This window comes from Arachis hypogaea, chromosome 17 (assembly GCF_003086295.3).
Source record: "Arachis hypogaea cultivar Tifrunner chromosome 17, arahy.Tifrunner.gnm2.J5K5, whole genome shotgun sequence".
Lineage (NCBI taxonomy): Eukaryota > Viridiplantae > Streptophyta > Magnoliopsida > Fabales > Fabaceae > Arachis > Arachis hypogaea.
Window position 1 is genome coordinate 124681795 of NC_092052.1, and position 144179 is coordinate 124825973.

General features: G+C 32.6%; 8 protein-coding genes and 3 long non-coding RNA genes across 13 annotated transcripts; 8 read left to right on the top strand and 3 right to left on the bottom strand.

Annotated features, from left to right (window-relative positions):
• Window positions 1-44263: 44263 nt before the first annotated feature.
• Window positions 44264-47048, top strand: LOC112764907 (uncharacterized). Its single transcript, XM_025810733.3, has 2 exons — window positions 44264-45408; window positions 46551-47048. Exons 1-2 carry the CDS (start codon window positions 44690-44692, stop codon window positions 46624-46626), a joined length of 795 nt encoding a protein of 264 aa, XP_025666518.1. The 5' UTR covers window positions 44264-44689; the 3' UTR covers window positions 46627-47048.
• Window positions 47049-47082: 34 nt separating this feature from the next.
• On the top strand, window positions 47083-48549 carry LOC112765922 (uncharacterized). Its single transcript, XM_025811792.3, has 2 exons — window positions 47083-47927; window positions 48045-48549. Exons 1-2 carry the CDS (start codon window positions 47718-47720, stop codon window positions 48348-48350), a joined length of 516 nt encoding a protein of 171 aa, XP_025667577.1. The 5' UTR covers window positions 47083-47717; the 3' UTR covers window positions 48351-48549.
• A 7703-nt stretch (window positions 48550-56252) lies between these two features.
• LOC112764373 (TOM1-like protein 3) lies at window positions 56253-61193 on the top strand. 2 transcript variants are annotated; one of them, XM_025809932.3, is made up of 10 exons: window positions 56253-56572; window positions 56795-56908; window positions 57303-57381; window positions 57621-57719; window positions 57805-57918; window positions 58365-58513; window positions 59270-59351; window positions 59783-59868; window positions 59959-60153; window positions 60316-61193. In XM_025809932.3, the coding sequence occupies exons 2-10, from the start codon at window positions 56799-56801 to the stop codon at window positions 60947-60949; spliced, it is 1548 nt and encodes a 515-aa protein (XP_025665717.1). In that variant the 5' UTR covers window positions 56253-56572; window positions 56795-56798; the 3' UTR covers window positions 60950-61193. The 2 variants fall into 2 exon arrangements, with proteins under 2 accessions (XP_025665717.1, XP_025665716.1); XM_025809931.2 differs by having other exon boundaries at window positions 56288-56560.
• A 9433-nt stretch (window positions 61194-70626) lies between these two features.
• On the top strand, window positions 70627-73764 carry LOC112767128 (uncharacterized). Its single transcript, XR_011875655.1, has 3 exons — window positions 70627-71051; window positions 72220-72256; window positions 73355-73764. It is a non-coding gene; the product is annotated as an uncharacterized lncRNA (long non-coding RNA).
• An 8842-nt stretch (window positions 73765-82606) lies between these two features.
• On the bottom strand, window positions 82607-85684 carry LOC112764929 (magnesium dechelatase SGRL, chloroplastic). Its single transcript, XM_025810771.3, has 5 exons — window positions 85089-85684; window positions 84260-84436; window positions 83962-84120; window positions 83208-83354; window positions 82607-82878 (listed from the first exon to the last, which is right to left on the bottom strand). The coding sequence occupies exons 1-5, from the start codon at window positions 85278-85280 to the stop codon at window positions 82771-82773; spliced, it is 783 nt and encodes a 260-aa protein (XP_025666556.1). The 5' UTR covers window positions 85281-85684; the 3' UTR covers window positions 82607-82770.
• Window positions 85685-87290: 1606 nt separating this feature from the next.
• On the top strand, window positions 87291-92655 carry LOC112764928 (probable methyltransferase PMT25). Of its 2 annotated transcripts, none has more exons than XM_025810769.3 (9): window positions 87291-87696; window positions 88507-89512; window positions 89606-89755; window positions 90331-90601; window positions 90700-90810; window positions 90892-91066; window positions 91335-91604; window positions 91814-92008; window positions 92082-92655. In XM_025810769.3, the coding sequence occupies exons 2-9, from the start codon at window positions 88550-88552 to the stop codon at window positions 92308-92310; spliced, it is 2364 nt and encodes a 787-aa protein (XP_025666554.1). In that variant the 5' UTR covers window positions 87291-87696; window positions 88507-88549; the 3' UTR covers window positions 92311-92655. The 2 variants fall into 2 exon arrangements, with proteins under 2 accessions (XP_025666554.1, XP_025666555.1); XM_025810770.3 differs by having other exon boundaries at window positions 87357-87684.
• A 504-nt stretch (window positions 92656-93159) lies between these two features.
• LOC140180740 (putative wall-associated receptor kinase-like 16) lies at window positions 93160-93664 on the bottom strand. Its single transcript, XM_072222028.1, has 2 exons — window positions 93619-93664; window positions 93160-93530 (listed from the first exon to the last, which is right to left on the bottom strand). The coding sequence occupies exons 1-2, from the start codon at window positions 93662-93664 to the stop codon at window positions 93160-93162; spliced, it is 417 nt and encodes a 138-aa protein (XP_072078129.1).
• Window positions 93665-101632: 7968 nt separating this feature from the next.
• Window positions 101633-104773, bottom strand: LOC112763858 (wall-associated receptor kinase 1-like). The gene is made up of 3 exons (XM_025809413.3): window positions 103848-104773; window positions 103585-103764; window positions 101633-102964 (listed from the first exon to the last, which is right to left on the bottom strand). Exons 1-3 carry the CDS (start codon window positions 104758-104760, stop codon window positions 101748-101750), a joined length of 2310 nt encoding a protein of 769 aa, XP_025665198.2. The 5' UTR covers window positions 104761-104773; the 3' UTR covers window positions 101633-101747.
• Window positions 104774-120955: 16182 nt separating this feature from the next.
• On the top strand, window positions 120956-122584 carry LOC140173154 (protein FAR1-RELATED SEQUENCE 5-like). The gene has a single exon (XM_072222029.1). It carries the CDS (start codon window positions 120956-120958, stop codon window positions 122582-122584), a length of 1629 nt encoding a protein of 542 aa, XP_072078130.1.
• A 209-nt stretch (window positions 122585-122793) lies between these two features.
• Window positions 122794-123319, top strand: LOC112763860 (uncharacterized). The gene is made up of 3 exons (XR_011874916.1): window positions 122794-122902; window positions 122996-123071; window positions 123160-123319. It is a non-coding gene; the product is annotated as an uncharacterized lncRNA (long non-coding RNA).
• Window positions 123320-125312: 1993 nt separating this feature from the next.
• On the top strand, window positions 125313-127680 carry LOC112764933 (uncharacterized). Its single transcript, XR_003183406.3, has 7 exons — window positions 125313-125568; window positions 125700-125845; window positions 126143-126243; window positions 126339-126391; window positions 126577-126803; window positions 126954-127096; window positions 127266-127680. It is a non-coding gene; the product is annotated as an uncharacterized lncRNA (long non-coding RNA).
• Window positions 127681-144179: the final 16499 nt, after the last annotated feature.

Sequence of the window (144179 nt, forward strand, 5' to 3'; positions counted from 1 at the left end):
GTTGGGTCCCTATAAAATTACGTCAATTACTGTCAAAAAAGACCTAATTGAAAAAAAAATTGGTACAAGAACTTAATTAAAAGGAAAAAAAAAGTATAGAGACCTAATTAAAAATTTTGCAAAACTATAAAAACCAACGGAGTAGTTAAACCTTAAATTAAATATTATTTTAAAATTTTAAATTTATTTTAAATATAATCAGTTAGATGTAGTTTGAATATATATAATTTAAATTTTAGTATTTATATTTAGAATTATATTTATTAATTTAAATTAAATAGTGTATAATTTTAAATTATAAGTTAGTATATGTAAATTATATTAATTAGTTTATTATTAATTTTAAAGGTAACTAATTAAAATTAAACTCTGAAAAAATTATTTCTATTGAGCATGAAAATGCTACCATTAATTTTTTTTTATGAAATATTCAAAATGTAATCTAAACCATAGTAGGTTTTTTTTAATATTTTCTATATGATTAAACTAAAAAACCAAAAAAAAATTATTTTTAAAAGTTCATTAAATTAATAGATTAAAATTTTATATTTAATAATATATAATAAATTTAAACTATTTTAATAATATATTTAAAATATTTTAATTTATTTATTATTTATGTAATGCATGATTAATATCAGCTATCTACTAATTTATTTAAATTATAACTATATTAGAATAAAATATTTTTAAGTAAATAAAAATTTGATATTCACCTTCATTTAAGATTTTGTCAACAAAAATTTGAATTAATTATTTTTCTATTGGTGCCATAAAATAAAAGTATAAAAAAATTATCAATATTTATTTAAAAAAAAATCGATAAAGTGATAAGTTTTCAATTTTTAGTTGTCTAAAAATTTTTTTATAACATTTTTAACTTATACTTTAGAGAATTTTACAGTCATGTATTTAATTATTTCAATTATTTTTTAAGATGTAATATTTTATTTTTAGTTATTTTTTATTATTTTTATTTTTATCTTATTTGACATCGAACTTAGCTTGTTATAAAATTATAATATTTAATCTATTATATATTATTAAATATAAACTTTTAATCTATTAATTTAATGAACTATTAAAAATAAACTTTTTTTTTGGTTTTTTAGTTTAATCATATATAAAATATTAAAAAAAAAACTACTATGGTTTAGGTCACATTTTGAATATTTCATAAAAAATTAATGGTCGAATTTTCATGCTTAATAGAAATAATTTTTTCAGAGTTTAATTTTAATTAATTATCCCTAAAATTAATAATAAACTAATTAATATAATTTACATATACTAACTTATAATTTAAAATAATACACTATTTAATTTAAATTAATAAAATATAATTCTAAATATAAATGCTAAAATTTAAATTATATATGTTCAAACTATATCTAACTGATTATATTTAAAATAAATTTAAAATTTTAAAATAATATTTAATTTAAGGTTTAATTACTCTGTTAGTTTCTATAATTTTGTAAAATTTTTAATTAGGTCCCTATACTTTTTTTTCTTTTAATTAAGTCCCTGCACCAATTTTTTAATTAGATCTCTCTTGACAGTAATTGACTTAATTTTATAGGGATCCAACTAAAAAAAAAATTCGTGCAGGGACCCAAATAAAAGAAAAAAAGTGTAGAGATTCAATTAAAAAAAGTTTTAGTATAAAGACTCAATTAAAAGGAAAAAAAAAAGTAAAGGGACCTGGCACGAGAATTTTCGTCAGTCTAGAATTTCTCTTAGAAAATTAGAACTTCGTTGTAAGCATAGTTCCAAACCAACAAATAATTCTCGATCAAATTTAATTTTGGTTGTCACAAATACAAACCCCAATAAAAATTAACCGAAGTATTTAAACCTCGGGTCGTCTCACAAGGAATTGCAATGAAGTGTATGATTATTGGCTATGAAGGAATATAGGGGTTTGGTTTAGAAAAGAGGCAAGAAATTAAATGGACAAGAAAGTAGACGGCAAGAAAAGTAAATCAAGCAAGCAATTAAAGAAAGCAATTAATAAAGAGAGACATTCATGACAAGGATTGAGAATATAGGCTTTCTATCCTAGTCATACAATGATTAATTCATCCTATTTAGTCAACTCCTGCAAATGGAAGAAGTTATCATGTTATCTTCACATAGGGAGAACGTCAAATAAGACTAATAAATTATATCACAATAATTAACAAGAATTTATCTTAATAGTCATCCCCAACGATGGAGGAAGGTATCATATTATCCTCACACTCGGAGAAAGTCTAATAAGACTAGCTAATCTCAATCCAAAAGTCCTAATCAACTTACTAATTGAATTAACAAAAAATTAGCGTCAATGGAAACAATATTAGCTAACAACTCTAGATCGCCAACATAGGTTGGGTTTTCATGACTCAAGATTGCCTAATTACTCTTCCCAAGGCAAGAATGCTCAAAGAGCTACTCTAAAGGCCAACCAAGCATTTTGTCAAACACTTGGTGGGTATGAAATGAAAGCATAGTAAAAGTGAAAGAATAGTAAAATCTACCAACTACTAATTGTAGAAAAAGTAAATTAACAACTCAATTCAACAATAAAAGAACATCAAACATTAAATTGCATTAATTGTAAACCAAATCCAACATGAGCATTCATAAACATAAAAGAGACATGAAGGTAAAATTAACATCACAAACTAAGAGAATTAAAGTGTAGTAACAAGAAGTTATGAAGGAAACAAGATGAAAACAACAATTGAACCTTAGATCTAAGATGAAAATAACCCTAAAAACCCTAATTCTAGAGAGAAGAGGGAGATTATCTCTCTAGAAACTAAACTACAAGATGCTAATTCTATAACTAAGTGCTCCCTCCTTGTCCAAACTTGAATTCTGCATGAAATACTCTCAGAAACGAGTTGGATTTGGGCCTGGACAGCTCAGAAATCGCCCCCAGCGATTTCACTTTAATGAGGTCACGTGCAAGCAGTGACACATACGCGTGGGTCACGCGTACGCGTCGCTTGGCATTTTTCCATCCACGCGTGTGCGTCAATGGGGCGGGGCGGGGGCAGGGGATGCCTCCCTGCTCCCCGTCCCCCCTATTCCCCGCCATGGGGGGATAATTGATCCCATCCCCATTCCCCATGTTTCCCGTGTTTCCCGCGGGTCTCCATTCCCCATCTGCTTATGTTGAACATTTATATGAAAATTACCATAAAAAAATACAAAACCAGCCACCAATTATCAGAAATTCATAGAACAAAATATGCATTAACAAAAACAACAGCACCAACTTCAAAAAATCAAAATCACCATCAAATTCATGAAAAAAAATAAAAACCTAAAGTGAAATGCCAAAATACAAGAAGAACAGGAGAGAGTAGTGATCTTACCAGGGATAAGACAGAAATGGCCAAAGAGGTTAGAGACGCCGGTGAAGAGAAGAGCGGCGAACGACGCGGAAGAGGGCACACGGGGCGGTGTGGTGATGATGCAGTGAGTGGGCCGGTTGAAACGGACAGTGGCGAGGCCGTGACGATGGTGGTCGGAGGTGGCTGGCTGGGACGAGGAAGAGAACGCAGAGGAAGGGTGCAGAGATGAAGGGTTTCACGAGGAACAGGGTGAGGGACTGAGGGTGTTTAGGGATTGCGACGCTCTATGTGAGAACTGGGAAGAGAAGTTACTAGTTAGGGTTTTCACTTTTCTATATATATATATATATATGCAAAGTGAAATGAATAAAAATCTAAAATAAAAACTAAATTCTTAAGGGTATTTAAGTAATTTAATATATTCGGGGATTGTGGAAAAAACGGGGACGGGGATCCCCGCTCGGGTCCCCGCATCTGCTTCAGGAGAATTTTGTCCCCCATTCCCGTCCTCGCAGGAAAAATTCCCCGCCATCGGGGCCCCATTCGGGGCGGTTCCCGCGGGATCTCCGTCTCCTGGGATTTTTTACACCCCTACGCGTACGCATCGCCATGCGACATCTCATCCACGCGTGCGCGTCGGCGAATGCACCTAAAATCCTTATTTTTCTATGAGTTCTCCACTTTGCATGCTTTTCTCTTCATTCCTTTGATCCATTACTTGCCTTACGAATCTGAAATCACTCAACAAATACATCAAGGCATCCAGTGGAATCAAAGGTGAATAAAAATTACCAAATTAAAGGCCTAAAAAGCATGTTTTTACACTTAAGCACAAATTAAAGGAGAATTACAAAACCATGCTATTTCATTGAATAAATATAAGAAAAGTTGATAAAATCCCCCAAAATAAGCACAAGATAAACCACAAAATTGGGGTTTATCAAACCTCCCCACACTTAAACTAAGCATGTCCTCATGCTAAACTCAAGAAAGAAGCAAAGGGTATCAACATTTATTCAATGTAAACTACCTAAATGCAACCTATCTACATGCAATCTATCTAAATGAATGCAACTACTTGGTCAAAATAAGTCAACTTCCAAGAATACATATATAAGTACAAGGGCTAAAGTCATAGCAGTCAAATCAAACCCACAATTGAATTGGATTATTGAAAGATTTTACAAACTTGCAAGAATAGATGATCATGTGTGGAAACATGTAATTGAGCGATCGAACCCTCACCGGATATCTATCCGCTCTAGTCACTCAAGTGTATGGGGTTGATTCACTCAATTCTCCCCTAATTATGCTTTCCAAGATTTGTTTTTCATCTAACAATCAACAATTATTTCATGCATGCATACAAATATCATGAGGACTTCCCATAGGTTGTAATGGGGTTAGGGCCAAGGTAAGGATGCTTATGGTCAAGTGAGCTAGAATTTGAATCTTTGATTAACCTAAGCTTCCCACCTAACCTATATAACAACCTATACAATTCAAAGCTAACCTAACTACCCATTCTTCACTTTTTCACACACTCATGCATTCTATTTTTGGTCACCACACATATGCATTGATTTTTATTAAGCTTTACTTGGGGCATTTTGTCCCCTTTTTATTGCTTGTCTTTTTCTTTCTTTTCTTATTTTTTTTCTTTTGATATATATATATATATATTCTTTATTTTGTATATATCTATTTTTTTCTTTTTGCAATAAAGTATATACACAAGTATCAATTCACATGGCTTTACATTTAATTGACACATGAGTATGTACCTCATTCCTAAAATTTTGACAAAATACAAAAACACTCTTTTATCCCAACCAATGTTCCCAACTCTCCCAAACTTGAATGATAAGCACTCTCACTAGTCTAAGCTAATCAAAGATCCAAACAAGGAACATTTATTATTTTTTGCTTTAGGCTTGTAATGTGCTAAAATTAAGAACAAATGGGTTAAGTATAGGCTCAAAATTGGTCAACAATGGAAGATAAAGGTAAGGCCATTTGGGTAAGTGAGCTAATTGAAACAACGGCCTCAATCATGTAAATGCATGTGTACACAAAATAATGGACATACAGAATCAAACAAATCAAAGATTACAATCATAGAAAGAGAATAATCACACAAGAATGAAAATAAGTGATTATATGATGTAACCACGCAATTAGGCTCAAATCTCACTTGCTTGTGTTCTTAGCTCAAAAACATGATCCACAATATATATAATTCAAGCAAGTTCTAAAAAATTTTTTTTTCAATCAATTGGGGTGCCCTATAGATAAAATTCTTGAAAAAATTCATTATTTTGACTAAGCTTATTGTATATACATATGCAAAATAAGAAAATGCACTAAAAATCCTAAAAGACCTAAAAATAAAATGCAAAAGTGTTGGGATTAGAAATTTGTCACCCAAAAATGCCGAGTGGTTGGACGACCTCCCCACACTTAAAAGTTTGCACCGTCCTCGGTGCATCCAAAGTGAGCAAGGGGATACGACAACTCTCCGAGTTGCTACCTTCAGCTGGTAGGTCAACCAGTTGCTGCGTGTTCTTTTTTCTGCTTCCATTTTTGCTGATGATGATTCATCCTGTGAACAATAGAATACATGATAGTAAGGAAAGTAAGTGCACAAGCAAGGAAGCATGGATTGTTGGAATGAGGTAAATTACTAGGATTGAGTGAGTGAATTAGCGTGACATTAATGAAACAAGTATGTGAATTCTAAATTAGGTACCGTTTAGAACACACACATTATCATAGAATGCTATGTTACAATTACACAAATGAAGGATGCGCTTCACTCATTCTAGTGTGCTTGAAATACTTCAAAAGAAGACTTGTATGTTAAGTCAACCAAACAAGTAGTAAAGAAGCATAAAAGTATTCAAGCAAACAATCAAGCAATTATGAATTGGATAATGAATGGACATTGATCGATGTGCAAGTAAACTTAGTGAACAAAATGGTATATGAAACTCACACAACAATCAATGACATATATTGACGTTGTTTGCAACACCTAAGTGACATAAGGGTGGAAGGCATGGGTGCTATGGAACTTAGAAAAAGAGATATAAGAGTTAAAATTAATCACATAGCAAGCATGGTACACAAAGCTTGAAAAGCTCAAAAATATGCCACTAGGTAAGCTTTCGATCCAATGTCACAATTCTAGAATCTCAATGCATGAAATAGGTGATGTTCAATCATAAACAAGCATCCTAAAAAAATGCATTGATAATGTACAATTGCCTAACAATGGATAATGAATGCATGGTGGCCAAAATATGCAATTTAAAAGATTTAGAAGCTTAGAGGCAATGTAACATGTACTTGATATTCACAAATGTTCAACATGAAAACTCAAAACCAAGTAATAAATTGTAACCTCGATAAAGGAATCCAACAATGAAAAAATAAAAACAATTATGCTAAAACAGCATTCAGCTAATAATAGGCAGCAAGAATTAGCAACAAAATTAGTAATCCAACATTTATAATGAAAAATAGAAAATTAAATGAAAAATTAAACTAATTAAACAAGTAACTAACTAACTAAAAAAATGGTTATGGATGGTGTTTGGTAGTGTTGGATGATGATTGAAGGGTGGAAAGAGAAGAGAAGAAGGAAAAAAATGGAAAGAGGAGAAGAAAAGAAAGTGAGTGAAATAGGGCAATCCACGCGCGCGCGTATGTCACGCGTACGCGTGGATTGATGAATTGGTAGGTGAGTTATTTGGAGCAACGACGCGTACGCGTGGAGCACGCGTACGTGTGGGTAGAGTTGTGCCTCGGGCACAAAGTTGGCATGAAGTAGGCACAACTCTCGGGTTTACGTATGGAAGAGTGAAACTTCTGGATCCACGTGTACGCATGGAGCACGCGTGCGCGTGGATGGTCGAAGATACTTGGGTCACGCGTACGCGTGGGTGACGCGTGCGCGTGGGTTGGTGCTCTATTTTTCAAATTAAGTTCTTGCACCAAACCAAGCATTCCAAACCTCCAAACAGCTACCAAAATACCACAAAACCTTATTTAACACATTAAACTACCAAACAAACTCAAAAATTAAATCAAAACATGAAATTTAACTAATTTCCACCAACATTCACAAAAAGGAAAAAGGAAAGATGTTACCATGGTGGGGTGTCTCCCACCTAGCACTTTTAGTTTAAGTCCTTAAGTTGGACCATTGATGGGGTCCTTGTTATGGTGGCTTATGCTTGAATTCATCATTGAATCCCCACCAATTTTTGCATCTCCAATGACCACCGGGATTCCAAATTAGGCGCATAAAGCCTTCAAGTAAGCTCGAGCAAGTAACAAGGCCCCAAGATTGTTGATTGTTGAAATGAATTCCAAGGTCCCAAACCTTGTTCTTGCACCCATCTTCTTGTTGACTACTATAGTTAGATCCGGGTGACAAGGCTTGTGAATTCTCATTTAGGCACCCAAACATCCTCTTAGATCCATGCAAATTGGTTCTACACCAACCATTGCTCCTAGACCTCGAGCCTCCAACCATAATGAACCTTGATTGACATTTCCACACACTAACAAATTCTCTTTTGCTCTTAACCCCACAAAGAGCTCTAAGTTGCCCATCCGTCTCAATCAAACCATATTCAAGTGGGAAAGTAAAGATTAGAGATACGAATTTTACCCACTTGAATGTTATGTTGGATGGTGACTTAAGAAGGGGGACCTCCCCACACTTAGCCAATGTGAGATCCATTCCCTTGTGCTCTTCCTTGCATCTTCCACCTCTTTGCAAGCTTCTTCAATTTCAATTCCTTACTCACCAACTTCTTCTATACACCCTTCATTGCTCAAACCATGTGTTGGAGGTTGTGCACGGCCCTCCTTATCATCGATTCCATAATACAATGAGGTAGGTTCATCAATTTTGAAAGACACATTGGTTGGTGTGGAATCATCTTCAATGACGGCGCTTGCTTCTTGCCCAACCTCTTCCTCTTGGTAGCTTCCTTCCAAATCAATATTTTCTTCATTGCTTACCAATGGTATAGAAGGTGAGGTATCTTCTCTTTTACTCTCTATGTCAAGTCCAATGGGAGAGGATTCAATTGTATACAAGAATTCATCAATGATTGAATCCATCTCTTAATCAACCTCTTCAAAATCTTCAACCATGACATGTATTGGAGGTTGCGCACCCTCCTCAACATCAATGTCAAGCTTCTTCGAAGAGGGCTCTATAATTCTATATTCCCATGGACTTCCAACATCTTCTAGGTCTTCAACCACTTCTCCCGACTCAATTGTCTCAACTTCCTCCCCTTGTGACAATTCTTGGTTTAACTCCTCTTCTCCACCTTGAAGCTCCAAACTCACTCCCTCACTATGCTCCTTGATTGCTTCTCCACATTCAACAATGGGAGTGCCTTGATCGCGTAGGCTTAGGCAGGAGGAGACCATGTTGCGAACGGCTTCCGCTACGGTGGCAAGCACGGCTTCAATCTTCTTGAACTCCTTTTCCGTCCCCTCTTGTTGCCTTTGGATATGAGAGTCAAGATCTCTTAGTTCTAGCATGAGGGCTTCATTGGGGGGCGGTGGTGGAAGAGAGGGTTCATTGCTTGAGGGAAATGATTCATAATTGGAAGGTGGTTCATCTTGAAAAGGGTATGGAAATGGTGCATATTGAGCTGGTTCTTGGGAGTAATTGTGTTGGAGTGGTGGTGGTTCTAAGCATGGTTCATGTGGCTCATAAGGTGGTCGGTATGGTGGATAAGGATTAGGGTCATATGGAGGTGTTTGGTGGTAAGGGGCTTGTGAGTATGGTGGTTCAAAATTATGTTGGGGGAAGGGGTTATATGTATGTGGTGGTTGTGGTTGACAATCACAATGAGGATCACAACATACATTAGATTGGTATGCATTAGGAGTGGATTTATACCCACACAAATTAGGAGAGTAGTCATGTTGGGGTGGCGCTTGAACGGTTTGGATGGAATAAAATGCCTTTTGTTCCTTGCGCATCTCCGTGAGGAGAGTAGTCATGTCCCCAAGCACTCTTGTCAAACTCGATTCGGAAGGAGGTTGTTGCCAAGAAGGTTGATCAATCCTTTGAGGCTCCTCCCATCCTTGATTGTTCCCAAATCCTTGATGCATGTTATCATTGTAGCTTCCATTCCCTACAACATAATTTGAACCAAACTCATAGCCAAAGTGGTGAGAATTCATAATAGCAAAGAAAAACAAAAACTAGCAAAAATGAGAAACAAAGTCCTAAACCTAATAAAAACCAACAAACAAGCAAAAGACAAACATATTAACATATTCACAATAGCCAATAACATTATACCATTGCAATTTTCCGGCAACGGCGCCATAAATTTGACACGAGAATTTTCGTCGGTCTAGAATTTCTCTTAGAAAATTAGAACTTCGTTGTAAGCATAGTTCCAAACCAACAAATAATTCTCGATCAAATTTAATTTTGGTTGTCACAAGTACAAACCCCAATGAAAATTAACCGAAGTATTTAAACCGCGGGTCGTCTCACAAGGAATTGCAATGAAGTGTATGATTATTGGCTATGAAGGAATATAGGGGTTTGGTTTAGAAAAGAGGCAAGAAATTAAATGGACAAGAAAGTAGACGGCAAGAAAAGTAAATCAAGCAAGAATTTAAAGAAAGCAATTAATAAAGAGAGACATTCATGGCAAGGATTGAGAATATAAGCTTTCTATCCTAGTTATACAATGATTAATTCATCCTATTTAGTCAACTTCTACAAATGGAAGAAGTTATCATGTTATCTTCACATAAGGAGAACGTCAAATAAGACTAATCAATCATATCACAATAATTAATAAGAATTTATCTTATTACGTCATCTCCGACGATGGAGGAAGGTATCATATTATCCTCACACTCGGAGAAAGTCTAATAAGACTAGCTAATCTCAATCCAAAAGTCCTAATCAACTTACTAATTGAATTAGCAAAAGATTAGCGTCAATGGAAACAATATTAGCTAACAACTCTAGATCGCCAACATAGGTTGGATTTTCAAAACTCAAGATTGCCTAATTACTCTTCCCAAGCCAAGAATGCTCAAAGAGCTACTCTAAAGTCCAACCAAGTATTTTGTCAAACACTTGGTGGGTATGAAATGAAAGCATAGTAAAAGTGCAAGAATAGTAAAATCTACCAACTACCAATTGCAAGGAAAGTAAATTAACAACTCAATTCAACAATAAAAGAACATCAAACATTAAATTGCATTAATTGTAAACCAAATCCAACATGAGCATTCATAAACATAAAAGAGACATGAAGGTAAAACTAACATCACAAACTAAGAGAATTAAAGTGTAGCAACAAGAAGTTATGAAGGAAACAAGATGAAAACAGCAATTGAACCTTAGATCTAAGATGAAAATAACCCTAAAAACCCTAATTCTAGAGAGAAGAGGGAGCTTCTCTCTCTAGAAACTAAACTACATGATGCTAATTCTACAACTAAGTACTCCCCCCTTGCCCAAGTTTGAATTCTGCATGAAATACTCTCAAAAACGAATTGGATTTGGGTCTGGGCAGCTCAGAAATCGCCCCAAGCGATTTTACTTTAATGAGGTCACGTGCGAACAGTGACGCGTACGCGTGGGTCACGTGTATGCGTCGCTTGGCATTTTTCCATCCACGCGTGCTCATCTTGTACGCGTATGCGTCGCCATGCGACATCTCATCCACGCGTGCGTGTTTGTCACGCGTGCGTGTCGACGAATGCACCCAAAATCCTTATTTTTCTATGAGTTCTCCACTTTGCATGTTTTTCTCTTCATTCTTTTGATCCATTACTTGCCTTACGAATCTAAAATCACTTAACAAACACATCAAGGCATCCAGTGGAATTAAAGGTGAATAAAAAGGGCAGAGATATTATCATGAAAATTACCAAGATTATTAATAGGAATTGAATTGTAAATCTTAGTTTCATTAAGTGCACCGCAAACTCTGCAGCGGATCACATAGTTCGGATTGTGGCAAGGAACAAACATTACTACAATAAATGACTTCAACCTTAAAATAGCCTCGATGTTCTAGTGTCAGAGGAGATGCCCACATCTCTTTAGTTTTCTCTTCTTTGCTAATTTTGTTTTTTTTTTGTTGTTCTCTTGTCACAAAAAAAAAATTAAACCAGACCATAATATTTTATACAATCATATTAAGTATATAATAATTAAATTTAATTATTAAAATTAAATATTAATATAAAATATATATTAAAATATAAATTTATGTAAAAAATAAATTAAATAATACATATATTTATATAATGATATATAGTAATTAATTTTAATATACACATAATATATTTCAAACCAAATGATGATGAGTTTAAATAAAAAGAATTGACTAATAATTAATAATTATAATTTCTGGCCTAAAATATAATAACTGATTGATCCAAGACATAAATATATCATGCGTATATATAATTAGTTGAATTTTGTGTTAGAATTAATATACTTTAAAAAATTAAAACAAAAAAAAAATGGAAAAAGGAAAACGTAAACTTAGTAAAACATACACGTGTGTACACTTGCTCTTTCTTTTGTTTGGTAACAACTAAGAAGAAGATAAGGCAGAAGGATTGGCCCTTCCTGTAGCTTCATCTCATCCATGTATCCAACCTCAATTATATCTAAATATCCAAATCAACCAATTGAATAAAGTTGAAATCTTATAGTAAAAAAAGTTGCAGAATGTATGCATAATTGAGAAGGGCTACTTGCAATAGTTATAGCCAACTAATTTTAGCTTGATTATATCCAAAGACTAAAACAAGGAAATAATTATTAATTTATTATAAAGCAATTCAACCCACCAAGAATAAGACCATATATCAATAATGAACGAACAAGAATTATTACTTGTTGGACTAATCAATCTGCCAATATTAAGAAAAAAGCTTGGCAGAGATTAGATATGTGGTGAACATATACATTTTTGTAGATATAATAGCAAATTATATATTTATGAATAAATTTAAAAAATGTAAAGAAAAATAAGATATTAATATATAGAAGATAAGAACTAATCTAAATGATTTATTTTGGCTTTATTTTGACAGAAGACAACCCTTATTATGTAAAATTTTCTTTTGTTTTCTTTAGATGTAAATTCATATATTTTAAATTTAGTTAAATTTATTTATGACTTTAAGTAACAAACTCATTATTATTGGTTATTCTCAATCTCAATGAAAAATATTAAGAATCTTAACTCCTCCTTTTAATTATCTTTCTAATTTTTAAATAAATAAAATTTAAATTTTTTTCTATCTTTTTTATGTTTCAAAAAAATAACATATATTTAAATTTCAATAATATTATATGACCAAATCATATTAATAATTAAATTCAACAAAGTTAGTATAATATCCTGTATTACTGAATATTTATATTTATTCTTATTTTTTATTATATTCATATCTACTTAAATTATTTTAAATTTTGAAATAATTTTTATCAAGCATAATTATTTTAATTTGTGTCTGTTAAAGTCATTTTTATTTTGATTATCTAGTTGATATAGTCCTTGAAAATTTATTTTTTTCAAAAGTCAATTTTAATAAACTACTTTTAAAAAGATAAAAGTTGTACCAAATCAAACATCTGAAAGATTAATTGCATTAATTATTTTGTGATAATAATAACACTATTAGAAAAAATCTTTTTTAATGGCCATTTATTTTACTTTTAGCAACAATAAAAATAGCCGCTAATATATTTACTAGTAATTAGACATTAATTATTTTATGTTTTGTTGCTAAATCTTTTAGTGATAATTATACAATTGCCAGTAAAAATATTTTTAATAGACGCAAAAAGTATATAATTATCATTATAACATATAATAAAAACGATAAATATATAATTACGATAAAAATATAAGTTAAATAAAATATATAATAGCTATTATATTATAGCTACCTATGATGCACAGACATTGACATGGACACAGGACATGACACGACACGGGACACATCAACATGCAAATTTTAAAATCTTATAAGACACGGGACACGCATACATATAAAATATAAAGTATTTTTTAGATAAATCTTAATGATATTTTGATATTTTATTGATATTAAAACATAAAATAAATTTTTTATTATTTTTAATTTCTTATTTTAATTATATAAAGTATTTAAAATATTTTTTGTTTTAATAAATAATAATATATATTACTTCTAAATTTATTTTAAAAATACATGTTAAGAATAAAATTGGATACGCTGACATGTGATAATATTTAGGTGTATTCAAACGAGTTTGGAGAAGAATTTTTTATTTTTTATTAAGACATTGTTGGACATAGCAAACACGTGTGTCGGACGAAATTTTTCTAAAACGTATCTGACATACAAATACAACAACTCAATAGAATGTCTGTGCTTCATAGATAGCTACTAAAAATTTAGACTTAGTAATTTTTGGTTGTAGCGTGAGGCAGTGGAAGTTGTGAAATTCACCATCACCAAAACCATCCCGAAATTTTTCCACAAAGATCCCATGACCCTGCTAGACCGAAACAAATGAACATGAATATTATTGGCCGAAACAAATCAAAACAAGTAACTTAGGTCCGCCAGAAAATTAATGATCAGGTTTCAAAATGGGCTTCTGATTTGAGTCTGGTCCAGCAGGTTGTGGCCCGGATCTTTGATCAACAAAAAAAATAGTATTACCAAAAACTATGTCAAAATCTCCACGTAGTTTTTTTTTAATTTAAATAAAAACTTTATAGTCTTATTTACTTAATTTATGTAACAATTCTGCTAAGTGAATAACGAGAGATGCGAACAATGTGAATAACGGATTGCATTTCAGATCCACTAATCATTCAATTTCACTTTCACCCTAAACCAACCACCTTTACCTAATTTCACTTTGACCTAATTACACCCCCTTCTAACCCAAATCCTTTTTTTACCGCAGTCAGCCGTCGGTCACCTACCTCAGCACACAGTCTCCTTCACCGGCGAGAAAGCTCCCAAGCGCTGCCGTCTCCTGCTGTCACCAACCCCGAGTACAGGTGAGTCATTCCGTATTAAGAACAAACATCTCATTTTGCATGAACAAACATCTCATCCGCATGCAAGACGGAAGACGAAGCTGGGCTGCTTGCTGCAGCGCGGTGGAGGTGAGGGGAGCAGAGGTAATCACCGCAGCGCGATGGAGGACGAAGCTGGACTGCTTGCAGCGGCACGATGGAGGTGCGACAAGGCTGGGAGGCCTGCAGCGATGGGCGGGATAGAGACGCGACGAGGCTGGGCTGCATGCGGCGGTTAGGGAGGCGCAACAAAGCACGGATGTGTGCGACAGTTGCAGACGCACGAGGAAGTAGGAACGCATGCGGTGGTTCGTGAGAGACAGCAGGGGGTTGTGGGGACTAGGGGTGGGGCACGGTGCAGGTGTGAGAGGAAGGGTTTGTAGTTGTTAAAAGTCAAATTCAAAACAAAGATTATATCTAACTAATTCAAAATTTATTTTTTAAAATTAAAATTAAATTTCTTTTTTTAACCTGTTGTTTAAGTCGTTAAAAAAAATATTGTTCCCATATACTTTATTTTTATGTAATATTAGGAAGAAATACGTTTGTGAATGGGTAAAACACCTAAAGAAACCAAATGAAGAATAATATTATGTGATAGTCCCAAATGATATAATGTTACATGTATGTCCGATTTTGACAATGAAATTATTTAAATCGAAGCAGATCAACTCGATTTAAGCTTCCTCCATGTAAATCGAATTTAATGTATTCGATTTATCTATCCTCTATGTAAATTGAATTAATATAGTTTGATTTAGCCTTGCACCATATAAATTAAAATTAATCAATCCGATTTAGCACTTAAACCCTATAAATCAATATTAATGGATTCGATTTACGTGAATAGGATTTTGCATGATGTAAATCGAATTAATTACATTCGATTTATATATATATGTTGGTAAATGCTAAATCGAGTTACATTAATTCGATTTACTATGATAGTTACGTATATAAATAGGAGCTTATCGTGAATTCCTCATCATAGTGGGACTCATAATGGCTAGTGATGATATTTTTTAGTTCCGGTGCACTATAGAGGGTCGATTAAGAAAAAATGCGATCTGGAATAAAATTTACTGATAAGGATCCACTGAGTGTTTTTCTCAAACATTCTACGTGCTTCATCGAGTTTCAGAATAATAAAATCTAAAATTTGGGGCTGCATGGCATGAAATAAGTAGAGAGATTATTCTATAGAATTTCGATTTTCGTATTGTGTGATGGTGTGAAGTACGATTCATTCGTCAAAGACAATGACAAAGATTTTCAAGTTCTGTTCCATTGTGGTCATCAGTTTTCCGAGGTGAGGACCCATGAGCTATTGGCCAAGCTTGTAGATGTGGTCTATAGTTCAGCAGGTTCGAACCTGAATCCTCAATACTCAATAATGCTAACCACCTTTAGTTCAATGCCTCTTGGTGCCTTATCATCTGTGCCTGTGATTCCTCCTGAGGTAATTTTTGTTGCATCACCGTCCTTCGCAGCTGATCTATACTGCACTTGTGGCAGAGAAGTAGGTGATAACTGACCTTTCTATGAGATTGCTATTACGATAGACGGGACTCCTATTATAGTCCCGGTTTTCGAGGAGAGGGGAGCACCGAATGGTGTCGAGGATGTATTGCGGGATGATGATGATGATGATGATGATGATGTGGAGCCCACCACTATTGCTGATGATAGTGATGATGACATAACGATGAGTATTCCAACTGGGGGTGGTGGAGCATCTAGTTCAGCTGACTCCAATGTATCAATGGCATCGTTGAGCCACCTCTACTCACGCTGACTCGAACGTGTGCCGACACGACGTCTCCGCTCAATACAACGGTTGTCTGAAACATCAGGCACCTGATCCATCTCGAGGTCCCTTCTCACTCAATGTTGGCTGGTAACCTAACCACCTATGACCCAAGACATTATCAACAATGGCCATAAACTAAAAAATAGTAACACGCATAACAACTATAAACATTGAGTACCTCATCACCAACGGTCAATGAAAGACGTCATACCCATCGAGCTAAAAACCCGGGAACCGCCAAAAGATCCATGACTGGAGGAGCTGCAATGGACCGGCCAACTTAACCACGTGCCTGTTTGCCACACGGCACAAGCACCGATATAACCATAATAGAGCAGCAGATTCTCAGCTATATCTTCCCATGTCCTTTAATCTCGGTACATACGATAACCACCTAATATGCATGTGTGTGCTGGACTTGTCACTAAAGAGATGAGTCGATAATAGCATCATAACGTATGCTCTCGCGTGCCTCCTGACCGTCTCCTCATATGCTCTTTGGGAAAGGTCACTGAATGTCTCCTGCATCCAAGTGCACTTCACAGTAAACTTGTCGATGCAGTCCATCGGCAGCAACACACAATAACTCCTCGAACTAAGCCCATACTGAACGGTCGCCGTCGATGTACCGCTCAAAGTTTTTCAGACATCTACTGACGTACTGTCCATCAATTGGGAGCCCTAGCTGGTACACTACATCCTATAGCTTTATCGTGCACTTCCCAAATGACATGTGGAAAGTATGCATCTCCGGGCTCCATCTCTCCACAAATGCACTCCCTAATGGCTTATCTAACCTAAACCAGTGGTCGTTGAGCCTCGCGAGATAGGCTAGGCTGGCCATATGCAGGTATGGTATGATCCTCTCATCTAGGGGCATATCATGCTGTCACCTCATACTCATGATACACCAGTGGGCTACATGACGATGAAAAAAATTCTCTAAGGACCATAAAAATTTGGAAAAAAAAATCACCTAAAATGAATAATTCTAATCAAAATATACTTTCTGTAACCGATATTATTGCAAACTTCAACCTAGATAACCTAATATTTAAGAAATATATTCAATTAGATGAAACCAAATTAACCCAAATTAAATTAAATTCTAAGAAAACATAGTTAATTTAATATTTATGACAGAAAGCTAAACCTTAAACTATGGCTAAATAAATTTCAATAAATCAAATTAAATCCTTGCTAATCACATTTAATAATTAATAGTTCATATTTTTAAATAAAATAAATTAAATCATATTAAATCCTTGCTAATCTTCTTTTGCCTAATTAATATAACACTTGAGACCTAAATAACCTAAATCAATACTCTAACTATTATTTGAAGTTCAAAAATTCTACTAACGTGTTTAATCAAGTTCTAAACGATTTAATATCACTAACAATTCTTTATTTCTTAAAGAAAATAAATTAATTTTCTTATTCACTAACTTCTTCATGAACGCTACCAACAATATGGGCAACTATGTCCAACCGATAGATTTAATTCGGGTCGTCTTCCATTTTTTCAATTTGAATATTGTAGTATAGATATCTCTAGTGTGTTCGGATGTTGGGTTTTGGGGAGTGAAATTTGGTGAAATACTGAAATGTAATTTGAATCAAGTGAATTCGAATTCTATATATAGGGAACTCTATGCTAAATCGAACCTACTGGGGTTGATTTACTATTATAGCACATTGCTCATAAATCAAATTAAGTACATTCGAATTACTAAGGTGTGTAATTCGATTTCATTAAATTTGATTTAATAATAGTGATAAAACCATGGGATAGATCGAAACTGCTTTTATCGATTTACTGGGGAGCATAAAGCTATGGGTGACATTTCGAAATTCATTGCTTGGTAAATCAACCCTAGTAAATAAAATTTATATGAAACCCTACTAATTCGAATTTGTTTAATTCGATTTATATAAAAATATCAATGAAGACTTTCATGTAACGTTATTTGTTTTGGACTTTTACATAATATTAATTGCTGTTTAGTTTATCATATGTTTTATTCTTTGTGAATTATATTTCAATTTTAACAGAAACCAACCTTGAGCCAATTCTTTTCAGAATAAAAGTCAATTGTAAGTGAATCGGTAAAAAATTTAAAATGTTGGTAACTTATTGAATCGCTCTATTTTTTAGCAGTTAAATTATTTTAAATAGTAAAATATAAAAATTTTAAAAATATATTTTATATATAAATATATTATTTTAATATATTTAAATTAATTATAATGATTTTAATTAAATTTTAAAATATTTAAACTTTTAGTTTCACCAATTCGACAATCAAATTGATTATCTTGATTAATCACCTAATATTTTATGGAAAAATAATAATTAAAAATTATTAAATGAGTTAATATATATGTTTGAGTAATAATAGTTAAAAATTATGTGTGTCAAACATCTAAGTTATCATTAAATAGTATATGAAAAAAACGAAATGACAAGTTAAAGATGAAAATCGTCCGTCAAGATTTGCTTAAGACCTATAAAGCACAGATATTTTTTTATTTATCGTATTTTTATGTTAGATATATTTCAAACACGATATATATATATATATATATATATATATATATATATATATATATATATATATATATATATATATATATATATATATATATATATATATGTATATGTTTTTTGTGTTCAATTATATTTTAATAAAATTTTTTTTAAACACATTTGGAAGTACCTAAATACCATAAATATATAACGTATCAGTATGTTCAATCTTATTCTTAATATGTATTTTTGAAATGAGTTTAGAAATAATATATATTATTAATTATTAAAATAAAATATATTTTAAATATTTTATATAATTAAAAAACGTATTAAAAATAATTAAAAAATTACTTCATACTCTAATATCAATAAAATACTAAAATATCATTTTAATTTATCTAAAAAATATTTTATATTATATATATACTATATCTCCATATTTTATAAAAATTTTAAATTTATGTATCTACATATTCTATATCATATTATATCTCATATCTGTGTTAGTGTTTATGTATAGTAGCTAATGACAAAGCCTTAGAGTGCTATTAATTATCAAAGTATCAAACCTTAAGAACCGAGAACTATATATATTTTTCATACCTAATTACCTTACCTACACGTACTACCTTTGTAATTAAGTAACTTATATATATGTATGTAGGTACGTAAGATCGTAGGGAATGTAGGTTGGTGTTCCTTTCAGATTAATGGTTGGCCTGGCCTGGCCAAACTTTTTAATGTGCTTCACTATTATAAATATTAAAATTAAGATTGAATTAATGTGTTTAAAGGTATGTATTACTATTATTAATAAAAAATTTAAATTTATTATTTTAATAAATAATATATATTAAAAATTAAATTTTATATGTTTTTTATAAAAAAAAATTAATTTATAACTTTAGCATATATCTTCCTTAGCGTAATCCTTAAAATTAAATTAAAGAAAACAAGAAGTTTGGTCAGGCCTAATAATTTATTTTAAAAAAAATATATGAAAAAAGATAAACTTTTTGTTGATTAAGCACAAAGTTGTACTGATCATAGGTAAAACTTTGACATAATTCACATAAGATAATGTTAGAGGGAAAAAATAGCTCAATTCACATAATCTAATGTGTTTCAAAAGGTAAATTGGATTAGGTTATGCATAAATGTACTAAAATCTCTATCATCAATGCGATTTATACAAGGTATTTGAATTGAAAATGATTAATTTGCATTAGTATTTAACAATAAGAGTGTTCATAGATCGGATCGAATATTAAAATTTTTATCGCAAGATCCGATCCTATCCGACAATTTTTGGATCAGATCGAATGGTTGAATGTCTTTCAAAAAATAAATTAGAAAAAATAAACCAACAAAATTGAAAAAAAAACCCAAAAATAAAATTTTAAGTCAAAATTAAACATCGATGTTTACTAATAAAAAGAAAAATAATCGATTCTAATCACAATACTAACACAAGTATACATATAAAAAAAAACAACATGAAAGCAAGCATAATAAAGATGGTGAGAACAAAAGTGCAATATAACAAAATCAAGCAGCCAGACAAAGGCAAGCAGAACAAAGGGCAAAAACGAAGAAGTGCAGAGAACCAACGAAAAATACATATGAGAATGGAGAGCAACGGAACACCAGCGAGAACAAAGAAGGGAATCGACCAGAACAAAGAAACACAAAACTGGCAAGAAATTAGAAGTACAGAACTAAAAAAAACAAAGAAACACAGAATCAACGAGCTTTTTGGCGTGGCGAAGTATGAGGTAGCGAGTGGCTATAGACAATGAAAGTGGTGAGGAATCTTTAGCGTAACCGATGAATAGAGGGTGGACGATGGTGACAGCAATGAATCATGAGGAGTAGTGAGGAGGAGGAGCCATCCGACATGGTGACGCAAAAGATGAATGATGGTGGACAGTGAGGACTATGCAGAGGTAGTGAGGTGAGGGAGCGTAACTGGAAGTGGAAGGGAATGGGAAATAGGATTTCTGATTGGTGAGTGATGTTTGATTGTTTGAATTAAGGATACAGAATGTGTATATATTTTTATTTATTTATATTTTTTATTTTTATCCGAATTTGTAGATTTGTAAATTGGATCTACGGATACATATTTGAAATTGACTATTTGATTCTATTTATTTGTATATCGAATTGGATTGGATCGATCTAATAGACCTGCAAATCGGATCCTCAAATTTTGGATCAGATGTGGATATATACCCCAAGGATCTTACAGATCAGATCCGGATTTATTCATCCCTATTTCAGGATTTATCATCAGTCATAATTGTAACCACCTACTACAATTTATGAATTTTGGACTAAAAAGTGTTGAATCGTTGTGATTTATGAGTGAAAGAAAGGAATTCTAATGAGCTACCTTGATTTACGATAGCCACAAAAAAATGATAATACATTATGATTTGTTTTTATATCAATTTTCACCATCTGTTGTGACCATAAATAAAGAAAAAATATTTTCAGATGCAACACTTTCATTAGAATTCACCTCAAATGACAGAACATTGTTTATTTGTTTATTCACCACAATGGTGAAATTATAAAATCTATGGAGGAAACAACCTTTGACAGCATGTTGAAACTTTTGTTAATTTTGCTTTTTTTTTTTTACCTACAACACAATATTTTACAAAAATGGATCAATTTGGTCAAAAGCATGTTTCTATGATTTTGCGCAGACTTCTGATAGCATTGGATAATGATGTGTGCAATATAAGAGTTTTTCGATACACATTGACAATAAGATAGAAGTATTATTTTACTGTCAATCCAGGTTTGTGAAAATTTAGATAATTGAACTATTTGTAATATCTAAGGAGATATTTGTGAATGCTGGAAAATGGAAGGAAGTTGTGATTCATAATATGAATAAGTAAGATCACATTTATTTAATGTATAAAATGTGAACGATGAACATGAGACAACTATAGGAGATGATTCGTTGTTTGAAAAACTAGCAATTGTGTTGACGGAACCACTCATCCAACATCAACTAAACTATGAAACTTTTATGAAAGTCACAGATATTGCAGAAGATTCATTCAAGACAAGGAGGATGAAAAACTAATTATTTTATACGATACTAGTGACAACTAAGAAAGTGATCCACTCATATAAACTTGATATTCTACTTACGAGACACATCAATATCCAAATCCTTTTTCCCCATTAATTTAAGAGCCATGCAACAAGTTGATTACAATTGTAGTGAAGACTTACAACATTCAACCATCTGTGGAGTACAAGGTATTAAAATTCGACTAGCATAAATACCATGAAAAGTGCAGACAATATGGTCAAGGTTGTAACTAGTTGATCTGTCTCACTTTACAACTGAAAAAGTTTATTGAGAGATATACAAGTACAATGGTCAAAAAACATGTTTGGCTACTAATGTTTTAAGAGACCATATTGTAAACTCCTCACCCTCACTTTGTACTCCCCCATATCCTTCTCTCCGCCTCTGCCTCCTTTGGATATGTTACTCTTTCTTTCTCTAGATCTCGATGTCTTTCTCCTTCTAGATCTATTTTGATTTGTTGTTATTGTTAGAATTAAAAGATGTAGCAGTAGTGGAGTTGTGGTGTCAAATATTTAAGTTAACATAGGAGAAGGGTGGGATGACATTAAGGGTTTAGAGATTCAAATGGGTTGGTGGCAGTAGTAAGGAGTTGAAAGTTCAAATGAGGGATAGAGTTGGTTTGGGTAGGGTTGGTGGGGTGAGTTAAGATTGGATGGTGGTAAATGGTTGGGTGTTGGCGGTGGATTGAAATGACAGTTACAACAAGAGAGGTGGTGAAAAGTTAAGGTGGAGGAGTGACAGTAGTGGGTGCTCAGTAAAAACTGATGTCACGGCGATAATGACAATGAGGTAAGTGTAAAATTGAAGGATGAAAGGGATACTAAATGGGGGTTGCGTGATGGGAAAAGTGCGGTGGTGAACTAAATGAGGGTTGAAGAGAGAAAAGTGTGATAATGATAATGAAAAGAGTAAATGGTTATTTTTTACCATCAAAGATTTGTAAGCTAACAAAATTAACTAAAAAAAAAAAACTAAACTAATCTTGGATCCATGAAAGATGAGTTCCATTCGACAAAAATAACCAATCATTAAATTGAGTTTCTACCTTTTAGAATTGATTCTATTAAATTTTTTCAGAAATTCTAAAATTACCCTTCTTATTATATTCTCCAAAATTTTTTAAAAATTTTTTACTGATGTTTTTTAGTCTTTTTCTTTTCCAAAAAGTCAAACTTTAACCATAATTGTTCTTTTTCTTTTTTTCTTTTTTCTCTTTATCATAATCACTATCCCGATTCTCATCATCATCATCATTATCATCTTTACCATCATCCTCGATGTGTCAAGGTAAAAATGCTGTCATAATAGTCACAGTAGTAAATCTGACATAGCCAAACATCGATTCGAGAAACAACATTGGCGAAGCATAGTTCCATGGTGTGAGGAAGCCACCATGAAAAAGATTCGCAGCAGAGATACAATATCCATGGAAGAAGGCACATGTGTGGCCTGAAACCTTCAATTCTGCTGAGGAGGTGCGAGAGTGATGATGGAGAGCGAAGGAGACAACAACGAAAAGGAGTGCAAGGGAGAGAAGAGAAAGGGAGATGCAAGCTAAGTGCAAGGGTGGAACGATGGTAGCTGGCAGTGGGGTGGGGGTGAGCAAGGAGTAAGGATGAGATGGTGGCTGGGAACGTGGTGACATCAGAGAGTGATGGAAGAAGTGGAGATGGGTACTGTAGGTAAGGAAGAAGGTAGGATTTGTTTGATATAGAAGAAGATGACACAATATTTTAATAATTGGTGATTAGCATGGCCTTTTTTTGTGTTAAAGAAAGGGGGCTAAGCCCAGACAAAGAAACGCCAAATAAAAACAATCAAAACTCAAGGGTTACAAGGCATTTTTCCGAGATAGTGCCAACCCCTTCACATCATCAAAGTTTAAACTAGTTAGCTCTTCCGAAAAAGCGTCTATGAATTTAAAGGGACATTCAGTTTTGGTACTTTCTCTCGCAAGCCAATCTATACAATGGTTAGCTTCTCTTGCTATGTGTCTAAAAACTATTTTCCAAGGTCTTTTCTTGAATTGGGCAATTTCTCTTGTTGCTTCAGTGTGCAGATTTGTTTTAATGCTACATTGATTTATTATTTCTAGCGCCTCCATAAAGTCTAGCTCGACTTCTATCCTTCTCATTTCCAGATTTGCAATCCGTGTATGACCCCTTAAAGTTATGCTTTTGTGAACGAGCAAATCCCAAGTGAGCCATGAAACCTCCAATTCATTCTCCCGGCAAGTTCTTAATAAACTCCCACACCCACTCTTTTAACTTTGCAGGTGAGATGAACCATTAGTGTTCAATTTGACCTATCCAAGTGGAGGTGGTTACCATTTAAAGTTTGTTCTTCTTGTCTTCTCGCGTTCTACCAAGAGGTACTTCTTTTGGAATTTTCTCTTGTAGTTGGCTATACATTTTCTAATAATCTGAACAACATTTAAAGGTCTATTAAAATTAGGATTATGCACTTCTATATTTCTCCATCTCCATAGTCACCAGCATCCTACCATAAACTCATCTTTTCATTCATTCTGAAAATTCTTTCCTAAATCATTCAACAGGTTTAATTCCATCCAAGATTGTAGAGAAACTAAAAGGAAAGGCACTATTTCAGATGGTTGAATACGTTTGGACCATATTGCTGTAGCACTCGGGCAGTCCCTCAAGGCTTGAAGTATGGTCTCTTCCGTCTGGAGGCACTTATGACAGAACGGCGATATTCTCATTAATCTAGCTTTCCTTCTTAAAGTCAAGAGTTTTTCATGTGCTGTCTGCCAGATAAAGGTCCATATTCTCTCTGGTCCTCTTCATTTCCATATGACTCTTCATATCTTGTTTTCGTCCTTATTCTGCCTAGTTAGCATTTTATAAGCTGATGAAACTGTGAAAATACCATCTGATTTATGTATCCAGCATAAGATATCTCTTCCTTTATCCTTATTTGGTGGAATTTTTATTTTTTTTTGTAAAGTACGGGTTGTAATGAATGGCTCCATGCTCAAAGTGTTCGATCCTCTTCGTTCACATAATCAATTATCTTTGCCCCCACTATTTCTGTAGGAATCTGGTTTACACTCTTCTCAATTAGGCTCCTAGTGTTAGGGATCCAATAGTCCTTCCAAAATAGAGCTTTGCTCCCATCCCCTACAATCCATCTATAATTTTCTCTCAATCTTGGTAACACTCTCCTTAGTTTCTTTTTCACTTGTGAATGTTTTCTATTCCTTGCATTTTCAAATAACTCATAAGTGTTGCCCCCTTCACTATGGGTGATAACTCTCATCCATAGTGCCTCTGGTTTTGTTACGATGCACCAGCAAGCTTTCATCATAATGGTTTCATTCATATATTGTAGACTCTTCATCCCTAATCCTCCCTATTCCTTTGGTAGATATAGAGTCTTCTAAGATATGTTGTGCATACGTTTTTGTTGCTGAAAATTCTCCTAAATAAACATGTGTTGTGCTTTCTCCACTTCATTGCATATTCTTTTTGGTAGCATTGAGTTTTGCATATCATAATTTGCAATAGGACTAAGCACTGCTTTAGCTAGAGTGATACACCCTGCTAACGATAGACATTGACTCTTCCATCCCTTAAGTTTTTCCTAGACTTTTTGGAGAACATGTTTGAATTTTTCTTTTCCTCGTCTATGATTAGATATCATAGCACTTAGGTACTTATCCGGACTTTAGTTCTCTTGGAATTGACAAATGTTCATAATGTCCAGTTTAATGTCATTCTTCACATTATTTGAGAACACCATAGCAATCTTTTTTTTACTCACCTTTAATCTGGATGCCTCATAAAATTTCTCTATAGCTTCCAAAATCATTATAATCTGATCAGTGTTGGCCTCCGCAAACACAAGGAGGTCATCCACAAAGAGAAGATGCGAAATTGCTGGCCCTCTCTTCCCCACAGTATTGGATCTCCATCTTCCTGCAGCGGCATACTCCTCAATTAACTAGGACAGCTTGTTTATCACAATGACAAACAAATAAGGAAATATCGAATCGCCTTGGCGAAGGCCCTTGGTGGGCATGAACTCTTGGGTTTTGTCCCAATTCCAAAGGAGATTATATGACACTGAGGTAACGTAGTGCATGATTATAGTTATAAGTTTATCTGGGAGGCTAAATTCTTGCAAATAGATATTTAGGAAGGACCATCGCACACAATCATAAACCTTCTTAAAGTTAAACTTAATCGCCATATACCCCTTCTTCCCTTTGCACCTACGCATAATATGATAAAGTTCTTTAGCGATCATAATATTATCTTGTATTTTTCAGCTTGGAACAAAACTCGACTGCTGAGGAGCAATGCTCTCAATCAGTGCTGGTTTTAACCTTTCTACTATGATCTTCGATAATCCCTTGTAACTCACATTACATAGGGAGATTGGCCAAAATTGTGAAATGAATTGTGGGTGGGAAATTTTTGGGATGAGAGTAATAATGAGCTCAGGTTCTCTCCAATACAACTGCATCTGGTTAAAAATATTTAACTTAATTCAGTCCCATTGGTCCTTGTAGAAAGAGGCTGGAAATCCATCAACGCCTGGGACTTTCAGAAAGCCTATATTGAAATAGGCTCTTTTAATTTCATTTTGGGTGGGTAGCAAGCCCATGTTTCGCCTTATCTCTTCCTTCAAAGGGGGGTAAGAATGTGTCATATTTAGAAATTGTGAGCAGTCTATCTCCTCTCGAAATAGCTCTTTATAAAATTACACGGCAAATCTTTTCAGTTCTTCTTGATCCTCTATCCATTCACCTTGAAAATTTCTCAATATCACAATTCTATTCTTCCTTCGTTTGATGATAGTCTTGTGTGATAATATCATGTATTGCAGTTACCTTCCACAATCCACCTCTCGCAGCCACATAGCTTCTTCTCGATTAAGTAATTTTTCGAGTTCTGCATTAAGTTGTTTCTCAAGTTTTTCCAAAAATGGGTTCTTGGAGTGTTCCTGTGCCCTTTGAATTTCTCCAAGTTTATTTAGCAACTTTCTTTTCTGCTGTCCCACATGCTCGAATACTTCTTTGTTCCACTTCTTCAAGTCATTAGCGATTAGGCCAAGAGCTTAACTGAGACTTACATCCTTGTTCCAGTTTTAATTAATGAAATCATCAAATTCCGGGTGCAACTTCCACATAACCTCATATCTAAACAGCCTATCTCTGCATCTCTGGTTTTGTGGTTCTAGAGTGAAGAGAAGTGGATGATGGTTTGATCTGGTTCTAGTAAGCACTTCAACTTTAGCCTCTTTAAATCTCATTCTCCAATCGGCATTGACCAGCGCTCTATCTAGACGTTTATACACCATTTCCCTTCCTTCCCAAACAGGTCCTCTCCACGTAAATCTAGTACATGCGTACCCCAAATCTATTAGGGAGCACTCGTTCATCCAATCTCTAAATCTTTGACATGCCATGTGATCCGTCTTTTCGCCTCTTCTTTTTTTTGTTAGGCAAGATATTTCATTAAAATTACCTATCAATGTCCACTCCTTATCCCTTCTGTTAGCTAAGATTTTCAATTCTGTCCACAAAGGTCTTCTAAGAATCTCCTGTAGACTCGCATATATTGCCATTAGGCACCAACTTTTCTTATAAGGCTACTTCACCTCCATATGAACAAACTGAGGGTGAAATTTAATTAGGCATATGGTTATGTTGGGGTCCTTTCAAAGCACACATATTTTCCCACTAAATCCATTAGCATCCTCTATAATATTATAGTCAAAACCGCACTGGTTAATAGTCCTCCTAGCTTACTCACCACTACATCTAGTTTCTTGTAAAATAGCTATATCAGGTCTATATATTCTCATAAATTCTTTTGGGAGCGAGAGATATAATGCTTGAATCGCTGCACCTCTAAATTATCATGATTAACTAAAATAGAAGGAAAAAAACACTTACTGCTCCATCTACATCTCTTCTTCACCAAGGGAGGTCTCCTCAACTCGATCACCAATCTCATTGGCATTCCTCTCACTACTTCCATACCTCTATCTCTATTCTTCATACATATTTTCTATGTTCCTTCGGAACACCTCCTCTTTATGGTTTTTCGCTGCTTCTACCACGATATCTGTGTCAATTGAGTGGAGGTCTGGTGGGTCTGGCGCTTTGGGGGACCCTTACCCTCTTTTATCATCACAGTCGCAAGGACATAATTCTCTTCCATTGGTATTCCTTAAGAATTCATAACCACTGCATTGCTATAGTTTTGAGAGTGTTGGTTGTTCATGAGTGTATTTTCATGATTTGGGCTTTGGTTTGATCTTTAGATGGGCTGGTTTTAGTTGGCAGTGATTTGGGTCTTGGATTGTTCATGTTGGTTTGTTTAAATGGGTTTTTGGGACTTGGTTTGGACAATTTGTTGGGCTTGTTGTGTCACTGTTTTTTGAGCTTGCTAGTTTTTCATTTTTTTTCTCTAAATGGGTTATTGTTTTTGGCATTGTGTCGTATGGGTAGAGGTACGATTTGGGAAGGGCATCAATGATGGTCTTGGATTATCTTGATTTGTCATTTCTGGGGGGACATTCTGTTTTTTCAAATGATTGATATCAGTATCACAATGATTTTCCTCATTAAGAATTGCAAATCTCATACCTGACGTTTTGTGTGTGACCGTTTTATCAGCATCCCCACTACTCTTTCCATTCGTCTCACTCACCTTTCTATTGTTTGATTTCTTATTGCTTTTGCCACGTGTAGTATGCTGCACCACCATCCAAGGGCCAAAAGGTTCTTTCGAGCTTTCATTTTCTTTTATGCCCTTATCCAAAATAGTAATTCCTTATTTACCATTCTTCTCCATCCCTCTAGTTGTACTCTCCATGCTTCTTTCCTAGCCCACCTTACTACCTCATTCGCTGCTTGAGCTTCGTCGGTTACTTCTTCTTGTGGCTTCTTGAAGCAGTGAGCTCTCTCGTGCCCCACAATGCCACACCTGAAACATATATCATAGAGACCCTCATACTCCATAAGATAACTTACTCCATTAATAGAATATTGAGCAATAATAGACTGGGTAAGGTCCAATTCAACACACATTCTTGCAAATTTTTCACGACACTTCTCAGCAATATTGGAGTCTACCTTTAAAGTTCTTCAAATTATATTGCCAATTTTCTCCAAAATCTCCTTCTCATAATACTCTATAGCCAATTCCGGTAGTCGTACTCATGTTGCCACGTATCAATACTAGCCTCCTTTGAATTGAAGTTTGGTTTTCAAAATCTAATGGAGAGGTAATGATCGAAGATCCTCCAAGGGCCTTCTGTTAAAGCATAATCCAATTCCTCTTGGGAGAAGAATTTGATGAGAAAAAACTCATTTTCTAGGTCGATGACTTCTATGCTCCCTTGCTTACCCCATATGGATTCTAGCCCCCTTGGTAGAACCTGCAAGGATATTCTACGGCCCATCAACTTCACAATTAACGTATCCCACCAAGGGTGCCTCAACTTCTTCATCGCAACCTCACTAATAACAAAATTGTATATTCCGTTCACCTTTTTCACTTTAATCTCTGGGTCACAGCTCTTTTTTCTCTGTCAGTCATTGCCTTTTTCTCCTTGAGTCACCTCCATTTTTCCCCCGGAGTTTTCAGATTCTGACAAACTATCATCCTCCTCAAGAACCACTAGTGTACGTCCTCCTTTCACTATCTCACTAAAGGAGTGCTTTTAAATATTCTCTGTTTTGTTACCTCCCTCCACATTCATCCAACTTTCTTCTCTTGGAACTAGAGAGGTGTTTCCGGTGAAGCCTTCACCAGTTTCCTCTTTTCTTACTTTCTTCACTGAGTGTAGCTGCCTCTCCTCTATGCTCTTTTTAATGGGATCATAGCTCCTAGAGTGTCGTCCTCGGACAAAATCTTCTTTTATCGGTGGTTTGGCCGAAAGTCAAAATTGGTTAGATGAATTAGCATGGCCTTTAACTCACTATTTCGATCTTGCTTTTGACATTAGCCTCTTTTCAATTACAGAGAATAACAATGTGAAAGCAAGCTTGTAATTTATTTTTTAAAATTCTAATCTTTAATTGTTGGTCATTTTATTTCTTTATTTCTTTTTCTTTTTCTCTTTTCTTAAGCTTTCATTATTTGATCTTTGAATATTATAGAATTTTTATGATTTTGGTTTTTCTCTCTTCTCTAGTTACAATCATCTACTTCACATAGAAGTTGAAGTGTGCAAAAACAATTTATATTGATTGTTGATTTGCAGTACTTATTTTTTATTGAAGATAAATATTTTTATTAAGAAGTTGAAGATGATGATAGAAGGATAGTTTAAAAATTTATCATGCTTTTTTAATATAGTCAACTTTAACTTTAATAGTTTGGTATTTTTGATGTAAGATTTGTTTAGTTTTTTTTTATTAATTTTGTCATTGTACGAATTTTTTATGGTTAGAATTGGATATTTACTCTAATAAAAATAATGATTATGTAAATAAAATTATTAAGAAGAATTCGATCATACGATGATTATAAAAAATTAACTATAATAATATAGTTAAAACTCATTAAATGGGTTAACTATCAATTTGGTACCAAAAAGATTTAGTCATTGACAAAATTTTTTTTAAAAGATATTATCGACGAAACAGTTCTTAAATAATTTAAAAATGTGACAAAAATAATTAATAATTATTATATTTTTTGTAAGTGACAAAAATTCTTTTACATTTAGCAAACGGTTCATTTGATCTGAATTTTTGTGCCAATATTTAAATAAATATTTAGAAGGTGTACAAAAAACTTCAAAACAAAATTTAGTCTCTAAATTTTTCTTTTCATTTTTCAAAAAAAATGTGGTGATTCATAATAAAAAATCTTTTAAAAAATTTATTTGACATAAAATTAACAAATTTTAAAGATAAAAAATTTTATTTTTTAATAATAATTACAAAAATTTATATTAAAATCTGATTTCTATAATTTTTTTTATAATATATATTTAATATCTAGTTTTTTTGTTCCATTTTTAATATTTTGAGAGTTTATTTGTCATCATTAGCATTTTTTTTGTCAGCTATATAAACTTTTGAGTATCATATTAGTAATTATTTAAAATTAAATAAATTAAACACTTAGAATATTTTGTAATATTAATTGTTCTTATGACATTTTAAATATTAATTTCCTAAGTAGCTAATTAAACAAAAACACCGCAGTGTACGTACATAAGAAAAATTATATAAACCGTTGTAATAATAGTATAATACGCCGCCTTCTAGAACGAATAGAAAAATATTCTAATTATGCATTTGTATAAATAAAATTTAACAATATACGTGGAGGTAACTATGGAAACAAAAGTAAATTTTTATTTTTGTTATTATTTTTTTTCTTTCGTATAATCATTAATTTTTTTATTCTAATTTAAATAATTAGAAAAGTTAGTGATCAAGTCACTTAAATATATTTTTCTTTTTTTATTGCAAAACGTGAAAATATTAAAAATAAAAAATTTTAACTATCAAATTATCAATATTCAATCAATCTGAATGATATTAGATAGATATTACAAATTTTTTTTAGATTTAGTACAGAATAGATAAACCTGAAAAATCAAGTGATGACAAATAATTTAAACCACAAGTGAACAAGAAGAAATTGCACACACGTTGGGTCTCTCTCTAGATAAGTTGACAATTTACATGTAATATTTCGCCAGAAGTCTTGGGCCACTCGTGCGTTAACAATGTATGATTTGAAACTGACAAATTGTCTCTTTGTTCCTTCAACATCAAAACATTAATAATAAAACCCAAGATTTTGACTTGGTTTAAAATGGCTTCTAGATAAGTTGCAACGTTTTCTTAAAGGGTTTTGTTAAGTAATTTTTGTGTACTCAATTTCTTGTAGTCTGTTTGGTTCTATTTGTTGGCAAGTGGCAACTACAAAAGAATTTGACGAATGAAACAAGCGCATGCGTCAGGCATAAAATTTCTTTGATATTTTATTCTTCTCCAAAAGTTTTCTAACCCCAAAAATTCTGATTAAATATTAGCTACTATGTAGCTTATTTGGTGGAGAACTAACTTTGTAGATTAACCAAAAATATCTTCGGTTGAAACTTGAAACATTGAATATGAACCTTTTGTAGTAAAATTCGGAAAGATATTTTTTTTAAAATTGTACTTATTCTATTTGCACAAAATTGTCTTCGACAAAATAATATATAATTTTAAATTATATATATATATATATATATATATATTATTTAGTGTGTATATATATATAGGAACGGATCTAAAAGAAAGTTAGAAATAGAAAAGACCACAAATATACATAATATAAAATAAATATCAATTCTAATAAAATGATATAGTTAAATAAGTATTAAAATATGTAAAAAAAATATGAATATGTTAGGGCTGATATTGACTATGTTTACGTGAGCATTCATGTGATCATGTATTTGAAAAAGCGAAGGGTTTCTTTTTTATTTGTTTTTTTTTTTATTATTATTATTTTGAAGGTTATCAATATAGCAAAGTTCTGAAAATCGAACCGATTATCGAACCGTTTTTATTATTAGTTTATTAGTTTAGTGGTTCAACCGGTTCAATCGTAGTTAACCAAAAAAATAATTTTATATAAAATAATAAATAAATTGTAAATAAATACTCTAAAACATAATTATAATCTAATATAAATTTTAAAATGTCTTCTAAATATAAAATACTACATCAACCAAAATCTAATGGAACCTTTGATTTCATAATTATTAACAATTTATCATTCATTAGTCATTATATTACTATTGAACTCATTAAGATAGTTACAAAAAACAAAACAAAAATAAAGAATTAACCAAACCAATAACAAATATTTGATCATATACTTAACTAGTTAATTGAGTTAATTCAATTCATTTATTACTTCATTGAATTAAAAATAATGAACACAAAAGGCACAACAATACAGTAAAATTCAGAGTAGAGAAGAACGAGCACAACAACAGTGGGCAGAGATAATCAATAATCATTCAAAGTGGTTCCTGAACAAAATGTTCATCAGACTCTATAGGAGAGGGAACAAAAACCATTTCATCAGGCTCCTGAGAAGGGTAGCTTGCAAAATCATATAGTTTCTCTGTCAATGTAGTGCACAAACACAAAAGTTAAAGCACTTACAAGACAGAGGTTATATGCACAAACATTTAATCAATAATCAATAATCAGTAAATCAAAATAATAAAACCACAACACAAAACAGTAGCACAGCAAAATCAGAGCTAATCAATAATCAAATAATCGTTCAACAAAAATTAAAAACACAAAATATCTAAAAATAAAAAGCCAACATAAAAGTTTGTTATCAATCATCAAAATTTTTAAAAACTTAATCTAAGCATAATTAAATCATAAACCAATGAATCATTAAGAGTTTAAGAGAGTCACAAACTCACAATATAAGCATAATTAAATCACAAAACAATAAAACACAAAACAGCACCTCAACAGCAGCAACATACCCAAAAAAACCAAAGAAAACCACAAAATAGTAAACACAAAGCAGCACATCAACAGTAGCAGCAGCACATCACTATCAAAAAAATTCACAAAAAAGTAAACAAAAACAAATTCATCGCCAGCAGGCAGCAACATATCACAACCCCCAAAAGTCACAAAACAGAAAACACAAAACAACAGCAGAGAGCTAATCAATAATCATTAATCAGATAATCATTCAATAAAAACACAAAATATTCAATAATCATTCAACGACTTCTGAAGAAAGCATAAAAAATTAAAAAAGATGAAGAACGAGTTAGCTCTGAGTCAATGACCTTCGATTGCAGAGGAGGACGGACGGCGACAGATGATGGCGACAAGATTGCAGAAGTTCAAGGTCATCTTCCTCGGCACACTGATGGCAGAGTTCCGCAACTAGTGCTTTGTGATGCGGTTAGCAGAACGAATTGGGGGTGGAAAGTGAAAGATAAAAATTTTTCAACAAAGTTCACAGTTCACAGAAAAATCAAAAATCATAAATCACAGTTCACATCTCACAGAACTTCACAAAATCGAAAAATTATTCAATTATAGTTAAAGAAAAATTACATCGAAGCTAGAAGAAGCCTTCAACGGAGCACGCAAGAGGGAGACACGGAGACAAGGCGCACCTTTGAACGGGCTTCGATCGGGACAATGGCTGCGGTGGAACAGAGCTAGCACCGGCGGCGGCGTGGCTGCGCAACGGAGGCTTCCACGTTCGCATGGTGGCTGCGCGATGGAAGGGAAGGAAGGTTGCAACGGCAACTGTCGCTGGCGGTGGCTGCGATTTCGAAGGCTGAAAGGAAAGCTGGCTGTGCGAACGAAAAGCTAGCTGAAAGGAACTTGCGACGGTGAGTGACTTCCACAGACCTTGCGACGGCGGCAATGGCTGGACGGAGGTTGCGCCGGAAGCTCGAGGTGGAGACTGGGAAGTGGGAACTGAGAGCGAGAGGTGAGAGTGGAGGGCTGGAGAGGAGGCTCTGTGAGTCTGTGGGTGTCTGGGTGAAAGACTAGGGTTCCTCTTTTGGTTCCAAGTCAAAATGCAGCGTTTTTTTTTTTTTTTGCTTAATTTCAAAAACCGGCTGGGTCACAGTTCGGTTTGACCGACCGGTTCCTGGCCGGTTCGACGGTTCAACTCTGATTTCTAGATTTGACGGTTTTGTCTTCTGCCCGAATCGTATTTGGTAACAGTTTTCGGTTCAACCGGTTCGATCGAACAGTTCAAATCAGTTTTTAGAACATTGCAATATAGTCTAAAGAAGAAGAGTTGAATTTATGGGTTTTTTTTCAATTTATTCACTTTAATTTTAAACTAGATTTAGAATTGAGTTGTTGTTGAGTCTGCCATGTTAATAATATAGGAGATAATTTTATTTTGTCTCTTCACGATTGATCAGAAACAGAACAAATTCATTATTTTTAGATACTCTGAGTTACTGTAACTTCTGTGAGATAGATTGAGTAGGAAACAATTTTGTTTGTCTCATATCGAATGTAAAACAGAAACATAACAAAAAAGAGAAAATGACACAATCATATATCCTGCTTCAACCACCTTGTGCAATGTGACCTATATCCAGTCTCCACCACAACTATGGTGGAATTTTCATTATCTTTCACAAAGATTACAATTACCAATTATTTAGGATTCTACTCAATCCTATCTAAGACAAACCAAACTTCTACCCAAGTTTGATTTGGCTAGATTCACTCTCTAGACTTTCAACCACTAAGTGTTCACCCACCTTAAGAAATTCTCTCATATCATGAATACAAAACAGAAATACATACAAAAAGAGATTGAAATAATTTTCTAATTTTTCTCCAAGATTTTACCCTCTTTGCCTTTTTTCTCATTGGCAATACCTCACATAATGTCTTTTTCTATTGATAAGAAATAAAAAAAAGATAAAAAAAATAAAATATAAAATTCAATGTAAAACCATGAAAGAGAAGAATGTTAAGCTCGAAAGTTATGAAGATACAAATAGTGTGCTCACTCTCTTTACTTTAATTTCTGGCCATTTATTATTTTTAAAGAAGAGTAAAGCTTCCAAACGTGAGCTTGATTGAACACCTTTGACTTTGTTTTTCTTCTTCAAAATTCAAATTAGAGACACAGAGAAGAGGTAGGATAGTAGCAGTGATTAGAGTTAGCATTCATCCTTACCTAGTTGCTTCTCTTTCTTTCTTTTTCTTTTGGCTTCAAGGATCTAAGCCATTTATCCATTCTTTGACTCCAAATTTTGTTTTTGACCTTTGATTTGTAGTAGTAATAATACACAACTTTCATTTTCTTCATCTTACTTGAATGGTGCATGCAGGAGGAAAACAGCTTCAACAAGTTATAATGAAAGCACAAAGATGAAAATGCTATGTTGACCTTTTTTTTGATTCAACCTTGATTTAGATTTTTGTTTTTGCCACTAGCATTTGACTTTTCTTCCTCTTTTTTTGTTGCTTAAATTTGGTGATACCTTTTTCATGTTGATGGAATCCTAATCTAAGTTTTTCTTTCTTTGCTTGCTTTTAAATCTTTTCATCATTGATTTAAGGTTAATCACATCGGTAATAATCAGAAGAGAGATGAGAGTGTTTGATCATTTGGTTATCAGTCAGAGAGAAGAAGAGTGTATTGTTAAGATGATTTGAGTCTGTTGTATAATAACCAAATAGATTACACACACTATTGAGCTTGTTTTGAGTATTTTTTTTCTGCACAATGAACGCACATAGCACAAACAATTTTAGGTTTGCAGCCCAAGACTATAATTTTAGTCATCATCAAATTATTTTTTTTATTTTCTCAAACTTCACATATTTTTATTTGATAAAAATATTTTTAATTTATTAAAATATAAAATTAGTAGATTACGTCCATATTAATAGATTAATAGTAGCAAATTTTCTTCATTATAAATCATAATAGATTATTTTATATATATAATTAAGTATCCTTTTTATTTGACACTATTAAAAAGAATAATTATTCAAATCAGTCCCTAAAAAATTTTAGTTATATATTTTTGTTTTTAATAAATTTTAATCATTAAATCAATTTTTAAATTTTTATTTCATTAAATAAACCAATCCCTACATTATATTATTCATCTTTATAGAATGATTGATTTGAATTTTAAAAACTTTTGAGGAATGTTAGATCTTCTATTGAATAATAATAGATACTGATTTGTCTAACAAAATAAAAAGTTAAAAATTAATTTAATGATTAAAATTTGTTAAGAATTAAATTGTCTCACCAAAAATTTTTTAAGATCAATTTAAAATATTACTCTTAAAAGTGATGTGTGTTAAGTTATACCGATCAACTTTACGTACGCTAAGAAAAGTACCTATTAAATAACAAAATTAACGTTATATCCATAAAAAATTAATTTCGTGTGACAAAAGTACTCAAATTCTAAATTTTAGTTGATTTTTTAATAAAATTGTCAAATTATCCGACGTTTTATTTTCAATCTCAACTACTCCACCACCATCTCCTCTTTCGCAATGCTACTGTTCAATAGATGACAGAAGAAAAGGAGGACGATGGAGATATAGGTTGGAGAGAGACTACGAATGAGGTTTGCGACACTGGATGAGGGAGAGTGTGAATGAATGTGAGTATTTTGTTATGTGTGTATGGGAATACATTGGGTTAGGGTAATTTAAGGTTTTTATTGGTATATTAGTTCGGTTTGATTTGGTTTGATTTAGGTTTTCTTTTGTCAGAATTAAAAACCAAACCAAACAGCAAAGAAAACGATAAAAACACAAATTTTTTATCTTTAATTTTTTTTAATTTTCTCAAATTCGATTAGTTAGTTTTATCGGTTTAGCTTGATTTTGAACACCCAAATTTTCATATCACGTTTAATAATATGGCAGATAAAAGTGTGTTAGCTTGATTAAAAAAAATGAAAAAAAAAAAAAAAGAATAACAACATTACAAGAAACATTTATCTCTTGTTGATGGTTGATGTTGATGAGTATATATGTACCTTATTTCCTTGATGAATACGTAACACATTTATCTACCATCATATCATAAAGTCCACGAAGAAGCTGTTTTCATTTTTTTCTTTTCTTTTTTAAAATTGGCTGTGAAATGCAAGGTGAGAAGTGAGGCGGAGAAAATTGTTAACTAAAAAATTTGAAAAGTTATGCAAATTACTTGGGAAAGGATCCAAGATCGAATAAGAAAACAACCTAAGTGTAGGAGATCACCAAGACAAACATAATTTGTTTAATTGAATTCTTGATATGTCATTCAAAGTGGTTTCCTTGCCACGCAAGAAAATTAAAGTTAAAAATTGAATTTCGCATAAAAGTACCATTAACTTAAAGGTATATTCGTATGAGGATATATATATTTAAGAGGAAATATTAGAGTCAAATATTAGGCATCTATAGAAATCTAAAATCTTACAGCCATATATTAATTTTCTCAGTATTTGGCAATTCAATGTTGCTATCAACGGAGGAAGATTAATTGTTAAAATTGTCTAATAATGATGATGATGAGTTGTTTTTTAAGGTCCAAAAACATTGCGAAAATGATGTGATTGATGATAGAAATTGGTCATTGGGGCAATGACATGTGCCATGACTTATATATATATATATAGTGTGAGTGATGTGCATAAATATGTTTATTGGAAACTAAAAATCTCAAACGTCACCAAACTATGAAATATTGAATGGACTTAAATTATATCATTTATGTATCCTTCGCTTTCAGCTAAGAGTAATGGAAACCCACTCAACCACATAAGCCAGTTGGCATGCACAGTTGAACAGCTTAGACACAATCAATAAAAACCCTCAAAAATTGCATATGAATATATGATTAATGTGTTGCTATGAGATTAAGGAAATAAAAAATGTTTTAGAAACAATAAAAATCATCGGTTTAAAGTAATTTAAAATGATCTTATTTTATATTTTTTAATTATTATTAAAATAGTTGAGTAATGTTAAATTTAATAAGTGTGTAATTATAAATATTACATATATAAAAATATAAATATAAATCTTAAATTAAATACAATAATTTTAAATGATTGTCTTTTTAATATTATTGAATGAAATTATACTTTTCATTATTTCTATAGTACTTATTATTATATATAGCTTCTTTGTTATCTGATGGAAAATTAAAAAACTACTCATGTAAATCTTAGATTTCTATACATGTTTTGATTTAGAAAAATATTTGGAGTTAAACAATATTTTTTATTAATATTAGTCAATATTTTTAGTTAATATCTTATTTTTATACTATTAGAAATCAGAGTTTAGTATTTAAACATGTAAAACTTAATACTTAAGATATAGAATATTATTTAAAAAAAAATTATTAGTCATGTAACATTACTCTTTAATTTAATATAATAACTTAGTTCCTGAAAAATATATAAGGTAAAGACTTCGGTATAATATTTTAAGATTTTTTATGACGCCAAACAAATTCAAATTGTAAACATTATTCCTCCATTAAGCAAACAACAACATATCATATAGATAGTTTCTTTTGACTCACATCAACTATGAAATTGACTCTGTTTTTTCACCATTTTAAGTTGTTATTTAGAATTAATTATGAATAAACTCCTCTAGTATTTTTGTTGACGACAAAATCTAATAATGATATTCAAGAAGTACTGGAAGATCGGAGCAAATATTAGTCTTATTTGTTCAAAGTTTAAAACTTAACGAGGGAGCAAATGACCTCATTCAACCAACCAAAATTGTTCTAAAAGCCAAAAAGAACATATCACTTTAACGAAGAGTGTTAGGGGCCAGCAGATTTAGTGAATTGTAGTCATCAACTAGCTATCAATAGTATATTTAATGATGTGAGATTTTATCTAATGATAGAGAATTACTCATTTTCCTTTTGCTGGTTAAATGCTGACCAAATTTTAATAAATCTGCTGGCCCCTAAACTTTCGCCACTTTAATTGTGTAGTGAATAAATGGGAAGGCACTCAACATAATATATATAATAACTGATATTAACATATACCAACTAAACTACCCATCTCTCTCAGAAGCTACACTTTCATCATGCTATATATGTTGCTTGGAGAACATTCAATATTATGTCTTACTGTCTTAGTATTATTATCGCTATTTCTCATCAAAGTGGGTTCTCACATACTTATTAAATTGGTACATTGAATACATAGATACTCATTGCAACAATTAAAAAAATAAAAATAAAAAAAGAGAAAAAAAAAATGAAACCAACATGTTAATTTCTTTACTTTTATGTATCTATATGTATGTTTAAAACATGTATAAGAATCACTACACAAAAAAAAAAAAAAACGACAGATAGCGGTGGATTTTTAGCATGGAAAATGGTGGTAGTTGATGCGGCAAAAAAAGAGGTACTTCCAATAGTTTATTATTTTGCGGTGGTTATTACAGCGGTTAATTCAAGATATTTTGTTGGTGGCGGTTTTCTTTCAACTGTCGCAATATGTTTTTAACTCAAATTTCTTTTTTAAATATTGACGTGTAAAATCTACTTAAGTTCTTACTATTTTTTAAAAAAAATATGTTTTAAACACTGTTACTTAATGTGTTACATACATTTTTGGATTTGTATTACGTAAAAAATAATTAATGAATTAAAAAAATATTTTGATTAATCATGTGCACAAATTTACGAATTTGGTTTTCTCGTTTACTATCAGCACCTTTTGACTTTGCATTCAAGCATAAACGCCAAAGAAAAAAATAAGTCAACATTTGAATTTATAAAATCAAAACGAAGTTCAATAGAGCATAAATATCAGAATTCTTAAAGTAGACAAACATATAACGAGTCAAAATTTCTCTTCAACATCGTATTGACCTAGCCAAAAATACTCTGTCAGAAATTCACGGCAAAATATCAACTAGCAGCGGTTATTCCATCAGTTACTATAAACCGCAGCTAAAGGTTTTGCCGCTCCCTATCTTGGAGCGGATTGGAAACCGCTGCTATCCGTTCTGCTTAACCGTCGGCATCCGGCTCCAGAACTGCTGCTATTTGTCGAAAGTGGTGTAGTGAATAAACACCTTTCTCAAAATGGATGAGAATAGATATTCCAAGTGATCAAGAAGGTACTTGGGGAATCACTACAAAAAAGTTTTAGAATAGCGACCGATATAGAATTTCAAGGACAAAAAAAAATTTGGTTGCTAAATCAGTCACTAAATTACAATCAGCGACCGATTTTAGTGACAAAAGAAATTGGTCCTAATAGCGACCAATTTAGTGACCAATAAATTTTTTATACGAACAACATAAAATTGGTTGATAAAATCGATCACTATTTTTTAATTTAGCGACCGAATTAGCAACCGAAATAAGGAAGTAACACTTGGGATTGTTGGTCACAAAATTGGTCGCTATTTTTTAATTTAGCAACCGATTTTGCAACCAATAGAGAAATAAGCTGAAAAAGGTTGGTCGCTAACTCAGTCGCTAAACTGGTGGTCGCTAAATTGGTTGCTAATAGTTAAGATAGCGACCGATTTAGCAATCAACTATAAATACAAGTTTAAAACGATTGGTCACTAAATTGGTCGTTATTTTTTAACTTAGCGACCGATTTAGTGACCGCTTTATAATAACGTTATCACTAATCGGTCGCTAATTTAAAATAGGTACTGAATTACTCTACCCTTCCGTAACCCTAACTCAGGCTCACCAATCACCATTCTCACCTTCTCAAACGATTACTGAGCTACACTTCTCCCCCCTCCACCACAGATGTGACCACAGCCAGAAGCACCGCACAACACAACACCCTCTCCATTCGCGATGTCGTCGTCTTCTGAGTTTGCAGCTCCATTCGTGTCGTCGTCTTCTTAGTTAGCGCCGCTGTCGTCTTCTGAGTTTGCAGCGCCAGCATCGTCGATTGAGCTCGGAGCGCACCGTCGTCTTCTAAACTCACAGCGCCGTCATAGTCGTCTTCTGAGATTTTGGTACTGTCGTTGTCGTCTTCATCAATTTTTTTTCATGTTTTTTTGTTCTACTTATAAAATTAATAGTGATAGATCACATTTTATTTTTTTAAATAAAAAGTTGTTTGTGGATTTACTATTATTAATTTACAATATATATTCTAGTACTTATTTTGGGATATTTTTTGTAAGAGTATTGATATTATTATTATTATTATCTGGATTTAATCATAAATCTTAAATAGAATTGTAAGGATTATAAAAGTTTAATAATTTTAGTTAATAACACACATGACTGGATTTTAATCGGAAATAATGATAACAGTAGATAATAATATTCTTGAATTTAATAAAACTATCGAATGAATTCCGTTGACTAAATTCTCATTTTGGTTCCTGAGATTCACGCGATTATTCAATTTGGTTCTCGAAATTCAAAATTACCTATATTAGTCTTTAAGATTTAAGTTCGGGCACCAATATGGTCCCTCAACTCTTTTCGGCGATGATTAGGCAAACAGAGTGCTGAAATGACACCTTTCCTACCACGCTAGATGATGAGTAAACGACGTCGTTTACTCTTGGTGCCCAACAAGTCAGAAATGAAGAATAGTGGAGGTAGAGAAAAAGAAGAATACTTTATTTTGGGTTTTCATCGTTTCTTCTCCTTTTATATACAAAGTGACGACGTTTCTGACTTGTTTGGGTGCCAAGGGTAAACGACGTCGTTTGCTCATTATCCAGCATGGTAGGGAGGATGCCATCTCAGCATTCCGTTTGTCTAGTCATTGTCGAAAAGAGTCGAGGAACTACATTAGTGCCCAGACTTAAATATAGAAGACCAGTATAGATAATTTTAAATTTTGGAGACCAAAATAAATAATCGCGTAAATCTTAAAGTCCAAAATGGGGATTTAGTCCCTCATAACTCAATAATTATCCACTAGTGCACGTATATCTTTTTTGGTGCAACACCTGAGGTGGGTCTCTCATGCCATACACGGTAATCATTCTTTGTGGCCCGGAACCGTTTAAGTATATGGTGAAAGAAACAAATAATATTATTCCAATGCATATTGTTTATATGTAATATAATATATATAATCTATATAACTTGAAACAAGTTATTAAGCATTATTTGAGGAGGAGTTTGCTTTCCTCTGATTAATCTACTTATCATCAACAACCTCATAATGGTAAGGGGCCAGACATAGGAGAGAGGAGCCGAAGTTCGGAGTTATTCAAGTCCCTACATAATTTATTAACTAGATTTATTTTTGTGTAACGGATCTATAAGAATTTAGTTTAGTTTTTCTATTTATTTTTTTTTGTTTGTTTTGTTCTTGATAGAGGTCTGGTCACTATAGTTCAGTATTACAATTTTGAATTCAAAAATTAAGTCAAAAAAATGTTAAGATTTTTATAACTCATAAAATAGCTATTACTAATATTTTTGCACATAATAATTCGACCCTTATACCTATAATTTGGCGATTATAATTTATAATTAAGAGAAATAGTTCAAATAAATATTAAAACTCCCAGTACAACTACAGTAATTCTTACATAAGTATTCACTAATATCTCGAAGAATTAGTCAAAGATTAGTTAAAAAGATCAACACATTCATTTAATAGTTGTTGCTGAAATTAATACATATGATTCGAAAATGAATTATACCAATGTTTTGTTGATTTTTAGAAAATTGAGAGTAATTCGATATCTAATGGTCTGGGAACAAAATCTACTCCTTTTTTATGAGTATCAGTTTTTTTAAAGTGCATCAAAGACTTTTCGATCGGACAAAAACTTAAGGAAATCTGAAAACAGTAAATAAAGACTTTGAAAATAAATTGACTGAATTCGAAATGGTTTGCATTGAATTTAAAAAAAACAGTAAAATACTTTTGATTCAATCAAAGGACTTTTGAAACGGAAAATAAAGATACTTGAATGTAAAATTGGACAATGAAATTAAATATTGCTTAAAAGATAAACTTGCAAGAAAATGTAAAGTTTGCAGAAAATGTAAATAAAAGATAAAACAATGGAAGGAACCCTACAGAAAAAAACTCGAACGCAGACTCAGAAATTCGCTGGAATATGAGTGTACTTGACTATTTTCTGAAACGAAGTTCCAACCCTTGTGCCTTCGAACATTCTCCTATTTATAAAGATCATTGACCAATCAAATTAAAGTGTAACTTCCACGCTCATCAATCCATAGGTAACCGTTCCCGCTTCTTTTGCTTGACAAAAGTAACGTTCAAAAGCAACCCTCGAATTTTGGAACCTTCGATTCAACATATCGATTAGCTTGTTGACTAATCATGATAGACTTTTGCTCGATCTTCCCTACTAAAAGATTCTTTCTCGGTGTAAATTTTCTTTGAAGATACACGTTTACTGACTCTTGAATGTTCATTTTTTCGAAAGAAATTATTTTTTACTAACAACCACATAACACCGTACTATCGAATGGTTATTTATATAAGATAAATAAAATAGAAAATAAAAGACATTTAAAAATTTACTACTTAGTTAAATCACTCTATCACTTCTTTAAATTATTGCTGACTTGAGTATCAGAATATCTTTTACAAGTACTCACGTCATTTGATATTTTTTAGAGTTTAACATATATTTTATTTGCAAAAAAGATAGAATGATATCTTCTATTAAAATGATGAGATATACTTTAAAAATTAAAAATCATCTATATAAAAATGTGTAGAAATTTAAATATATTTAGTAAAAAAAAAGGACAAATCTTATATTTATTTGATTTATATAATAATTAAACCATGAGACTAAAAAAAAATACGAGCACATATCAATCTAGAAGCATGATCTAATTTCTTAATGCGCAAATAATAGAATCAATATCGTTTTCTTCTTTTAGAAAAATAAAGATTAAAGTTACATTTAAAAAAAAAAAGAAGAGACAAACGAGAGAAATGTGAGGGTGAGAGAGCAATTAAAGAATTGGGCCCCACAAATCCACCAGCATCCAGAATCCCTTGACTTTAAGCCTTAAGGAGGCTAATCCCTGTTAATTTTATTCCCTCATTCAACACTATAATATCCCGATTACCAAACAAATTAATTAAATAATTAATTAATTAGCATTTAGCAGCATAAGCATTATTCTTTATTCATTAACAGCTCTCACTTCTCACTCCTATCTCAACCGTGTCGTCGGTGAATGAAAAACAAACACCTTTGCTTCAAACAAACATTAGAAACACAAAACAGAACCACCAAAAAAACAGAGCAAGAGAGACATCATGCTTGATCCACGAACACACGAACCAACCAATCCATTTCTTCTCTACAATGGAAATGGAACAACAACCACGCATCGTAGTTACAACTCATCATGGGACGAAGAAGTGGATTCTCCTCCTCTATGGAGCACGAGCCCCTCACGTGATCACAACAGAGCCAACCACCACCACCATTACAGAAGCATGTCCCCTGCTTCTCGAACACAAGCCATAGTCAGAGGCCAAAGGGAGCTCATGGAGATGGTTAAGAACATGCCTGAGTCCAATTACGAGCTCTCTCTCAAGGATCTCGTCGAGCATCACCACAGACATAACAACAATTCAGAGGAGGCGCCCACGGCGGCGGAGGACCAGAGGAAAACAAAGAGCCTAAAGAACGGCAGTGGCCGCGGCGGCGGAGGTAGTAGAAGGGTGGTTAGGAGAAGTGGAAGCATTGATCGCGGATCAGGTGGATTCTATCTGAAGATGGTGATCCCTTCTTTCTCTTTGGGATCTAAGAAGAAAAATAAGAACAAGAACAAGAATAATGAGTCGTTGGCCTCGGCGAATAACAGCAAAGTATCGCCGAGGCCAACGACTAATAATAATAATAATTCTGATAAGGAGTGGTGGAAGAAGAGTGATGACAGTGGTTCTTCAAGCCTTAACAGTGGCAGCTCCACCAAGAGATCTGGTAGCAGTAGCAGTAGTAATAGCAGCAGCAGCACAAGTAATTCCAGGTATATTTTACCGAATTATCTAATAATTCTCGTCTATCAACTTTACATAAAACAATTTAAGAACATATATATGGCTTTGATTTTCTGTTTGTTATTTGATTAAAAATTAGAAAATTGATGCCATGTGCTTTTCTTAAATCATCTTAATTTTGTTAAAATTCTACATATTAAATTAAATCATATAGTTGGTACAGGGGACAAGATTCTAGAACAGGAGAAGTAATTATACAATTTTTTTATTTTATTTCGTGCTGTTAGTTAGTTGAATCTTGCAGAGTTTTCCGTTGTTTGTTTGGTTCTGATTTCAGAACAGAACATTCAATTGTATATCCTTCAAATTGATCTGGATCTTGGGGAATATTTGCTTCAAAGTACTATAACATGATCTTAGGGTTTCGGTCCCAAAATTTTGGTAACTGAAAAAGTAAAAGAGAAACAAAAGTTACAAACGCGCACACGCTGTCGGGTAGATTCTAGATTTCATCTTATAAAATGTTTTTACCATTTTATCGTATTGAATATCGAAACCAATGAATATTGGTTTTCAATTGATTTTCAATTTTCGATGTTCATCTAACACCACTCCATTCTCCCTGTGTGTGATCGATTATAGGGGGAAATTGGCACCACTTACTTTGATTGAAAATGTCCTTTGGTGCTTCTTTTAAGGACTTGACCTAAATCAAATCAAAAGGGGTATTATAGTCATTCAAAAATATTTTTTATATGCTAAAATTAATCACTAAAATTAGTCACTAATATATTTGTGTATAAATATATATGTGATTTAATTTACTTTTAATGTGTATTTATTTTAACGTATATTTTATACTAGTAACTGACTTTGGTAGCTGATTTTTGTGTACACGTAGCATAATCGATACTTACCAGACGTTTGTTTCTTAGCTATTGCAATATGCAATTACTTTTTGTTCCTTACTAATCTAACTAAACAAGTAATGGTTGTAAGCCAAACAGGTGTCTACTTTGACAAAAAAAGAGAAAAAGAAAAAAGGAAATAGCCTTACATATTAAGCATTGTAACATCATATTTAGGACCTACACGTTTATGTGTTTATCTTGGTTAAGTTATTATTTTCTAATTAAATTTGGGCACCATGATTTTTTTTATGCATTTTTAGGGTTAGGAATGAGAAGAGTAACGGTCATCGTTGCTGGCCTTGCATTCCAAGACGCAAAAGGCAAACACAGAAATAACATTGTCGACATGTTGGTGTGATGAAAAATGATAGAGTACTCGTGGAATGAATGCATCCTTTATATGTTGAAACAAGTCCACATACACAGGCTCATCATGGAATTATAGCCATTGATAATACTTTGATTCGGCTTTAACTTTGATAAATAATTCAGATGAGTCCAACTTTTGAGCCTGGCTCTCAAGAATATATTGTGATCCAATATTAACACTTTTACAAGTATTGTTGTATGTGCTTCATGTAATTAATGTTTCACTGATGTTTAGACATGACAGGGCATATATGAAAGTGTGAACAGTGTTGTGGGTTTATTAGATATTCATAGAGGTGGCTTTAACTAGCCTGTATGTTTCTTTTATTCTTTATCTTGGTTGTACTGTTAGATGGTTCTATGACTATGCAATGGATAGCATTTTCTGATGATTAGCACATAATTAAGTTTAAGATATATTAATTTCTCACTATATTCTCCAACTTAACATATCAAAGATTAGGGGTGATAATGAATAAAGTAGAATAAAGTTTAGATTGAATCTTAACTTTATACACAGATTGATCAACCTTATTCTATTGACAGATTTATAACATGTCAATTCTAATCTTATCTATCCTTAATTGGTGGATATTTACCTTACCCACAAATCATTAACAAAATACAATATACAATAATTTGATAAGATATTGGAGTTATAATTTAGTATTTATATAAATAAATAAATTTGGCTTTTATATAAAGAAATTTTTTAAATTTTTAATTGAAAATTTTGACTTAATAATTAAAGACATTTTATATGAATTTATAACACATTATATATATATATATATATATGGGTTAACCACCAATTATATCCCCGGATTTTTTAAACGCTGACAATAATGCCCCTCACTTTTATTATCGACAAAAATATCGTTGGATAATTTAAAAACGTGCACCAAATGCCCGTCCGGCAAGTGATGCCTTCTCTATTGACGGAAGTGTGTGATGTGGCAAATGGAAAAGCTTGTGTGGCAAATGGAAAGCTTACCTGGACCCGTTTTCAAATTTTCTAATTCAATTACCCTAATTTCCAATTGCAAAATGAAAACGTGATGCATCTGAATAGCCGTTCAACCATGAATGCAGTAGGTATGATGAAGCGAAGGTCTGCATCAATGGTAGAAGGCGGCAACGATAGGTGCGAAGACTCTGGTTCGAAGCAGTATGACGGTATGTGTCGCTGTTCTCTTGCTGTTGTTGCTCTGAGATCGAAGATGAATGCTAACCCAGGGAGGTGGTTCCTTCGGTGCCCACTATGGAAGGTAAGCATGACTGGGTTTTGGCCTTTAATGGGTCTTTGTAGTTATTCCTGTTTTAATGTGTTTTGCACGTTATGATTGATTTGTTCTTCATGGGTTTTCAATTTGTGTTCTTGACAGAATAAAAACCAGGATTGCAAATATTTTCAATGGATTGATGAATTGGAAGAGCAAGACATGGTTGAAGAGGTAGAATGTTCTTGGAACCACAAACCCAGACTATCTTCAGGTGGAAAACTCAAACAGAAGAGCACTAGGAAGCTGTCCGAATCAGTGGAGTATGAGGACATAGACCCCATGGTGCTACCTGTTCTTACAAAAGAATTGAAGGAGAAATTAAGGAGGATTGAAATTCTTCTAATCATGATGTGCATTGGGGTTGCAATTGGTGTCTTCATCAATTTCTTTGCTCTGTTTAAGAACTGAGTTGAACTAATGTTAAATAGTGGATGAAGAGTAAATGTGAATGATTAGTGTGTATTTTTATAACTGTGAATGTGCCAAATTTGGTTGAAATAGGGAATGACAACTCTTGTATTGTGTTTTCATGGAACCTGATGTGTATTAAGAATGTAACAAATTATTCAACTATAAATTTGATGAGAACCTGATGTCTGTTGTGTTTTGCAAAGTGCAGTAAAACTAAATAGAATACTTGTAGTACAAACTTGGTAATTAACATTTAAATGTACTATATCTGATCACATTAACCATAACAGGTTACATAACGTTTATAACAATCCCCAAAAAGTAAATAAACATTCCCTGTAATTCAAGCATAACCTGTGATCAAGTGACAATGTTGCAATGACATAAGGAAATTAGGTAATCTACCACCAAAAGTACTTAACAGAGTCAAACACAATTTAGTTCAATATAACTGAAAACAACTTAAACAAGTCAGCCAAAAAACTCATTAACACTCAAAACAAAGGATTCCTAAATCAGCTCTACAATGTCAAAAGACATTAATACAACACATTCATCATGGCTTCTTCTTTTGTTTTTGTGAAAGCTTTGAAGGTGCAGGTATGGGCATGAATTCCATGAATCTCTTTGTGGTACCCTTGCTTGCTGCACTCATTGTTTGCTGAGAAACCAAAGGGGGAGCACTGGAGCTAGAATTTGGCACATGTACTTGGGCTGAAGTATTGGGCTTCACATGAATATTGGGCCTTCCAGCCACATTGGGCCTGACCTGTGGTGGTTTAAAAGGTACATTGGGCCTCACTGAGGTAGCCATTGGAGTGGGAGCAGCAGCCATACTGGACCTGACCTGTGGTGGCCTAATTGGATCATGTGCTAGTGCAATAGTGGATGATGGTCTCATAATGGAGATCTTTGCCCTAGCATTAGATGCATCCCTCCTCACAAGTCTTGGAGCAGCAGCTACAGCACCAGCAACCTTTGGTGGAGCTGACTTGTTGATAGTGGTGGTTGAAGCAGATGCTGCTGCAGGATCTGATTCCGACCCTTGGGCTTGCTACAAATTCAACACATAAATTCCAGAAGTCTGTGTATGTTGTAGAAAAAACAAGTACAAAGGTGTTAACATTGAAGCTAACCTCATTATCAGTTTGAGATTGGGGGTGCCCTTGTGTAACTTGTTGTTCATCAGCTGCCTCAAGAGTCTCCTCATAGTACATTTCTTGCTCTCTATCTAATATATCAGCAGCATCTTCTTGTTCATTTGCTGCTACTGATGCAGTTTCGGTTGCTTGACTAGTATCTCCCCTAAGACTTTTTTTCTTCTCTTCACATGTCCTTGCATTGTGTCCTTGCTGCAGCATATACAATAGGTTAGCACATATTTAGAATACAAATTAACAAGTCATGTATACACTGATTTCGAGTACAAAAGTAATGGGTTACTATCAAGTGAGGTGTTTACCTTTTTGCACCACTTACAAGTAGTTTGACCATACTTTCACGGCATTTTGTATTGGCTATTACCCTGACGCTCAGATTCATGACGTGCTCTCTTTTTTGTAGGTCTTCCGATTGGTCTTTTGTATGGTGGAGGTAGACAAGGATAACCTTCATAGTCATCCCAATACTCTTCACTGGGTACAGAGTTAATGTGAAACTGATATGCCCTGTTGTAGTGCTCCATGCATAACCAGTGATGCACATAGTCCTCAGGCCGGTGATTCTTCCTTTAAATAGCAGCCACTCCATGACAACAGGACAATCCAGCCAGTTGCCACTTTCTGCAGGTACATGTTCTTTCTAGTGTGTTAACAGTAACCCTGTGTCCATGTCTCCTCACCTCAAATAAGTTATGCTCATCATCCCCAACCCACTGGGCCTCCCAGTAATTACCCTCTTTTTTCTCCTTTTCAAGCCTACTCATCTGAATAGGTGCCAGCTTTCCTGTGTATGATGATAAAGCGTCTTTGTGCTGTGCCATAACCCTCATGATGTAGAACCTCATCTCTTCTAGCATTGTTAGGATACTTTTTCCTCTCATGCCCACTATTGTTGCATTAAATGATTCAGTATTGTTATTGGTAACATTATCCACTTTAGGCCATTCAGAAAAGCCTGATTTCGACCATGATGATTGTTCATAACTTGACAGGTACTCCTAAGCTCCTACATTGATCTGCTTGACATATGCCATTGCATTCTTGAATTCCAAATCTGTCATTGCCCGAGCACACTGCCACAGAGCTCCTCTTAACTCTTTATCCTTCCATCTCTTGTTCAAGTTCTGCCACATGTGCATCACACAAAATCTATGTGAAACTTTTGGCATGACTTCTTGGAGTGCTGGAACCAATCCCTAATACACATGGCAAAAACCCAATATTCAATATCACAACATAAGTGCATGAATACAAATTATCTAATAGGACAAGATGTATAAATTACCTTTTGCTTGTCACTCATGAAGTTCTACCCAAATTCTTTGTAATCACCGATATCGTCATGAAGTAAATTCAAGAACCATTTCCAATTTTCCTTTGTTTCCGCATCAACCACAGCATATGCTATAGGAAATAGATGATTATTCGCGTCTTGTCCTACAGCTGTGAGTAGTTGACCCCCAAAATACCCCTTAAGAAAGGTTCCATCAAGGCAAATAAAAGGCCTACAACCATATCTAAATTCTCTCTTACATGCCTCTAAGCATATATACAAACTTCTGAACTTAGACAAATCCTCTGGTTGTGGATGTGTGCTCATAGTACATGTAGAACTAGGATTAGCTTTTAAGCAGCTCCGATAAATAATTGCGTAGCTTACCATACTGTTCCTTCTCCGTCCCCTCAATGATATCCTTTGCCATCTCCATTGCGCTATACATCATTCGCTCACCTACACTTATGTCATATTCTACCTTGAACCACTCTTCTGCCTCCCTTTGTATCAAATTAGGAGAAATTATAAGCTTGTTAATTAATTCTCCAGCCACCCATTTACAGGTTACCGATCTAGATTTGTTACTCCTTGGACATGTGTGCTCATCAACTAGCGTCTTGATTTGAAAACTTGGTGGGAAATTTCTCCTTGAACAGTACACCTCCCGCAGACAGTCCTGATTATAACAAATAACTCTGCATCTTAGAGGCTCCACCTTTAAAAAGAACACTTCCCTCCCCAATTGGATGTTAAACTTCTTAACAGCATCCTTGAACTCTTGCATCGTTGCAAACTCCATGCCCAGCTCGAGTCTAACTTGGCCAAAGCGTGCTTCAGGATTGTGTTGTGGAAATACCGGGACCCCGTTTTCATCATCTGATTCAGCTAAATTGTGAAGATCCTCAGACTCGTATTGGAACTCATTTTCCCCACCCTTATCAACTCCATCAGCATTACCCTCATGTACAAGCACAACCACTGTTGGGGCCTCATTGTCCCTGGGAGGAATAATTTTCTGACCTGATGGTTGTGGCCTTGAGTGTCTCTTCCTTCTTCCTAATTGTCTTAAATTATCGTCTCCCTCCTTATTATGATTCTCTTCTACAATAACATAAAATAAAATAATTCGTTGTTAACAACATCGCAGTTTAGTATTTTTATGAAACCTAAATTGCATAATTTTCTAAATGAATTTACCTTCAATGGCAGGTTCAACATGCGGATTCACATCTTCATTTGACACATTCTGCGCAGATTCTGCTTCTCCTCTAACTTCTTCAGCTGGTGTTTCCCCTACTACTTTGGTGGTACCCAATGGTGGTGGCCTTGCATGTTTCTTTCTAATTCTCTTTCTACCATATCTACCGACATCCTCATTGGTTTCATATCCGGTAGTTTGATCTCCCTCAACTTGGGGTGCCTCAGTTGGTAGTACATTAGTAGTCTCAACATTACCCTTGTCTTGAGCCACTTCCCCATTACCATTGTACCAATCTTCCATCACCTCATCTTCTCCCTGCCTTTCTTCATCACGACACACATCCTCATCATCTACCTCTACAACTTCTACCTCATCCTCAGATACCTTGACTTCATCTACGTACTCAGGATTTTCTAGAACAGGATGCTCAAAATACAAGTGAACCCTATTACCATTTTTCATCGCAGCATCACACATACTAATAACATCAGCATCCCTCTTAAGCGGCCTTAAACCATTTGATAAGTCAAAACCGGGCTCTAAACAATGAACGTCCTTAAAACCTATGTAACCTAAATCGAGAAACAACCCTTCTACCAGAAATAAATTACAAGTATCCACACATACCCTGTCAATGTTGCTAACAGTACCCCCAGAATATTGCAAACCACCCTTTTGATTACTTTCTAACCTACCCATGTGGTGCATCACAAATGTTATGAGTGTTGACATCTGAAATTTCAAGCAGAAAAATACACATTTTAATACTAGTACAACACCAATCAACTACTAAAATTGTTCATCCAAAACAGAAAAAAATTACACTGACTAAACCCTAAACCAATACAATACAGCAAACAAGGCATGCATCAAGTGACAAAATTTTAATGCCCAAAAATCCAAATTGTCACATATTTAGTTACCATTTTTTTTCCATCAAAGACCATATAGCCACAGAAACATGAACGAAGACAAAGTTCCTAATGGCAAAGAGGCAGAGATATTACGCGTACCTTGTTAGATGAACAACCACCAACATGCAACAATGTCCCTCCAAACCAGCATTGCGGCGACGATGGGCTGACAATGGTCTTCGACGGTGACTTGAAGAGGAGAAGATGGAGAGGCTACTATGACTCCAGTGTTAACTATTTTACTCTTTTACAGTGTTAAAATCGTTTAACTTCTTAAAGCATTAGTTGAAATTAGGTTATTAATTAGGAATTAGGGTATTTGAATTAGGAAATTTGGGAATGGGTCCAGGTAAGCTTTCCGTTTGCCACACAAGTTTTTCCGTTTGCCACATCACACACTTCCGTCAACGGAGAAGGCATCACTTGCCGGACGGGTATTTGGTGCACGTTTTTAAATTATCCAACGATATTTTTGTCAATAATAAAAGTGAGGGGCATTATTATCAGCGTTTAGAAAATTTGGGGGTATCATTGGTGGTTAACCCTATATATATATATATATATATATATATGAAATGGCCTTCGCCTATCGTATGTATCGGCTTGGCTTCGCAAGCGGGTTAGTGACTTACGTACCTAACCTATTAGCTGTCCTGCTACAAAGCTGACTGATAATGCCCGCTTTTTTGTCAATTGAGCCGCTTTCCCTCATTCCACTCGTCCATCATTTTCCATTCCACTTTTCTATTTGATTTTCTTTCTTCTCCCTTTGTTCTGTGAGAAACTTTCTCTAATTCACTCCATCCCTCATCTACTACTCGTGCGTACAATGATTTTTGTGGAGGATTGATAGCACTCAGTTCTTCGAGCGGATGGTGGGAGCCGATAGACGATACGAACTAGGGATCTCACCAAGAGAGCCTCTATTCCATGCTTTCGCCAAGCTAGTATATATATATAGGGTCTGTGTCAGTTGGGTAGGTTGATTTGACAATTTTATCCGACTAAGTTGGATCAGATTTGATATCCGCAAATAAAATTGTTGTTGCCATTTTTATCAAAGACTAATTTATTATGGGTTCTAACACTATATTATTATATACATAAAATAAAATTTGAATTTTTTGACATTTATTAAATCAATTAGTAAATTAATCACTAGATAAACACAAATTTAAGATTTGAAATAGGTGGAGATGCTGAATTGGGAGAGAAGTTTTTTCAAAGCTAACATTTTAAGTAAAACTTGATTGCAACTTAATTTAAAAGAAATTTATTCACATAATACCAGTGTACCATTATTATTAAATAGTGTAATACATAAAGCCAACATGTGACCAACTATCACCTGAATCTTAGTCTATTGGGATGAAAAAGGAATAAATTTGTTTATTTGTTCCAACAAAAAGTTAAAACAATGCGACAACTAATATTTTTATGCTTACAAAGAACACCGCGATAGGACAAAATAACGATATTTGTATGCACTGTGTTGGGAGTTTTCACATGGTTAACAAATAACATGAGTTGAATGGATGCAGGTTTCTTGTAAAATTAAATTTAATATTGAAATTTATTATAAAAAATACAACTTACAGTAATTTTAAAAAAAATTAATTGCATATATGTATATGGTCATAAATTTTGTTTTTGGTAATATATTTGGTCATGAATTTAATTACATTTTTTTGGTACACATTTAATTGCATATATATATATTATATAGATATTCTGGATTTTTTGTTTTTGGTATTTATATATGGACTGGATTTAATTGCATATTTGAAACTCACAAACATGCTTCTTTTTTTTGTTTTGGACCTGAGTCACACTGGTTTTCGTCACTGACTCTGTACACACTGGATGACAAATAAATGGGCCAGTTTGGGCCTTCTCATTCGTAGCTAAATTTCAGTACAAAAATATTGTATATGACTGACAAAAACCAAGATAATAACTAAGCCTTGATTTTAATAAAAAAAAAAAACCAAGCCTGATTTATATTTCGACCATAAAAGAGCTTCTTGGGCCATGTTTTCTTTTATTTTCTCTTTAAGAGGAGAAAATTCTTTTGACCAAAACAATCTAAAATACGGTAGAGAAACTTTATTCATGAATAAAAATGATACATAAAAAATTACCAAAAAAAAAAAAAAAAAGATACATCAAATTTAACTTTTAATAAGAAACAAATTCAGAAAAGCTTTAGATTTTAGATGTCCTAAATTATGACTATGCTAACTTTGAAAGAAAAAATTAATAATAGATTATTTCTGGTAAAAAAAAACACAATGACAATTATTTATTTTGCAAAACTTAATATTAACTTTAAGGAGATATTACATATTAAAATCACAAAACAGTATAATTTTTTTTTTCATATATGACTAAGGAATGAATTTATTTCTATTGTTGTAAAAAAAAAAAACTAAATTGGAAAAGAAAAGATAATATGACTAGTAGGTAGATTTGTCAAGGAGGAAATATATACTTTCAAATTTTCTTCATTACTTAGCATTCAAAAGTTCAAAGGGGAATAACAAGTTTGACCTTAAGATTCCAAGCTCCAATGGAGACCCGTGATGATGTGTGAATCAGAAAAACGCGGTTACCAATTAGAATGCGACTTCCCATCACTTATTCTAACTTCTACAAAAGTCAAACTAAGAACATCAACAATATAAGTACTCCGTACTAAACAACAACTACTTCTCTTCATATTTTACATTTTTTTATTTTTCTTTTTAGCAAGGATAAGCTAAAAATAAGTAAAAATAAAGAGGACAAAGCATGACGATAGATATAACCAAGTAACCAACCGGCCGAATCCAATAATAATAATAATAATAATAATAATAATTTAATGAAGCGTTGGATATATGTTCGAATTAAATATTTTATATATTAATCAATTAAATTGATTCAATGATTAGTTTATTTCTCTACAATTAATTTTTAGTTTGTCAAATTAAAAATTATTCTAGACAATAAAAAAATATGTATGTATATTATTTTAGATATTTTTCTCTTCAAAAAAGAGTACTCTTTGATTTGTCATTTTAATTATAATTTTAAATTTAATTTATTTTATCTAATTACATTTCAACTCGTTTTATTTTTATTTCTTCCAGAAATAAGAGGGAATAATATTTTTTAGAATAAATAATAATAATACAATTACATATTCTTTAAATTTAATTCTTTATTCAATTTTTTTAAAAAAATAAAAAATAAATATTTTTTTATTTTTTAAATAATTAATACGTAAAAATAAGTTTTTTTTAAATTAATTAAATAATAAATTCTTAAAAAAATAATTCAAAAGTTGAATTTTAAAACACAAGCAACATTTTTCAAATAATAATACTAATACAGATTAATTTGTCGCGATCGTAAAACGAATAAAATGAGAAAAGAGAAGGAAAAAAAAAAGGACATGGTTTCGTTGTTCGTGTAGGTGAGGTGTGTTGTGTGTAAGAACAAAAAAAAAGTGAAAAGTCGGTCCCCAAAATCCCCAATTGGAGACCGATCTTCTTTCTTCCAATCTCTCATCTGCTTCCTCATACATTCGGATTCGCTTCTCTATTCTGATTCTACGATTCCATTCCATTCCATCAATTCAATTCTTCTACCATCCGATTGTTTTCCTTCCACAGGTAAAGGTTAAGGTTATTTCTCCCTCTCTCTCTCTGCTAATTTTGACCGATTGAATTGGTACTGTGAGGTTTGATAATTTTGAAAATTGTGGATTAATTAGTGGTCATGCCTGTAGTAAATGACGATTTTAGTAAGGTGTAATAACAAGTTTAGATTTTTTTTGGATTGGGTATATAATTTGGGTTTGCTTATTGATATGGATTTTGTCGTTGCGTGGTTTTGGGATTTTGCAGAGAGATGGCTAACAATGCTGCTACGTGTGCTGAGAGGGCAACAAGTGACATGCTTATTGGTCCTGATTGGGCAATTAACATTGAGTTGTGTGATATCATCAATATGGACCCTAAGTAAAAACCTTATAGCTCATACTCTTGCTCCTTTTCGTGTTTAACTTTTCTTTTTGTCTCTCATACCTGTGATTTAGGTATTATGTATGCTTTTGGTTTGTGAGTAATTTTATGTAATTTCAATGATCACTTTACACTAGGTTCCTAACCTTCTGCTAGTGTTTGCCAGAGAACTGTTGGTAATTCATACATTGTGGCTTAGTGAGCTAGGTGTCAAGTAGGCAAAAGTGAAACTGTGTCCTTTTTCTTTTCTTGTTAACTTGATATTCAGTTTTTACTTTTTGGTTTTGGATCTTAAGTATGTTGATTGATTCTTTATAACTTATTCTGGACACTGGGTTTTCCTTGATTATGTTGTTCTTGATCTTCTCTGCTGAACTGATTAAATTTGCAGGCAAGCAAAGGATGCGTTAAAGATACTTAAGAAGCGTTTGGGCAATAAAAGTCCTAAGATACAACTTCTGGCACTTTTTGTTAGTATTTCTCTTCTACTTTTTTGATAGTTATTGAATGTTTTAATGCAATTTGATGTCGTGTGACATATTATTTTATAGGTTAAAGTAACTTTTGTAAAGTTGTTCATATTTTTTAAATTCTTTTGCTGCTATAAGATATGAGGCGTAGAGTACTGCCAAAATTTTTATTCATAGTGTCAGTTATGTAGACATAGTGAATAACTCTAACTCACATGCATGGTATGTATTTGATGTAGGCACTGGAGACCCTTAGTAAAAATTGTGGTGAAAGCGTGTTTCAGCAGATTGTTGAGCGGGACATCTTACATGATATGGTTAAGATAGTGAAGAAGAAGGTATTTAATTTCTTTGACACCTTTTATAGTTCAGTAATAGACTCTCTTATCCACTCCTTTATTTCTTTTACATCTCATTGTACAGCCTGACTTAAATGTGAGGGAAAAGATACTGATTTTGATTGATACATGGCAAGAAGCTTTTGGGGGCCCAACCGGTGTTTACCCCCAATACTATGCAGCATATAATGAATTAAAGGTGATAACTCTTGTGCACCAAGATATTACTTTCAGGCAATTAATTTATTTTTGCAAGCAAATAGTTCTACTGTATATTGACATGCATTGACGTTTTTATTGATGCACATTAATGATGTAAAAGATGTTATATCTTTTACTGCATGTGACATATTCTTATAGTTCTTGCGTTAACCTGGGAAAAAATTAGCCTGTAGTAATTTTTTTTTTAAATTATTGTTTTTTAGTACGTTGGTTATATTACTCCACAAGCTCCATGCAAATGTGTGTGTGCATGTTGGAGTTGCACTCCTAGGCATGCACACACACTCACTCAAATGCTCTCTTTCTCACAAAGGCATATCTAAATTTCTATTCAAAACTACATATGATTAAGTTATTTTTGGATCAGAAGCATTAATATTTTGTTTCTCAAATGTATTATTCTTAATAATTAATATTTGCTAGGCTGCTGGAGTTGAATTTCCACCACGAGCAGAGAGCAGTGTGCCATTTTTCACTCCTCCTCAAACCCAGCCAGTTGTTCATTCAGCTGTAGAATATGATGATGATGCTGCTATTCAGGCTTCTCTTCATTCGGATGAATCTGGCCTTAGGTGCTCTTTCAACTTCATATCCTAATATTCTAATCCCTATGTTTGTTGTGTCTGGCTAAAAGTATTACCATATAATTCACATAATGCAAAAAGATTTAATTGAGTAGGTAGGGACCCCATCTTATAAAACTCAATTTTATACAAATATGTATGCCAAATTTTACGCACAGTTTGCATGCTGGTAAAGTCATAATAATGGATCCTCTAAATTGATGGTTTATGATTTTAAATTTTACATCTCTACGAACCAATTTACCTGTTGGTAGTTTCTGAAGTTGAAGGTCCTTTGTCAGGGTAAGAAATCTGTCCAATTCTTGTGGCGATGAATTTCCAACTTAGACAAAAAGGAATTAAATAATGAAAAGAGTTTTTGAAGCTGTTTGAAAGTTTGTCATTTTAATGCCCTACGTCATACTGGTTATATCTAGTCTCTTCCCCGAACATCTTAAGGGTCAGCACCACATCGGCCTAGTAGTCAAGGGGGTATTAGTTTGCCCTGGTGCCGGCCAAATGTTTAGGGCTTTAGGCCTTGCAAATGTTGATGATTTAATTAGGGGACATCCTCTTATGGATTTATGGGGGATTTTGGTGCTCTTTTCGGCTGGTGCTCAATTTTTTGTCTTCATCCATCTATGTAACTGTTGTAGGAATACTATTCTTTATCTTTTTTAGTACTTGTCTTCTTTCTCCTGGTAAATTTTCTTTGCTTTAGCTTTTTTTTCTCCGTCTCTCTCAACTAAATTTGTTTATAATCAGTGTGCCAGAGATTCAAAATGCTCAAGGACTAGCTGATGTTTTGATGGAAATGCTGAATGCCCTGAATCCTAAAGATCCCAAGGTGATACTTTTCCCTCCTGTTATGTTTCTTTATCTTCTTGCTTCATTGTCGAACTTCTGTTCAGTTTTTCTTGTTTATGAAGACGTGCTTGAAGATGCTATATTTCTCATTACTCGTTTTTCCATTCTGTTAGTTATTGTGAAGCACTAGGGAAATTTCAATCTATTGTTTACATGGGGATTAATTCATTTGTACTAGACATTGTGTTTAGCTGTTGTTTCAGAGTAGATAACCTACAAACGTGTTCTGGAAGGGAAAAATCCAGTCATGACATCTACAGAAATGTTCCTTGCAGTTGCAGAACTAAGACATATTTCAAACTTAATGCTTTTACTTGCTATAATATTTTTTATTTTTTGTTCTGTGCAAAGTAGTCATGGTGAGTTGTCGATTTTCATTTGTTTCCTAATGTTTTTAATAAAACTTGGCAGAGCGTGAAAGATGAATTCATTGTTGACCTTGTGGACCAGTGCCGATCTTATCAAAAGCGTGTGATGCTTCTTGTGAACAATACTGCGTAAGAAATTTTCGCAAAAAAAAAAAAATAGAAGTCTCTTCTCGCCATGGAACCCCAAAATAATGACAATAATGGTTGCCTTTTGTCCAGGGATGAGCAGCTTTTAATTCAGGGATTGGCACTGAATGACAGCCTTCAGCGAGTACTCCTCAAACACGACAATATTGCGAACGGAACTGTCGATACAGGTGCAAGAGCAACAGAAACTCCAGCTCTGCCACTTGTAAATGTAAATCACGAGGATGATGATGAGTCAGAGGATGATTTTGCTCAACTAGCCCATAGGTGAACCACAGAAATTCTTTCATTATATTAATCTTGTGGTAGTTCATATATCTTAGTGAGCATAATTGTTTATATCATGGATTCATGGTGTAATTAGATTTCTGTCGAGCATATTTCCATTTGATACACACTATAATTAGCAGTTCAATACAATAATTTCAGGTCATCACGCGATACTAATGCACAGAACCGGAAACCAGCCTACGACAAGGCAGAACCAGGGAGGTTTAACTCATTTCTTCCTCCACCACCACCATCAAAGAATCCGGTCTACTCTGACACAGGCATGGTTGACTATCTCAGTGGTGATGCATATAAAGCAGAGGGAGGATCCTCTGAAAACTCAAAGCAGACTCCGTTGGCAGCTCCGACTAATCCCACCGCATCAACTATTCCTGCACGGTCCTCTTCACCTCCTACTCATGCCAGGAGTACTTCACCAATTGTCAGTGGCCAGCCTGTGTATGATGAGCCATCTCCCACAAAAAAGTATTCAGAAGATCTGCCTCCAGCTCAATGGGACAGGGACACACCATCTACTGGGTTCCTTCCACCGCCACCTGCGAAGCACAACCAGAGACAACAATTTTTTGAGCAACAAAGTGGAACAACTTATTCAAGTGGTGGATCCAGTTCCTCTTATGATGGTTTGGTTGGGCAAACTCAGAATCTGTCTCTAAATCCATCCACCCCAACCAAACAACAGAAGCCAGAAGATGTCCTGTTCAAAGATTTGGTTGATTTTGCCAAATCCAAAACCTCTTCATCTTCCAAACCAAATAATAGGTCATATTGAGATATTGTTTGTATTGTTTATACTGCTACAGCTCACGAGTGTGGTTCATCGTGTTTTGCTTCAGATCATTGAGACAACCCATTTTGTGGTTGTGTTTAGGAATCTTCGGGTATGATTTTCCCATGCGTGTACGTAGTTTAAAATCTATAGTCGTTGCATATATTCATGTATATGGTTCATATTGGATTTGTTGGCTCGTGTTCTAAATAATATCGGATTCCTAGCTTCAGAATTTCTTCCAAAATCCCTATTTGAAAAATGGAAGTGAGTATTTATTCGATGGGGGTAATTTCAAACTCTTCGAGCTCCATTATCCACCAAATAGAGTGAGTATCATAATATTTATTTACGAGCAATGCTATATGACTAGTATATATTATCATTTTTTGTCAATGTGGTTAGTAATAATTTGTAATTAAATTTATAGACATTTTGTATAACTCCGCCTATGTTACACTTGCGATGTATAGTTGGTCCCAAACTCGGATAAAGGAGGAGAGTTGTGTTAGGTTTTCGACAACTAACATAAAAACATAGTCGAATCCTCATGACATGAATAAAAAACGTTATTGCGTTAAAGCTAGGTCGTTGTTCAGAAGCAACGCGTTGTATGGCTCGAGTACGGTGTCAAATGAGTAAGGGTCGCTGTCTCGGTGCCCAGATGTAATGTTAAATGGGTAAGGGTTCCCGCGTTTTCGTGAACGGACGAAGGTAAATAAGCTAGTTCACAAAGTAAAAGGTAAAGGTCGGAGTGACAGAATGTTGAAATTTGAGACATGGAACATAGGCACTCTAATAGGAAAATTTATGGAGGTGGTGAACACTATGACAAGGAGAAAGATTAATATTATGTGCCTACAAGAAACAAAATGGGTTGGTGCGAAGGCTAGGGAGTTGGATACTTTCGGATTCAAACATTGGTATACAAGAAAAGTGAAGAATAGGAATATGGTTGGTATTATTGTGGATAAACAGTGGAAGAAGGACGTATTAGATGTCAAGAGGGTGGGAGATCGGATCATCTCCATCAAACTTGTGGTGGAGGGAGGTGCTTTTCATGTGATTAGCGCCTATGTACCGCAAGTGGGTTCGGACGAACAACACAAGATAAGGTTTTGGGAGGATCTAGAGAGTTTGGTTTAAGACATACCTTTGGGAGATAAGATTTTCTTAGGAGGAGATTTAAATAGCCATGTTGGAAGAGAAGTGACTGGGTATGGAAGTATTCACGGAGACTATTATTTTGGGGTGATCAATGCCAAGGGTAAAACTATTTTGGACTTTTCCTCAACCTTTGACCTTCTCATCGCAAATACATGTTTTAAAAAGAGAGACAAATATCTTATAACCTATAAGAGTAGCATGACAAGCTCTCAAATCGACTTCTTGTTGAGGAGAGTCGACAAAAAATTTTGCATTAATTGTAAAATTATCGCAGGAGAGAGTTTAACAACACAACATAGGATGCTCGTCATGGATTTTCGCGTTGAGCAAAGGTTGAGAAAAAGACATCATACGAAGAACCCAAGGACGAGGTGGTGGCGGATGAAAGGTGAGGAACAAAGAAGCTTCCTAAGACGGGTAGGAGAGAAGGCAAAGTGGGATGGGAATAGAAGCGCGGAAGAGATGTGGAGGGAGATGGCAGAAGTTATTAGAAGAACAGTAAAAGAAAGTTTTGGTGAATCTAAAAGAATAGGACCAAGAGACAAGGAGTCCTGATGGTGGAATGTGAGTGTACAAGAAAAGATAAAGATAAAAAGGGAGTATTTTAAAGAGTAGTCTTTATGCCACAATGCAGATAATTGGAAAAAATATAAGGCGGCTAAGAAAGAGACAAAAGTGGTTGTAAGTGAAGTAAGAACAAGAGCATATGAGGGTCTCTACCAGTCTTTGGGTACGAAAGAATGAGAAAAAGGTATATATAGAATCGCAAAGAGCCGTGAAAGAAAAACGAGAGATTTGGATCAGGTTAAGTGCATAAAGGATAAAGATAGAGAGATGTTGGCTCAAGAGGAGAAGATTAATGAAAGGTGGAAGAGCTACTTTTACGAGTTATTTAATGAAGGACATAAGACTCTTCCAAGCCTTGGTCAGTTATGCACAAGGGAAGAAGATCAAAACTTTGACTAATATCGAAGGATTCGAGATTTCGAGATAAAAGAGGCTTTAAAGCAAATGAAAAATGGCAGGGCAGTAGGACCTGATAATATCCTGATTGAGGTTTAGAAGGGCCTTGGAGGAAAAAGGCATCAACTGGTTAACCAAGCTTTTTAATGAGATTTTAAGGTCAAAGAAGATGCTTGATGAGTGGAGAAAGAGCACCGTGGTACCTATCTACAAGAATAAGGGGGATATACAAAGTTGCGAAAACTATAGAGGGATCAAGCTCATGAGGTATACCATGAAGTTATGGGAAATGGTGATAGAACGGAGGCTGAGAAAAGAGACACAAGTAACAGAGAATTAATTTGGATTTATGTCAGGCAGATCCACCACCGAAGCGATATACCTATTAAGAAGGATGATGGAGAGGTATCGTAGTAATAAAGGGATCTACATATAGTGTTTATTGATTTGGAAAAAGCGTATGATAGGGTACCAAGGGAGGTCTTATAGAAGGTTTTAGAAAAGAAGAGAGTAATGATCGCATATATTCATGCAATTAAAGATATGTATGATGAAGTCACAACTAATGTGAAGACTCAAGGTGGTATGACAGAGGAATTTCCTATTGGTATAAGATTATAGCATGGATCATCCTTAAGTCCATACTTTTTCACATTAGTCTTGGAAGTACTCACAGAGCACATCCAAGAGCCTGTGCCATGGTGCATGCTTTTTGCCGATGATATCGTCCTTATGGGAAAGTCAAGGGAAGACCTAAATAAGAAGTTGGACTTATGGAGAGAAGCTCTAGAAATGTATGGTCTGCGCATAAGTCGTAGCAAGACGGAATATATGGAATGTAAGTTCGGTCCGAGAAGGGAAAACCCTAATATATAGGTGAAGATTGGAGAAAACATCATACAAAAAGTTAAAAGTTTAAAGTATATTGGGTGCATCATACAGGATAATGGAGAGATTGAACAGGATGTAAATAATAGGATCCAAGCAGGTTGGTCAAAATGGTAGAGTGCATCTGGTTTTATATGCGATAAAAAAGTGCCTTTAAAACTTAAAGGTAAATTCTATCGTACTACTATAAGACCGGCTATACTTTATGGTACGGAGTGTTGGGCGGCCAAAGGGGAGCACGGACATAAACTAAGTGTGATAGAGATGAAGATGTTGAGATGGATGAGTGGTCATACGCGATTGGATAAAATAAGAAACGAAGATATAAGGGAGAGAGTTGTAGTAGCACCTATTGTGGAAAAGATGGTAGAATCGCGTCTCAGGTGGTTTGGACATGTGAGAAAAAGACCGACAGAACACCCAGTTAGGAGGGTGGATGAGATGGAAGATGGATAAAGGGTGAAAGGTAGAGGAAGACCTAAGAAGACCATCCATGAGGTGGTCAAACGAGATCTACATGTAAACGGTGTCTCTATAGACATGATACATGACAGAGCTCAATGACGTCGTTTGATTCATGTAGTCGACCCCACCTAGTGAGACAAATTTTTGTTGTTATTGTTGTTATTGTTGTTATATTTATAGACATTTTGCATATAAGAAATATATAATTTACATCTATATTTACTAAGAATTTTATACACATAAATTAATACAGTTTGTATTCAAATTTTTCAGAATTTGAATATATAAATTAGTAAAAATTATTTATTAAAGACAATTTAGTATTAATGTGTAATATCTTTAATAAAATTAGTACAAATTGACTAATCTTATGGTGAAGAGTATTTTCTAATGAAGAGTAAAGATTGTATTTTATATAAAAAAAATTAAAAAAATAAATACGTGTACAATATACACTTTTTTTTTTAAAAATTAAATTATAATATTCACTCTTAACCAAAAAAAATTATCCTAAGTTAGGGGTTCATGATACTATCCGATAACTACTGACTAGACTAGGACTAGCTATGTTTTTATTAATATATGCTTCCTCGTTCAGAATATTGAGAAAAGCTGTATGGAATCATGCCTAGTCATCACTAAAATACATACAATTGCAACAAGGATTGAGGACGCTAAAATATCTGAGAATTTATTGATAGATAATCGTCTTTTGCCAACGTATTTTTCTTTTTCGGTTTGTTCGAATGATTTAGAAATCCTCTCCTTCTTTTGGCATAATGGAGGAACCTTCCCACAAAAATCGACACCACTTTGAGGTGGTGCTTACGGGAAGTATATCATGTTTTGTTAAATATCCCGTTTCCCTTTTTTTAACTCTTACTGCATTATCCAAATAAGATATTTTATGTTTTATTTATCTATTTTTGTGGTATTTAATATTTTACATCTTTTGTGTTTCACAATGTTGTCTCTAACTAACTCGATAAACACTGAAATAAGATCAAGAAACATCGTTACAATGGTGCGTCTAATCTAATATGATATTCATTAAGATATCATAATCACATTATTTAATAAATATCATCAATATTACATCTTCCACGAGAGTATGAGACAATGTAATATAGGGGGATTATTGGCATCAAACTCAATCTAATAGAGTAAACAATAGAAGATCATAATGAGGGTAGTTTTGAAGATTCATATAAAGAACATGTGTTACTTTTAGCTAGCTAGCGAGAGAACCAAGGATGTGGTGGCTGAAGGTCTTCCTTAATTTTCCAAACACAAGTAAGAATATTTTCCTCTTGATTCTTCCTCTAATGGGAATGAACGAGTTGCTTCTATTATTGCTCTTTCTTGCTGATGCTAACTTAGTTTGATGCCCCAATCCCATTACCTTTTTCTTTTTCATAATTGAATGAGTAGTGTGTGCATGAGTAGTAGTAGTGAGTGTCACTCAGTATTTATATGTATTTATGAATGCAAGATTTGATGTATTGTATAAGGTTAGAGTAGGAACCTTCGTGCTTTGTGCTACGGTCTACCATTTTGATTAACACTGGGTAATTCCTATAAAGTGCCGATAATAGGCAGGTTCATGATGCACTAATTATTTGTGGTACCAAATTTGTTGGTGGGTGGTTAACTATGATTCTTGGACCTTGTTATTGATTATATTATCTTCAACTACAAGAAAGTTAAGTGGGACTTCACACTTCAGGATAAAGAACTAGTTTTACGTTAGAAAACGTTTCGATGCATGCCTCACTTTATATTATATGCAGATTAAAATAATTCTGGAATTTCAGGAAGAAATTAAGTGAAACAACATAAGATGAAAAAATATTACATCAAATTCAAAACTTTAAAGTAATAAATTAATGGGTTTCTGATCTTATAAACTATTCACTCTTTCTTATTTTATTTAATGTGGGACTAACTTCATATACTCCTCACACTTACAACATTAACCGTCAGTAGAATATATATACTAATAATTGTCGTATGATTTTATACTATGACTTATTACTAACTTAAATTTTAATCTAAAATAACATTTTTTTAGTTGGTTTCGAATACAACACATTACACATGTGATGCTCCAAGAACACCTAATAATATTTTTTTTATAAATAAATAGAAAATCCGATAATATTAACGGAGAACCGGATGAAGTCAAGAAAAATGGAGACTCTATTTTTATTATACAAAATTTGATATCAACTTCTTATACAATAAATTTAAATAATGTGTTTCTCTTTTAATAATACCATATCAGTAACTTTAATAATTTGGCAAAATTTAAAAATCAACCAATTATTATTTAGTAAAATTTAAAAAAAAAGAAAAATTCTTATTTATTATTATTCATTAAAATATAAAATACTAATCAAATACAATAAATATACATTAAAAGTGTCATAATAATTATAAAAATTTCAACTACAAATATTAAAATTCTAACTTATACATGTTAACAGTATATCTAATTTTTAAAATAAGTTTAAATTTGGCACATTTTCTTACTAAATACATTCAAATATATCATGATTATAAAATTAATTTATAATTTTATATTTTATTTTTGGTATTTTTTATTTTGTATTTATTTTTCTAAACTAAAGTAAGTTTAAATTTGGCCCATTTTCTTACTAGGTATATTTTCAAATATATCATGATATAATTTTATATTATATTTTTTGTGTTTCTTATTCTCATTCATTTTTTTTATTTTTTTTAATTATTTGCAAGACAAATAACGCTATATGAAAAGACAAAATATGACAGCTAAAGCAAATATAAAAATAGAAGGAACAAATAAAAATGTAATTTTATACAACTCTAATATAAAATGACTATGTCTTTTTAAAAAATAAATGAATTCAAAATTTTAAACTAATAAACTATATTTTAATTTATATTAATAGAAACAACAAATCAAGATGTAATTATATAAAACTCTAATATAAAAAGGTCTATGTCTTTTTTTTTAAATAAATAAATTTAAATTTTTAAATTAATAAACTATATTTTAATTTATATTATATTTTAATTAAATAATTATATAGAATTATATATAACTTATCAAATAAATATTCTGTAAAATATTTTTAATATAAATAATTCAAATTTAACATTAGTTTATATATTATCTAATCAATCTCTAAATAATATAATATTTACTAAACTACATTATAAAATATAATTAATTTATCTCTTCGCCTATCGCACGGATCTCACTCTAGTTATGATAATAATTAAATCCTATTGAATTCGTAAAAATATATCTCATCCATTGTTGATAACTTAATCACAGCTATCTGATAAACCCTAATTTTGTGGTTTATCTTGTGCTTAATTTGGGAGATTTTATCACCTTTTTCCACATTTATTCAATGAAATAGCATGGTTTTGTAATTCTCCCTGAATTTATGCTTAAGTGTGAAAACATGCTTTTTAGGCCTTAAAATAGCTAAATTTAACTCACTTTAATTCCATTCGATACCTTGATATGTTTGTTGAGTGATTTCAGGTTCATAAGGCAAGTATTGGATGGAAAAAGTGAGGAGAAAAGCATGCAAAGTGGGAGAACTCATGAAGAAATGAAGGAACCGCAAAGCTGTCAAGCCTGACCTCTTCGCACTCAATCGACCATAACTTGAGCTACATAGGTCCAAATGAGGCGGTTCTAGTTGCGTTGGAAAGCTAACATCCGGGGCTTCAAAATGATATAAAATTTGCCATAATTGCCTAACGTCTAGGGACGCGCACGCGTAATGTACGAATGAGCGCCGATGGAGCACGTGATTCACTAAAGTGAAATCGTGGCCAGCGATTTTGCAGCTTATTTTGGGCCCAATCCAACTCATTTATGATGCTATGGAACCCAAGGATTGAGGGGAGAATGAACCAAGTAGTGATAGTTTAGTTTTCATCATGTTTTAGGATAGAATTCTAGAGAGAGAAGCTCTCTCTTCTCTCTAGAATTTAGGGTAGTTTAGGTTTAATTCTCTCAAATTCATCTTTCAATTCTTGTTTTGATTTAGTTTTCTCTTTTAATTTCTTGTTGTTACACCTTTGTTCTTCTAGTTCTTGTTGTTAATTTCCCTATTTTGCCATTTTTATGTTTATGAACCATTATTGAATCTTGATTTCTTTGAATGCAATTTTATGTTTCTATGTCTCTTTTATGTTACCTCCATTGTTATTGTTGATTTCTTGTTGATGATAGTTATGCACTACTAGAAATAGGGCTTTTTTGGACGAAAATTTCAAACGAAATTTATTCCGTCTGAATGACTTTTTCATTTCAGACAAATTTGAGACAAATTTTGAACAACTTTTAGTGGAGGCATTGGAATAATATATTTTGTCCTAAATTTGTCTAAATTTTGTCCCAAATTTTGGCGCCAATTTTTTTTTGGATGGCGCCAAAATTTTCATACAGATTAGCAACACATTTCGGACAAAAGCTATAATTCGTCTGTATTCCATCTGAATAACTTTAGACAGATTTGGGACGAATTTTAAAAATATTAATTCTATCCCAAATTTGTCTATAATTAGTCTTAAATACTTTTACTATAGCTAACTCTTCGAAATAGCCAAAATTTTTTCCCACAAACTTGGGACGAAAATAGCATCATTTGTAAATTCCGAATAAAAGTACATCAGTTTTCAAACGGATTTCATATGTTTATTGAAAAATTATAACATTTAGTATATATATATTAAATTTATCTATGATTTATCCCAAATATTTTTATTATTCCAAAATAAAGTTTCTTTTTCCTAAAATAACCTTAATTATATATAACTTATAAAAGAGTACACTTTTTGTTTCTAAAACTCTAAACAAAAATATCCATACTATGAACAAGAAAATAAATAGAAAATTGATAAAAAATAAAAACTTAACAAAGAATACTAATAATGATATTAAAAAATTATTTGTTTGTAAAACATAACCATGAAAAAAATTCAAGAACTTTGACGATTGTTTCTAGTATCTCTTATTACAAATGAGATTAAATGACAAAACTGACAAAAAAAAATAAAATTTTTAATTAATTTTTCAATTTAACAATTGAACACAAACGCTAAACGCAAAAAACTATAATTTATTGCTTCTGATGAACGGGAGTTAAAATCCAGAATCATGTTTGTGTTTAGAGAAAAAAAAATTGCCAAATAAAAAATTATAGTGTTCAAAAAGATTGAACGAGCTTCTTGTGTTTCTAATGCTAAACCAAACACATCCTAAATATTTTAGAAACTGAACTAAACTGCTTTTTCATATAACAATTGAAAAAAATGCTTAGTTTTAATATTATTACAGTAAAATTAAATACCAGTTTTATTTGATTTAACAAACTAATTTTTATAAAAGAAAAAAATGAGCATTAATACACACAAAGATAGTTACTAAAAAAAGAACCTTCTTATATAGAATTTCTTTCAAAAGACTTCTTTAACAGATTTATCCAAATACCGTAGCTCAAAAAAGAATTTACCGTAATCCCTACAACAAAATTATATATATATATATATATATATATATATATATATATATATATATATATATATATATAAGTGTAACTTGTATATGAATTTATCTATTGATTAATGATTGTGACACGCAGGTAGAAACTATATAAACACCTTCAGAAATTTGAAAAAAAAAATTACTTATAATCTTAATTGAAACCTATTGACATGCATCATCAAAAAAAAAAATATATATATATATATATATATATATATATATATATATATATATTCCATATATTCATGCTTTTTTAAATAATTATAAATATATTTTTTAAATATATCATAAATATCTTTAGCTATCAGCTAGCATTAATATTAAATTTAATTTTACTAAATATTTATTTTTTAAAATTATTATATAATAAAAATTTAAAAATATAACTTAAAATTAAATTTAAATTTAATTTTATTAAATATTTATCTTTTAAATACCAATATTCCAAAACTTATCTTTTAAATACTAATGATATAATCTTATTTTTTTAAATTTATTGGTAAAGTTTAAAACTTTAGATATAATTTAATTTTAAAGTTTTAACATATGTAGTTGTTTCAAAACCACCTCTTTACTCTGAGCCAAAAAGCCAAATTTTATTCCAACGCGCCTTTTGGTTTCAATTTTTATCTCCTTTTTCAAAACTGCTCTGCCTCCTTATGGTTTACAGAGAGCCTTCACTCACCCACACTGCTCTCCTACCTGTGACCACCATCAATCTTCCGGGTCGCACTCCAGCCAACCTCCGCCCTTGCAACTCAGGCGACCTCTACCCTCTCTCGTTCTTCACGCTCACAGATTACAGAGCCCTAACTCGCTCACCTGCTCTGCCTTGTGGCCGCCGCGGCGCTTATGATCTTCCGGGTCGCACTCCAGCCAACCTCCGACCTCGCAACTCAGGCGACCACCACCCTCGTGATTCGCGTTCACAGGTAATAGCTCTCACCCGCTCACACTGCTCTGCCTCGTGCATGTGGCCGCCTCCTCCGGTCTCGGACCTCGCACCGCCACCAGCCTCTAATCCTTGCCCCTTTGCGTCTTTGTGCGATCTCTGTCAAGTCCCAATTTTTTGTGAGTAGTGATGTGATTCTTGTTTGTTTCTTTGTCAATTTGCTTGTTAATGATGGTTCTCATTATCAGACTATGGCTTGGAGTTTTATCAATGGCCCTTTGGTCTTTCTAAGGATAAAATTAGAGTCCTATTAAAAAATTTAGGGTTTGTTCTTAACTCTTTGGATATGAATGATACTCTCTTCTGTTTTGCATCTATTGGATGTCTTTTATTTCATTCTTGTTTCTCCTTTTCTATCACCATCTTAGTCATTATTTCCATTCGTATATACATTCTTTTAAATCTTTCACCATTTAAATTCTTTTTCTTGTTTATATTTACACTTTTTGCAGTAACATTTCATTGTCTTCATTTTAGTATTCATCACAATTTTAGTCATTATTTGTTCATTCTAAAATTTTTCATATGTATGAAAGTTTAGCAAGGTCAAATTGGATTAATTAAATTTAGAATTATATATATGGAGTCTGAATGCTAATGGTTGAATAATTGGGGGAAAGATGGTAACATTAGCCGCATTAAGCCATAACCCAGGGCAATAGTGAAAAAACCCATAACAATCACAATGCATATCACAAAAATGGAAATACCCACAATTAAAATGATTATAATTGTGACAATATATTTACAGTCGTAACACAGCTACAATTTGAATTAGAATTGTGAATTTTATCAATGATGTCAGAATTCTGTTTGTTTAACAGTGAACACCATGTTTGAATCATGGGTTCAATGACACGCCTCACATTAATAAGCTTACTGTAAAATAGTTGTAATTCAAATGCATGGAGTAGATGTATATTGTGGTGTGGTGTAGTGTGGATCAAGATCATAGCAACAGGAAATATTCTTTTTTTTTTAATTAACTTTAATTACCATATAATTTTAGTATATTCAATTATTCATCATTTATTGTAATTTTGTTGCCAAATTAAGCTGAAGTAATCAACAATGTTAAACCAGACATATACTTATCATTTGTTATCTTACGGATTTTTAAAGTAGATCACTATTCATATCTTCTAAAGGTATGTGCACAATAAGACTTATATATACATGAATATATGAGTGTATAAATTAATATTATCTATGGAATCCAAATTCAAGAATTACTAATTTTCATTATTAGCTAGCATTATATTCTCTGAATGCTTAATTTCCATGTAGTCAATCGGCGCTCAATCCTCACCATGAATAGTACGAGGTAACTATTTCTTCCCTCTGTTTCTCTGTTCTTATGATAAGGGCTATTATTTTGGTTCCCTGGCTGTGAATCTGTTCTTGTGTTGCAGATGTGAAAATGAAAGTTTAAATTTTGGCATATTAAATTTAGGAATATGTTAGGATCCAATATTTTTACCGAAAAAAAAAAAAAACTAGAATTGACTTGTTGTGAATCTGTTCTTGTGAATCTATTCCTGTGTTGCAGATTGTGTATCATCAAGTTTAATTGTGCTTGCTCTGAAAATAATATATATCACAACATAACTTTCTCTCCAAATTCAACTATCTTCTTTTTTCTTTTTTTATTTTTCCCCCAATAACCGTTGGTGCTTGTATTACTATGCTAAAAATAAGAATATCTTCAAGTTAAATTTAAGTGTCAGCATTATTGTTTGCCATGTATGTAAGCTTGTAACTATAGTTTCTATGTGTATATATAAATCATGTGGGATAGAGAAAATAGAAAGAAAGAAATGGTGAATAGTTTGCTCTGAAATTAAAGAATCTTGTTTAACTAGTACTCATCTAGCATTTTGTATTTTGTTGTTTTGGGTTTAGAGTCAGTTAACCTTCTCTAATTTGATTGCATTTATTTTGTTTTGTGTCATGTGACAGAGCCTTGAGCAAATTGGTAACAGAGCAGAACGCCTTAGGGTTAAATCAGATATATATTTATATTCAAGTATTGATATTGAGGTGGAAATATGGATTTCCTCTGATTAATTTGGCTGCTAGCATTCTTCTTGCTATATTATTTTCTGTTTTATACATGGATTTTTATAGAAGTTATTGTCTGGGTCCTATTAAGCAATTATTTCATGTAATAGCCTTAACTTGCGAGAACTGTATGGTGAAGTCTAGATACTTGTATGCTTTTTTATCTTAATTTAGTTTTCAATATATATTGAAGAAAGCTCAGCTTTTTTCCCCTCATGCTATGGTTGTTGATTCAATACAAACTCTTGATCCTATTAACACTGTTAATAGTTTTCCTTCAACTCTATTAACACTTTTCTTTTTCTATCATTTGCCAATGTCTTTGAATTTAATATTTTGTTTTGATTTATGTATTCTCTAGTGGTTAGAGCAAAAGGTTAAGTTGAATGATGCTGAGCACAAGTTAAAAGATCAAGGACGTCAACTAAAGGTTCAACAGAAAAGAATTGGTTATACTAAAAAGACAATTCATGCTTTGTATAAAAAGTTGAATCTCCCGCTTCCTTCAACCTTGTCTGATCCTGCAGAAGATGAGCTTGGGACAGGCTCTAATGATGATGAGGATGATAACATAAGTGATTGATGTCAGGAGTATATGTTTTTTCTGATTTAGATTAAGGAATTTTTAGGTGAATTAGTTAGTACATTTTATTATATTCATGATATTTGACCTTTTTAAAGGCTTTCTTTGTTTTAGTTTAAGTATTTTTTTTTATTTTAATTTGATTACATTTATGGACAAAAGTATTTTAATAATAAATATTTTTTTAACTCTTTTATGGTAATTAACTTTTTTATGATTTTATTATATGTTTATAATTTCGATGATGTAATATGAAAAAAATGATTATGATGCTCTTAATATAAAAATTAGATCGAATACAATTTATTTTCTAAAATATTTATATATTAAATAGCAAATTATTTTGTATGAAAATTATTTAAAATATTATATTAAATTTGTAGAAAATTTGTGCGAAAATAATTTTTTATTTTGTCTGAAATTTAATTGAAAAGAAATATTTGATTTGTCTAAAATTTGTTCGAAAAAAATTTGTTATATTTGTCGAAATTCGTTAGAAATTTGTCTGAAATAAAGTATATTTTTTGTTTGAAATTTGTCTAAAAATTAATATTTTTATGTTTGAAATTTGTTTGAAATACGTTATTTTTATGTTGGCTAATCTGTCTGAAATTCGTCTAAAATACATTATAATAGTTAGAAATCTAGCAGATAAATGCCTATTCGAAATCTGTCACAAAATCGTCTGAAAAAAATTTCGGACGAAATTTCAGACAAAATTTAAATTAGCAACAAGGCTTTTTGGGACAAAAAAATTTCGTCCCAATTTTGTTTGAAAAAAAAAATTTGTCTCTAATTTGTTCGAAATTTATTTCAATTTCGTCTCAAAATTCGTCCGAAAAAGCCCTATTTCTAGTAGTGATGGATCTTGTTAATTTTGGTATGTGGTGATGTTTACTTTTCTTGCACTCTAAGCGTTTGATGAAATATTTTCTCTAGTATTTGAGTAGTTTTCTTTACTCTTGGCCTAGGCTAAGGGAATTGAGCGGTCTTGAGTCATTGGATCTCAATGATTTGGTGATTTGAAAACCTTTGGTGATCAACTTGATACTCATTGACACCAACCCACTACTAATCTAATTAGTAGATAGGTTGGGACTTATGGGTTGATGTGATCAAACCTATTTGACATACTTCAAGCTTAGGAGTAGACATTACGTACTTAAGGCTTTCGGAAGTAAACTTAATAGGTTGGCCTCTCATAATTATCAATATTTGGTTTGTAGACAAGGATGGTGATCTCAATTACCTATGTCTAGCCAATAGTACTTTTTCTTTATTTTATTAGTTCTTATCATTTTACTTTCTTGTCAATTAATTTTTCTTGCCATTTATTTTCTTGCCCATTGAAAATCAAACCCCCCTTGCATCTCATAGCCAATAATTGGGCATTTTATTGCAATTTTTTGTGAGACGACCCGAATTTTAAATACTTCGATTAATTCTTATTGGAGTTTGTACATGTGACAAAACCAAATTTAATTTGATTTGAGGATTGACTATTGGTTTGGACTATACTAACAACGGAATTATTTTGTGAAATTCCGAACCGGTACAAATCCTTGCTATCAAATTAATGGCGCCGTTATCGGGGAGTTGCAATGGTGTTACATTATTGGCTATTGTGAATATTGTGAATATGCTTGTCTTTTGCTTATTTGTTAGTTTTTGTTAACTTTAGGACTTTATTGCTTATTTTTGTTAGCTTTTATTTTTATTTGCTATTATGAATTCTCACCACTTTGACTATGAGTTTGGCTCAAATTATGTTGTAGGGAATGGAAGTTACAATGATAACATGCATCAAAGATTTGGGAATCAACGATGGGAGTAGCCTCAAGGGATTGATCAATCTTATTGGCAACAACTTCCTCCGGTTTCTTATGTGTATAATTCTAATCCTAGTGCATATCAATCTAATGGATGTGGTGACCCTTATTGTGATTGTCAACAACCACCACCACATGCCTATGAACCACCCCTCAACATGACTTTGAACCACCTTACTCACAAGCCCCCTACCACCAAACACCTCATTATGACCCTAATTCTTATCCACCATACCAACCACCTTATGAACCATATGAACCACACATGAAACCACCACCATTCCAACACAATTACTCTCAAGAACCACCTCCATACCCTTACCAAGATGAACCAACTTCCAATTATGAAATTTTCCTCTCAAACAATGAACCTTCTCCTTCCACACCACCTCCAATGGATGATTCTCTCCAAGAATGTGTTAGTTCTTACATTCGAAGGCAAGAAGAGAACCACAAGGAGTTCAAAGAGTTAGAAGCCAAGATAGCTACCATAGCGGAAGCCGTTAGCAATATGGTCTCCTCCCGCCTAAGCCTATGCGATCAAGGAACTCCCATTGTTGAATGTGGAGTAGCAATCCAGGAGCATAGTGAGGGAGTGAGTTTAGAGCTTCAAGGTGTAGAAGAAGGGGTGAAACAAGGATTGCCACAAGGGGAGAAAGTCGAGATAATTGAGGCGGAAGAAGTGGTTGAAGCCTTAGAAGTGGTTGATGCCTTTGAAGAGGTTGACCAAGAGATGGATTCAATCATTGAGGAGTTCCTATCTACAATTGAATCCCCTCCCATTGGGCTTGAAATTGAGGTCAAAGAAGAAGAAGCACAACCTCTCATGCCCTTGGTGAGCAATGAAGAAGAGATTGAATTGGAAGAGAGTTACCAAGAGGAAGAAGTTGAAATTGAAGAAGCTTGTGAAGAGGTGGAGGTAGTCAAAGAAGAGCACAAGGGAGTGGAACTTGCAAGATCATTAGGACCACCCTTCCTAAGTCACCATCCAATACAACATTCAAGTGGGTAAAATTCCTATCCCTAAGCTTTAATTTCTCACTTGAATATGGTTTGTTTGAGACGGATGGGCAACTTAGAGTTCTTTGTGGAGTCAAGAGTATGAAAGAATTGGTTAGTGGGTGGAAATGCCAATCAAAGTTTCTTATGGTTGAAAACTCAAAGTCTAAGTACAATGGTTGGTATAGTTCTCAACTAAAAGGGTCTAGGAAGATGCTTTGGTGTTTACTTGAGAATTCGGATCACTTCTCACCCAATTGGAATTGTGATGATCAACTTGAAGATGGGTGTAGAAACAAGATTTGTGATCCGAAAATATATGAAGACCAATTTTAGAAGCCCTTAACTTGTGTGGAACTTCATCAAAGCTTGGTGCCATTGATCTTGAATTTTGGAGCTTACTTGAAGTCCAAGCATTGGTGGAAGTTTCAAGATGAGTTCAAGTATAAGCCACCATGACAAGGAGCTTCCCAAATGTCCAACTTAAGGACTTAAACTAAAAGTGCTAGGTGGGAGATACCCCACCATGGTAAACTCTTTCCATTCTCTTGTAAATATAATCAATAGATGAATTGGGTTGCCATTGTTAGGTAGTTTTCCTCTTTTCATACTCTTGTTTTAATATTTTGCTTGTTAGTTTGTTTGATTAGATTGTGCCTTAAGTTGTAGCTTAGTTGTTGTTGAGTAGTGTTTTACTTGTAGTATAAGTTTTGTTTTTAGTGTATTTGAAAATTTCTCAAAAACCAAAAAGATTTGTTGTTAAATTTGATTTTTGATTGTTTTAGAATGCTTGTAAATTAGGAGAGTACCCTGTTTTTGTTCTAAGCATATTCTAAAAAAAAAGGGGCATCCGCGTGCGAGCGTGCTGTGCGGCGTGTGCGCACGCATCGGTGGTGCATCTCACACTCCTGGTACAAAAATCAGAGAGTTGTGCCAAAGTTGTGCCTACTCTGTGCCCGCGGCCTGACGCGCAAGCGTACGTGACGCGTCCGCGTCGGTCACCAACTTCATCAAACATGCGTACGCGTACTCTACGCGTCCGTGTCCCCTGTCCTGCCTGCCCACCCATGCGCACGCGTGCGTGACGCGTACGCGTCGCCCTCCGCACCCTGTTTTTCCCCTGTTCTGCCCTGTTTTCTTTCTCTCTTCTTCTCTTCTTTTCCTTCTAGTTTCTTCCTCTTTCTTTCTCCTTCTTTCTTCCTTTCTTACTTTCTTTCCATTCTTCTTTTCTTTTCAAAATTTCACTTTTTATTTTTTCTTATTTTCATTTTCTTCTATATGTTGTATTTGCATATTATCACCCATTGCATTTTAATTTTGTTTTTATAACTTCCTCTCGTTTTCTTTTCTAAGTTCTTGTTTTAATAATGGTGTTGGATTCTTATATTCAATTGTTGAGAATTTTTTGGTTAATCTTGGTGCTTTGTGACTTGTTACATTAATTGTAATATTCGCTCTACACACAAGATTAGTGCTTTAGTCCTTCCTAACTCATGATTCCTTGTTTTTATACCTCATCATCATTGAGTTAGGATGGGACCAAATGCTCTCATGCTTATCACTAATCTTGTTTGTGTTAATTATTGATTAAGCTTGATGCAACATGCTCTTCATGTCATGTACCCATGCTTTGACTTTTCTTTTGCATCAAGTATTAGTTGATATGCCATTTGCCTATATTGCTCTCTCACTTACATGCGTAGCTAACATATAGTGAGAACCCTACTTTTATTTGGCATTAGCCCCCGCCTATGTTCTAATTGCTTTGATATCTTTGTTGTAGGCTTAATTTCCTTTCTTTCTCTTTCTTTTTAGGTTGGCCACCAAGAAGAAAAGGGATGGAAAAGCTTCTAAATGGGGCAACAAACAAGTTCACCCGCACAACCTTTTGAAGGAGCTCATCAATTGTAGCAACCCATCCACATTGCTCTTCTTTGTATGCACTGAGTACGGTGCAAATTTCTAAATGTGGGGAGGTCGTCTGACCAATCTCCATGGGTAACCATTTTCTTTTTCAACACCAAATTTAATTTTTCAATTTTTTGTCCTTGTTAGATTAGTTGCTGCATTATATGATAGGTTGCATGATAGTTAAAATTTGTACATATTTTACCACCTCTTTTTATGTTAGGACTACTTGGTTAGGGTGATGATTTCTTTTCCAAAAAAAAAAATTATTTTTAGGGCACCCTACCAATTTGAAAAATTTTTTTGTGACAAACTTGCTTGAAGAATGTATTTTGGAACATGGTTTTTGAGCTAAGAACACAAGCATGTGAGTTTTGAGCCTAATTGTGTGGTTACATCTTATAACCACTTTATTTCATTCTTGTGTGCATCATTCTCTTTCTATGATTGTAATCTTTGATTTGTTTGATTCTTTATGTCCATTGTTCCATGTATACATGCATTTATATGATTGAGGCCACCATTTCATTTAGCTCACTTACCCAAATAGCCTACCTTTCATCAACCATTGTTAGCCAATTTTGAGCCTATTTAATCCCATTTGTTCTTAATTGTAGCACATCACTACCCATTAGGGAAAAATAATAAATGTCCTTAATTTGGATATTTGATTAGCTTAGGCTAGTGAGGGTGTGTATCATTTGGGTATAGAAAACTTGGGACATTAGTTGAGAGAAAAGTGTGTTTTTGTATTTTGTTGAAGATTTTTGGGAATTGGGTATATGCTTATGCATTAAATATGTAAAACCATATGCATTGATACGTTTGTATATACTTTGAAAAAAATGTGTGAAAAAAAAATAAAAAAATATAAAGAAACAAAAAAAGAAATAAAAAGGGGACAAAAATGCCCCAAAGTAAAGTTCAATAAAAATCAATGCATATGGAATGTTAATTAAAGAGAATGCATGAGTATGTGAAAAAGTGAGAATCATGGGTAGCTAGGTTGTGTATTAGAATTGTATAGGTTGTTACATGTGTTAGGTGACAGCTTAGGCTAATCAAAGATACAAATTTCAAGCTCACTTGACCATATGCATCCTTACCTTTACCCTAGCCCCATTACAACCTATGAATAAGTCCTCATGATGAATGTATGCATGCATTGAATAATTGTTGATTGTTAGATGAAAAACAAATCTTGGAAAGCATGATTAGAGGAGAATTGAGTGAATCGACCCTATACACTTGAGCGACTAGAGCGGATACACTTCCGGTGAGGGTTCGATGCTCAATTCCTTGTTCCCGGCTTTCATGAGCTTTCTTCTTGCAAGTCTATTTGAACTTCATTTTGATATTTGAATTGGTAGAGTTTGTGAGTCGTCATATGACCTTTGCCCTACTTGTTCATATATGCTCTTGGAGATTGATTTACTTTTAACCAAGTAGATAGAATCATATTGCATTTACATGCATGTAGATAGGTTTATATAGTTTCTTTGCATTGAATAAATGTTCATACCCTTTTCTTGTCCTTCTTTATTCTTAGCATGAGGACATGCTTGGTTTAAGTGTGGGGAGATTTGATAAACCCCAATTTTGTGGTTTATCTTGTGCTTAATTTGGGAGATTTTATCACATTTTTCCACCTTTATTCAATGAAATAGCATGGTTTTGCAATTCTCCCTAAATTTGTGCTTAAGTGTGAAAACATACTTTTTAGGCCTTAAAATAGCTAAATTTAACTCACTTTAATTTCATTCGATGCCTTGATATGTTTGTTGAGTGATTTCAGGTTTATAAAACAAGTATTGGATGGAAGAAGTGAGGAGAAAAGCATGCAAAGTGGGAAAACTCATGAAGAAATGAAAGAACCGCAAAGCTGTCAAGCCTGACCTCTTCGCACTCAATCGATCATAACTTGAGTTACAGAGATCCAAATGAGGCGGTTCTAGTTGCGTTGGAAAGATAACATCCGGGGCTTCAAAATGATATAAAATTTGCTATAGTTGTCTAATGTCTAGGGATGCGCACGCGCAATGTACGCATGCGCGCCGATGGAGCACGTGGTTCACTAAAGTGAAATCGTGGCCAGCGATTTTGCAGCTCATTTTGGGCCCAATCCAACTCATTTTTGATGCTATTGAACCCAAGGATTGAGGAGGGAATGAACCAAGTAGTGATAGTTTAGTTTTCATCATGTTTTAGGGTAGAATTCTAGAGAGAGAAGCTCTCTCTTCTCTCTAGAATTTAGGGTAGTTTAGGTTTAATTCTCTCAAATTCATCTTTCAATTCTTATTTTGATTTAGTTTTCTCTTTTAATTTCTTGTTGTTACACCTTTGTTCTTCTAGTTCTTGTTAATTTTCCTATTTTGCCATTTTTATGTTTATGAACCATTATTGAATCTTGATTTCTTTGAATGCAATTTCATGTTTCTATGTCTCTTTTATGTTGCCTCCATTGTTATTGTTGATTTCTTGTTGATGATAGTTATGGATCTTGTTAATTTTGGTATGTGGTGATGTTTACTTTTCTTGCACTCTATGTATTTGATGAAATGTTTTCTCTAGTATTTGAGTAGTTTTCTTTACTCTTGGCCTAGGCTAAGGGAATTGAGTGGCCTTGAGTCATTGGGTCTCAATGATTTGGTGATTTGAGAACCCTTGGTGATCAACTTGATACTCATTGATACCAACTAACTACTAATCTAATTAGTAGATAGGTTGAGACTTATGGGTTGATGTGATCAAACCTATTTGACATACTTCAAGTTTAGGAGTAGACATTACGTACTTAAGGCTTTTGAAAGTAGACTTAATAGGTTGGCCTCTCATAATTATCAATATTTGGTTTGTAGACAAGGATGGTGATCTCAATTACCTATGTCTAGCCAAGAGTACTTTTCCTTTATTTTATTAGTTCTTATCATTTTACTTTCTTGTCAATTAAATTTTCTTGCCATTTATTTTCTTGCCCATTGAAAATCAAACCCCCTTGCATCTCATAGCTAATAATTGGACATTTCATTGCAATTCCCTGTGAGAAGACTCGAAGTTTAAATACTTCGGTTAATTCTTATTGGGGTTTGTACATGTGACAAAACCAAATTTAATTTGATTTGAGGATTGACTATTGGTTTGGACTATACTAACAACGGAATTATTTTGTGGAATTCCGAACCGGTGTAAATCCTTGCAATCACCATCACAGTTACATAATTTACTAATTGCTGATGCATGACAAGTTAAATCTCAAAGCAGTTCTTGAGATTCACGAAATACACTTATTTGATCCTTGACTTATCAATTGCACTATTTACATCCCTAAGATTATAAAAAAGGTATCTAGTTAGTCCTTCACTTCATTTCCGGTCATTTAACCATGTCGCCGGCAATGACGTGGAAAATGAGTACCACGCTGGAGCTTGCCTTCGTTGCTCTTGGGCCCTGGTCCCGCCGGAGCTTGCCTCCGCCTTCAGCATCTCCCCGGAGCCCTTCCAGACTCTTTTCAACGTCAACTGCGCTTCGCAGCACACCATCTCACCATCTCCGCAATTCGTGGTGACGCCTCCCAGGCCTTTTCGTCCAGCAATTTCTAACTCGACAATCGCACCACCATGCTTGAGCCCGACGCCATAGCATTTGTCGATGAGGAATTAGAGCCCAATCAAGATGGCTCCGGCTTGATTTCAGGAAGCTCTGGAAGATCGATAGTGCCGTCGAAGAGGCCGATTCAGCAGCTTCACTGGCCAAGAGGGAGATTGGAGGAAGAGAGAATCCATATAATGTTATTGTAGATAAAAATACTGGGGAAGTGCGTTTGGGTATTGAAAAATACGGACTAAGCATAAGAGGAAAAATCAAGCGACGCAGAGGCGTATATGAATCGCGAGAGAAATATGTCATTTTCAACAAGACCTGCGGTAAGCATGAAGGCCTATATTTGGCAAAGATGGTTCTTATTTGAGCAATGGTGGAGGCAAGCTCCAATGGGATTAGGACCCAAGAGCGGCGGAGGCAAACAAACTCCAATGTAGTACTCATTTGCCATGTCATTGCCGGCAGCAAGATTAAATGGCCGAAAATGAGGTGAGAGATCAATTAGATGCATTTTTTACAATTTCAGGAACGTAAATAGTGCAATTGGTAAGTCAAAGACTAAATCATTGCAATTCGTAAATCTCAGGGACCACTTTGAGATTTGACTCGATGTATGACCTATCAGCTATGAGCCTATGATTAAAAGAAAAGAAATATTTCATAAAAAAAAATAATGAGAGAATAGTGGAGGTAGTTTTGTTGTAATTTTTCATTTTTCTTTTAGTATTTCCAAAGATTTTGGTTTCTTTTGTGGTATTAATTCATTCTTGCAATCTGAACTCTGGTTTGTCTAAACAAAATGGAAATTATGAGAAATGGGATATGAAAAAATAATTCAATGTTTATTGTAGATACATTTCATAGAAGAAAAGCAAAAAGAGCTTGGAAGATAGACTTTGGACTCTGCCACTTTACTGAAGGACTATCTCTTTCTATTAGCCCTTGGAACTCATCCACTTGCTTTCCCTACAACCACAACGAACATACTCACAAAACTAGTTAATTCTTAATCAGACCAATCTTTTTTTCGGTTTAAGATGCATGAAAATAATTAGAGTAAATTACATCGTAGTATGGGAGATTAGGTGATATTATACATGACAGCCTATAATTTAGGCTGTCATGTTTACACCTAACCTCGCGTTTGCGGGTAATATTGCCGGACCTCATGGGAAGTCAGTGTAATCAGCTCAAATACTTATGGTGCTAAATTTGTGTAATGAAATTGTACATTTAAAGCAAAAATGTAAAAGTATAAAGCATAGATCATTTCTGCATTTTCTTAAGCTCATTACCTCTATAGCATCCTTTAGAGGTCCCCAACATTCCATTCTGTTGTATTTTTTGGAGCTAGAATGAAAATACACGCGAACTATAGAATCCAGCAATTCAGGATGTTCATCGAAAAGCGCAGAATCTCCATACTGAATTGCTTTGAGTACCTGCGATGCTCAACAAGACAAGGACCAAAACAAATGTCACACATAGTTATTATGCATAATATAGGACCTTCAAGTCACAATTTGTGAATATCAGAATACAAGATACTAAGGTAGCGTTTGTTTTGAGGTACTGGGACAGAGACTGGGAGACTGAGACACAGTATTATGTTTGTTGGCTCAGAGACTGGTACTAAAATTTCTGTCTCTGTCCCTAAAATTTCAGTATTTCAGTACCTCTAAAAAGTAGAGACACAGGGGACTGAAATTTTTAGAGACAGAGACTAAAATTTTAATAACATTTTATACCTAAAATATCCTCATTTCAATTAATTAATTCCAATTTTATCCTTTGTGCAAATTAAATTAGAGTTTTATTCTTGTTTCAATTTCTGTCTCTTACTTTGCACCAAACAGAATACTGAAATTTATTTCGGTCTCTGTCTCTTAGTTTCTGTCTCTCAGTCTCAGTCTCAGTCTTTCAGTCTCTGTCTCTCTACCAAACGCTACCTAAGATATGATCTTCAAGAAACAAAAGACTCCTATAGAATTCACTACTTGTCTATTTAATTAGAATTCTCCTTTTAATATAAGTTTAATGGAAACATACCAAAGGCATTTCCTTGGAGAATATGTGATATCTGAATTCTGCAGCCAAATCTAGGAAGGGATTGGGACCACTGACAAAGCAATGAACATGTAAGCACATCTCATTTTGCACTTTCTTCCATTCAGCTACAACATCATCCTTCTCATACCACCCTCTCAACTGCCACACAAGAAAGAAAAAAGGGGGATGGCAGATACATAATATGAATTAGTTAAGAGAACCAATGTTTTTGTTCAAAATATATACCATCAAGCACTATAATTTCTATGCTATGTGAAAGCAAGGACACAACACAAACCTGCTCAAGATTGATCACATTGGAGACTGTTAAAGTCAGATTAGCTGTGAAGTCGCAATGCGATAGAATGTAGGTTCTCGGAATAAAACTTGCATATTTGTTTATCTGATCCTCCAATAAAACTACCTTAAGTTTTGAAGCTTCAAATCTTGCCGGAGGAACCAAGAGCCTAACAGCCTAAATTTAAACAAAAAGTTATTTAGTCAGAGTTTTCTTCATTTCAGATAACAATCCATACATGAATTAAGAAAAGAAATTTCAATTTTGTTTATTAGAACTGGAAGCTGGAGTCCAGAACACACATTCTTGTTTGTCCATCGTACTGTAATAAAGCCAAAGTCAAAGGATGCAGCACTTCCAACAAATGTGAACATTAATAGTGAAAAATATTTTACATGACTGAACCATGTGCCTCTCCTTAGCAGCTTAATCTTTTAAGAGGAATGATACATAACATGTTATCAGAACTTCTATATATGTCTAGAAAGTCCAAGAGTTCAATCATTGTTATCACCAACTCTTGTAAATAAAAGATTGAATTTTAGCTCAAGATATAACATGTCTATAAGTTTCAGAGAGAGGTTTCATGACAATCATGGAATACAACATACAACAAAAATGAAATACATAGGACATTGTATGCTAGTGTGTGTTGAATACAAGCAAGTTCATATCTAAAATAAAAGGCTACACAACTTTAGCTACACTAAACTAGGACATATTTCCTGCAATTTCCCTCACACTACTACTAGCCTAGCATTGAACTCCTTAATCATAATAATGGCAGACAATGTATGGAAAAAATATGAAAGAGAGTGAGAAAAGGTACCTCAGAAACAACGGTGTTGTAGGATGGAGTAGAATTTGTTATAGAAGACAAGATAAAGGGTCTGCTGCATCTATTGGAAGAAAATGGCTTTGAGATGATTGTAGGAATGGTGTTGGTGGTGGTGAACATTGTTCTTGGTGTGGTTTGTGAGAATGAGAGGACATTGTTGTTGTAAACACAGTTACATGCCATGGAAGGAAGGAGGTGCAGCTCCTCCTCTTCATCTTTCACAAGCCACCACCATTCTCTTCTCTTAAGAGAAAAAAAAGAATAAAAAAGAAAAAAAAAAGTGATAGAGAATGAAAGCAAAAAAAGTAATGTAATGTTGGGAAATTGGTGTTCTCAAAAAAAGCAAAAATCTCTTTCAATTCACTCCTTCCACACGATTTCTTTCTTCTTCTTTTATTCAATTTAATTATACAAAATAGAGATGAAAGAAACTCAAGTATTATTTTGAAAAAAAAAAAAAAATTCAAAACAGCTTGGATTTTCGATAGAGATGTGGATAATGTGATGACGTGGCTTTACCTGTGTCAACAGTTCAGTGGGAAGCGAATCCGCCTCTGCTTGAAGCCTTGAACTCTTGAAAGCCAAAACTTCAATTTTATCATATTTTTAGTGTGAATATTGAATCATGTCTGGGGAGCAAAAATTATATATCAACGTACCAAATTAAATTAAGTAAAGACTAATTAATGAATTAATAGGGTGGATTAAGTGATTAACTACATTAGACCTCACAATCTAATGAGTCACTTCATTTGAAAGTTAACTTGAATAATACAGACAGAAACCTTTTTTGAAAACAAAGTTTGCATGCTTAATGCTAAATAAACTAATGAAGAATATTTCTAAATTCAGGCAAAATAAAAATATGACGATGCAAAAACATAATAACTAAACAAGTAAACACAAGCAGTTGAAATCTAATTGAGATGACATATTAACATATCTTTTAATATACCGTTTAAAATTAAAAATGGTCTAATCCATCTAAAAAAAATAGACACGACCCAAATAACATAAAAACATAGAAACTTCAAAACACACCCTCTTTCTAAAAAAAAAGAAAACACATACCCTCCCCAAAAAAAGAAATAAATGATAAAAATGGTGTAAATTACTAAATTCACTCAACTATGACCAAAACATTTTGTTATTATTAGAAGTGATTAATCTATTTTTTTTCAAAGACAGTGAAATTATTTTATTTCAATTGAAAAAAAAAATTTTGTCCACAATTCAGAACTAAAAAAAAAAAAGTGGAATTCTCCTATTTTATTCTTAAACGTTAGCGAAGCACAATGAAAAAAAGAAACTAAGATTAATCTATTTTTATCACATTAGAAGCTTGTAATCTAACTCAACCTACCAAATTAACCAAGAGATGAGAACTGTCCACAAGAAATAAAAATCTTGGGTTAACACAACCGACACACATACTACAACATATTAACATATGTCGTTCTATCAACATCCATATTTTTCCGAACAGAATATCTTTCAGTCCCAAGACTTACTTACTTCATTACTTTCATTTTCTATTTATTTATTTTATTCATTCATTTATTTTCAATTAGTACATTAACTAGCCGTGGCAATATGTACCCTACTCGCGGGTATTCAACCCGAACCCATCCAGTCGGGTAGGGTTGTCAACCCGATCCGCAGCGGATAGGTTAGAGTGCGGGTAAAATTTTCGTGCGGATTAAGTAGGGTGCGGGTTGAGCTTCAACTCTACCCGATCAACCCGCACCCTATACATATATTATATATATTTATATAAAAATATATTTTAAGTGGATATTGAACTAAAGACTTCTTACTAAATACAAAAGATCTTTAGTCATTAAAAGAAGATCATTAATTAATAATTTAATAATTTTTTTTATATAAAAGTCAATTCTATTTTAAATTATCATCAAGTTATATAATAAAATTGCATTTTTTTTGTAACCCGCGGATAGAATCGGATACCCACAGGTTAAGAACGGATAGGATTAGAATTGAGATATTCTCAAACCACGGATAGAATAGGATTGAATTTATATAAAAATCTTAACCCGTGGATAGAATTAAGTTTGATTCCAAACCCTACCCTACCCTACCCTACCCTACCCTACCCATTACCACCCCTAACATTAACTAAGTAAAAAGTTGTTGTAAATTGGCTAAAGTACACCAAAACCCAACAAATAAATTGACAGAAGCACCAATCACCAACAAGTACAGCTGTTTCTTACTTTCTCTAAGCACATGCCTCACACCATGACACCAAACTAATAATTTTCCACCTTCATATTCTCTGTTTTGATTTGATATTTTAGCACACAGTAACACAAAGTATCTATTGATATTGATTTACCTGAATTAAATAATCATTCCTCAATAGATTTTGTTTTTTCTGCTCTGGTTCTGGCTTTCATGGGATCTACCGCTCCTTCTACTTCAAAACCATCACATGCATTAACTCCCTCAGCTCACTCTGTTATAAGCTTGTTCTGTACTTCTGTTTCCCATTCAATGAAGCTAAAAACAGAAACTTTTTGAGGATGATGAATGTTGAGAAAGGAAAGTGAGTAATAGTGCCTCTTAGGTGAGGACCAAGGTAACAATCTCCCATTTCCTTCCTTATATTCTGTATGTTGATGACGATCTTACCTAGGTTTATGAAGAACATACTAAAAATATTTAAGTGGGTTTTTGTTTCTAGGGAAACTGACTTTAAAGCTGGATGCTTTACTTGCTTTCATGTTTGTTTATCCCCTTTTCCTGTGATGGGGTCTTCGCTATTTTAAGTTTTTAGTATTCTTTGTTGTGGTTTCCCCCCCAAAAAAAGTTGTGTTCTGTGTTTGCATCAATTTAGCCCAAACACTAGCAGCTTTGTTTGAAATATTCCTTCACTGATTGAACTACTGGACAAAGTTTGAATCTTTCTTTTTTTTTTTTTTTTTTTTTTTTGACTTTTTAACATTCTAATCAAAATTGATCTGTTCTTTCATTGATTCATTCATAAGGTCACCTGCTTTAGTATCTTCAACATTTCTGTCTGGCTCTTATTATTTTGTCAATCTCCCTCTTCTAGTCTTATTTGATTGATGTCCTTCTTCAGCTTCCTTGTATTGAAACTTTTGAGTTACTTCTTCCTTTGCATATTGCTTATTTTTGTTGATCTATGTTTCTTCATCCTACCTCCCACTTTGAAATCTTGTGTTTCATTGGAGTGATTTACTAGAATGTTACATTAAAATGCAATATGATTCTCTCTCTTTTTTTTTTGTTACAATAATGTGATTTTGCTTCCAATGTGTGCAAATGAGAGGTGCTGGCAAATTAATAAGTAGAGATCTAGCATTTAACTTCTAATCATTATTATTTAGTGAAAATGAACTTGCTAATAATTTGATTTCCTTACTAGGTGCATTTATTTTGCAATAGCATTAGTTTGAAAGCCATAGGCCATGGCTCTGGGGAAGAATTTTCGAGGTGAAGGGAGGAAGTCAACGAACTACTATTCGACAGTTTTTGTGGCTGTGTTTGTTGGCTTTTGCTTAGTTGGTATATGGATTGTAATGTCATTCATTGTTCCATTCCAGAACACAATTGTACAGGCACCTGAGACTGTTAATGAGGGGAAACATATAGTAAATAACAATGCTTCTACACATTTTGAAGATAGTTTAGGTGATATACCTGTAGAATCAACAAAGGTCGATAGCCAGACCCAAAAAACTGAGAGTGAAAGCCAGCCGGAAAACGAGGGTGACAGAAAAGGAGTTGAAAAATTGTCTGAGGATTCACCTGAAGAAAACAAGCAAGAGGTTGTTAGGGATAGCTCGGGTCAGTCGAGTGAAAAGAATGATTTGGAGAAGGACTCGGATGGAAACTTAAATTCAGAATCTGAAAGTAACAAGAGCACAGATAACAATCTAGGAGCAGAAAGAAATATTGGTGAAGCCACAGATCAAGAAGAGAAGTTTGGTGAGGCCGAGGAGGATAAAACCGAGAATCATGTGCATTCGGAGACCAAAGAAAGTACTGGAGAGAGTAACTTGGAAAGCCATGTAAACAACAAAGTTTCAAAAGAAGCCTTTCTGGCTGGTACTCAGCCTGAAACATTAACTGAAGTTGCAACTGAAAATGGAACTTGGTTGACTCAAGCTGCAGAGTCACAGCATGAGAAGGAATCGCAAAAGTCGTCGGCTTCTGTGGACAGCAGCAAATATGACTGGAAACTGTGTAAGACAAGTGCAGGAACAGAGTACATACCATGCCTTGACAATGTGAAAGCTATTAGGATGCTTCGAAGTATAAAACACTATCAACATCGAGAGAGGCACTGTCCTAATGAAGCACCAACTTGTCTTGTTCCTCTACCTGAGGGCTATAAAATCCCAATTAGGTGGCCTCAAAGCAGGGAAAAAGTATGTAGCACTTAAGCTGGAACTAGGTTGCATATCTTTAATAAATGATAATGGGAAAAAAATGAAATTTAATATTTTTTGTGCCTGTTACAGATTTGGTTTAACAATGCTCCACATACTAAGCTTGTAGAAGTTAAGGGGCATCAAAATTGGGTCAAAGTTACAGGGGAATACCTCACTTTTCCTGGTGGTGGAACTCAGTTTAAAAATGGTGCTCTTCATTACATTGAGTTCATTCAGAAGGTAAGCCATTCTCGTGCTAATATGTTATTTTGCAATTTGCACAACCAATTGATCTTGTTATTCTTTATATTTTCTTAATAAAAAAATAGTCTAACCTGTAGAAAAGCAAAAGCCTTTTTTTAAATTTTTATTTTTATTCTAATTTTATTTCATTTGTTGTGTGCATAATATATCCACCTGACTTAATTTTCAGGAAGATACAATGTTTGTGTTCTTCTGGTATTGGCTGTAGTATCTACATAGTAATTTCTATAGAAATAAATGAATGCTTGGTAATGGGGATAAAAGGGTTTTGATAATGGGATTAAGATATTTATTTGTATGCTGATATTATCTTTAACATAAAACTGCTTCAAGCATAATGAATTCCTTTTATTATATTTCTGAAAGGTTAAGCTATTATGTTAAAGTATATGGATTCCTTTTATTTGAATTCTAATATGTTCTAAGTTAGCACCTATTTAATGGTTCTGCTAATTATGCTTCCATGATCTTTAACAACAAACATGTGAATGCATTTTCTTGAAAGTTAGTCATACTTTTTCCTTAACTTGGGTGTCTGTGTAATGATGCAGTCTCTTCGTAACATTGCATGGGGGAAGAGAAGTCGAGTGATACTGGACGTCGGGTGTGGTGTAGCCAGCTTTGGAGGCTATCTGTTTGAAAAAGATGTTCTTACCATGTCCTTTGCTCCCAAAGATGTGCATGAGGCACAGGTACAGTTTGCATTGGAACGTGGAATTCCCGCCACATTAGGCGTCATGGGCACCAAAAGATTGCCTTACCCTGGTTCTGTCTTTGACCTTATCCACTGTGCACGCTGTAGAGTCCCATGGCACATAGAAGGTGTAAGAATCACTTACATTAAATCTTCATTTTTATGGTGTTTCTATCTTCCACTGATGGTTAACTCCTTTAGAATACTTTACTGGTTGTATAATCAGGTGGCAAGCTACTCTTAGAGCTTAATCGTGTATTGCGACCGGGAGGTTACTTTGTCTGGTCTGCTACTCCTGTGTATCAAAAGGATCCGGAAGATGTTGGAATTTGGAAAGGTAAAGTCTGTTAATCGATGTACGCGTCAATGTAATAGATGAATGTATGGTTGATTTTATAAAAAACCATTTTGGTTGCAGATATGGTTGAAATTACAAAGTCAATGTGCTGGGATCTGGTGGTAATTGGAAAGGACAAATTGAATGGAGTGGCAGCAGCAATATATAGAAAACCAACTGATAATGAATGCTACAATAGGCGACCGAAGAATGAACCACCGATATGTGATGAATCTGATGATCCAAATAAAGCCTGGTACTTTACTTCTTTATTGGTTCCTACAACAATGCCTTATATTTCATTTCTACATTAACGGCTTGGATTGGTGAATAGTTGAGAAAATAATAAGGCTTTTGAAACCACCAAAACGTTGACTGTTTACACATGCAGAATTATTTTGTATCTGTCTGAAATTTCCTTGTATGCTAAGTTTCTAACTGCTTCAAGGCTGTTGATATTGCTCAATTAATTAGAAAAGATTCCTTTTGATGAAGTTGATCTTCTTCCTCAAATTTCCATACAGGAATGTATCACTACAGAATTGTATGCACAAAGTGCAAGTAGGTGCCTCGGAACGTGGATCGGTTTGGCCTGAGCAATGGCCACTGAGGTTGGAGAAACCACCTTACTGGTTAAACTCTCAAGTTGGTGTTTATGGAAGAGAAGCATCAGTGGAATTCACTGCAGATTACAAGCACTGGAAGAATGTTATTTCCCACTCATATTTGAATGGAATGGGAATAAATTGGGCTTCAATAAGAAACATCATGGACATGAATGCTGCTTATGGAGGGTAAGACATTCTATGTACTTGTGTATGGAATTTCCCTTCTCTCTTTGAAATGCAAATTAATTACTATAGTACTCGATAATTACATGCGGTGTATGCACTCTGCAGAAAGGATTATACAAAATTTCACTCATGAAAAAGATAATTTGAATAGTTTCCTTTTGTGCTTATCCTATTAACTGAAGTTTGGGTGCATTTTCTGGCCTTTTCAGGTTTGCAGCAGCTCTAAAAAATTGGAAGGTTTGGGTAATGAATGTTGTTCCGTTTGATTTTCCAGACACACTTCCAATAATCTATGAGCGTGGATTATTCGGAATTTATCATGATTGGTGTGAATCATTCAGTACCTACCCTAGATCTTATGATCTTCTACATGCTGATTCTTTATTATCAAAACTTAAAGACAGGTATGTTCAAGCAATATCTAAAGTTTTCAACAATCCTTAATCATCTAAGTAACCGATGCATTTCCGGAATCAGATGCAAGATAGTAGCAGTGATTGCAGAAGTTGATAGGATGCTGAGACCAGAAGGATACTTGATTGTGAGGGACAATGTCGAAACAACAAGCGAGATAGAGAGCATAGCTAAGTCTCTACACTGGGATATTCGGTTCACCTATTCGAAAGGCGACGAGGGACTACTTTGCATTCAGAAGACATTCTGGCGTCCAACAAAGGTTGAAACTATTGCAGCAGCTATTGTCTGATCAGAATGAATGTTTCAAAATCTCGATTTCCATGGCTGCCAGTACACTGCTTAGTCTGCTTAACTTGTTCTTCTGTTAAGTACTCTGTTACCACTGTGTCATAATGCTGCTAACATTCAACTGCACTACCCTGTAAAACTTCTGTTTTAATTTTTTTTCTTTTCTATTCAATTCATATGTTCATGTCCTGTGTGGACTTGGTTAGGATGGAGTGCAGTTGTGGTAGAGTTAGAAGATTCTTAACCTTGTAAAGTGTAATCTGTGAGGAATATTGAATGTGATTATGTACTTTAGAAACTACACAATGTGAAATCCGAATAGTTGGAAACAGAATTGCCATAGATACATGTAATTGTCAGGGTCATATTTATATGGAGATGCATCATCATCCAGAACAATTACATATTGATTTATATAAAATTACTAATCACCTTCCACCTAATGAAATAGTAATCTGACCTATGCTCTCCAACCTAGAAAGAACGTCCCTTCCATAAGCTCCATATTCAATATACAAACCAGAATATGATGATGCATTGAGCAAACGTTCAGTTTCTTCCAAAGACGATCTATCACTTTCCCAGCTGTGGTTTTCCATTATTGTAAGTCCCTCAAGTTCGGTTGCAATTTCTTTCATGGTAGGTCTTTCTTCTCTCTTCACCCTTAAACAACGTTTTGCGATATTCGCAAATTCCATTAGTTGCTCGAGCTTTGCCTCAACAATTATGGCTCTGTCCAGAATGTGAAGTAGACGATTCGTATTCATCGAAGAAATGAAGTGCATTGCAAGGTTTCAATCATCCTCAGGCAGCTCAAAACAAAGTGCTTTTCGTCCTGTAAGTAACTCTGCTAGAACAACTCCGAAACTATACACATCACTCTGTGGCTTGTGTGGAAGTATTCAGGGTCTAGATATCCCACAGTCCCTTGCACCAAGGTGGATAGTTCGGTTTTATCAAGAGGAACAATCTTTGAAGCTTCGAAATCAGAAACCTTTGCTTTGAGATTATGATCAAGAAGTATGTTGGTAGTTTTAACATCTCTATGTATGATTGGTGGACAAGTAGCAGAATGCAAGTATGCCAAAGCCCCAGCAGTTTCTGCTGCTATTCTCAATCTTGTTTTCCTGTTAAGCTTTAAAGATTGGTTCTGACCATGAAGATGTTCATCAAGAGTACCACCTTGAATGAATTCATAAACAAGCAATGGAACTTGTGTCTCTAAGCAACACCCCAAAAGTTTAACCACATTTGTATGGTTGATTTGTATTGTCTTGTAATAATCCCTTGTAAACTATTCCATAGCCACCTCGGCCTTCATCAAAGTTGTTAGTGGCCTTCTTTAGCTCTTCCATGCTAAAGATTTTAGCTGTTTCAATTGAACCTTTCTCTCTGGCAAAAAATTGTTGAAAAAATTGTTCTTTCAGTTTGTTGAGCTTTCTTTTCTTCAATCCGCAATACACATTGAAGCTCGCCAAGAATAGCGCTAAGATGCTTACACTGACAACTGCAAATAATAAACAAACATTAAAAAAAAAAAAAACATTACGTACGGTGCACACTATCGTAAAAAAATTTAGTTATAAATTTCACTATTCATTTAATTTTACTCTTCACTAATTCTTTTTTGGGTTATGCTACATATTTAAGTATTTTTTCATTCAAGTTTTATCCAAGTAGGTCCAACATCAACAAAAACCACTCTCATTAAAAGAGCGTCATTAGACGTACTTTATCTTCTTCTTCTCCTCCCCCGCGCTTCTTCTTCTTCTTCCAAATACACACATACGTCATTTTTTCTTCTTTCAAATTCACGTATACTACCTCCTCCTCCTCCTCCTCCTCCTCATTATTCTTTGCACACGCAGATTCTTCTTCTGCTTCTCCTCCTCCTCCTCCTCTTCTTCTTCTTCTCCTCTTTCGTTATTGTCATCACCAACAACACCAACATTTTGCTAATTGATTATTTTTTCAATTGAATGGAATGCAGTTGCTAAATTGAATGGAATGCAATTGCTAAATTGAATTAAATTGAATGGACGCAGGTGTTCTGAATCTAAATTGAATTGATAGTCTCTAAATTGTAGACAGAGGTGTTTGGAATTTGATTTTATATAATGGATTATGTTTCGTTCATTCATTACTATACAATTGTTTCACCATGAGTACTTGTTTGATTCATTATGCAGAAAGCTGTTTGAATTTGATTTTATATAATAGATTATGTTTCTTTCATTCAGTACTATACCATTATTTCACCAAAGTACGTGTTTGGTTCATTATATAGAAAGCTGTTTGAATTTGATTTTATATAATGGATTATGCTTCGTTCATTCAGTACTGTACAATTGTTTCACCATGAGTATGTGTTCGGTTCATTATGCAGAAAACTGTTCGAATTTGAATTTATGTAATGGATAATGTTCCAATCATTTAGTACTATACAATTGTTTCACCATAATAACATGTTCAGTGCATTTTTGTTCTGCACAATTCAAAACTCTTCCTCCTACCTTTTACTCACCAGGGAGAGAAAGAGGAAAAGACAAAAAATACAGCAACAACAACAAAAGAATGACGATAAAGAGAAAACACGTGAAGAAGAAGGAATGCGAAAAAGAAAGAGGAGAATGAGGAAGAGGAGGAGGAACGTGAAGAAGAAAGCGAAGAAGAAGATGTTCCGTGCGTAAACGAGCGTGGGAAAAAGAAGAAGAAGCGTGGGAGAAGAAGAAGAAGCGCGGGAGAGAAGAGAAGAAGAAGAAGAGAAGAAGCGTGAGGAAAGAAGAAGCGGAAAAAGCGCGTGACCTAAAATTACTTAGATGAACTTGGATACCAAAATTGTTTGGATGTGGAGAATCTCTCTCTTTTTTTTCAAAATAAATATCAACTCTTTATTAATTACAAGACTGACTCCCATAAGATATTTTATATAAAATTAGAGTAATATTACACACCTATGTCTTTTTATAAATCAAGTCCAACTAATAAGTTAAACAATAAAACTTGAAATAATATTAGTAATAATTGATTTTTATTATATCAAACCAACTTGATTAGACTTGATTAATAAAAAAATTTGGATGTATAGCATTATTCATAAAATCATATTTAAAATTAATATTAATTGGATAAGTTGGTTAATATACATTTTATTTAAATGATATCTATAAATATAAAAATAAAAAATCTTAAAAGTAAGTAGTTTTTAGCAATTTTTACTTACATTTAGTTAGTATAAATATTAAATTATTTTTAATAAATAAATTTTATTAATTTATAGATGTAAATTCTAACAAATATGAGTATAAATTATATTAATTTATATATGTGAATTTTAATAAATATAAGTACAAATTATATATTTTATATGTGTAAAGTTTTATAAATGTGGATTTAAACTATTACAGAATTATTGGCTAAATGTTAATCCAAAATAATTATATTTTAAGTAAAAATAAAAAATAGCTAATTTCTTTCATCAGTGGAAAATTATAATTTTTTTAATTCGCATAAATATATAAATTTTAAAATACATCAATTTTAACACAATATATGTTCATGTTTGTCACAATCTAAAATGAGTCATGACTGGCGCTCAGGAAAATAATCCTATAGCAAGCTTAACATACTCAAATATAAGTTGAATAAGCAAGTTACAAATATTTTACAAGTTCTAAAATAAATAATTATATATTTTTAACAAAAAAAATTAAAATAACTAAAAATGATTGGATCCTGTGACATATGGAGCATACACTTCTAGGATTTTAACAAAGAATAGGTACTCATTGCAGACCGTTACTCTTGAATAGAAAGTCTCACATAGTCAAATATTTGTTCCTGAAAAATATTTTTAGAAAACGGGGCGAGTTTTGCAACTCAGTGACTAGACAATACATCTATAATCAACATGAGACCATATAAATATTATTATCAAAGTAATATTAATTAGAAAGTAATAGTTGATAATAATAGGTGAATCAATAAGGGAGTTCTCATACAGAAATCAAATCAAAAGTCCACACATGAGCGGCTCTACCTCTATGGGTAGCCCTTTCCTCTTGTGTGTCCTAACAAAATAACAGATCTAACGTGTGGCCTACACGTTAGGCTAGCAACACCCCTGCTAGCTGGAGTCTGAGTCAGATGCATCTAAATTAACGTCATAACCGCCGTTAACTACATTTTTCTAATACGAGCCTCCCAAACCAATTCAAAATATATAGTTTCAAATACAATAAATCCTTAATCTCTCAAATATATAAGATATCGAATCAAATCAATCAGATAATACTTTTTTATCAGAAATCTTTTCAAATTGTATTTTCTCAATCATAAAAACATATTTCATAATTTCAAAGTGAGTGAGTACTAACAATTACTTCAATGCTTCAAAAACAGATTTTCAAGTAAAATCAAACATTTTAGAAATGCAAAACTTCATCAAAAATATATATAGTCTCATGTATAGTTCCGAAAGCATAAACTTCATAAAAACGAATTATTTAAATAAATCAATTATACTAATCAATTTAAAATCATTTAAGACAAATATAGTGAGTATAATTCAAAGATCATACTAGTTATAGGTCAAAATAATTACAGATGCACAATCAAACAATTATAAATGTAAAGTCTACTCACAGCATGGTCCTAACGGACCGAAGAGACCAAACCCAGAGTGTCGAATTCAAGATAAGGAAGATTGAAGTAGAATAAAACGAATGAGCGCAGAATTTGGACCGGAGTAGCGACAAAATGTAGCTGGCGATAGTCCTGGGAATCTAAAACAGACAAAACTAAAATCGAATTAAAACAAGGACAAGACAGATTAAATAGTGGCATAATAGGACATGAAAGCTAGAGCAGAATCAAGGAAAAAGGCTGGACCGGGATAATGACAGGAACAGTTCAGCTCCGATGGCAACGACGACTTGGTTCAGGTACATCCGAACGGCGACAGGAACAACGCAACAGCGGACAGTCCCTCCTTGGCATTTCTTGGCGGCAGAGGCGCGGCGGGCATGGCAGCAGCAGCAGCGGAGTTCCAACGGCGGCAGAACCTCCTTGCGACCACTTCTCTCTCCACGCGCGTTCTGTTTCTCTCCCGGCGACAGATCTGGCGGCGCGAAACAGAGGCGATGGTGGCTGAGCTTGACTACAACAACCCTTCCCGTGGCGGCTCTGGGTAGAACGGCGCGTCTTCCCTCTATTTGCAAACCTCTATGGACGGCGACGATGAAGACCTCGACGGTGACGACGGCGACACGGGACGGTGATGCCTCCTTCTCTTTGCGCGGCTCTCTCTCTCCCTCGGTTCTGGCCTTCCTCGCGACGACACGACGGCGGCGACGGTGGCAGTGACGCCCACCGGCGCCACCTCTCTTCCTTCCTCTTCTCTTCCCTCTCCGGTTCTCCCCCTCTTCTCTTTTCCCTTTCTGTTCTTTCATTCTGCTGTTGGAAGGGATAAGGATGGCTAAGATTTTTGGTGAGTGTGTGAGGGAGTGTGTTATGTTAAAATTAGGGTTAGAATTTTTTGGTTTGAAAAAAAAAAGAGAAGGGTATTATAGGATATTACAATGTTTTTCTTAAGATAGACATTGACAATCAAAACAACTAAATTCCTCATGCACCATAAACAAAAGAGCAAGTTAAATTTTATAAGTATTTACAAAAATAATTTTATGCATGACATTTTTATTATGGATACTCTCTAAACGTTCTTTGTAGCAAATTAAAATCTCTAAACTCCTTCATAATTAGTAATTACTAATTACCAATAATTCAAATTATGGTTGATTGGTTTGTGACCCACTAAAAATGGTCAAGCATTAGATATATTCATATATACATACTGGAAAATATTAAACTATTTATATTTTTTATTTAATTTTAATATATTTATAATATAAAATATTTTATATATTTGTACAATTATAACTATTTTTTTATAATTATTCATGTAATTAATATAAAAAATAATTATTTTTGTTAATATAATGTTATATAATTAAATACAAGTGTAAAATTAGAATGTCAATACATTAAAATTAAATTTTTATATAAATTGTAGATAGGTGGCTCACACAATAAAGCGGTTTTCTCTCTCTTGTGTTGTTCGGACGTTTTCGTACTGGTTATGTTCTTTTGAGGAGGAGGACACAAACAATGGTAGCTCCCCTTAAAGTTGTTGCATGTTGCTTCTTTTACGCATAACTCATTAATATCTGAAGGAACAAAAGGATAATGCGTGTCTTAGATGAGCCAACCCTGCACTCCACTAATCCAAATCGGTTAAAATGAATCTGAAACAACAAGAGTACCTTTGCAACCAGGAGGGCTTTTGCAAAAGAGTAAGACATTAGCGACAAGCCATGTCCCTGTGGGTCCTTTGCATCTTCACGCTCCTCGCAGTAGGATAAGCATGTCTTAGCAAACGGTTGCGTCTGAATCATAACACCAGTAATCCAAGTGTTTCACAACCAACCGTTATGAACATGTTTCTGCTCGTTGAGATGCTATAATTTTCCAGCAGAAACACCACCTGATCTGTTTCATTATTTGGGAGTTTTCCCTTCTTTCTGCTTGTGTCGATGGAGATCTTATTAGCACTGGTAGGTCACCATCATAGTCCAATGGCAAGGGCAAGTATGGGACATTGTTTGTGCAACTGATGAAGAAATTGGTATCGAGGCAGCAATTCTCGACCGTGCTAAAGGGGAAGGGAATCATGACGTTTCCGCATTTTGATTGATTAGGGCATGAGGCTGCACAATAATGGAGTGCTGAAGCACCAACAACAACAACAACAAGCTTATTTGCTTTGATGAGTGCACCACATCCATGTCTTTTTTTACTCTATTACTTGCATATAGAAATTAAATCAAGACATATAGAGGTCCCAATGATCCATGTTTTCATGCTTTTGCTAACACATGTTTCATGACTCCTCGTACCAAGCCATCTACCATGCATTTACCAAGCAGTTTCCAAGTTTGCATATATATCTCTGTATAGGGGAGTTCTCTGGTGACGAAGGTAGTAGTGGCCAAGGTAACCAAAGATTGACCCACAAATAAGAGGTTGACATGTGAAATGGTTGATTATAATGAGAATCATTTTAAAAATATATTTTTTGCGAATTACATTAAAACAAGAAGCTATAATTTTCACAAATTTTCAATTGAAAAAAAAATATAAGAAATCTAATTAAAAAAATCTAATTATAAATTTGATAAAACTATAGGGACTAATAGAGTAATTATACCTAGGCAAAAATGATGAGTGAAAAGAATGATAATCGCCACATTTTTGTGGGATTTTTTATTTTTATAAATTAAATAAATATAATAATTATCAAAATAAATCATTTTAAAAATATTTACCGAAATAAATACCGCTCTCTTATCTCTTATTTTTGTCGTATACATCTATTTAAAAAATAATCAATCAAAAAATTAAATTAAAAAAAATAAAATATACTCAATTACAAATTTTAATTATAAAAAATTAATTAAGAGATATAACTAATATATAATAGAAACCAAATTATCAATATAAATATTTGAATAGAAAAAAATAAATTTAAAACTTCATAATATGACAAATTTTGATTTTAATTTTTTAGCTTAGTTTCTTCTTATATTATCCATTTAAAGAAAGAATCAATAATTATTAATAGCTATATAATAAAAAATAAAAAAAATCAAAATATAATGCAATTAAATGAGGTTTTACTCAATTTGTTGGTTTGGAATTCAATTACGTAAATTTAAAAATAAAAAAATAATATTTTTTTATAAACTTTAAATTAATGTCGTAGTTTTTTATTTTTTTATTTTTTTTATTTGGTTTCTCATTTTTATTAACTGCACAGTTTTTTGTTTATCTTTTTTTTCGATGTATTTATATTTTTCTTGTTTTTTTTCTTATAATTTAGCTTTTTTCATTTTTTCTCTATATTGTCGAAGGCCCACAACATTTTTTTTGAAAATTTGTGAAAATTATGGCTCCTTGTTTTAATGTAATTCACAAAAATATATTTTTAAAATAATTCTTATTATAATTAACCATTTCACATGTCAACCTCTTATTTGTGGATCAATTTTTAGTCATTTTTAATCATTACTACCTTGATCACCAGAAAACTCCCCACATATATATATATATGCCACATCACTACTTTAATTTGTTCTCACATCTTTTCCATCCCAATTTTTAGTTTCATCTCTCCGGCAAGTTTAAGATTGATTACTTTTATTTAGTGGTAGTTGGTAGTCGTAGTCGTCTGACCATATCATTCAAACACATTACACGTGTGCTTTTTATTAATAACATCATTTCTAATAAAAAAATATAGATAGATAATAAAAATACTAAACAATATGAATATATATTGGATGTTTATTTTATTAGGTGTATAGATGATTATTCTAATATTAAAATTTAGGTGAATAATTTAAAGATGTAGTGTACTTTTATTTTATTAATGGTTGTTCATGTTATTCAGAAAAGTCATTAGTTACCTAGTATAACCCAATAAAAAACTACTTAAATCAGTTTAGACAGATTTATAAATAAAAAAAATAACAGTTTTTTAAAACAACTTAAATAATAAGTTAAAAAAAAGTTAATTTTGCTATAGAAATAAATATCTTTTATGTTAGAATATTTTTGTCACAATTTAAATATTTTTTTAAAATTTTGATACAAACAACATAAAGAGTTATATTTTTTAGAGATATTATTATTGTTTATTTATTTAAATATTTACTTTTTTTTCTATCTATGTGTCTAAAAGATTTTATATTAACTTTTTAAAAAGAGCCTCTTTTTTTGTTTCATAAATTTTTGTATAGAGTTTTTCTCTTTTTATTTGTCTGTTTTATGGGTTTTTTTTTTTTTTTTTTGTGATCAACATAAACGCTACTAAAAGAAAAGCTTAAAACTAAGTAGAATGAAAACCTTGAAGAAACGACAAACTAATTAATATTGATGCATGAAGTTAAGGAAAATTCACACGCAAACCTTCCTATTAAACACAACAATCAATTATTTGATGATGCATTAACATTTAATTAGCAAATACTCTTGATCATAAGAAAATTAATTAAAGATGGAGATAAACTTAATAAAAATATCAACTTGCATTGTCATCTTCCAGTCTTTCACTACCTAATGACATGGAATCTAGCTTTTGACATTTTGGTAGGGTTAGAAGATTCTTAACCTTGTAAACTGTAATCTCTGAGAAATATTGAATGTGAATATATACTTTAAAAACTACATAAAGTGAAATCCAAATAGTTAAAAACAGAATTGCCATAGATACATGTAATTATCAAGGTTATATTTGATGCTACAAAAAAATAAAAAGTGTTGCACCAACATATGTATCATCATGTAGAACATATTACTTAATTTATATAAAATTATAAATCACCTTCCACCTAATGAAATAGAAATCTGACCTATGCTTTCCAATCTAGAAATAATGTCCCTTCCATAAGATCCATTATCTTCACTGTAAAAAGCCAATGATGATGATGATGGTGATGCATTGAGCAAATCTTCAGTCTCTTCCAAAGACGATCTATCACTTTCCCACCTATGATTTTCCATTATTCTAAGTCCCTCAAGTTCAGTTGCCACTTCTTTCATGGTAGGTCTTTCTTCTCCCTTCAACCTCAAACATCGTTTTGCAATATTGGCAAATTCCATGAGCTGCTCGGGCTTTGCCTCATTTGTTATCTGATTGTCCAGAATCTGAAGTAAGCGACCCTTATTCATTGAAGAAATGAAGTACATTGCAAGGTTTCTATCATCCTCAGGCAAATCAAAACAAAGTGCTTTTCGTCCTGTAACTAACTCTGCTAGAACGACTCCGAAACTATACACATCACTCTTTTCTGTTAAGTGGCTTGTGTGGAAGTATTCAGGGTCTAGATACCCCACAGTCCCTTGCACCAAGGTGGATAGTTCGGTTTTATCAAGGGGAACAATCTTTGAAGCTCCGAAATCAGAAACCTTTGCTTTGAGATTATGATCAAGAAGTATGTTGGTAGTTTTAACATCTCTATGTATGATTGGTGGACAAGTAGCAGAATGCAAGTATGCCAAAGCCCCAGCAGTTTCTGCTGCTATTCTCAATCTTGTTTTCCAGTTAAGCTTTAAAGATTGGTTCTGACCATGAAGATGATCATTAAGAGTACCACCTTGAATGAATTCATAAACGAGCAATGGAACTTGTGTCTCTAAGCAACACCCCAAAAGTTTAACCACATTTGTATGGTTGATTTGAGTAAGTATTACCACCTCATTGATGAATTGTTCAATCTGGCTTTGGTCACTGATTTTGGACTTTTTGATTGCAACGGTTTTGTTGTCTTGTAATAATCCTTTGTAAACTATTCCGTAGCCTCCTCGGCCTAGGATCTTGACTTCATCAAAGTTGTTGGTGGCCTTCTTTAGCTCTTCTATGCTAAAGATTTTAGCTGTTTCAATTGAACCTCTATGTTTGGCAATTTTTTGTTGTAACAATAGACCACCATTTTGTTGAAAAAACTGTTCTTTAAGTTTGTTGAGCTTCCTTTTTCTCAATCCACAATAAGCATTAAAGCTCGCCACAAATAACACTAAGATGCTTAAACTGACAACTGCAAATAATAATAAACAAGAGGGAAAATAAATTATTTTATATCCTATTGATGCGTGTGAGATATTCTAAATAATGTATTACAAATATTTATTTGTGTTTGCTGCATAAAGACAATTAAGTATATGTGATATTCCCAAAATATTATTTCATATCGTTTAATAGACATCACTTTATTAGGCAAAATATGTTAACTAATTAACAAAATGAAAATTCAATAATATACAAATTTAAACAGCGCAATTCGTAAAAAGATGTTTTGTTAACTGATGTGAAAATCATTTAAAAAACAATACTAAATAATCAATATTTTTTAGTTAACATTAGCATCTTTTTTAAATTACTTTATTTATTTTAAACTTTAAACTTCAAATTATAAATCTATAATTTTACATCTTAAATTATAAACTTTAAAATTCATTAATATTCACTAATTAAAAATTGATTATCTATAATATCTTTTAAAAAGAAAAAAGAAAAATTCCGATATAGTCAACTTCACGTAAAATTGATACTTAAAAGTCATTAGATAATTTTACTGATTTGACTAAATTTTCATCTAAATTTCAGGTTAAGTCAACTTCATCCGAGTTTTCACCAAAGAAAAAATGTTTGACTCACTCAATGGAATTGTGTGTGTGATAAGTTTGGAGAAGGATCTGTTGGGAGTGCATCCAGTTCCTTGAAGTTTGCCATTTCCATTGTACCCTTTGTGACAAGCACAAGTGTAGTTCCCATATGTGTTGTTGCATGTTGCATTGGCATGGCAAAATTTATTGGGTGTCTTGCACTCATCAACATCTGAAGCAATATGTGATATATAATGTCGCATACGTATAACAATTTTAAAATACAAAATGAATCTGAAAGAATACTCTACCTACCTTTACAACCATGAGGGAGATAAGCGTTACCCTGAAAGCCAGAAGAACATTTGCATAGGTAACCACGACGCTTGGTGGAATCGTGACACGTGCTGTTGTGCGCCTTACACGCATAGGTGGAATGTTTCTTCCGAGCTTCTTTACATTTGAGGTTCCCTACACTCCAATCCAGCACCACTGGGAACGTAGTAGTCTCCAACTGTTTCAGATGTGTGGTCTCAAACTTGTACTCTCCTTTTTCCACCACAAAAGCATAACCACAAGGGTTGTTGAAGTCAACGAATATTTCACCGTTATTCAAAATGGAATTCTCAAAAGAATAATAAATGTACGATAAGCCTTGTGGTGAGGCATCGGGTATAGAAGTATTGCAACAACCGGTTCCGGTGCACTCCCCATCCTTTGCGTCTTTACGTCGGTCGCAGTATGATAAGCATGTCTTAGGAAACGGTCTCATTCTCTCTGCCTCTGAATCCCTTCCCACCACTAATCCAAGTGTTTCACAGCCAACCGTTGTGAACAAGTTTTGGCTCGTTGAGATGCTATAATTTCCCAGAAACACGGTCTGATCGGTTTCATTGTTGAAGAACTTTCCCCCCTTGCTGCTGCTGTTGGTGAAGTAGCAATCACTGGCTACCGGCAAGGAAACGCGGAGTTCGCCGTGATCGACATCGATGCTTCGCAGACGCAGGTGATTGTCTTGTAAGTGTGGGACATGTTTATTGGTGCAGTAGATAAGGAATTCGGGGGCGAGGGAGCACTCCTTTGTGGTCCCAAACGGGAATGGAATGCTCACGGAGCCGCAGCTACGTGTGCAGTTAGCTGCTGCACAATAATGGAGAGCTGCAACAGCAACAAGAAGCATCAGCGGAAGCTTTACATTCCTAATATTTGATGATTGCTCCATAGCCATGTATGTATGTATGTATGTGTTTTCTACTATAGTACTCTCTCTGTAACATGCATATATATAGTAATCAACAATGAACAATGGTCAATGTTTTCATGCTTCTGCCAGCACCTGGTACCATGCATTTACCAAGCACTTTCCCTGTGTGAACCCCATGCATGGAGGGATGCATATGCCCCATCACTTTAATTTGTTCTCACATCTTTTCTATCCTGATTTTTAATTTCCTCTCTCTCTCCTAGGATATAATTTTTAAGAAAAAGTAGGTAATCAATAAGATTTTTGAACAATGTGTAAACAATGTGAATTAAGAGGGTTAAAAGAGTAAATTTAATTAGTAACATTAAATTAAGGTATAGTGTATTTTCATTTGATTGGTGGTTGTTCATGTTGTTTAAAATTTTTATTGTTTCCTAGCATTCCCCAATTTTTAAAACTGTTAGAGAATCATCATCATTTATTATTTTTTATTATTAATATTTAAAAATATAAACTAAATTATGTTAAATTACTAAACTGAAAAAATTAGATTAATGATTAAAAACGATTCTAATCACACTCTAATATTTTTAATGATTTCCTCCACATAACATACCACAACTTTAATAATATTAGTTAATTATATTACTACCTTTATTTAGTGGTAGCTGGTAGTCCTCTCACCATGCCATATTCAAACATATTACACATGTGTTCTTATTAATAATAACATTATTTCTAATAACATATTATATTCTTCTACTTCTCTTTTTTTTTTTTTTTTTTCAATTTGAAAGCCTACTCTTTCATTAAAGAACAAGATGCGCGCATTTTATTTTTCTTGTGAGGGAGAGAGTTGTATTACAAGATGCTGTAAGGAGAGAAGTATTTTACATTATTATAGATTACACAAATCGGACCGTCTGATTTTTATTTTAAAAAATAAAAAAATTTAAAAGTATAAATCAGACCTTTCGATTTGTAATTTATTTTTTCTTCAAATAAATCGGACTGTCCGATTTAAATATTATCAATTAAAAAAAAACGCTATATCAAAGAAAAATACCTAATCTTTCCATAATAAGGTATTACACGTATATTTAATCAATATAAAAAAAAATTAGCCACAAGATGCACAAAGAGGGATCGGAGCAGGAGGATTCACATGACATTGTAAATATGTTCATTTTACAATATTATATATATTTGGGATTCCAGCAAGTGTTTTAGATTCGTAATATTAGAACCATTATTCAGAAGAAATTATTATTCATGCATTCGGTTGTGTTAATTAATTTTGAGTGTTGTGCTATCTGTAGCAGAATCTTTAAGATTCTATAAGCATCCTACATTCTTTGAAGAATGATTATTATTGGTTCTGAATTCTGATATTCGTTTCTTATTTATTTATTTATTTATTTTTGAACACCTCTATTTGGTCCTCAAGGACAAGGAGAAGAGATGAAAGACAAAAAAGTAAGCGATTCCAAAAAGCTTGGACTAATAAAATCAAACAGTAATACAGTAATGAACAATTTAGAAACCTACACATGCATGGTAACCCTTGAATATTATTGGAGTTTCGCAAACATGATTAATTAATATAATTAATCTTGTATTGAAAATAAAGATTTTGTAAGATTGCTATAGAGAAACAGATATAACATTATATATATATATATATATATACACGGTTACTTTATATAACTACTTTACCTTATTTTATTTTTTCATGCAGCATAATAATCATTGCTATTGGTTATAAACGTGGCACGTGGGTGATCATTATATCTTCAAATATTTTAACATATGCAATGTTAGAGAGATAATAAATTAAATTTATTTAATTTAATTTAATATTTATAACTTTATATATATAATATATAAAATTATATATTTATTATATTTAATATTATTGAATTATATTAACAGTAATCTATGATGTACAGACATTGATGATATGAATACGGGACACGACATGATATGGGATACACGGACACACAAATTTTAAAATTTTATAAGACACGGAAACACTATATATATATATAATATAAAATATTTTTTAGATAAATTACCATGATATTTTGATATTTTATTGATATTAAAATATAAAATAATTTTTTAACTATTTTTAATGTGTTCTTTAATTATTAAAAGTATTTAAAATAATTTTTATTTTAATAAATAATAATATATATTATTTCTAAGGAAATGCTCCCATAAAGATGCAGAAAATGTCTTTTTTTAAAAATATTTTTTAATAATTGAAATTTAATACATATAATCACTTAAATTATGTTATTTTTGTCAAAATTAGGTCAGACAAATTAATTTGACCGAAAAATAGTGAATCAGATTTTGAATTCGTCTAAATTAATATTATTTTTTATAAAAAAAAGACTACAATACCCCTATTATATAAAATGACTGAAATACTCTTATTATATATATTAATTTTGAGAATTCTAAATTCTAGCCCTTTTTTCTCTATCGTTATAGAGTTAGAATTTAAAGTTTTCAAATATATATATATATATATATATATATATATATATATATATATATAATAGGGATATTTTAGTTGTGTTTTATAATAAGGATATTGTAGTAATTTTTTATAAAAAATATTAATTTATATCGGTTTAAAAATTTAATTTATTAATTTTTTTTTGCTAAACTGATTTGTCCAGTCTAATTTTAATAAAAATAATATAATTTAATTGATTATATGTGTTAAATTTTAATTTTTAAAAAATATCTTTAAAAAAAGACGTTTTTGATATCTTTATCTAAGTGGCTCCCTATTTCTAAATCCATTTCAAGAATACATGTTAAGAATAAGGCTGGACACGCTGACAAGTAATTGTATTTAGGCGTGTTCAAGTATGTCCGGCGAAGAATTTTTATTTTTTATTAAAATACAGTTGGGCACAACAGATACGCGTGTCAGACGAGTATCGATAAACATCGTGTCTAAAATGTGTCCGATATACGAACACGATAACTCAACGAAATGTTCGTGTTTCATAGATAGTAATTAAAGAAAATAAAATAATTTTAAATTATTTCAGACTTTTTTATTATTTTTTCAAACATTTTTATTTTAACATACAACTCATGTAATATGAGCAATGCTAACACAATAACTTTTCAGAAATAGTAGTAGAAATACACGTGGGGATGTGGCATAGCTAGTTGGAATTTCCACAAAATTATAAAAGAAAAATGTATGGCTTGTTAGAAAATAGTATTAGACAAACAAATTAATTATTGACACTCGTTTACTACGACTAATTTTCTAATCGAACTAGCTAGTAATCTTTATTATTTTCTTTGCTTTTAATTTAATTTCCCTCATAAAAGGCCGTAGGCGTGTTCTGTGAGTGCAATTATTGTTTGGCAATTTAACACAAACACTAGCAGCCTTTTTTGAAACATTCCTTTATTATTGGACTACTCTTGCCACGATTTCTTTGCATTCTTCCTTTCCAACGCTTTAACAATAATCTAACAAGAAGTAATCAATTAGAATCCCGTTAGGGAGATAGGAAATCTTGACAATATATATAATAAGTTAGTTATTTAACCCAATATAAATAAATAATAAAAATTACTCTACATATTACTTAAATTCAAAAATTTTTGTTCAATTATTTTAATTTAAATTTTAAATTTTAAATTTTTTAATTTTTAATTTTAAATTTTTAAAAAATATAGTTAGTTATTTTTAAAAAATAACCATTCAAAATTCTAATTTATCAAAATATTTCACTCTAATACTCTTTTCTTTTTTAATCGGCGGTCATCTCCCACTTTTATCAATAATCATCCCACTTCACCATCGCTGCTTGGTTTGTCACACGCTACTCACCCTTAGTAAAAGTAACCATCCACTTAAGAATAAAAATAATCATCCGCATATCTAATGAATTGAACATCCAACATATTTTAATTATATATAACTAAATCTAATCCAATCAAAATAATCATCTACATAAAAATTAAAATAACCATCCGCATACTTACTAAAATGACCATCCTAAATTGACCATTAAAATAGAAGAAGAAAGAGATAAATAAACAAAAAAAAAAGTAACTATGAGCATCCAACAATTAAATTTTTATTAGAGAAAAATGTATAATTTAACACATGAATCTTATTATTTGATATAACCATAAAATTGAAGAAACAAAAAATAAAAAAAAAAGTTTAAACAGAGGAAGAGACATGAGTGAAAATCAAAAGCAAACAATTGAGTGTTTGATTTGATATTGCCAAACTGGTTGTAAAAGAACCATAAAAAAATCGCAAAAGCAGACAACTTTTTCCCACACTACTATCGCCAATAAGAAAGAGCTTGATTAGGTAATCATAATCTGCACGAGCCCTAGCTGGTGGTGCCGCCATCGATGCTTACCACTAAACTTTGAAGGCAGAAAGTGAGAGAAGGATTATGGTATATCCGAGAAGGAGAGAGATCGGATGGGAAGAGAGAGAAGAGTAGGCGTTGGAAATGGTTATCTACAAGGAACCATCTGGTTGAGTATCGGAAGAGTGGCGTGAAAACAGCGACAGAGAGCGAGGCACATCGGGATGACCGACGGAAGTAGAGGCGGTGTCGATAGGAGACTGCAGCGACGTCGGTACCAGAGAAGATGGCGACAAGTTTTAGACGTGTGTATCAGAGGTTATGGTAAGATTAGAAATAACCGTACATAGTGTGAATGAGTTTAAATACTAATCCTAATTTTTCAAAATTTAAAATTTAAAATTAAATAATTAATGATTTAATTTTTAATTTTAATTTTTTTATTTTATTGTACACATTATCTCCCCATACTTTCTCAATCAATTAAAGAATAGTAATGCGTCTCACATAGTCACATCACAATCATTTTACGCGGCTTAAAAATTCTATATAATTAAAACTTAACTAGTATTTTTATTCTATTTATGTTACAAAAATATAAATCTTTTAAAATTATATTGGTTTTGTCCTGACATTATAGATTATAGCACAAAAGATTTAATGATTTATAGAATCAAATTACTTTTACAAAAAGATCGTAAAGAACAAAAATTCTCGTTGACTAAGAAGACCAGGATCTCCGTGGATACAAAATCAAATAATAAGATTTTTAGTTATTATTTTCACGTAAAAGAGTTTGATTTATTACTAATAATTAATTTTAATATTTGTTATCTAAAATTTGAAATGATTTAACTTGTATACTTTTGATTAGATATTAAGTCTGTTTTTTTTTTTTTTACCAAAAATATGAGACTCGAAACCGCAACCTCTTAATTGAGTATGGGGAGACTATCTGACTATGCCATTTGAGCTATAACTCATATAGAAATAATTAATTTTTATGCTTATTATTTAAAAATAATATTTTTTCTCTCTATGTATATAAAAATATAATTAGATATTAATATAAAAAATTATATTGATAGTTATAAAATTAACTCAATTAATTTTTTTAAAACAATTAAATCTTGATTTTAACTTTTAATCTATTTAATAAATATTTGAAAGAAGAAAAATAAAAATATAGATTAGAAAGAATAAACAGTGAAAATTTAAACTTAAATAAAAAAAACTAAAAAATATATATATATATAAAATAATAATATTTTTTATTTAAATTATATTATTTTGTTAATTTTATTTTTTGTAGAATAAAAAGATAGAAAAATAGAGAACGAGAAAAAAAGATAAAGATGAAGACTGAGAAAGGGAGTTTGTTAATTTTAAAAGAAAAAAAATTTATTTTAATTATAATAAAAAATATCTGATGACACATTTTGATTTGTCCAATTAGTAATATAAAATATAAATTACAAATTATATATTGAGTGAAAATAGTAGAAAGAGAAATAGAAAAAGGGAGAGAGATGGATAAGAGAATTTAAAAAGGGAGTTTATTAATTTTTGCAGGAAATATTTTTTCTCAATTTGAATAAAAGAATGTCATGTGACACATTTAGTTATTAAATTAGATAATAATATATAAATATATAAGAGTTATATACAGAGTGAGAAGGATAAAGAGAAATAGAAAAAAGAGAGAGAAGTATATGAGAGAATTTAGGAAGAGAGTTTATTAATTTTAGAAAAAAATATTTTCTCTCAAATTTAATAAGAGTGTCATGTGACACATTTTGTTATTAAATTAAATAATAATATATAATATAATACAATATATAATATAGCTATATTTTAATTTTAATTTTAATATTTTAATTTTAATTTTAATATAATTAAAGAATGTCATGTTGCATATTTTGATTGTCAAATTTATAATTATTCATTGATAATGATATATAAAAGAAATAGAGTAGTTGAAGGAATAAGAGGGATAGACAAAGGGAGAGGGAAGAGAGAGAACTCTTTAATTTTGGAGGAAAAGATTTGATTTCAATTGCAATGAGTGAATGACATGTGGCACATTGGTTGTAAAATTAGTAGAGATGAGGAAAGAACTCTTTAATTTTGGAGAGAAAGATTTGATTTTAATTGTAATGAGGGAGTGATATTTGACATATTTTGGTTATACAATTAGTAGGAAAGAGGATAGAACTCTTTAATTTTAGAAAAAAAAATTGATTTTAATTATAATGAAAAAGTGATATGTGATACATTTTGGTTGTAAAATTAGATATACTAGTATATGTTCCCGTACACTATACGGGATAATTAATAAAAATATATAATTTTTTATTAAAAAATTAAACAAAAGATATATATAATAATTATTACTATAAATATTTTACAAAGTTATAATTAAAATCAAAATTTAATTATTTTTAATATTAAAAATAATTAGTATTTGTCTTAACTGATTTGGATTGATTGAGTGGTCATCTCACTTGTCTACCTAAGTAAGTATTAGAGTTTCAAATTCCGCCTTGTGTATGTAACAACTCATTGGCTAGAGGCAGACCTTTAATAAATGGAGCTTCAATCCGTGGAGGATTAGTTTTCGACCAGCCGAGTTGAAAAATACAGTGAAAGAAAATAGTATTTGTCTTGAAAGTAGAACAGTTCTCATTAATGATAGCAATACTTATGGAGATTTGCCTTTATTGAAATTTAATTGTGACGGTTTTATTTATTGGTATCATATTCATTCATGAAGTCAACCAATATGATCAACGTTATTACCGGTTAAAATTTTATATTTTATGATATGATTTTCAAGCTTCTAAACTTATAAACTTATGTCATTAAAAAAGCTATTAGATTGATTAATATTTTTTGGTAATATTACCAAAACACCGTAGTTGAGTATATTAAATTGTGTAAAAAGAAACTATAATAACTTTTGTTATTTAATATATAATTTATTCTATTGAAAAATAAATTATTATTCCTAGATTGGAATATATTTTTTTCTATTTTTTTATTATTTTATTTGACAATAATTGTCATTAAAAAAAATGAATGACTACACTATTTTATAATATTTATAATATGATGATATGATATACAAAATAATTTTTTATTTCAAAATTAATTTTGGTTAGTGAAAAAAATTCAAAATATTTTCTTACACAAATTTAAATTTAAATTTGAATTCAGAATTGATTAATAACTCACCTTTTTTAAAATTTTAATAACAAAAATAAATTAGTTAACTGTAAAATATTTAGCATTTAATAATTTTAATTATTTAAATTTTAATTACCAAAAATTGAGTTATAAATTAATTATAACTTAATAATGGATAATACATATATATATATATATATATATATATATATATATATATATATATATATTAGTACACAAATAGTAATATCTAATATATCATTTAATTTTTTTAACAGAGCTAATATATAATTTATTGAGGATTGATTTATTGTCTAAATTTTTTTTAAAAAACTTTATAGTATGTGAAAATAATTATCTTATTTTTTATTATTATTTAAAAAATTATTTATAATTTTTTATTATGTAATTAACTTAATTAATAACTTTTATTATTGTTTTTCTCCAAACAAAATCATGTTTATATTATTTGTATATTTTTTTTAATACTAATAAATATATAGGTATTTGTACTATTATATTTATTGTTTTAGATAATTGGCTTAAGTTACTTATTTCGTATGTTAAATAATATAAATTATATTTTATATATTAAATTCATCAATTTATCCATATTAAGAGGAGAAAAATTATGCAATAGATGGTATGTTATAAAGATTATTAATTTACATATAAATTATCTTTAGAAAAATAAAGAAATAATTTATCACATATAATAATCCTTGATATACGTAATGTCATGTGTATATTAGGATGATCTATTTTAATTATGCGAGTGATTATTATTATTCACTTTTTCAATAAGATAGTAAATAATATTTAAAATTAAAAAAAAAAGATAATTAGAATTTTTTTAGTTTGATTATAATAAAATCTATTATAAGTATACTTAACTTTTATATATACTAAATATAATCATATTTAATAGTATAATATTTATTACAATAATGACTCAATATTAAGTCAAGTGAGTAAGATCAACCTAAGTTTATTGTTAGGATCCTAATTCGAATTAGGTTCATTGTCTTAAAACCCGATGCAGATAAAGTTCACATGTCCTATCTCAAATCGACTCAAATTGAATTTTCGTTGTTAGTTAGATATAGTAATAGATACTCGTGTGGACACAGCGGCGGACCCCTTTTTCCGTCATTTGCTCCCATTTAAAAAAAATATCCCCCGTTCGCTCTCCATTTTCGTCGCAAGTCTCTCTATTTAATTATCTCCTTAGCGAATACAGATACCCATGATTATTTATGGATATTCTTTGAAAATTTTTGAAAAAAATAACAAAAAAACTATAATATAATAATAATAAAATAATCAATTCAATATAATTGAACACAACTCATAATATATTCATTATAAAAAATAACATTTAAAAAAATAAGTACAACAAAAAAGAGAGAAAAAAAGTATAACATACATTTTAATTTTATATATATATATATATAAAATAATAGGTAAAAAATTTAAATTAAATTCATTTATTTTATTTTTTTATTTATTATTTATTAAATAATTTAATATTTATTTTAGTCAAATCAAATAATTAGTATAATTAATTATTTATACTTAATGTTATTTATTTAGTAGTATAACTGAAACATATTAAAATATCAAAAATAAAACTAAAACTAAATATTAAGGATAAAATTAAAAAAAATTTATATTTACTATTTTATAATTTTTTTAAATAAAAATAGGAAATAATATATTTATAAATAAATAAAAATTATTATTAAAAATTAAATATTCAAATAAAACAAAAATAAATTATAACTTGTAAAAATAATTTATAAGATTTATTACACAAATATTAAAATGTATGAACCATCGTGATGTCACTAACACAAATACAAATCATACAATATAAACAAATGTATAAAAGTAAAAATAAAATCTTCAAACTCAATCAATGTAACAATAAATAAAAATTTTATTATTTATCTACTAAACGCGGTAGTAAATACTGGACAAAATAAAATCATACTTTTATAAATATATTTACACATAATTAAAAATTAAAAACAAACACGCTAAACAATATAGAGCATCAATGGTAAAATATAACCTAAAAAAGTTACTTAAATTCAAAAAGAACATGCATGTGATGAATTATAATAAATTTATATATGAGGAGTAAAAATAAAATAAAGAGAACAATTAAAAGAAGTAAAAGAAGGTAAAATAAATAATATGTGAAATAAATAAAAAATGTATTGTAATAGAAGATTAATATAATCAATGAATATATCATATAAAGGAGAAAAATTAAAATACGATCTCATTAAACAAATTTTAAGAAAAAAATTTAAAGAAAAACCTATTAATCAACTTTTATAAAAATATTATAACTTTAAAACGTCTTTAAAAAATAATTCTATTAATCAAAATACATAAAAAAATAATTGATATAAAACAAAATTATAAAAATATTTAGCAAAATTAAGATAGAAAAAATAAAAATAAAAAATTACAAACATTACGTCCGAATCACAAAATAAAAAGGAAAAAGGAATAGAAAGCACATTCTAATTATATACAATTAAAATATATTATTAAATTATTAAATTAAAAAAATTGAAGTGTCTAAAAATAATTACTAAAAATAATAAATTCTGATAACTAAAAATAATAAATTAAACTAAAAAAAATTTGAAAATATTATCTGAAAATATAAGAATCATAGAATATATAATATAGGAGTATATATACATTAATAACAAAATAAAATGGTAGCATATAGAATTGAAATCCTTCAATATTTTTAAATGAATTTATTTAAAAATAATAAATATTCATTCACTACAATGATTAATATCCGTTTTATTTACTGGACCGTACTAATAAGAGATAAATTAAAAAATATATGTGACCTGTTTAAATAATTTATTTAAGTATCTATTAATTAATACAAAATATAAACTCATTACCTTCCCAATAATTAATACTCATTTTATTATATATATATATATATATATATATATATATATATATATATATATATATATAATAAGATAATAAATTAAATTAAATAAATTCATTTATTTCATCGCCTTACATATTATTTATTAAATCATTTAATATTTATGTGATTTAATGAATCAAACAAAATTTTAAATAATTTAATATCTATTCAAATTAAATTAAATATTTGATTAGTTATGATTGATGTAATTTAATGAATCAAATAAAATATTAAATGGTAAAATATTATTTATTTAATAAAATCAAATTAAATATAATTAATTAGTTATAATTAATACAGTTGAATGAATCAAACACATTAAATTAAAAGATAATTTAGCTAAGTTGTCCCTTAAGGACACATTTTAAAAATATTTATTTTTCAATAATTTTTATAAAATATTTTTTATAATATTTTTAGCCTATGCTCTAAGGGCATAGTTAGCAGAGACCATAAAAAATACTTAATTGATTAATATAAATAATTAGTATACTTGATTTGGTTCAATAAATTAAAAGAAATAAATGTAAAAGAAAGAGATAAAGAAAAAGTGAACGAATAAAAATGTGTAATTATCAAAAGACAATAAAAAAAGTCTTTTTTATTTTTTTATTTATAAATTATTAACTTATTATAATTAATTTCACATCATTTATTATGTGTTATTCATCTTACAAATTAACACAATCAATTAATTTAATTATAGATAATTAATTATAATCGATATAACTCATTTTACTATACTTTCTAAAAAAATAATTAAAAAGGCACGTTTTAATTTTTTGTTAAAGTAAAATAAAATAAAATACATAAATTGAATAAATATAAATCTAAAAATTATAAAATTTTATTAACAATTCAAATAAATTAGTACAATAAAAATAAATTTAATGTCTATTTAAAATAATTACTGACCTTTTATTCTTCTAATTATTAATAATATAAATAAAATAAGTAATTACTAAAATTTTATTTTTTTAATTATTTTTTTGTCTTATTTATTATTCATGCTTTCGATCAAATATATTAATAAATAAATAAACTAAATTAACTACCTCAATTATACTTGGACTATTCAATAATTCAACAAAATCTTTTCAATTTGGAATTAACTACTAACCATAGAAAATAGACAATTTAGAGTAATTTAGTATTATGAACATTAATTATGTATAGTAAAATAACCTAAAATCATAATGTAATTTATTTTTAAAAAATTAATCAAGCATTATTGTTAATTATGAAATAACCTAAAATTATAATGCATTTTATTTTAAAGAAACAATCAACCATTAACATCAATAAATAAAAACTATCGTCAAAATGCTTTGATTAAAATTATGAGGGGTTAATTACTATTTATTATTAATAATATATTAATTATATCAAAAAGTAAAAATATAATTATCTGCATTTACATTATTAAAAGAATTAGCATCACAAGTAGAATTCTATCATAAAAAAAAGAGTAAAATTGCATATATATAATTTAAAAAATAAAGATAGTTAAGTAATTAAGATTTTTTTTGAAATAAATAGTAAAAAAAAATAAATGTTATAAACTATATTCTTTCGTAAGTAACCTTTTTAAGTTGTAGGTTATGTTTGGCATGGTTTATTTGTATATCATTTAAATTGGCATTATTTTTATAACGATCATTTATTCTTAATAACTGTTAGAGTTTTTGATGCCTTACAATAATTATCTATAAAGAAGAAACATATATATTCTGAAAAAATTATTAAATAAATTTATTCTTTTTGCCCTATTTTTATATTAAAAAAATTTTTCTTCTGTCATTTTTTAACTATTATCATGTTATTATAATTGTTAAATAATATTAGAAAAAAATCTTTAAAAATAGAAATAACGATGACACTTCAAATAATTAATTCAATAGAATTAAACTTAAGATGATTTAATTAATTATACAGATAATAATATATTTATAAATATTAATAATAAAAATAGTCTCACTAATTTAAATGACCAATACAATAATTATATGAAAAAATAAATAATTACATAATTACATAATTTTTAAGATCCTATATGATTGAATTTAATGGAAAAATTCAAAAATATCTATACGATAATGTTCTAATATTTTAGCATACTGTAAATTATACTATAATTTTATATATCAGCTCCTTAAACACATAAAGTACACATAATAAAAGAGAATATTACAAAACAAAATTATAATAAGATTATTTAAAAATACCGTAAAAAAGACACATATCTTTTGTTAATCAAAAGTTAGAAGGAAAAAATATGTGCCTAATAATGAACAATTAAAATAGACAAAAATCTTTAAAAAATATAAAAAAAATGAAATGTATAAGTAGTGATAAAAGAAATAAAAATTAAATAAATTACAAATATTGTACCCTAAACACAAGAGAGAGAAAGAAAGAGAGAAAAGAGAAGGAATGAGTAAAAAACACATTATGATTTCGTATAAATAGATGATATTAAAAAGTTAAACTAATTAAATTAATTCATGTATTTTGTTATCATATTTATTATTTACTAAAATAATTTGATATATACACCAATCAAATCAAATCAAATAATTAATATAATTAACTAAATTAATTAATTGGTATAATTAATTCTGAAATTTGAATGTCTAATCAAATTAATTAATTGATATTATTAATTAGTTATAATTGATTTCCTTTATAGAATTAAAAGAAATAAATCGGAAACATTCTTAGAAGCATGCTATGTCAGCTCCATCATTAAGTGTAGAAATCCGATTTTTATATAATAGAATAGATAGATATAATAGATATTGGTTCGTTACTGTCCAATATTGTTAGGTAGCTTAACCTTACAGGAAGTAGATCTTCTTCAGTGAAAAAAAAAAAATTGGATGGTATCCAGTGTTTAATCTCACCCTTCATGACTCTTTCTCTCTTATTTATTTTTAATCCCACTTATAGAATTAAAGATGAAAGATGACACTTTATTCTCTCCAGTAAAAATAAAAATGGAGAGGATCCATTTCCGGGGTCTGTCTTTAGTAAGCTCAAGTCTTTTGAGCTTTTCTAATAGACACAAAATACAAATTATAAATATACCCCACATGGGGTTTAATAATAATAATTATTTTTTTATGTTTACCATAAATATTTTTTAAATTTAACTAATAAAACCCTTAATTCACCACACTCCAAATTCAGCCCCACCCCCAAACTCACCATACGGTACCTTAATTCCCAATTCCTTTTCCCCCTATTTACTCACCCGTCGCCGCCACCTACTCTACTCTCCGCTGGTCTCAGCATTCGCCGTTGCCCTTCAGCCGAGTCGTCACTGTTGCCGTCCAATCCATCTTCCAGCGTCATTCGTAGCCTCTCCCTCCCCGTCTCCTCTTCTCTCTTCTCTCTTTTCTTTTCTCTCTTCTCTCGTCGAGTGGTTGTCAGCGCTGGTGCTCCATCCCCCCTGCATCCTCCACTTCCAGAGTAACAATGGAGCCTCAGACTCAGGTATGAAGTTACTTCATTGATTTAATTTTCTTTTTGTTCCTTTTATCTTCTTGTTGTATTCCTCCACTCCTTTGTATGAATCTGTTGTATTGCTTCCTTTCGTTGATTTCATTCAATTTTTTTGTTCTATTTATTTGTTCTAATTCAGAGGTTGTAAGCTATATTTATTCTGTTTTGTGCTACAATATGTTGGTGTAGCTAAGATTCATGCCAATTTGGTAATCATATATAGCAAGTGTAATTCTTTATTATTGTTCTATTGGTATCTAACATAGTGAGGTATGAGGCTTCATGGATTTTATAAACAATGGTATAAGAATGGATGTGGATGCGTAAGAAGTAAATTTCTCGGTTCTTACTTTTAAGTGATGTAACAAACTCTGATGTTCTGGTTTTTAGTTAACCTGTTCTTATATTCTGTCTTTGAGTAACCAATGTTTAGTTAGTTATGCAATTTGCATTAAAAGAAGAATGGCAAACTATTTATAGATGATTCTTTTTTAATGAAATGAGTAAAAGAAAATAGTTCATCTAGATCATGATTTTTCTTATGCCAAACTATTTATAGAAGCATTGAACAAGTTATGAGTTCTAGCTATTTGATATTGTGTTTTTTCTTTCATTACTTTTGGAGGCTACAACAGCGGAGTTGTTGAGTTTAGATTGAAAATTGCTCTATTGTTTGGTTACATTTATGGTTCTATTATGAGTTTAACAACTGACTCAAGGAAACCTTTGAATGCTTGTTGACTAGTGTTACATTATGTTTGAGAACATGTGCGGTAGTGAAATGAAATGACTATGTCACTGTGAAATAAGAAAAATTACCTAAATTCTGATACATGGTTATATATCATATTTATTAGGCACATGCATATATATGCCCTTGGCTTTTAATTTGGATTTCAGTAGTATCATTTTGCTTAAAGCTTATTATGAATTGTTGCATTTTATTGGTTGACTAAGCAAGTGCCTGTAAAGTGAGTGTTTTAGATTTGAGTAATGTTAGAAAATCAGCTAATTTTTTTAAAATTATTTTAAATTTTAAAGAAACAGCTTCTTTCACAGTAGTGCAAAATTAAGCAAATTACTTATTGCAAATTAATTTTCTTACACTTTTTAGCAGTTTCTGAAGAGTATCACATCCGTTAAGATTTGAAGTTTGCCAATTAAGCAAATTAGTTATTGCAGAAGGCAACTTCTTTAGCTCATGATTGAAAGACAGGTTAAGGTACCTTAGATGTAGCAATTCAGCTGCTTTCAATGGAAGCTCTTTTATTGCGCAAGAGCTTAAGTGTTGTTTGGATTGATACCCTTTCAAGAAAGCAACTTCTTTAGCTCTTTCAATTAAGCAAATTAGTTATTGCTATCAATGTACTTTTCGTGACAGGTTAAGGTACCTTAGCTGATAAGTGTTGTTTGGATTGATACTCTTTCATGTTTGTTTTAAGATTAGCCATGAATATTTATGCTAAGGGAGGGAGATAGATAATGTACTTTAAATAGGTAGAGATTCTAAGGTGTAATTTGGAAACTTGGTTGTGTCTATCTCTTGTTTAACTTGAAATGATCATGTAAAAATGCTGTATCGTAATCCCTCTTGTTCACAGTATTGGTTTGGTTTCATGAACCATAAAACTGGTTCTAAAGTGGATCCAGTTTGAATTTATAAAAATCCAAACCATGCCCACCCCTATATGAATCTATATAATTGATCTTAATCACCAAAATATGAGACGAGATAGAGTTTAAGCTGCCATAAGAAAATTCAGAAATTAGTATTGTGATTCTTTTTAAAAATTCAATGATTTTTGGTTAATTTTGCTTATTTGATTATAAATTGTACCTAATTTATGCTATTTTTTGGGTAATTAACGTTAGTCACTATAAATTGCAGGAAGCATCAAATAGTCAAAGACACACAAGTGATCAAAATGTGCATAATGTTAGTGATCATGTGGATGAAGACGTAACTTCTGATGCAGTGGATATGGATCAATATCGCATAAACTCTTGGGAAGATATTGGTAAGATTGATTTTTCAAGTCTATCTATGAAAAATATTTGTCAATTGCACTTTGCTGATCTTGGCTTGGCATTCGAATTTTATAATTCATATGCCAAGACGAGGGGCTTCAGTGTGCGAAAGAGTAGGAGTAGAATAGTTGATGGAAAAGTTAGAGAAAAATGGAACCATATGAAAAATCGAGTTAGGGAGCCAAAACCAGAGACAAGATGTGGTTGTATGAGTAAACTTCATGTTTTCTTCGATGCGGTAACTGAGAGTTGGGTAGTGAGAGATTTTTATGATGAATACAACCATGATCTTGTTGTTCCAAAGTTAGCAAGAATGTTAAGATCTCACAAGAAAATGACTGAGCCTGACATTAGTCAAATGAACCATATGAAAGAGGTGGGGATCAGCATACCAAACATATTTGGGTCATTAGCTAGCCAGTGTGGTGGGTACGAGAACGTTAATTTTTCAATTAAGGATATGCACAATCAAGTTGCAAAGCAAAGAAGACAATTACCTGATGATTTAACCTTTGCAATGGCTTACCTGGAAACGCTAGCAGCAAGGGATCGAAACTTGTTCTATAGTGTTGAAAAGGGTAGAAAAGAAGTGTTTTGGCAAATTTTTTGGTGTGATGGCCGGTGTCAGTTGGATTACGATCTGTTCGGGGATGTGCTAGCATTTGACGCCACATATAAGAAGAATAGATACAGATTGCCGGTGGTAATATTCTCGGGAGTTAACCACCATAATCAAACCGTTGTATTTGGTGCTGCGATAGTTTCGAATGAGAGGAAAAGCACCTATGTGTGGTTACTAAAACAACTTCTCATTGCAATGAAGGGAAAGATACCGACTTCAGTAATTACGGATGGTCATCAATCGATGGCTATTGCTATTCAGGAAGTGTTTCCGAATGCACATCATAGGTTATGTGCATGGCACTTGATGCGTAATGCAACAAGTAATATTCACAAACCTCAGTTTACGAAAATGTTTACAAAGTTAATGCTAGGTGATTACGAAGTTGGTGTGTTCGAACAAAAGTGGGAGGAAATGGTTGGATTCTTTGGAGTGGAAGATCGGGAATGGATAGTAGATATGTATGGGAAAAGAAACATGTGGGCTACCGCTCATATCCGAGGAAAATTCTTTGCTGGGTTTAGAACGACTTCGAGGTGTGAAAGTCTACATGCTGTCCTCAAAAGATATGTTAAATCACGCCATAATTTGACAGAATTTGTTGACCACTTCCAGCGTTGTTTGAGCTACATGCGGCACAGAGAGGATTTGGCAGACTTTAAATCATCAACTGGACAACCTATGATGCAGACACACTTTCAACAATTAGAAAGGTCAGCATCTACCATTTATACCCGGCAAATTTTTATGTTGTTCCGTTCAATGCTCCACAAGGCCAGCACATTGAAGGTAATATATGAAAAGGAAACGAGTTCTTGCAAGATTTATCAGGTGTCAAAATTTTACAAGCCTAACATGATATGGCATGTGTCTTTTCACGAAGAGCAAGTTGAATTTAAATGCTCATGCATGAGAATGGACTCCATAGGTATTCCATGCAGTCATATACTTGCTGTTTTGGGTTTTCTAGACATTGCAGAGCTGCCAAAATCATTAGTGCTGCGAAGATGGACTAGAAAAGCGAAGGAAGGAATTAGTGGGTATGATGACATGGGAGGCTTGATGGAGGATTCCTTGGCTATCAGTCGGCGTGCATGTTTGGCACATTGGTGTAAACAAATTATGAATGAAGGGTGCCTAAAAGGGGATCTTTTTAATGAATCATGAGATGCATTGGTAAATATACTTTCATGTATTAGGGCTCATAGTGGGGACAATAACATGATGGAGGGGCATGCGGAATACATGTACGAAGACCTTGCAAAGAATGGAAGTACTGAGATAGAGACCACAAGGAAGCCTAAGCGTTGCAGCTACTGTCGCAAGAGGGGTCATAACATTGCTACGTGTTCCATGAGGAAAATAGATGAAAGCACTCCCCAATTTGATGATGACGCTGTGGAGAATATTGAGGGTGAAGACTACTCCTTCGTAGATGCTGAAAGTGATGAGTATGTTCACACTGAATGGTTTGAGGAGGAAGATGTAAGTTCAATACATTTAAGTTCAAGTATATTTTGTTACGTATAATATTGTATGGCTAGCTCATAAGCCTTCCTATTTGCTGTTTTGATCCAGGAAGATTTAGATTCCTCAAGGTATTATGAACAGAGTGGTGGCGAGACTGAGTTCTCAATGGATTACGATTCTGGTGGTATAAAATGTTTTAAATTTTATTTTTTATTTTTTGTTATACTTAGTTTACTCTTTTTAAACTTAAAAATATGTTGCTTAAATTTTAGGGGCAAATGATGATGATGAGGCATAGTTGTGAACCATCCGTTGCAACAATCAAAGAGGAGTTTAACAGCACTTTTTTTCTGTTTCTATTAGTTTTACTGTTGGAACTTGGTTACATCACTCTGAATCTTAAATACTTTAGAACAGGAGAATGAGTTATTCATTTCATTTTTATGAATGTACTTATATTTGGATGATTGTTGCTGCTTAGTGTTTGCAGCCAAGAATGCTTTTTAATGATGTTAAATTGCTTTACAGCTTGCTAGACTTCATAAAATGAATAATACATGGTTGATTGTGCAGCCATTTTAGTGATTTTTGGAATTTTGATTTATGTTATGGCTTAGTTTCAATATGAATCAACATTAGTTTGTCCAATTTGTAGAAAGGTCTCCGTGACATTTGATCCATTCATGTATTTATCATTCAGATAAGGGATTGTTGTTCCCTCATTAATCTGCAACATGCTTGTGACCTGACTTCATTGCATCCTTATTTGAGCATAAGCTATATTGGTTTATCTTTATTTGACAATAATTCTCTCTTCTACTGGCTCTTATTTTTATTTGTAGAAGAATTAATTTGTCCTTTTTACCTTGGTTACTTTAATGATTGTGTGCTGACTCCCTTCCTTATTTAGAATTTGCACTTGAAGTCATATTTTAGTTCTTACTTCTGTTTGCCATTCATCAAAGCTTTCCTCATATTTCATCAAATGATTAGCCTCAAAATTTTCAAAAACAGGAATCAAGTATGTTGATCTTTGGGTGGCCTCTTTTATTCTTTTCATGAACATATTTACTAGCTCCAAACTAGTAAATTACTATGAGAGCTTAGTATATATATATATATATATATATTTGTCAGGGACTATACAAGTTTATAGGGTAATGGAAGATGACAATGCATGTTCATATTTGTATAACCAATAAGTTTATATCCATGCATCTTTAATTTACTCGAGACTTATTTGCTAATGCATCTTCTAAAGAATGCTTGGCAAGAAGATAAAAAGTAGTAAAGATATATGTCTGTATTTCTTAGATTTTTCCGATTTTTTTCCATAGAAATTCAAGAATTAAGTTAAACAACAAAGTTCTTTTTTATTATTATAATTTTAGAGAATACCTAGGGGCGCGAGACAACTCTCTCTAAGGAACTCGGAAAAATAGCCCTGTAACTTCGGGAGAAGGGGTGCCCCCTCACAAAGGGGGTCGCAGTGACCAGGCCGCAGACTCCAACTACCGTCCATGTACGATCCCTACTAGATCTGACCAACTACCCATCCTACCTCCTCTACGCGTGTATCCATTTGTATCCGCATACCGGATATGTTACGCTAAATTGAAGAAAGAAATATAGATTATAGATTAACGACCTCTCAATCGTGGGTACAGATGTATCCTTACTATACTGAAACGGCTTCCATTATTCTTGATTGAAAAGGATCTTTCTGATTCTCGAAGAATGGGATGGGGGCAAAAGGATTGATCGAGAAAGATTTCTTGTTCTTATTAAAAGATCGTGATTGGATCCACATATGTTTGGTAAAAAGAAAAATCTTCTCGAAATAGAAAAAGAGGATTATGTTATATATACACAAGAGCAAATTTTACCGTTCATCAAATCTTTTAAAATTTGCATGAGATTTTTAGATGCTAATAGACTATAGAATTTGTATTTACATGATAACTTACTATTTTTTAGAAGAATGTATTTAAATGGAAGAAAAAAACAAAAACTATGGTTTTTGGATTTTGTTTTGGACTTGTAAAATGAATTATTCAATATCTTCAAATAAATAATTGATTGTTGTGTGTGGCAAGCAGGTTTGTATTTGAATCTTAGCTTCATGCATCAATAATTAATGAATAACATGGCGCGTTAAGTTTCATAATTATTGATTTTTCCAATACTGATGCATGCAATAATCATGTACGGAAATGGGGGTCTGTCTAAAATCATCTCAACTCTTTTGAGCTTATCTAATGCACCATACAATCTGAAGCATTAGATTAGATTGATAATAAATCTAATGGTTTATATTTAATCTATAAATAATTTATTAAAATTTACAAATAACTTATTAAAATTTATACTAAAAGACAACAAGTTTTAATATTTTAACTTTGCCCCAACAATAAAATCTAAATTTGCTAACCCTCGTTTCAGCTCCTGAAAGAACTTCCCAAAAAATCTATCATCACGGTCATGGAAGACCACCGTCATAGAAGACAGCCGCTTCTTCCTCTTCCCTCTTCCGCACCAGGTGCCTCCATGAAGCTACTCGATTTCTCAATTTCATCCAAATTCTTGCGATTATGTTTTGCCAGAAATTTTGTCGTTGAAGGCCACGCCTCCTTTTGTGCCGGCAACAGAACGGGATGATTTGGTGACCCCTCAGTCCATAGGTTAGAAAGTTGCAACCTTTTTGGTTTCTTTCGTGAAAAGTGAATGGTTCTTTTGCATGCATGTGAGTATTAGATAATGAATCTTTGGTAGAATTTTGAGTCAGTTTTGTGTTGAATTTTGTTAATTTTAGGTGAGGATGCAGTGGATGGAGAAAAATCAAGTGTTGCGGCGGCTTTGGCGGCAGCTGCTGCTGCGGGCCGAATGAAGAAGCCGTCAGTGAAATCGAAATCAGGACCTAAGACAGCATGGCGGAAGCTCCTTTCTCAGTGTTCTCAGGTTTGATTCTTCGCTGTGAATTGGGTGTGCAATTTTTTTGACGTCTTTTTTTGTCTCTTAGAATACTTTAATGGTTTTTGCATTATGGAATTGGAATGCATGGTTAAAGTTGATCTATTGGAGTGATTTTAACGGATATTAAACTGCTTTGTCTTGAAATTTTGCACTTGACCTGCAAATTTGAATGATTGGTTGATTTTGCAAGATACTTTCTGCATTATGGGAACTGATGATTGAAGTTTAAAAAAATGCTTCTAATGCTGCATATTATGACTTCAGCATATTCTTGCTTTTCAGATGATCAACCTGTTACAAGCAATTATGAAAACTCCTCATTGTATGTGTTGGAATGGTTATTATCAAGAATTGGACTTCCAGACAAGATTATAGTGAAGGATGTAAGAACATTATGTGTAAATCGTGATTTTAAATTTTAAGTTAATCAAATTTGGCTTTTATTAGATTCATTTTTTACTTTTTGCTAAACTTGTAGGATGGTGCTTTCGTTGATTCATGAACTATGGTTGTGGACGGTGCCAATTATGGGTGAGGGATTCTTTAATATTTCAGTTTATGTTTGTTGTGCTGCTAGCTGATGTAAATATAGGTTTAGGAACTAATAGATGTATTGGGTATATATTTTGTTGTGCTCACGCAAATGAAAATATGTATTTTTGTCATTGTGAAATACCTCACTAGGTGGTGGATATATCACCATTTTGTTTGTGCAGTTAGCATGTGTGGCTTGCAAAATATTCTCCAAGACTATTCTCAAAATTGGCTCCCTTCAAATTCTATCATTGAGAAAAACCCGGCTTTCTTCAACACTAGAGACATTGTCATCTTGAAGATTATTCCCGGCTTCCCTATTCTTACCAAGGTGAATTACATGCGTTCTTTTACTTCCATTGAAGCTGAGCAATCCATTCGGTCACAACATAAGTAAAGTTCACGTTTGGTAACTGTTTCTGTCCCACACAACATTACTCTATTTTGCTGAGTCTCTAGTTTTTCTTTCTTCATTCTGTTTTACATTTTGTTATTCTTCATTGTTATTAATGTCTTGCATCATTCATACATCTTTTCCAACAAGAGATAACTTCTGCAGTTACGATTTTGCTTATGGTGCATCAATAATATTCAATCATTGTAATACTCAGAGGAATTCTGAGAAACATGACAATGATAATAACTGCAACAGAGGAAGGTTCTTGAGGACATAAGTGGTTAAGAAACCTCATGACTAAAGTGGTACGGACGGCTGAACTAACGATTTTTCTTTTTTTTTTTTTTTGAAAAAAAAACCATTTCATGAAAATTTGTATATTACCTAAGAAGGAATATCTAATTTATAATGTTGGAATAACTTTGATTACCTCAATATGAAAATTTGTATGTGGTGGTTGAAACTTTCTTGCAGAAAGAAACTAAGCAACCAGGGACAATAATGGACACAATCCAAGAGTGCCATGACACACTGATTGATATAGAGAGCAGCCTCAATGAGCTTCATCAAGTGTTCTTGGACATGACTATTTTAGTCCAATCACAAGGTAAGCAACTCAATGACATACAGAGCCACGAGTCAAGAGCCAATTCGTACGTCTGCCGTGGGTCCGGCAGTTTCAGTTTGCAAGGAAGCACCAGAAGAATACCAGAAGTCCATCTTCATTGCCATCATAATATTGATTTATTATATTGATTATAGTCCTTCTTATTGATCATTATCATATTTACCTTTTGAATTTCGGTTCATGTATATGTTACACTCTAAAATTCTTCCAAACCATCTGATAATAAATTTCAGGCGCATGAATTAAAGTTTAGCAGATAAATATAGTTTTGCTTTAATTAATGGGATATTGATTGGTGGCTATGAACAAATTGGACTAATTCAAAACCTTTCCCTTTTCAAGATTGAGACTTTCATGTTCATGGTCTAGAAGGTTATACTTGTAGTGAAATAAGAGGGGCAAAGTTTGACAAATGAAACAGTACAACACTAATGAAATGAAAAGTATAGGGAATTCAGAATATTTAAATGGTTAAAGAAGGAAAAGGGAATGAATTAAGATGATGATGAAGACAATCTTGAAGAATGTCATAGTCTGTCCAATTGCATTCACTAACCTTCTCCATTAGTTGACAGTAGCTTGTTATAATTGGGGTTTAATTCATTAATAGCCACTCTAATCTATTTTGCATGCATATAATTTTGTTTTTGGGAATTTTAAAAATTTTCTTTACATGTATCACATGCTATAAATATTGTTGAATTATCTTGCTTGGAGTTTATATATTGGAGGAATGAGATTAGTTGTTTTGCACCCTTAAACGGTTAAACCTATGGTCTAAGATTTTTTTTCTCTATTCTCTTGTGCATTGTTGATTAAGAATTGCATGTTTTGTTAGAAGAATAACAAAAAATAGTCGATAGTGTAGAAACAACTATGTTTATCCCATTTTATGATAAGTGAACAGTTGAATAGTAACACTAAAATCTTTGAGGATCAAGAAAAGCTGAAAGTTTTCACCTCAAACCATCAAAGAAGATAAGCAATTAAAAATAGGAATATATTACCAATGCATCAACCAACTGTTTAAACGTATTATTTACTCACTGTAAACATTATTTGCATCTCTTTTTATATATTATAATTAGAGTGAGACCCGCGCAATGCGCGGAGAGGTAGATTACTTATATTATAAATAGATTTTAATAAATGTTATATTAAAAATATTTTAGAGAACATATTATAAATAGATTTCGAAAAATGACTTGGATTCAAATTAGTTTTTTTCTTCCTTTACAAAATTTGGATTCAAATTCTAATATGAGAGGTAACATGTGCCCAATGACTTGGATCAAAGATTTGCAATATGAACTAATGTAAGAGAGAAAATAAAATAAAATTACAGCAGTAACACCTTTGAGAAAACGCCAACATAAAAGACTAAAATTAGTATTAATATAGGAACTGAGGTATATAGGTAGGTATGTGACAGCACTATACTATACCAAGACAGGCTGGTGGTCATTAGTAGATGCTCCATTTGCATAAGCGGTCTGCACTATACCAAGACAGGCTTGGTGGTTGTTCTTTGTGCCTTCTTTCTCATTAAGAATGCTTAGTTGCTCTCGAATAAACAAGGCAATCAGAGAAAGTATCCCCATCAATAAGATCAATTGCTCCACTGCTTAGTTGCTCTCGGATGTACAGTAAATTAAACAAGTCTATCAGCATCTCCATCCAAGCTAGCACACCTGCAAACTAGAACTAACTCCATTTGTAATTATCATCATAAAAATCATCAAAATAGCAATGGTCATAGGAATAATTTTGTTGATTATGTAAACCAATTTTTATTTTATCATCATAAGAATAATTTTAAGGATTATGTAAATCAATTTTTATTTTATTTTATTTTTATCAATTCCAGGTTACAAATTTATAATTTTCAATAAAATGAATAAAATTTGAACTTTGTTGTAGTTTTAATGCATTTAAGGATTTGCCTTGATATCTGTTAAAAGAGTCAGAATAAATGATCAAGAAAGAGGACAAATTTGCATATTAATAATTATGCACCAAGAATGATTCAATATCATAGGTTTTGATTACTTATTACAAGTATTGAGATCATTTAATTAAAGCACATAATATAAAGTTAAAATCAAATCCAACATTACACATAAGATATTATTAAAGCGCATGATACAATAAATGATATTTATTAAGATTATTTTTTGGATAAATGATATAATAAAATTAAATTAATTAGTTGGTTATCTAACTACTTAAAAATTAATTAGTGTCATCAATGAGATTCCTGCCTCTGCTGCCATCTTGACCCAATGTTTTGTGAGTCCAGAAGGGTTGAATACTGCAGGATTTTCATGGCCTGTTTTTCATTCTCTATTTGTGAATGTGTTGACTCCAACGTAGAGGAACATTATGATCTTCCTTTGTTGCCATTTTAACTGTGAATATGATGGGCAGTGGCAGAATTGGCAATGGTGATAGTGTTGGTAGTTTATGAGAAAAAGATGTAATAATGCTGAGTTTGATTAATAGTGTAACTAAGAAAGAATAGCACCATGATGTTCTATCTAGGCGTGGTGATATTGATGGTTATGTTGTGTTTTTTTTTTGTAGAATTTTTATATTAGTGAATGTATGTTATTTTATAATTTTATATTTTTATTTTTTTTATCAATTTATATTTTTTATTTACGTGAGAACGGTTCTACGAGTTCAACTAGTAAGTCATCGGTGAAACCAGTGAACCAGTAAAACTATATTTTTTATTTGCTTAATGTCAAAAAAGGTTTAAAAAATTTGTATTTTAAAAAAATACTGGAAGTTCATCTAACTATTTAAACAACTAGTAAGTCGTTAACAACTCGATCCGCTAAGCTCATGAGCTTGAGGCAACTTTTGAGCTTTCAATAAGTCAAACTTGACCTTGGTTTGGTTTGGTTTAACTAAAATTACTTAGCCTAATATAACTTTTACTATTAGTCTTTCATTTCCAAACAATCGACTTACCTTGGGATCTTTCTAACTTTAATTATCAAATTTTTAGAGCTGTTAGTTCGAACGTATCAATGTAAACTGCGCGTCTCAACAGTGCACCATGAAAATGTACACGAGTTATCTACTAGGTCAGTAGTATAAATATTTTATTTTTCCGTTTTATTAAGAAGTTTTAAGTATAAGTATTGTTGAAATAAATACAAAAGTACTTGTATTTAGGAAAGAAAATTAAAAATAGAAAGTTATTAATAATTTGTTTAAAATGTTTAATCTTTACAATATTGATATAATCTTCTTTATTATGAATCTATAATAATAATTGCAAATATAGAAAATCAAAGGATTAAATGATGCAAATTTATTGATAATAAATAAAATTACGTTATAGGTGCTTTTGGGTTAGTAATAACGCTGATATTCAATTTTTGAATTTTGAAAATTAAAAAACAGTTTGATTTACTTGTTTCATTTTATTTTGGGGGTCAGGGATCCCGCAAAGAAGAGAACCTAGTTGCTAAATAGAGCTTCTCACTCCCACGGAAGAAACTTCGCAAAAGGGGAAGAAGATGCCCAAGATAGATGATGTGAGAACAGAAGGGGAAATGGGAAGCACCGCAACAATGGAGAAGACCGGCGTGGGAGATGGCGATGATGATGCAGCAACTCATCATCGATGTGGTGCATGCCCTGTTAGGTAATTACAACTTCTCATATCCTTTAATCACGCCTTCACATTCTTCTGTTATTGATTGATTACCTTAATTATAGAAGATTTTGAAAAATAAATAAGAAAGAGAATCTGCACTAAAGAAATCAAATCAATTTCTATTAATGGACTGATTATGTCATATCTCTACTGATATTAAAAAAAATCGCAGAGATGATATCGATGGATTAAAGGAGTGTATGTGACGGGATCTTGAAAGAAAAGAGTCTGTTCAGAAGAAAAAATCTAGAGGGAGAATTGCTCTAATCAATGGCAACCAATAATAGGCATGGTAAAGGCTACACTCAATTCATTACGTTCATTGTTATTTTTGCTACTACTATTGGTTGAATTATATCTTATTATTATCATTATTGGTTCAGTTTACCCGACTCATGTGCACCACCAAGTGTTCTGATGAACTCCTCTGAGAGAAGAGTTATGGCTGATTTAGAGGTATGTAAGACCAAAAAATATTTGTATCCTATTTTTAAGTTTCAATGCTGTTGTATTTTAAATTACCTATGATGTATCTGTTCTGCAGGACATCAAAAGAGCTAACAATAGTATTCGAGAGGAACAAATTCTATTGAAGTCCATGATTGAACGCATAAATTCCATTTATGTCAAGCCTGAGTTGAAGGAGAATGAAAGACTTCTGAAAAATAGCAAGACCAATCCTATCACCACCCCTCATAAGACATGCGAAATTACGGAAAATATCAAAAAGAGTGACAGCAAGTCAATATTTAATATAGATGTGGACTCAAATATATGTCTTGATGTGTCAGATGATGAGGATGATGTCATGGAACTAGATCGAACAACCATAACCCGCCAAGATCCACGCAAAGTTGCTGTCCAACGGAGCATTCCCTCTATCAAACGCCAGAAACTGTCACCCCAGCCAAATGGAAAAGGGAAGGCGAAACCACTATCAAAGCCATGGTTCCCTGGACCTGGTGAAAGGAGAACCAGGTTCCAAAATACGGTTGAGGTAAAATCTTTGCACATCCATATGCATTTACATGTTATTATAAAAGGGATAGGTTTATAATGCCCAAATTTCGTATGTAGGCGTTCGAGGTGTACAACGACCACGCCGTATGTCAACTTCTGAAATGGGTGCACAAGAATTCCGTGGAGAAGCAGTACGAGCATCAAGCACGCCAGTTGCTGCACATGTACGCGCAGAATCGAAATCGCTATCTATTTTTGGACAGCAAAATTTGGTAGTGCAGAAGAAACCAAAGGTCACCAGTTCTTTTTTCTTCTACTTTTTGTTTTGTCCTAACTATTGTGGTTAATAAATTAGAATTTTTAACTTTGAATGATGTAGAAATAATTCTTTAACAGAAATTATTTGAACTCGAACAGGGAATAACAACTTATTTTAAAGTGGGTGGCGAGATTAACTTGACTAAGGGACAAGTAGAGATGTTTGCATATGTTTTTGATCCGGATTTATTACCAAGGTATATATTTTTTCATGTTCTTAAATAAGCTCAATATTCATTCACGGCTAATTTTCGCATTGAGTCTATGTTCACTTGTTATCAGTGAGCACATTGTAAAGATAGGAGGCTCGTCCGCAACACGTCAAGAACTTTTTTGCTTGAGCAAGGATCATACAATTACTGCCAAGGTAAAAGTGATTATCTATCAATCTAACTTAGTCATCTATATGCTCAAAAACTGGAAAAATACCTAACCATATCTATGCTTGAATTAGATTATGGAGCTTTGGGCTAGGAAATGTACTTGGGAGCAAAGAATCATTACTCTGAAGACAACTTGGTGCCTTCCTCCCTCTTTTTCAGTACGTTTTGTTATGGTTATCAAATAAGAAAGCTTGGATTGTTATTTTTTATTCTATACTTTTTTATCTACATAATTTATGACATATAAAACAGGTTGATGTATTTCAACATCTCCAAATAGAAGAGTTAATTGATAAATATGACGATTATATGGGAAAATACCCTTCACTTGAATATGTAAGCTCCTGTCCTTATCTCTTCAGTTAGCATACAATTATGTATATTTTTTGACACCTCTGTTGAACAATGCATTGTATTCAGATTTATATACCCATTCAAGATAATGAACACTGGTATCTAATGGTCATGAGTTTAGAACCAAAAATTGTGTTCCATTTGGACTCCAACTTGCCCCGTGAGCGCAAGGAACCAAGAACTGAATCTACTAACACTCTGGTATTGTTCTAAACTGTTTCAATTGATGTGGCTATGTCCCTATGATATCTCCTTCCGAATTAGTCCAAGAGACGGATAAAAAATAATGATAATTGTGTTGTTAAATGCTAAGGAACCGTCTTTAAGCTCAGCCACTCAAATTCTAAGTTTTAAAACCAGTAAAAATTTTTAAAACATTTATTATTAATTTATTATGTAAATCAAAGATATGATATAGCAGGTACTTTAAAATTCTAGCATAAAAAACTGAATTGGATTAACGTTTATGAATACTTGGAAGTTTCAAAATTATGAAGGGGTCTATCTTTAGTAAGCTCAAGTCTTTTGAGCTTTTCTAATAGACACAAAATACAAATTATAAATATACCCCACATGGGGGTTTAATAATAATAATTATTTTTTTATGTTTACCATAAATATTTTTTAAATTTAACTAATAAAACCCTTAATTCACCACACTCCAAATTCAGCCCCACTCCCAAACTCACCATACGGTACCCTAATTCCCAATTCCTTGGAAGTTTATGAATACTTGGAAGTTCAAAATTATGAAAGGGTCTGTCTTTAAAATTCTAGCATAAAAAACTGAATTGGATCTTAACATTCTTGCTAATGTCAGGCTCAGTCATTTTCTTGTGAGATCTTAACATTCTTGCTAACTTTGGAACAACAAGATCATGGTTGTGTTCATCACAAAAATCTCTCACTACCCAACTCTCAGTTACCGCATCGAAGAAAACATGAAGTTTACTTATACAGCCACATCTTGTCTCTGGTTTTGGCTCCCTAACTCGATTTTTCATATGGTTCTATTTTTCTAATCTATACCCTTCACAAGAACAAACATATGCTTTTTCTCTAACTTTTCCATCAACTATTCTACTCCTACTCTTTCGCACACTGAAGTCCCTCGTCTTGGCATATGAATTATAAAATTCGAATGCCAAGCCAAGATCAGCAAAGTGCAATTGACAAATATTTTTCATAGATAGACTTGAAAAATCAATCTTACCAATATCTTCCCAAAAGTTTATGCGATATTGATCCATATCCACTGCATCAGAAGTTACGTCTTCATCCACATGATCACTAACATTATGCACATTTTGATCACTTGTGTGTCTTTGACTATTTGATGCTTCCTGCAATTTATAGTGACTAACGTTAATTACCCAAAAAAAAATAGCATAAATTAGGTACAATTTATAATCAAATAAGCAAAATTAACCAAAAACCATTGAATTTTTAAAAAGATTCACAATACTAATTTCTGAATTTTCTTATGGCAGCTTAAACTCTATCTCGTCTCATATTTTGGTGATTAAGATCAATTATATAGATTCATATAGGGGTGGGCATGGTTTGGATTTTTATAAATCCAAACTGGATCCACTTCAGAACCAGTTTTATGGTTCATGAAACCAAACCAATACTGTGAACAAGAGGGATTACAATACAGCATTTTTAGATGATCATTTCAAATTAAACAAGAGATAGACACAACCAAGTTTCCAAATTACACCTTAGAAGCTCCACCTATTTAAAGTACATTATCTATCTCCCTCCCTTAGCATAAATATTCATGGCTAATCTTAAAACAAACATGAAAGGGTATCAATCCAAACAACACTTATCAGCTAAGGTACCTTAACCTGTCACGAAAAGTGCATTGATAGCAATAACTAATTTGCGTAATTGAAAGAGCTAAAGAAGTTGCCTTCTTGAAAGGGTATCAATCCAAACAACACTTAAGCTCTTGCGCAATAAAAGAGCTTCCATTGAAAGCAGCTGAATTGCTACATCTAAGGTACCTTAACCTGTCTTTCAATCATGAGCTAAAGAAGTTGCCTTCTGCAATAACTAATTTGCTTAATTGGCAAACTTCAAATCTTAACGGATGTGATACTCTTCAGAAACTGCTAAAAAGTGTAGGAAAATTAATTTGCAATAAGTAATTTGCTTAATTTTGCACTGCTATGAAAGAAGCTGTTTCTTTAAAATTTAAAATAATTTTAAAAAAATTAGCTAATTTTCTAACATTACTCAAATCTAAAACACTCACTTTACAGGCACTTGCTTAGTCAACCAATAAAATGCAACAGTTCATAATAAGCTTTAAGCAAAATGATACTACTGAAATCTAAATTAAAAGCCAAGGGCATATATATGCATGTGCCTAATAAATATGATATATAATCATGTATCAGAATTTAGGTAATTTTCGTTATTTCACAGTGACATAGTCATTTCATTTCACTACCGCACATGTTCTCAAACATAATGTAACACTAGTCAACAAGTATTCAAAGGTTTCCTTGAGTCAGTTGTTAAACTCATAATAGAACCATAAATGTAAACAAACAGTAGAGCAATTTTTAATCTAAACTCAACAACTCCGCTGTTGTAGCCTCCAAAAGTAATGAAAGAAAAAACACAATATCAAATAGCTAGAACTCATAACTTGTTCAATACTTCTATAAATAGTTTTGCATAAGAAAAATCATGATCTAGATGAACTATTTTCTTTTACTCATTTCATTAAAAAAGAATCATCTATAAATAGTTTGGCATTCTTCTTTTAATACAAATTGCATAACTAACTAAACATTGGTTACTCAAAGACAGAATATAAGAACAGGTTAACTAAAAACCAGAACATCAGAGTTTGTTACATCACTTAAAAGTAAGAACCGAGAAATTTACTTCTTACACATCCACATCCATTCTCATACCATTGTTTGTAAAATCCATGAAGCCTCATGCCTCACTATGTTAGATACCAATAGAACAATAATGGAGAATTACAATTGCTACATATGATTACCAAATTGGCATGAATCTTAGCTACACCAACATACTTGTAGTACAAAACAGAACAAATATAGACTACAACCCCTGAATCAGAACAAATAAATAGAACAAAAAAATTGAATGAAATCAACGAAAAGAAGCAATACAACAGATTCATACAAGGGAGTGGAGGAATACAACAAGAAGATAAAAGGAACAAAAAGAAAATTAAATCAATGAAGTAACTTCATACCTGAGTCTGAGGCTCCATTGTTACTCTAGAAGTGGAGGATGCAGGGAGGATGGAGCACCACAGTGCTGACAACCACTCGACAAGAGAAGAGAGAAGAGAGAAGAGAGAAGAGGGGACGGGGAGGGAGAGCCTACGAACGACGCTGGAAGATGGATTGGACGGCAACGGCGACGGCTCGGCTGAAGGGCAACGGCGAATGCTGAGACCAGCGGAGAGTAGAGTAGGTGGCGGCGACGGGTGAGTAAACAGGGGGGAAAGGAATTGGGAATTAGGGTACCGTATGGTGAGTTTGGGGGTGGGGCTGAATTTGGAGTGTGGTGAATTAAGGGTTTTATTAGTTAAATTTAAAAAATATTTATGGTAAACATAAAAAAATAATTATTATTATTAAACCCCCATGTGGGGTATATTTATAATTTGTATTTTGTGTCTATTAGAAAAGCTCAAAAGACTTGAGCTTACTAAAGACAGACCCCTTCATAATTTTGAAACTTCCAAGTATTCATAAACATTAATCCAATTTAGTTTTTTATGCTAGAATTTTAAAGTACCTGCCATATCATATCTTTGATTTACATAATAAATTAATAATAAATGTTTTAAGAATTTTTACTGGTTTTAAAACTTAGAATTTGAGTGGTTGAGCTTAAAGACGGTTCCTTAGCATTTAGCAACACAATTATCATTATTTTTTATCCGTCTCTTGGACTAATTCGGAAGGAGATATCATAGGGACATAGCCACATCAATTGAAATAGTTTAGAACAATACCAGAGTGTTAGTAGATTCAGTTCTTAGTTCCTTGTGCTCACGGGGCAAGTTGGAGTCCAAATGGAACACAATTTTTGGTTCTAAACTCATGACCATTAGATACCAGTGTTCATTATCTTGAATGGGTAAATAAATCTGAATACAATGCATTGTTCAACAGAGGTGTCAAAAAATATACATAATTGTATGCTAACTGAAGAGATAAGGACAGGAGCTTACATATTCAAGTGAAGGGTATTTTCCCATATAATCGTCATATTTATCAATTAACTCTTCTATTTGGAGATGTTGAAATACATCAACCTGTTTTATATGTCATAAATTATGTAGATAAAAAAGTATAGAATAAAAAATAACAATCCAAGCTTTCTTATTTGATAACCATAACAAAACGTACTGAAAAAGAGGGAGGAAGGCACCAAGTTGTCTTCAGAGTAATGATTCTTTGCTCCCAAGTACATTTCCTAGCCCAAAGCTCCATAATCTAATTCAAGCATAGATATGGTTAGGTATTTATCCAGTTTTTGAGCATATAGATGACTAAGTTAGATTGATAGATAATCACTTTTACTTTGGCAGTAATTGTATGATCCTTGCTCAAGCAAAAAAGTTCTTAACGTGTTGCGGACGAGCCTCCTATCTTTACAATGTGCTCACTGATAACAAGTGAACATAGACTCAATGCGAAAATTAGCCGTGAATGAATATTGAGCTTATTTAAGAACATGAAAAAATGTATACCTTGGTAATAAATCCGGATCAAAAACATATGCAAACATCTCTACTTGTCCCTTAGTCAAGTTAATCTCGCCAACCACTTTAAAATAAGTTGTTATTCCCTGTTCGAGTTCAAATAATTTCTGTTAAAGAATTATTTCTGCATTATTCAAAGTTAAAAATTCTAATTTATTAACCACAATAGTTAGGACAAAACAAAAAGTAGAAGAAAAAAGAACTGGTGACCTTTGGTTTCTTCTGCACTACCAAATTTTGCTGTCCAAAAATAGATAGCGGTTTCGATTCTGCGCGTACACGTGCAGCAACTGGCATACTTGATGCTCGTACTGCTTCTCCACGGGATTCTTGTGCACCCATTTCAGAAGTTGACGTACGGCGTAGTCGTTGTATACCTCTGAACGCCTACATACGAAATTTGGGCATTATAAACCTATCCCTTTTATAATAACATGTAAATGCATATGGATGTGCAAAGATTTTACCTCAACCGTATTTTGGAACCTGGTTCTCCTTTCACCAGGTCCAGGGAACCATGGCTTTGATAGTGGTTTCGCCTTCCCTTTTCCATTTGGCTGGGGTGACAGTTTCTGGCGTTTGATAGAGGGAATGCTCCATTGGACAGCAACTTTGCGTGGATCTTGGCGGGTTATGGTTGTTCGATCTAGTTCCATGACATCATCCTCATCATCTGACACATCAAGACATATATTTGAGTCCACATCCATATTAAATATTGACTTGCTGTCACTCTTTTTGATATTTTCCGTAATTTTGCATGTCTTATGAGGGGTGGTGATAGGATTGGTCTTGCTGTTTTTCAAAAGTCTTTCATTCTCCTTCAACTCAGGCTTGACATAAATGGAATTTATGCGTTCAATCATGGACTTCAATAGAATTTGTTCCTCTCGAATACTATTGTTAGCTCTTTTGATGTCCTGCAGAACAGATACATCATAGGTAATTTAAAATACAACAGCATTAAAACTTAAAAATAGGATACAAATATTTGTTGGTATTACATACCTTTAAATCAGCCATAACTCTTCTCTCAAAGGAGTTCATCAGAACACTTGGTGGTGCACATGAGTCGGGTAAACTGAACCAATAATGATAATAATAAGATATAATTCAACCAATAGTAGTAGCAAAAATAACAATGAACGTAATGAATTGAGTATAGCCTTTACCCATGCCTATTATTGGTTGCCATTGATTAGAGCAATTCTTCCTCTAGGTTTTTTCTTCTGAACAGACTCTTTTCTTGCAAGATCCCGTCACATACACTCCTTTAATCCATCGATATCATCTCTGCGATTTTTTTTTTTAATATCAGTAGAGATATGACATAATCAGTCCATTAATAGAAATTGATTTGATTTCTTTAGTGCAGATTCTCTTTCTTATTTATTTTTCAAAATCTTCTATAATTAAGGTAAGGGAAGTTCTATTGTAACACCCTACCATACAGAGTCTTATGCTTAAGTCATAATTCAGAGATGGCAAGGTATTACGACCTCTAAAACAAAAATTTAGTACGTATAGTAGTATGAATAATTGATTATAACTAGGAGCCTTTGTAGAAAAAGGGGTAAACAAAAACCATAACTCGAACGCGCAACACTCCGATCGATAACGTAACGAGCAAAGGATAAGCTAACGCAAGATCATATATATAAAGAGTGTCAAAAACGGGAATATCAAGACTCAAAATCCGGCTGCGAAGATAACCGGTCCGAGCATAATAATATATACATATAATAAAATAAGGAAACCCCAAAGGAAACCCAAAGGGACACAAATACATACAACCTATTCTCCAAAATCCCCTCTAGAAGGAGTCATCACAGTTTGTATTATTTAATGGAGATAAAAGTATCTAAACAAGATATATAAACCAAAACAGAGTCCCAAGAACAAAGGATCTTCGCTAATCCAGAAGTCTCCAGCATGCCTCAACGAGAAGCCTCGCGTCCTGCATTTGAAAACCACAAAATCCGCATGGGTGAGAACCAGAGGTCCCCAGCACGGTAACAGCTTCCACATATATAATACATAATAATAGAGGAAAGCCAAAGGCAATCCTAGAACTTCCTCCAGATAATATCAAAGCTTATAAACAAGCTAAACCATATAAGGGTATCTGACTAAAGATTCTTCAGTCTAACTAATACTTCCCTTTCCAATTCCTTCAAACCTCCCAACCACCAGCAGGAGTATATTATAGCAAACACAGTTATATCAGACAAAGAATATACAAATAGGAGCAGTTAAGACATTTAGACAATTAGCAAGTAATATGCAGTCAAATAGGCAATCTCAAACAATTCATGTAGTATGCTTATGATGCATGCCTGTCCCTAGTGGCTGATGATATCATCTGTCGGTTATAGAGCCAACCCGACAAGTCCTGGTAGCTAGCCATTGGACTGTCCCTCTGTCGTGCATCCCCAACTCGAGTTATACTCATCATAAACTTGATCATAATCATGATCCATATCCATCACCCTCACTGGTGAATATTTATCCATCACCATCACTGGTGAATATTTATGGGGGCGAGCTCATCCGGGCCTTTCACAGTGCCCGGCCACACTTACGACATAGGGTCAAAAGAGCTTCGAGTCTCAACCTGGAGCACATGGTGGCTAGCCATTGCTACTACCCAGGGAAACCCTCATCTCCAATGGTGGAAGTGCAAACCTTCACAATTCAATCAACATCATATATGCATTTATACTTGGCCATAAACATGGCTCCGCCGTAACACGGCAATAATCTAGCCATCCGGCTCACGGTTAAATCCATAACCAGCCAATTCATTAACAATTACGGCCCTTCGGCCCATGGCACAACAAGCACTTCCACCGCCATTATCCGCATCTCACATAATCATCTTTGATCCTCAATGATCATTCATTTTTCCCTTGCTTCACTCGCAAGTTACCACATTCACTAGCCCTTTTTCTCATGCTAGGCATATCATAATGATTTAAGACATAAGTGGTGAGATCGGAGGCTTAGAAGTATGAAATTTGGCTTTTAAAACTCAAAAATCAACTTTGGGATGAAAACAGGTCCACGCGTACGCGCACTCCACGCGCACGCGTGGATGGCGCTTTCTCGAAGAACGGCGCGTACGCACCAAGTGCGCCTACGCGCGAGGGGTCATTCTGCTAAAAATTTTCTAAGTTAAAAGCTGCAGAATTTACAGATTCAAACCCCAATCTTCCGACGGACATAACTTCCTTATTTTAAATCGTTTTTCACTCGTTCTTCGAACGGCATGGACATCCCGGATCCAATTTCATTTCTAAACAGATTTGGCACAAATCAAAGATCCGTAGTCCAAGTTATGTCCCGTCAAAGTATGCCCAAAAACCATGTTTTTATACAAAACCACAAGGTGCCATTTTCAAAACAAGCCACTTTCAACTCTTTTCAAAATCAATCAAACATGCCAATTTCAATCCTTCTCTTTGAAATCATTCAAAATGTACCAAAATCAACAACAAGCCATCCTCAACTCACACATTGACACTTTACCAAGGTTTCCAAAACCACATCCAACCATTTTAACACTTCTCAATCAAATGGCTAAAGGACAAACACAATATCATGTCATACATCCTTCCTCATCCCAATTTCCAATAATACCATTTCCAATTAACCATCATTATACATAATCAACATCATACTCACCATCAACATGGTACCACCCATCAATTCAACCTCAATCATCCATCAAGCATATATCACAACATGCATTTCTCATATTTCACACAATCAAGGCATCAATATTCATAATCACATATATGAACACATCATATATTTCAACCATTCAACAACACCAACAATTCAATGCCTATCTTAGGGCCTCTAGCCTAAGTATTTCCTACCACATTACATATTAGATACGGGAAACTAAAACCATACCTTAGCCGATTCCCCAAGCTCAACCGGAGCACTTCCAAACCACTTGTCCACAAGCTCTCAAGGTATCAACACCTCCAAGAACAGATTTTATCACACAAAACCCTCTTCCAAGCTTTCCAAAGTCACCAATCAAGCTCCAATATTCACATATACACAACCTAAGCCACAACCATCATACCCATACACAACATCTCAAAACCCAAACATCATAGAACAACAAAATCACACTAGGGTTGAGAATCTTACCACACCCAAGGTCCAAGGAGACAACATTAACCTTCTCCTTCAAGAGAGTTGGGTCCTATAACATCAAAGAACCCAAAATCTCAACATTTTACCCATGAAACTCGAAAATAAGGGCTAGAATTTCGAACAGAAACACGTGGCTTACCTCAAGATTAGTTGTATGGGTTTTGTAGAGCTCTCCGTGGTGAACGCGTGGCCGCAAACGGAGCGGCAATCGGAGCTCTAGATCAAAAGTTATGGTGGTTTGAAGATCAAGTGAGAGAAAGAACTTGAGAGAGTGTTCTTCCTCCCCTCTCTTCAATTTCAGCGTGTTTGAGTGTGTTGTGAGGAGAGAGAGTGCTGAAAACTAGGGTTTTGGTTTAGTTATGTTGGGCCAAGGGCCCACTTTGGGTCCGGTTGGCCCGGTTTGGCCCGTTCGGTCCAATCTTGGTCCGAATTCTATAAAATTGGTACCGAAATTCTCGTCTCAATTTCCTCTATCATATTAAGCCATAAAAATATCATTTTTGGCTTTCTAGAATAAATTCTCATATATGGGTTAATTAGCCGTTAATTAACCGGGTCTTACATTCTACCCACCTAATTGGGAATTTTGCCCACAAAATTCAAATTCAAATTCAATTACCTGAGAATAAGTGCGGATAATCCGTTCGCATCTCCGACTCAAGTTCCCAAGTGTGTTCCTCAACACCGCCTCGACTCCAAGCCACTTTGACTAATGAAACCTCTTTTCCACGCAACCGTTTGATACTAGTATCATCAATTCTGACTGGAGCCACTGGAAGCGTCAAATCTTCTCTTAACTGAACCGATTCGGGTTCTAACACATGGCTAGCATTAGGAGTGTACTTTCGAAGCTGCGACACGTGAAATACGTCGTGCAGGTTTGAAAGATGGGGTGGTAAAGCCACCCGATACGCCACTGGCCCAATCCTCTCCAAGATCTGAAATGGACCAATGTATCGAGGATTCAACTTCTTTGCTTTAATCGCTCTACCTACTCCTGTGGTCGGAGTAACTTTCAGGAAAACATGATCTCCTGCCTCAAATTCTAAGGGCTTCCGCCTTTGATCGGCGTAACTCTTTTGACGACTCTGCGCCGTAAGCATCCTATCTCGGATCTTTTTGACTTGTTCAGTGGTCTCAGCTATCATTTCCGGCCCCAACAAGCCTTTCTCTCCAGCTTCATACCAACATAGTGGAGATTGACATTTTCTCCCATACAAAGCCTCATACGGAGCCATTCCGATGCTCGCATGGTAACTATTATTGTATGCAAACTCTACTAACGGCATATACCGATCCCAACTCGCCGGTTGGTCCAAAACACAAGCTCTCAACATATCCTCTAGTGTTTGGATCGTCCTCTCGGATTGACCATCTGTTTGAGGATGGTACGCTGTACTCAAGCTTAATCGAGTTCCAAAAGCTTTCTGAAATGCACCCCAGAACCTCGAAGTGAAACGAGGATCTCTATCAGAGATTATAGTAGCAGGTACACCATGGAGTCTCACAATCTCCTTTATGTATAACCGAGCTAGCTCCTCAAGGGTGTAAGTCATCCGAACGGGTAAAAAGTGAGCTGACTTCGTCAGTCGGTCCAGATCACCCAGATAGCATCAAAACCAGTCCTAGTCCTTGGCAATCCCGACACAAAGTCCATTGCAATACTTTCCCACTTCCATTGCGGAACCTCTAAAGGTTGCAACATCCCGGAAGGTCTTTGATGTTCAATCTTTACCTTTTGACAAGTTAAGCACTTTGAAACATATTCCGCCACATCATTCTTCATACCCGGCCACCAAAACATCACCTTTAAATCATGGTACATCTTAGTACTTCCCGGGTGAATGGAGAATCCACTTTTGTGTGCCTCCCTTAAGATATCTTGTCTCAAAGTACCAACATCCGGCACAATGATCCTACCCTTGAATCTCCATAACCCATCTTTCTCTTCCGACACTCTCCACTGTTTTCCTTGCTCGATAGCCGGTAACACCTTCCATAACGCTTCATCATTTTCATGAGCCTTTAGGAGTTCGGACTTAAAGTCGCTCGAGATTTCTAATCGGCTCAAACACAAGGTTCCAGATACTTCTCGAGCACCAATTTTTAGACTCTCGAATCCCTTGAGCAACTTCTC

What these genes read in the sequence shown, in the direction of transcription:
- LOC112763858 (XM_025809413.3), bottom strand. Translation starts at nt 104,760, where the DNA reads ATGGCTATGGAGCAATCATCAAATATTAGGAATGTAAAGCTTCCGCTG. An exon ending in TCTCCCTCATGGTTGTAAAG is followed by an intron (nt 103,765 to 103,847) that starts GTAGGTAGAGTA and finishes ATATTGCTTCAG; the next exon opens with ATGTTGATGAGTGCAAGACA. An exon ending in CACACACACAATTCCATTGA is followed by an intron (nt 102,965 to 103,584) that starts GTGAGTCAAACA and finishes TATTATTTGCAG; the next exon opens with TTGTCAGTTTAAGCATCTTA.
- LOC112764373 (XM_025809932.3), top strand. Translation starts at nt 56,799, where the DNA reads ATGGCTAACAATGCTGCTACGTGTGCTGAGAGGGCAACAAGTGACATG. An exon ending in TTAAGATAGTGAAGAAGAAG is followed by an intron (nt 57,720 to 57,804) that starts GTATTTAATTTC and finishes CTCATTGTACAG; the next exon opens with CCTGACTTAAATGTGAGGGA. An exon ending in CTTCTTGTGAACAATACTGC is followed by an intron (nt 59,869 to 59,958) that starts GTAAGAAATTTT and finishes CCTTTTGTCCAG; the next exon opens with GGATGAGCAGCTTTTAATTC.
- LOC112764907 (XM_025810733.3), top strand. Translation starts at nt 44,690, where the DNA reads ATGCTTGATCCACGAACACACGAACCAACCAATCCATTTCTTCTCTAC. An exon ending in AGCAGCACAAGTAATTCCAG is followed by an intron (nt 45,409 to 46,550) that starts GTATATTTTACC and finishes ATGCATTTTTAG; the next exon opens with GGTTAGGAATGAGAAGAGTA.
- LOC140173154 (XM_072222029.1), top strand. Translation starts at nt 120,956, where the DNA reads ATGAAAAATCGAGTTAGGGAGCCAAAACCAGAGACAAGATGTGGTTGT.
- LOC112764928 (XM_025810769.3), top strand. Translation starts at nt 88,550, where the DNA reads ATGGCTCTGGGGAAGAATTTTCGAGGTGAAGGGAGGAAGTCAACGAAC. An exon ending in GATGATCCAAATAAAGCCTG is followed by an intron (nt 91,067 to 91,334) that starts GTACTTTACTTC and finishes ATTTCCATACAG; the next exon opens with GAATGTATCACTACAGAATT. An exon ending in TTATCAAAACTTAAAGACAG is followed by an intron (nt 92,009 to 92,081) that starts GTATGTTCAAGC and finishes TTCCGGAATCAG; the next exon opens with ATGCAAGATAGTAGCAGTGA.
- LOC112765922 (XM_025811792.3), top strand. Translation starts at nt 47,718, where the DNA reads ATGCATCTGAATAGCCGTTCAACCATGAATGCAGTAGGTATGATGAAG. An exon ending in TTCGGTGCCCACTATGGAAG is followed by an intron (nt 47,928 to 48,044) that starts GTAAGCATGACT and finishes TGTTCTTGACAG; the next exon opens with AATAAAAACCAGGATTGCAA.
- LOC140180740 (XM_072222028.1), bottom strand. Translation starts at nt 93,664, where the DNA reads ATGGAAGAGCTAAAGAAGGCCACTAACAACTTTGATGAAGGCCGAG. An exon ending in CAACTTTGATGAAGGCCGAG is followed by an intron (nt 93,531 to 93,618) that starts GTGGCTATGGAA and finishes GGTGTTGCTTAG; the next exon opens with AGACACAAGTTCCATTGCTT.
- LOC112764929 (XM_025810771.3), bottom strand. Translation starts at nt 85,280, where the DNA reads ATGGCATGTAACTGTGTTTACAACAACAATGTCCTCTCATTCTCACAA. An exon ending in ACAACACCGTTGTTTCTGAG is followed by an intron (nt 84,437 to 85,088) that starts GTACCTTTTCTC and finishes GTTTAAATTTAG; the next exon opens with GCTGTTAGGCTCTTGGTTCC. An exon ending in CTCTAAAGGATGCTATAGAG is followed by an intron (nt 82,879 to 83,207) that starts GTAATGAGCTTA and finishes TTGTGGTTGTAG; the next exon opens with GGAAAGCAAGTGGATGAGTT.